This window comes from Solenopsis invicta, chromosome 7, assembly GCF_016802725.1.
Source record: "Solenopsis invicta isolate M01_SB chromosome 7, UNIL_Sinv_3.0, whole genome shotgun sequence".
Lineage (NCBI taxonomy): Eukaryota > Metazoa > Arthropoda > Insecta > Hymenoptera > Formicidae > Solenopsis > Solenopsis invicta.
In genome coordinates, this window is record NC_052670.1 from 6,484,746 (window position 1) to 6,606,641 (window position 121,896).

A 121,896-nucleotide genomic window follows, 5' to 3' on the forward strand; every position below is an offset into this window, starting at 1 on the left:
GTAGTCGAGTCGCTTGCAAACAGCCCGGTAGAGGGGGTGTCTGGGTCACCCCCTTTCATGTTAGTCTGTCTGTCTGGCTGGCTACTTTCCTGGGGTTCGCAACCCCTGCTTGCCAAACGTTATACGAACCATGACACTGAAATGCACCGATTGTTTATGCGCACAAAGTCTCGCCCATAATAAATGTTTCGCATTCCCCGTCTCGTTAAATAATTCGCTTTTGCAATCCAATTAAATTCTCTGACGCTCTCTTCATTGAAGAAAAAAAAAGAGTTATTTTAGTTTTGATTCTGTTACGATCATTGTTGAATAATAAGTGTTTCTTTCCAGCAATGTTCAGTATGTTGATGATTCTTTTATGTATTATAAATATCTCGCAGCTTTGTTAACAATTATTAACTTCAATAAGAACGAAAGAAAAATCTGATGCAGAACTGATCGCTTTCATGCCAACACGGGCCGATCACCTTGCGCTCTCTCTCTCTCTCTCTCTCTTTAACAACGTCTATTAATTCTAATTAATGGAGAAAGTGTAAAGAGCAATTTTAAGATGTAGGATTGCAGAATATCGCAATGTGTATTCCAATTACTTTTAATATTTCGCGTAACATCGTGTATTGACGTCGATTAACATATAAATAATAAAGTATTAGTAAATATTAAAATATCAATGCTCATAATTGTTGTCTGAATTACTGGAAATGTCTATTTTCAATGGAGTGAACAATGTTTAAAAAACACATTTTACAATTCTTTATTAAATAAAGTCATCTTTTTTCCAGAGTGTTCTTAATGAGTCCTAATAATCCTGGATAATTTCTGATGAGAACCGTGACAATCATCTATAACTGTATTTGCCTGGAATATCGAACATCCTGACACGGTGAGTCAATACTTCATTTTTTTCCAATATTATTACATTAAGCCGTCTGCTATGTGTAGTCAGATCAGCTGATTTGAAAAATCAATATTAGGATTTTGACATTTAAAGATCGATCTCCATGACGACAAAACCCGTTAAATTTAAAAGGCTCTGAGTCATGGAATGTGCCATGGAATCAGCAAATTACGATGATATGCGACGTGCCTTGATCATCCGATAGATATACTTTGAGATTTTTTAATTGTGATTGTGTTTTATTTTATTAGCGTTTAAAGAATTGAATGTCATTTTTGTAATTAACGTATTTCATTTATACATGTGCCATGGAGACAAGTAATTTCGCAGATGTAACAATGTTTATAATTTTAATAAAATTTATATATTGATTAGTTTAATTCAAATAAAAATAAAACAATAACTTTTCGATAATAGTAGAATTGAAATTTAAAATATTGATAGCCTGTATTTAAATTAAAGCATACGTAAAAACTTCCAAAACGAAGTGGTTAGAGCACATGAAATAAATAAGTAATTCTATATTGACTTTAAAATTAAGTGATATTTGATAGTAACAGATTTTTTGTTCTTAAATTTTAATTTCACAATTTAATTGTCAATTATGCAATGCGGAAATAAGTAGGACTTTATATACGGGGCAATATGCGAATGCACGTAAATATTTTTTACGATTGGATAAACGATATATCGCGTTTATCGTGCTTGGGCGGTGCAGCAACGGTTTATCAAGCAGACAGGGTTTTGCACCCTCGTTCCATCGACTATATAGTACAGGGTTCTAGAAGCAGCTACCCGATGGAGGGAGAATCGTCTACTGGAGGGGGTGTCTGGGTCAATCCCCTCCAGTCTGGGGGTTCGCAAAACCAAACGCATTTCCCGGGGTTCGCAAATCCGTGCGCGCGCGGCATTACGATTGGAAGTCCCATGACACATTTTCGATCGTCGGCAATGTTCCATCGAAAATGTGGCTTGATGCCAGTAAAAGATACTTTTAGATTAAATTGTATATTATTACATCTCTTCTGCAACGCACTTGTCTGCAGAATCTGGCAGGTTCTTTTGATAAAAACATGTTTTTCATCAAAATACGATTATACAGTATCTTTAGATATTGGGAAAATATACATCTGACTTTATACAGAATAGATTATAAGTGGAAGATAGACAAATGATTAGAGAACTATTTAAGAAAAGAATACAAAGAGAAATCAATACAATGAGAAAACCATGAAAATGTTCAAGACCCCACATATCAGCAAACTATAATTAACATTAATTATCCTGGTAGAAAATGTATGCAGATTTCCTAGTAAAAATATGCGTAGCCACTTGTCCAGTGATTATCTAGTATTAATAGACAGGTTTTCAAGTTTGCTTAATCAATTAAATAATTCATTTATTGTCGTGTTTTTATTCAATAAATGGATTCAGATTTTATGCACCTTTTGTGCACAGTAACTGCGGGTAAAGCGTTACATCTTGATGGCATTCCTCAGTAGTTATATCTAGTAGAAGTAATAAGGCTGTCTAGTAACTATTCGAAAAATGTTTGAAATTTCTGCTAGGATGATACAGCATGTTTGAACGTCGATCACATCTTTTTCGGTTATTCTTTCACCGCTTCCTTCTTGCTCGGGCTGTCGCGCGCTTTTTAAAAAAATGCATAACACGCACCATGCGTTGCACCCACCAAGTAATAGTCGGGCATCTACATACGCGCATAATGCACATGCTCGGGGAAGAAGGCACACGCATTGCAAGTAATAAAACTGGACGAAAATGAGTCGACGAGCATAAAAGTGGCACAATTGGTTCAGTGGGGCGGTGCCCCTGCGGCCTTGGCTCGGGACAGTGAACCCCGTGGCCATGCGAAACGCGTGCAGCCACGAGTGCTGCACACGGTGTCCCATGCACTCCACCTCCCTCCGCCCCCGATACCACACCGTGCCCTCCTCTTCCCTCCCCCTTTCTCTCCCGCGTGCTGCGGACTTTTTCCCTTCCTTCGTCCCCCGCGCTGCACCCATTTTGCACATATGCAACGTCCACTCTCGGACGTTTCACTCATCGTAATGCTATCAGGGCCGGGTAAAATAACAGTTCAGCTAAGTATCGACTCGTCTGATCAATTTTTAGCCCATCACATTGCCAGTCTTGGCAACGTGATAGGCTAAAAATTTTCCCGCTCAGTACCCTCGAAGTTTTCGATCCCAAATGCCATGTGTTACTCGTCGATTTTTCAATATTATTGAAAATACGAACGAATATTTTTTCTTCTTGTTAGACCATTGTCTTGTTATTTCATACAGAATAGGGAGCTGTGCTGTTGAATAGGCATAAACATTTTCAAAACTTTTAGAAACTTACTGACAACATGGTATAATTTCTTCTTATTATTATCTAAACAAGAATCAGAGAATATAATCGGCGATGAACTTTGTTTAGCAATTCTTCAAATTCTTGGATTTTATACCCCCGTGTTAAAATGGAATAAAAAATCGCTCGCGAAATATGATTGAAAGATCAGCTCGAATCGATTGTTGAAGAGTAGAAATTAGTAGCAGATATGTCTCGATCAGAGGAACATTAGCCATCCCTGGAAGCTGGCAGGCACGTACGCACGACGCGCCTGGATGCGTGTATGCGCGAACGTTGCCACGCTCTACAAAGCCGACGAGCGAGCTAGCGCGCGGAGAACGTTCACCCTGGCTGGTGCATCGGCCCTTCGCAGCGTCTCTCAAATGTAAGCAAAACCATCAATTGGTATCCGAGGAGGTCTCTAGGTAAGGTCGCAAGAGTCCCGAGATTAATCATACATCTAACGATATATATCGGCTACCACTTTTAGTATCAAGTATTCAAAGTTCTTAAGCGCATTTCAGCTATATAGGATTGGAAATGGAGTATTATCATTATAAAAAATTCATGATAGCTATTGATTCTTTACAGGTTTTTTTTTTTTTTAAATCAAGCATCCACAATATCTAAGTAATTGAAGATTTGTAGAATGGGGAACTCGATGAATTTCAGTCGCGTGGAAGTAAAAAATTCGTGAAAGCTAAATTTTCTGAGATCAGTGATCTCTCTCTCTCTCTCTCTCTCTCTCTCTCTCTCTCTCTCTGTGGCGTCTGAGATCCAAGAGATATTTATTTAAGAATACGCTCGATGTAGGACGAGTCAAATAGAGGGTTATCCGATCTATGTGTTCGATGGGATGTATTAGCACCCATTTGGCGGACATTGTCCTGGTCGCCGTCGAGCGGCATCCCTTGGAGATAATCGGCGAACGCGTCTCTCGCTTCGTGACCCTGCATTTCTTCCTCCGCCGTCTTCTCTTCGCTTCTTCGTCGGCCTCGTCCGATCTTTCTCCCGGCTTTCTCCGTCTCGCCCTTGCGCAGCTGTTCGCGCGCGCGGCGCGCGGCGCGCGTCTTCGCGCAGCATTGGGCATTGCACTCGGCGGCGCTTCTCGAGGGCGGTCTCGCGGGTTGATGCACGCGGAATGCAACCGAAGGCAGCCGACGTGCACCGGGGACGACCGAAGTGGGCTACCAGCGTCGCTCTTGCAGCTGCAACGGTCATCTCGGGTTCGATGCACTCGCACGCCCAGGCTCTGTGCATGCACGATTCTGCACGAATGACTCAGCCGGCCCGGCGCACGAGGAATACGACCTTGACCCGGCTGCACGTCGGTGCATCGCACCTTCGCGCTGATACCAACAGCAAAATATGTCGCCACTCGCGAATCCCATGGACTGCAAATTTTATAGATTCTGTTCTTATTGCCTTCGAGGATCGTTTATACCTCTCGAATGTTCAGAACTTTCACTATTAATAATTGCATATCGCGCAATACAATTGAGACATTTAACTCACAATGTAGTGGTATAAAGTTGCGAAAGTATCCTTCGTTGCGCACTAGATTTATTTAATCGTCGCGTAAACAAAGATATAATGCTTTATTCTTACGTTATCTTGCAAGAGAAGCTAACGAAGCTGGTGTGACCTTCACAGGAGGTGGATGAGCGAAGAACAACAACATCCACAGTAAATATTGCAAAAAAACATTATGAAAAAATATTAAAAGTCAATGCGCGATATATGACACATAAATACGAGTGGGTTAACGTATCGCGTGCGCGCGTGAACAACTTTGCGTTTGCCGTTTTTCATGTCGGAAAAAGATTCTGCATACTGGCGATGCGTATCCTTGCGCGGCTAAAGGACTTGCATTAATGCAGTTAATTTACGTTTGTGCATAGTTCAAAGTGTGTTGTCCTCAACGGCCGAGTTCAACGACTGCTGGACGAGAATAAGACAAAGATTGTAGGGCCCTTTTACACATATATACATACATACAAAATATGTATGAGCATATATGCATTTACACTCACGTATATATTTGTAACATATATACATACATACATACATACATACATACATACATATACATATACATACATACATATATATATATATATATATATATATATATATATATATATATAATGTATATGTATATATATATATAATGTATATGTATATCTTTTCAGTATCTTTACAGAACATGGTGTCATCGACACGCCATGGGGTGTATCTATTGTAAAGGTCAACGCATCTATTGTGGATAACCTCATTGACCATCGCGCCCGTCGATCATGGAATGTTTAATTCGTTTTCACAGGCACGCAACACGTTCGTGCATTTCAATTGAGCTTATATCGAGGCACAAAGCATAATGTTTCGATTATTCTACTCAGGCAATTAGAACATCTCTTCAAAATTTCGCAAATACTATATCTTTGAAATATTACTTTCTATAAAATTTAAGTAGGTAAAATAAGATTCAAATTTGATCTAAATATTGGATTGGAACAAAAATTTGTAGCGACACGTGAATAAATCTGTATAAATATCTTTAGATATTTTATTTTTGGATTTCACACGAAAAACGCTATAAACTTTTGTTTCAACCCAATAGATATTAAATCCCATAAATTTTCTACTTTGTACATCTTAAATTCTGAGAACTTCATAATTCGTCTGCTTTATACGTAAATTTCGATATCGTGAGCCACAGTTTTGGAAACGCGATACGATTTATTTGCGAGAGAATTTTTAAGTCTTTGAACATTATCTCTATACACATTTCTAAATTGTCGCAAACATCACAAGAAAAATTAAATTCTATGATGATAAACGGGCGTGGAAGATCTCCTCTTTGAGCTTCTATTTCGATTATCGTTTCCTGTATATGTCGCCTTCGCGCGTTGTCGCATTTGAAAGAAGGTTATCGGCACACATCGTCAGTATCTTTTCTTTTTTCTCTCCATAAGTGTATTTATATATATCAGTGAGGGGGGGGGGATGTATTTCGGTCCATGGAAGTTGCTGCTACCACACGATGGCGACGCGCTTTTAACCTTGAACTGATGAACGAAAGCAGCTACGATCGGACTGCGATGTCCTGAGTTATTTCTGGAACGTCACCCTGGAGGACGATGCATCTTGCGTCGTTGATGCGTTTCGTGTGTTTTCGTCTAGCTATTCCATCGTACGTTTTCTTTTATCGAGCACTTTTTAATTTTTGAAATATGTGAAGCATTCAATAATTCTGGCTGCTAATTAAAGTAATAACGGATTTATTGATATTTAAAAAAATAATATAATTTGAATTTTTATTTTATGTAAATAAAGTAAATAAAGTAAATAAAGACTGAACAGATAAATAAATATGAATAACATTGAATTGACTATCTACATTATAGTCGTGTTTATTCAGCATTAAATTAACATTTCTTTATTTTCATTATAATCATTTAATTAGAATTTAATAAAACTGTGTTCTTACTTTAATTGTAACCGACGATAAAAAGTTACGAGAGAGAAATGCTTCACGTTTAATTATACACTTATATAGTGTTATATCAAGGAAAGTTGGCTGCTTATCGTTCAAACATTTTTGTGGTCGCGCATTCTACTGTCCGAGTATCTACGCCGGAGACGCAAACAGCGAGATTCCTCCAAGGGTGCACGACCTGGCTGGCTAGATACCGCCGTTTAACTTTGCTCACGCTGTCTTTGTTCATGAAGACGACACCCTTTGCGCGTTTGCCTTCTTACTCGAGCTCCCTCTTTTGCGCCTAATCAATTTTTATAAAAGGCAAATCATAATGTATAATATATGAAATCGAGGAAGAAATTGAGAAATTTAATAGTCAAAACATTATGTAAAATTTAATAGATGCGCGAAATCTAAAAGTTTAGCGAACAATTATAAAATTTATAGTCCATAAAGCATCTTCTACAAATGCGTTGATCAAATTAATATTATTTTTATTTATAAATTAAAAAAAAAACTTTGATTCTGTTCTATTATAGTCTCCAAGTTTATTTCTAATCTCGAATACTGAGATGTAAAAAATTTTAGTTACAGAAAATTGATAGTTTTAAGACACAACGGATTTATGAACGTTCAATCGTTAAGTTTGAAAGCGTGAGAATCAAAAGTTAAATTTTCCTATTGCAATATCGTTTCTCACCGTCTTCGTGCGTTATTAATGAGGTACGGTTTATACGGCGCCAATGCGGAAAAACATTCGTCGACAACGTTTACGACGGGGGCTGATTTCATTTTGGAACAAGGGCATTGGTGCCATCACGGCTGCCGCAGCGTAGTGCCGCAGCATCCACTGTCGCAAGAAGAGCCGTCGCGGTTCTTGGCACGGGTACAGGAAAGTTGAATGCACTGTCTAATTTTACGTACATCTCTGCGACAGTGTTTTCCTCTAGGTCTAGAGCAAATACCTCATCTTTCCATCAGATGTTTTCAATTAAGCAACATAAAAATCATCATTTGCCAATTGTCTATCGACATGGATGAAAATTTTTCGCAATAAAATTATCTCGATAGAATTTCTAAAAACAAAAATATGCACTTTTCTGATAGGTGAAATGACTATCGAATCGTTAAAAAGCCAAGGAAATGCGTGATCAAATAGGATGTTTGTGCGCAATTGCAATGGCATACCTATGTATCTTCGCATCTTTTGGCTACAGCTACGCGATTCCCCACCGAGAAACGAAGGCGGGGTTTGTCGAGTATGAAGACGAATGCGAAAGCAAGCTTTTGAATATCATTATCTTTGTTTTAGTCCCACGCATCATTGCATCCTAGAAAATAATTTCTATTCGTGCTTGTCTTAACATCGTATATTCTCACCTCTGTATCTTCTTGTTTCATCTCTGTTTCTCTTTCGAATTACGATTAAATTCAATTTGTAAGATACATAATTGTATACTTCAATAAAAAAAAAACGAAGTATCTGCAAAATATTTATGCAATCACAAATCGTATTAGTGAATGACGAGCATTTCTTTCATCTCATTTTAAAAAGCCTAATCATTTGAAAGAGCTAACAAAAGATTTAGAAATGCACTCGACATTTGTCATCGCGTCAGTCGCGGTCTTGTCGCGTCGTCTCGCTTGTACAATCGGGGCCGACGGAGACCTCGTCAGAGGTGGAAGTCGCCTCCCCACGCGGCCGAGAGCCCTCGTCTGGCTTCTGGAAGGAGGTTGTAGGGTAGGGAAGGTAGGAGGTTGAGGTCGTCGGCGCTCACGGGAACGAGGCATTGACCTCCAGTGAGTTAGGATGTCTGCCGGTATTGATTCGTCGGCGATGCAGCGCGGACTCGGGGGCGGCGAAACGGGAATACGGGAATACCGGGACGCCGCGCCGGGTAGGACGGACGGGAGGTAGGGTGAGAGGAAGCTAACGCCTCGGAGGGACGACATTCGGTGGCGGAAGGGAACCTGGGGATCTAGAGGACCAAGGGGTTGGCGTCGTCGAGGGGTGGCAAGGCTCCCCGGACCAAGAGGGCTCGCGGTGAGGGACGGAAAGAGAGAAGGAGGGTGCAACGTACTGGGGCAAACTTTAGTCTCGCTCTTCCGTAGCCATAACTCCCTCGTTGCCCGACTAGCATGAGCAAAAAGGGCTGCGAGCTCGCAGACAGGGCGGTTGCCAACCTGGAAGACCCATTAACCCTTTGAGCTAAGCTCCCTTCGTCAACATTCTTTTTTAAAGGATCTTTAGACTAAACGATTAAAAGTTTACCTGTGCCATGATAATGCTTTGATAAAGTGGCTCTATTATAACGTTAGTCTAAGATTCTTTAAATTATTTGTTTATAGAAAGAAATAGTATGCACTTTATGAATAATAGGCCCATTATTATCTCAATACTCAGCCGTATATGTTTATATAGAGTATTATGTTTCTCAAAATTTTGTCCACTTTAGCCCATAATAATAAACAGCAATAAATAAACGGAAAGCCAAATATTTGTTTCTTCAAAGCACACGTTGGTAGCCGGATGCAACGCGACGTTTATTCGATGTACGCGACAGGGTAGAGCCAGCTTGCGAGGAAGTTGAGCCAGCGGGAGGGAATATTGGTGGGGTGTCCGGGCACGGAGGACGAAATTCTGCAGACAGGATGGCGGCACTAGGGCGAACTTTCGCTCTCTCGCACTGCAGTGCCACTATGCCATTGCCACGTCCTAGGTTACACTATTCTGTTTAATATAATTAACTGTCAATAAAAGTACATAATGCATAAAAATTTAAAATTTGTAAAAAATTGAACTCGTTATTAATGAGAGAAAGAGAGAGATGTTAAGAAAGTTTTTTTATTATATATTTAAAAATTATAAAATATGGAAAATTATAATATCACTTCCAAGTCTGCATGCAAAGTTAGCTTTTCATTTATATTTAATTAATGAACATATATCGTTTTAATTTTTAAAGTAATATACTGTTAATTAAAAGAATGAAATATATATATAAATGTACCAAATAAATGTAATATTGAAATATTATGCAAATTGGATCTTTTTACATAATTTTAAGTGATTTTTTTTTTATTATATGGGATACACTATTTAAATTGCAACATTATTGACATATTTTCTAAGATCATCGAATCGCAGTCGGTAATATACGAACTTGATTTTCTCCACGTATTCTTAAAGCTTAAAAGTTGTAATTGTAGTAGATTCGCAGATCAGATACCATTTCGAATAACGTGATACGTGCAATGTTCGTTTCGCGTGCACGCGATGCTCAGGGGCTTTGGCCAGCTGCCGGTGTACACAGTCACGAGGTCATTAAGCTTCAGGGGCATTGGCCAACAGTAACCATTTTCGAATGCATCTTCTTAACTATTTACGAAAATATTTTACCGTAGCATGAAACAAATTTATTGTTTATCCCAAAGAATTCAATTGAATTAGTAATTTTAATTTTTTTTCATAAAGAGCTCCAGTAAAATCACACATTATTATTTCTTCACAAATTTACAGATTGTTCCTCTATAAACTTGTTCGTTCAATTTCTTTTGCAGTACAAACAGATGCAAATTTTATATAGAATTCTTGATTATTTTGGCGTGCACGCAAAAAGTAATTTCGTTTTCGAATAAAAAAAATATAAGGATTAAAATAATACAAGTAATATGTCATTTTATGATTAAGGGCTATGTAATCCATTCTTTCAAAACCTGAAGACAATGGTATCTCCCGCGTATTGTATACGGTTCTACGCTTCTTCCTACCATACTAACACGTTGTCGATTCATGGCTTATTCCAGACAATCCGTCTAGACAGATACCCTCCAAAAACCTACCATCTTTTCCCTTTAGCCTCGGGCTTCGCTAGCTACGTCTTCGCGGGTGCATTCGCATACAAATTCATCGACCCTTCGTCATCAGATATAACTCCCTACCCCTTGTCTCTACATTATTATTCGATTTTCGAAGAATTCTTTAAAATTCTCTCTCAATCGAAATAAAATTGAAGACGTACAAGTTTCTTTGCTATTGAATTTCTTTTTATTCATGAGTGAAGTCAAAAAGAGATACCAAAGACCAAGAACATCCTATTATAGAAATAATAACTTTCGATAGAATTTCTTAAGGACACGTCATAACGACACAAAGTTGCTAACGTTGATATGTGTGACTGTTTATGATCAAATATTTTTCTGAAACATCGATAATAGATTTCTTGATATTTATTGTTTTTACACAATATTTCCTAGCTAAGATTAAATAAGAGAAATAAAATATGCATAGAGAGAGAGAGAGAGAGAGAGAGAGAGAGAGAGAGAGAGAGAAAAGAGACGTAATCTATAAATGAACAAATTCAAGAAAGAAGAATCTGTGAATAAAAAGAAATGATGTATATGTGATTTTACTGGAGGTCTTTTTGAATCAAATTATTAATTCAATTGAATTCTTTGGGAAAAACAATTTATTTCACGCTAAAAAATGTTCGTTAAATAGTTAAAAAGATGCATTCGAATATAATTTTTATATTAACAATTAACATTGATTAATATGATTGTTTATGATTACATATTTTTTAAATATTGTTGGTAGGATTTCTTCATTTATATTTATTTCTTTATTCTGTATTTCCTAGGAGGAAATAAGAGATAAAATAACTTACTACTAACACACATTGAGAAATACTATCATATTACTTCGGATCATTACATTATCGGATTTAATATAATATTAAAATGGTTGACTTATCGAAAAGATAAGGAGTTCTTTATGATAAATTGTACGGTTTCGCTTTATATTATAGACTCCATCTCGTATTTCTAATGATTATACTGACGATTCGTTTACATTTCTTTAATATAAAATGCCTAAAAACGATACGGAACTTTTTCTTTTTACCTAATTATTTATTCACATTTTATTTCTCTAATATTGAATTATTTTAATAGATCAAATAATACATAATTATAAATTATAGTGAAAATTTCCATTAAGCCCTTTAATTCTTTGAGTAATGCGAGATTAGCCGAGGAAAAAAGGATAGAAGCATCAGGGATTACGTGAAAGAGAGAGAAAGAGAGTGTGGAATCGCGAACACTCGAATAGTACTGTTCGTGCAAAAGCCTCAGTCGCGTTTCCATGTGAGAGTGCAGACAGGAAGGGGTGAGCAACCCCTCGGCGTCTGGCGCATAGGCGTAGTGCACCGCGTATACAATCGGGTAGTGACCGGGTCAATGATACCCAATGAGAATAAACTTTTTTCTACACCTGTCGATTCGTACTAGGGACGCAGGTGCACTACCTTGAAGAAAAGTCTGAATACTTAACTATCACAAAACGTTAGTATTTTCTATGATTAAATGCGAACGATTTGTGTTACTTAATAATCTACGAAATATTGATAATCCCGAATAAAGTACATTTGGAAATATCCATGCTTAATCCAAGTGTAACATTTCAAAAATTAAAACAGATCAATTTTGGTCTTTTAGGCTTGACCTATTGAGCTAATCAGAATTGAAGATAGAACTTTGTACATTTTACATCAGATATGACTCTTATGATAAACTATTACAAAATTTAATTTTCTAAATCTTGTAAATTGTTCTTTTATAGTCCATTTATCTTTAGACATAAAAATATTTTAAACGCAACGTTTGATCAATTTGAGATGGATTATTATCGTACTTCTCCCTCTTTTTCTTCCTTCCTCTTCCTTCTTCTGTTTCTCCCTCTCTATTCCTCTTCCTTTTTCTCTTGCTTCCTCTTTCCTCCCCCCTCTCTCTCTCTCTCTCTCTCTTTATATATATGTAACGTAGATCGCTTGTCTAGAGTATCGGTACCCTATCAAAATTTGAACATGTCTACAAGCGGATCTTCTCGACCCTGTTCTCGAGCAAAGTCCGCACCAAAGGATGTCTCCGGTAATAGAGGGGGTGGTTCACGTCTAGGTGAGGTCCGTCGTTGCGCGCGCATCCGCGATGCAGCGGAGGTCATCCACCTGAAAGGTCGGGGTCACACTCTTGGTCGTCGCCGCTCGTGAGAGAGGGAGTCGACAGGAGGGTAGACCGGGGAAGTTATATCCGCGCGGGGGTGGCTGTTGCGCGCGATCGGCGAGCATGTGTATGTGTGGGCCTGGTTATCGCCATAGCAACCCCCGCGTGCAGTCAAGGCTATACTGCGAACTCTTTTTGCGGGGGTGTGTAGCACATTGTGCGCCGTCGTCTCGTCGAGTTCGATGGAAGGCGGGAGACGTAGAAGCGACAATAGCGATTCGTAAAACATCGGATCACCCTTAGCGAGACTTCCAGCCGCGACAAGAATCCGGTCACGTCATCGTCAAAGCGTCACGCTAAACCAACGGATGCATTTGCTTTCTGACAAAATTTTCCCTCGCAAGTGTCAGAGCGCAATCAATTAAATTTTGACACTTATTACCGCTTACTGACATTCATACTTGACGATAATCGACTATAATTATATTGCTTTTCTTAGATAACGATCTTCTATGACGCAGATAATTAATCAAATAATTAGTCGCATTATTTTATTATAACTTAATAACTTAAGCCAATCTTGGCTTGCCGAATTTCAAGCCAACCATTACTTACCGACCGTTACATGATGGAATCAACGATATAACGCTTTGCATATATAATTTCTGACGCATTAATTACTGTATTATCATAATATCTGAAAAACACATCAGAACTGGGTGCAGCATAAGGGTAAAATTCCATCGACTTTCTGTCACTAAGGGTCGATTCGTTGCTGTGGCAATGCATTCACTGTCAGTGAACATGCTATCCGTGTGCAGAAATATTCCTTAAAAATATTAAAAACGCGAATTAGTTCGCGAATTAGAATATGATGATAAAAAAATTTTTTTAATGTACACATATACAATTTCTGTACGAAAGCAAATTCTTATCTTTATCGAAATTTTTACTTCTCTTGTTTTCGTATAAAAATAAAAATTAATATTAAAAACTCAGTCATACATTCAAATAATTTACAAACATTGTCAATATGCATTTTTCTTCTGTATTTCTGTCAGCAGACTCATTTACCAATTTCAAAGTAAATGCTCGGTAACATCGTTGTTTTCGCAGACTATCCCAACCAGGTTGTTGATAAGAGGTTCAATGTCAAAGTTGGAATGTGATATTATAGTATCATTCGATGATTTAAAGTAAATTCTGTTAATATTATAAACGCGTCATCTTGTAGTAGGTCAGGACTTTATGCAAACTCCGCCTTCACGAATTCTTTGTGATATTCCAAGACTTGAAATTTTTACCAGCAAGAATTGTATTCAAACAGTAATTATAATAAAAGATTCAATTTAAAGTCTTATTATTAGTCACATCTTTCTTAGTTCACAATAATTTCTTAGCATTCTTTATTAAATAAAATTTATAATTCAATATTAACATTTAATCCTAGATTTTCTTAGTTTACAATAATTTCTCAGCATTCTTCACATTAAATAACAGTTATAATCCAATATTAACATTTAATCCTAGATGATGCAAAAGTACAAAATTCATTTCAAGCTTGAGATCAGATAATACAAAAATTAATAAGCGTTATCTGATATAGAGCTAAATTCCTACGCACTCAGCTCTCTTGTAGTGCATGATCTATCGCTACGGTAGATATAAACTCATATAGATTTATCTGTTCAGCTAAAATTATATAAAAAGACTGTACTCTCTGTATACCGTGAATATCTTTTGAACTTGAACAGTAGTGTAGGAAATAAAGTCATGCACTTGCGTCGTACTTGTCATCGTCGGCGATATACTTGCTACTTAAAACAGATGAAGGCCACGAGGTTAAGGAAATAAAAACATTGATACAAAATGCATCCATGTCTGTAGATATGATATCAGTCGAACCGTCCTCTAACCGTCCGCATGCTCTGTCTCAATGTTAACGCAAATTATCGCAGGTGATACACAGCTCACGTCGATGTCTACGCAGCGCAGCTGTTTCGTAATCGCGTTGCGCAGCTATTTTTATTTTTCTTGTTAACGTTTTCATTTTTCATTTATCTCAGAGTCGACATATCCTTAGATTATCTTAATCGTTGTTCAATTCGTTATAAATTCGTATTTCGATCGATGACACACGAGTGCTGCGAAAAGTTAAGATTTGCGTAGAGATGCCGAAAGATAGGATTCCGCAAAATAAAATAGTTTCCAAAATCGCTGGATAGCATTCATTACAACTTTATAGTTGTATTTGACATGCATTTAGTACGTTAATAAAATGTTATATGTATTGATGCTAAATCTTATTAAAATCGGACAAGACAATTTGCGTCAGGTCATGGTTTACTACCTGTCAATCAAAAGCTTATCAACTTTTTAACGACATACTTTCCTCGTATTAATCGCATTTTATCGTAACTCGAATTCAGCATGTTTTTATCGAAAGTATATCTTATCTATTTAATTTATATAATCACTTAATTCGATTTAATACTGGGTCAAATAAGATTTAAATTAAATATTAAAATATATCTTAGAAATGTTTGATTATATAAAAACGCATTTCAATTTTTTAAGAAATTGTTATAAATTCTTTTCATAGCAAATTTGTTTTTTTTTATACATAAAACATAAATACTAATTTATCAATACCGTTTAATCGTAAAAAAAAATAAATATGCATTTATGATATAGCTATTTGATGTGTTAATTTTGATTTAAAGATAAATCCTTCGTGCTTTCTCGAATTATGATATTCGTGTGGAAAAAGATACTTTCTATCGCGATTTACTCTGATACCGAGAATAGACCAGATATGTATCATAAGCAGGTAATCATAGCGAAAGCAGTGGCTACTTTTTTTCTTTCAAGATATCTGCAATAATGTATACCGGGATACTTATTGTAATTAAAAAAAAAAAACTACTTGAATTTGTATTGCGATTGACATCGTATTTGAAAAAGTTCGATGAGTTTTGGGGACATTATTAATGATATAAATCGCCGAAAACATTGAAATCCTAGATAACCTTGCAGACACCAACCCTGACTTTATTGACGTTTTATCGCAAAACAATTTATCGCGCTCGCTTTTTTATCAATTTTAAAATTTCATTTTGAAAGTGAAGCAATTGATTTAAATTTCATGAATTCTGAAACTATCAATAAGTTTGTGCTATAAAATATTTTATTACTTTTTTTTTATTCCAAAGAAGATTCAAATGTCACAGATCTGATTTTCAAGTCAAGCTCAGAAATGATCTCAAGATCGATTAGTCGAAAGAATAAAGGGTAATCTTATCCAAATTGGCCGCATGTAAATGATTCGTTGTCTACAGAAAGAGCAGGCCTACTAGGGCCCACGGCGAGCTAGGTCGCTAACTCTAAGGGCCCTGAACAAAGACCGGTTCTCATATGAAGGTCACTAGTTCAATGGCGTCCATATGCACGCGGCGAGCTCCTTCCCGAAGGCCGTTTCACTTTCGTCGAAGGCGACCAAAAACCGTTTCGGTCGGCAGCAACTGTACATGTCTCTCTCAATCTCTCCTACCTTCTCCCCCTGCCCGACGTCTTGCCACGATTTGCCACGATGCCGATCCACTTGCACTTTCGGCCAGGTTCAAGGCTGTGTGTGTATGTGTGTGAGAGAGACAGAGAGAGGGAGAGAGAGAGAAAGAGAGAGCAAGATGGATAATTCACTCGTTTTGATCCAAGCTGACCTGTGCAAAGGAGAAAGCATAGTGTGCGTAGAAGTAGGTCATAGTACATCAACACGTATGCAGCTACGTGCAATCTTTTCAAGTCTAACAAAGAATTATACTTGACTAAATAGAATAGGATCAAATTAAAAATTAGAATCTGTATCAATCAAAATGATTTAACGCTAACAAGTTATACTTATGGTTGGATTTTTATTCTGGTACCAGGCACAGACTGAATTGTTGGATTTTGCGGTTAATCGAATCTTTGAATTATACAGTCTACATGCATGTTTCTTGCATCTGTTTGGATTTAAGATGCAATGAATGGCACAGATCGAAGATCTTGTTTAGCACATAACGTGCTGGTTTCTCCTCCGGTTAGGTCTTGGCGAGTGATAGCGATGAAAGTCAAAGCTGGTTTGTCATGATTCGCGCAAGGAGAAACAAAGTTTCACTTTCTTGAGCGGCTCTCACATTCGCTCTCGACGTTCGCTGGCCTCGTGACGAAGACTTTTCATGGACCCCCGTTGATCGCGATCCGGTTTCTAAAACTCTCGCCGATGCGATTCGCTTTCGTTGGGTGATCGCCATCGGCGTTTTTTAACGGAGAACGAAAGTGGAGAACGATCTAGACGAGCACTTTGTTCGAGGTGCATATTCTTCGATACCAAAACGATGATAACAGTTTAAACATTTCATTTAACACTATTTATACATTTTTGAACTTTGATTTTACTAAGATCTGACCCAAAATGCTCTATAATTTAATAAGTAAACGTATGTCTACCGTGAAATGTACATACATTTAAATCAGAAGTAACTACGGCCAAAGAACGAGAAAAACAATATTAAATTGCAGTTTAATATTATTGATGCTAACAAATATCTGTAAGATCCACCTCATCCCGAAGAACTGTAAAAAAACTTAATATTATGAAATTACTTTTTTGGCTCAATTTAGCGAATTTCAAGACTAACGAATATTTGGCACGTAGTTCGCAGAAATTAGAAAATGTACATAAAATCACATAGAAAAATATTATTTGAGCATTAAGATCCGTTTTAACCAATGCTGGCCATTAAAAAAAAAAAATATTGAAATACTAACATAAGAAGAAAATGACCCGCTTTTAATCACAATCTATCGTCGGATATTAAAATAATGATATATCGTTGCTCATCTAAACTGCACTTTAACTGCTTGATGAATATTGTTACCATCTACTAAGTATCTTGAATACAGTCCACAATGTAGTTAGGACAGCGCGAAAGACTGGTTCAAGTTCATATAGCTGCGGGGCTTCAGAGGTTCAAGGCTACTGGAGAAAGTCTTCCTTATTCACATCATCGATATAGGTCCACAATACTTGATAGTATATGCATTTATTGCATTCTGTGCAAAATATTAAAATGTAAGATAAGAAAGTGCAGAGGCTACACATTAATAAACTCTGCAATCAAGTTATTTCAATCTTTCTATAATCGCTATGTGATGTGACTGTTTAACCTTGCAAGAAAAAGAAATTTTATAGCTCACAAAACTGTTTAATTCACAAAGTTCACAAAACAGTTCAACTGTTTACGCTAGTTCAGGAGCTCGTATCAGAGAATTAAGAACACGCAGAGAAATTTTAAAAATAGTTCGAAAACGTGACCTTCCCCTGTTTCTACTATTCCACATTCCCCATCTCTTCCTCCCCCTCCCCCACCTCCCCCTCTCCCTCCCTCCCTTCTCATTTCTTTTATATTTTTCTCTTCTTTGTTCAATCTCTAGTTCATTATCGTCTCTTTTCATCTGTCAATCTATGTATCTATCTGTCTATCCATGTGAATACATATACTTACGTATAAATGCATATACAGATATGTGTATGTGTGTGTATATGTGTGTGTGTGTGTGTGTGTGTGTGTGTGTGTGTGTGTGTGTGTGTGTGTGTGTGTGTGTGTGTGTGTGTGTGTGTGTGTGTGTGTGTGTGTGTGTAGTCATAGGTTAAAAACATACATACACAGCGTTATCCACCTACGACTATCTTTTTCTGATGTATAGTAACCATCCCTTTTCCTCATTGAATTCCTCGACTCTCCAGCCGTCGTTCTTTCTCTATTTTAACTCATGCGTGCTATAACGCGCGTCTTGTCCCTAACCTAATACAACAGAGTCGCGCTGAGCCACACCACGACGGCGCGGCGACCGCGCGTTCAGACCGGTTTGATGATTCAGGTTCATCTAGATCTAAACAACTACGAGCCCGGTCACGTAATACGCTACCCGCGATTCTCTCTCCTCACATATCTACGACAATGACATGGTACTTATGTACTTCCTCGTGAGAATAGTTTTGAAATGTCGCACGAGGAGAGTCACGGCTGGCGGATTTGGGCTCGCCTTGAACTTGACATTTGCATAAAAAAGAACTCCCCTTTTGTTGACCGGAATTTACAGCTAGCTATATACAACGGCGATTGATTTAAGGCAAGTGTCTGGTCACCGTCTGGGACGATTTTTAATTATCCGTTGTTTTAAGTTCTACTACTTATATATTTTATTTAACTCTCATATATCTCAATTTTATCTAATTTCAAATTGAGAAATCTAAGTTCTATTAAATCCTGGGATATTCTTAAACTGATTAGGGATCGCATATAATCATAAATAAATATCCGTCATAGTTTATCAATAAAGCTGAAGAGTTCTTCCTTTCTGAGCACATTGCTTCGTCGCATATCATATTCGTTCCTTGCGGGAGTCTAGGTTGAATGACGTGTCACTAGACAAGATATAAAGATAGTAAAACTTTCGTCGATCCTGTTCGGGGAGGCCTTGACCTTCGTCGGGCCGACCTAGAACATTCAGTGAATTTACCATCTAGAGGGATTCTCGGTCGAAATTCAGAAGGGTTTAATGCTCACACCATTCTACTTATTATGTCCCATTCTTCTGCGGCGCGACTCGAGGGGGACCCGTCTTAGAAATTACGGCTCGTTCTAAGAATACAGAGACACGACGGATGTCGCTGCACGATGCATGTCCGGTTTAGCTCACAGTGACGAAAAGTGGAATCGGACATTAAGTACGTTTAACCCTTTAGTGGCTCCTTCGAAGCATGCTCAGTTTCAGCGTGAATCCTTTATGCTGAGTTTCGCGGTGGTTAAAAAGCGGATCTCGTTTTAACCCTAAAATACGATACGTAGCCAACGTCCACGTACATGAGTGTATGCAAATTTCATTATTTTCGACTTACATTTGACTTGTTTCTATTTAAGCATTCTGCATTGTTGCTGGGACTTTATTTATTTATTTTTTTTTTTTATTACTTTTCAGCATTAACCTTCCTTGCTAAATCTTTGAGCTTGAGATTTACTTGTAATACCTATAATTTTAACAATATTCTCATAAACCAAGAATCACATATATTTAATTAATTGAATGTGTAACATAAATATAGACGTGAAACCAATAGAAATTGATGGATATAGGACCAGAAACGGTCGCGAATGATCTTGGGAACGTTCCTCGCTAGATACGCCATTGCACCGAGATAGATGGATGGTTATAGCGAGTGCGTCGAAGCGGGATGCGGGGGCTGATCGATAAAAGCGGCGTCGGGTTCACAAGCCTCATTCAAGGACAAGGCCATGTGATAGCAGACGCGCAACCGCGGCGCGCACTGAACCACCCTTGCCTATCGCTGGCCCAGGGGCGGATTAACGCGTAGCGCGGCCCCCTCCACGTTGATCCAACAAAAAGTTTACTCACACATGATTAATAAAAATAGTATCTGTCTAAAATAGACATTTTTAAGGGTATTTTAAAAAACGGTTGATGAGTCATCTGTTTTTTATTTCACATATACTAACATAGTTAGTCTAACAATAAGTAACCAAGCCAGCTATCTCCGTTTCAAAAAGTCATAAGATCTTGAAATTAATTTCATAATTTAATTCCGTTAATAACTGTATGTTGACTGCATCATACACGTACACATGGAAGCAATCGTCTCGCGTACGAGGAAAGCGGATCTAATGGCAAAGGGTTGTATCCGAGGGTCGCGTCTTTCGCGCGTACGCGCGGAAGGAAGAGAGGCGGCTCTCGAGTGGCGGAGCGCGAGAAGTGCGGCAAGAGAAGGAGGTGGACGAAGGGCGAAGTCTCCCGGAGGGAGACCGTGGCTGCGTGGTCTGCTGGTGTGTGGGGTCGTATCGCGGACAAGCCAGCCGCTTTTATACATATATACACGCGCACGCCGGATAGCACGCCGGCACATCGGACGCTATAGGTCGAGAGCGTGCACGCTTTTGCTTGCCGGCGGCTATAGGCTGCCCGTAGGGACGGGAAAGAGAGGGTGAGGAAGAGCGAGAGAGAGAGGAGACCGAATCGGAAGAGAGGGAGAACGGCGCGCACGAGAGGGAAAGAGATGACGGCGCCCGCCGCGCTTATGCACCACTGAATCCGCCGCGACCGGCACACTCTCACTTTCGCCGGCACCGATGACGGTTCTCGTCGGCACCGTCGGCCTAGTCGCTGTCAGAGCGTCGTGCACCAGCGATCGCGCATACGTAATCCCCCCGTCCATACGTACGTCAGTCCGCGCGCTCGTCGCACGCGTGGCGCACGCGGGTTTACCGCATTTCCGTCTGTTGTACTACTGTCTGACCGGGGGCGACTGGACGAGAGACGTGTCACGCGCAACCACGTGATAACATCTTCAACGTGACGTCTGACCGTCACGATCTTCGCGTCAGAGAGAGAGAGAGAGAGAGAGAGAGAGAGAGAGAGACAAAGCGGGGGTGCCGCGTGATTTACAGACGTTAGGCGCTTTGTTTTGACAGCGTGATACCGTGATACGCTCACGAGAGCAGAGGGGTGACGCTCGCCTTTGTAGCGGCGAAGGCGGATACGTCTCGCTCGCTCTAGCGCGCACGAGGGTGAGAGACACACGGGGGACACACTGTGAGTGGGGTAGAGTGACGCGCCGGGAGGGAGCGAGAAAGTGGTAGGTGCGTGGGTGGTAAAAGAGAGGGGAAGGTTGCCGCTGACTCTCGTGAGGGGCGACGCGTGTGCCGAGAGGACTGTTGTTTTCGGCGTACTGCTAAGAAACGTTCATTCATACGATCGACAGCTCCGAAACGCGCGACTGTCCGCTCCGCTGCTTTCACTTGCGCGTCTCGCGACCACCCTTGACTTTCATTTGCGCACCTCTTTCGCAAGCGAATCGCGAACGAGAGCTTCCGCGGACACCTGTCACGCGCCACGATGAGACATTGACCGTGACACTCGACAACTAGGCGGAAGTGCGCGCGAAAGAGACCGAGTGAATACGTGACTCTATTGGTCCAGATGAAGTTGATCTTGATCTGAGCGACGAGAGAAGACGATGACAGACTGCATTTGTGAGAGAAAGTGTCTGCCTCAAAGTGTTCTTTAAATCTAATTTGTAGTCGATGGATCTGGAGATCGAGTGAGGTTGACTCACAAGACGAAAAGTATGATTAACAGTGTGCTCGAAACTTCTGAAATATCATTAGATAAAACTGACAAGAGCGGAAGATACATTCGAAAAGTGACTAATATAGAACGTTCTTCAAATTGGATCATCGACTAGTGGACTTACGGCAATATAGACATAAAGTGATACAAGGTGTTTTTCTCGCAGCATCAATAGATCGATGAGAACTATTGGTAGAAAGAGATCGGTAGAGAAGAATGTCTTTATAGGACTCGGTGATTGATCAAAGTGCACGTAAGGTGACTTTAGTGCAACGTATCAACGTGTGTTACTTGAGTGAAGTGGAGCACACGACTTGGTCCTCGAGAAGTGTCGTCTTTCGCGTCTGATCCTCGTGTAACCCGCGATAGCGCGGGTTTCCCGTAACGAAGGTGGCTCACACGGCTAGAGACAGGGCCGCCGAACTGCAGGCGGAAGTGCGCAGCGCCATAAGGGTGCTACATGGCTGGTGCCCCCGGCCACCGCAGGGGCACGCGCGGGGCGAAACGGTGCTGATGTCACCGCAGTCTCAAATACGTGGCAATCACGGAAGAAACAGTGGTCCGCCTCCGCCGCCACCCGCGACAGTCGTAGTCAGCTCGACCTCCAGCATGAGACCGCCACCGCCGCCGCCGCCTCCCAGAGCGAGAACCTCCAACGACAGCAAAGGCCATCACGAGGAACCTACCAGTTCTATTCCTGATCTTGGTGAGAGACCTGTCTAGTTTTATTTTTCTTACTTGTGTCTTTTTTATCTAGGTATAAAAGCCCAAGTTCTAAAAATCGCCTGTCAACCTCTCTTTGCCCGAATTTTTCTTCAAAAATAACTTTTTCATTACCGACTTGTTTCTTACAACTTGCGATCTTTTTGGAACTTTGGAAAAAAATTTTTTTAATTTATTAGATATTTATCTATCTTTCTACATTTAACGCGCAATAAATGAAACCAATTATGAAATACACATATAATTACGTGCATATAATAACACTTTTATAAAACCTAATAAACTTTTACGTATATGCATAATGCTTTTCGCAAATCACTATTAATACATATTCCGCGAGTATACCGTGTCTGTCACCCACACTCACTTTACGAGTAACGGCTTAATTACGCAAGAGCGGTGCTTAGGCACTGTTTCGTGGTACAAAAGTAACAAGATCATCGGCTCATAAAAAGTGGTTTAAAAAAAAAAGATAAACTTCTGGGAGATCCGGATGAAATTTGCTTACTGCGATGCACACAACGATTGCTATAAATTTCGAGGCGTCGACTGGTCGGATGTAGATGAGGAATTCTTTGGCGGATCGCCCCGCGCGTTCTCTCTCTCTTTCGTCAGCCTTCGCAGAACTGTTTTATATTCCAGATGATACGACTGTGTTTACGTTGGTAAGGTTCATTAACGATAAGTCCCGCTAAGCACAGTTGTCTGTTTGCCGCTGTCGGAGGTAAATTGCCGCTGTCGGAGGTAAAATGAGTGAAGGGGCGTACAAATAAAAAAATGTTGATCAAAGTAGATTATATTTACAATCAAAAATATTTATAGGTCAAATAATAAATAAGCTGCAAGGAAACAAACATACAATAATTTTCCTTTATGGTAATTTAATCCCGGGACGTGCTAATATGTCCTCGTAAGTGAGGTGGCAAATGACCAAGGCTGTCTGTGGCGAAAGGATTATGACGCGTATATATTTCTTTTATATTCGGCTGAGTGACTTTGTTCACGAAAAAAATCGGCACCCGCATCTGCGTAGAGCAGAATTCGGCAAAGTTCGAGGTCGCCGACGATCGCGACGTCTACGATCTATGTTAATATGGTGACGAAAGAAAAAGAGCCGGCTCTTTAAATCGTTCTGCTAAATATAAATTCGACGCAGAAGGTGGCCTTGACCGTGAAAAATATCGAAAAGTATTTCAAAAGACCGCGGCATTGTTAAGCGTATCATCATTCTTATCTATATGCAAAGATGCATGTAATCAGACCCGATTGCGTGAAAATTATTCGAGCTGCGTTCTAGAACAATCGAGAATTGAACATTCAGGATACAAAGATAACGCGATTTCAGATAAATAAATATTCTCGTTGTTAACACCGGTGAGGAAAATTCGAACGAAGTGATCTAGCAAAATTAGTTAAGATCAAAAAATTGAATTTACTTCCTTAATTGTTCGAGCTTATCGAAAGCGTAACGTAACATAACGGCACAATCCGCGCATAAGTAGCTTTGTAAACTTATCATCGATTCATAATATACAGCCTTCATTATTCTTTACCGTCGATGAATCGATGGATGACAGATAAACAGCGGCGATATCGCAATTGTAAAAATACATCGGGCGATCTTGAGCGAGGCCACACGTTATCGCGGTAACTTGCATGATAACAAGAAATGATTTTGCGATCGGCTGAGCACAATCGTATGAACGAGAAGAGATATTTTGATAAAAGTGTCATTTTAAATTATTCAAACTTTCTTATCATAATTCATAGCGTACTCTATATTTTTATTTATCCATGAAAAGTTAAGGCAATAAGATCCTCTAGTTTATATGGAGGACCGAAAGCAAAAGTTTTTATTATAAACTTTAAATAATTAAGTATTTCTCGTAGAGGAAAAATATCAATACTTATGATGCGAGCGGTTATTCAGGCAAGAAATTTCAGGTAGAAACGAGAGAATGCAGTTGCCGTTGTTGATCCCGAGTGGGTCAAGTCGTTATGTTTTAAAATAGTCTGCTTCTTATCAATGTTTCGTATTATCTCTTACCAACTTGAGGCCAAGGCTCAGTGACGTGACGATTCGGTATGTCATCATTTATTTCGACACAGCTATTGATGATGCTAAAGAAATTTTTCCACTGAACAAGAAATATTTCTATTCTGAATAGAACACAAGGTTTTTCCTTTTTTCTTTATTCAAGTTTTAGCATTCTTTAACTCTCTAGGAACAAGTTTTGTATATTATTTCCTCATTTTTATCCTCTCCAAGTGCAGGTATAAGAATGAGTCGATAAATTCGAGAATGCAATTCAATTATACCTAGTATTGAAAATGCAAATGTATATAGTTTTGAACATTGAAACATAATATTTTTTTACCGTCAAAAAGACTGTGCATTGAAAAAAATCAAATAAAATATCGATAGATCTTCAACATATTTTTATAACTTTACAACATATTTTTAAGTAAAATCAGTAAAAAAATTTTTAACAGTATATTTTTAATTATGCTTCTCTTTTTTTCACTTTTATTTATTATTCCTAAAAATTAGAAAAATGAAAATTTCTTACATCGTAATAAAATTATTTTTGGTCAAATTACAAATCTTAAGTCCATTTGAATCAACGTAGCTTAATGTTAAACTCGATTTAACTTACTTTTCATCTTTTTCTAATTTTAAAAATTAGAAAAGATGGAAAACAAATTTAAATCGAGTTTAAAGTTAAGCTAGATTGATGCAAACGGGCTTTAGTCAGTTGTAAGTTGCATGGTTAATTAGATTATTTCTAATTTAATATTTTGTCGTAGTAAAATTATTATCTAATATAATTTATGATAGAAAAATGTAACATGTAAACTGTGATTTAGATCTTTTGTTAAAAAATTAAGAAACACATAACTCAGTCGAGCTCTCGAACATTAAAATAAAAGGGTGTGCACCTCGTTGCATCCCGCAACGTGTACCATGGAGGCAGACACCCTTCAGTTAAGTCTTGTCTGTGTGTCATGTGTATGTTATTCGACACGCGCGCGCAACATGTGCGCGTCAAGTGCCCGCGCATGGTATGCGCTATGATAAGAAGGGCTGTTGGAACTTAAGATCTCTAGCTTCGGTCCCCGTAAAAGTAAAATGTGTACTTCCTCGGAAACAAGATATGCTGATAAATTTCTAACCGGATGTGTCATAATGAACTTGGAAAAGCTATATAATCCAGCATAATGCATATTATACGCCTACATTATTTATATGAAAATTTCGTTTCGCGACACGTTTTATGAAATAAATTTCATGTAATCATCAGTTTTGTAAAACATGTATTCCTCGACAAATATCGAAACGTCATTAAAAAGTTTAACAGGAATTTTCGTTTCGAAACGAATTTACATTTTGTAAACTTTTTTTGTCAAGAAATTCTTCTCCTTCTCACGATTCTTCGATTATATCGTTAGTCTGCAGGCTTTTTCTTTTTTGAGTCAATTTTCCTGTTGACGATAACAACTCGAGAGTTTAAACAGATTTAAGCGATTACGTTTTTCGGTTGATTACGATTATACGCTATATAGTATTTTTACATTTTATCGTATCTTATCGTATAATGACGAAACCAGACAGACGATAAAAGCGGTTGTTCTAGTTTTTTTAATTTTGAATAAGAAAGTCAACATTTGCATGTAATATGCATTTGACTATAATTTTATTGTAGAAATAATAGTAAAGTGTTGCAAGATAAAAATGTTAATAAAGCATTTTATTCAACATTTTAATTTGTACGGTAATTTAACGTTTACAATATTCAACGAACATACGTGCGCTTGTACGTGCATGTGTGTGTATATGTATATATATATATATATATATATATATATATATATATATATACATTTCCGAGAAAATAATCGATAGAAAATGTTCTAAATTTTTGTTATTAATCAAGCTCATTTAAAAAAATTCATGTTTACTAAGTTGATATATCCAATAAATTATTTAATTAATCTACCTCAAAAACTCGAGTACAATCCGTCGATGCAAATTTCAAGATCTTAAAATTTATCTTTTAGAATTACGTTTGAACGCACTAGGTAAATTTCATATTTAAAAAGTTGATAAAATTCTACGATAATTATTCAGTCCTGTTTATTTGAATAAAAATAAGATAAAAATAGCAATACATTTCTAGAAGAACAGATGTTATTCTTGTACCGATGTGTCACGCGAATTACTCTTCAATTGTTCCTTTCCGATGCTATTACCACTACGCTATCATATTGGTGCTCCCGCCGTTAAAGTGGATCGAAAGTGGTGGAATAAGAGTGGCCATTCGAAAGGTTCGCCGTCTCGCAATGACCCCTGTACGCTAGGTAATGTAAAACAGGGTGGAATGACCCAGTCAGTCTCTATTCCCCCGCCTATCCTTACGATCGCTATTGCATGCAATGTCGCACCTACGGCATCATCCCTCCCTTCATTCGTCTTTATGCGGGGGCGCGTTTCTACGAAAACTAGAACTGCAGTCGAGGGGAGAGTTCGCGTGAGCTGTAACTCTCAGGTAATCGAGACTTTCTGGCGCGGTGGCAAACTTCCGGTGGGACTCGCCAGGGGTGAATGTACGTGCGTCACTTCAGTAATTGCCGCCCCGCGATAATTGCTTTCGCGTTTTCTTGCCTACCGCAAGAAAATAACGAGAAAGCCAAAGGGCGCGAAATTTTGTCCGATCCATCACGGGTTTGATCCTTTATCGCGTACGTGATTATTGCTTCAAGATAACAGTACACAAAATTCTGTACGCACAACTATTGTATTTTAAATTTAATACAGATTTTTTTCTTGAAGAACATTTAGATTTACAGATTTTCCTTCATAATAATCGTAAAGAATTTACTTTAATACATAATTTGAAATTCGATTTTTCTCTCCTTTTTCTTCTCTCAAAACTATTTAGTAAATAGAAAATTTCTCAAAGAATCTAGATGCAATAGATTGAGATCTGCAATCTTCTATCAAGCTGAAAGACGATTTTATTTGAATATTTTCGTGAAATGGTAAACGGAAACGTATCGCGATCGCGGTCACTGCGAAGGTTGAGGTTCGATGATCGACCTCTCCCCAAGTTTAAGGTCCCCAGCGATCCTGCGCGAGGGTTTATCAACATCAGCGACGGCGTAGAAAGGAAGGAGGGAGGGAGGGAGGAGTATAGAGCGGGGGTGGAAGTACCACCTCGTACCACCTCTGCGCGTTTCGCAGTGGCGATGGGACCACGCGATAGCGTTTTTACCCCTTCCTCGTCGCGTCGCCGCATTCGAGACAGCGATCGCATAGCGTCGATGAGGCACCCTTCTACGACAACCACCCCCGCGATTTCCTAGGAAAGGTGCCGTTTGCCGATGCCATTGCTCTGCACTGGGTGAGGGTCATTACTCCGAGCAAGGCGAGCCGGTGACCTCGGCGCCAACGCCCGCGATCGATCCAACCCCCGTCGGACGGACGGACGGGGGTGCAATGCACCCGCCGTGCGCTGCCGCGTTTTGCGTTAACTCGTCTTGTAAGTACGCTCGCGAGGTAACTAGGAGCCCCTAGCGTTCATCTTGGGTAACTACAAGAAAAGTGGCTCTAGGGGTTAACGTTCAATATTCTTAAATCATAATTAATATGTAATAATAATTATAAATATAGTTAATTATTGCATATCATTTAATCGCTATTAAAAGTAATGCAAATATACAATTTCGCTTATACATAGATCTGTTTACTTATTGCAAGTCTTATTACACAGTTTCATAAATTTTTTTATCTTAAGCTTCGATCTTTTTCTGTAAAAATTAAAAATACCTAAAAGAAAGCCTTAACGACTATTTATAGAAAAATATTATATTTTTTTTGTAAATATATAATGGAACATATAATGTAATACGTAATTACATTATCAAACGTTTTGTAATAAGTCTTGGTCTCCTTCCGGTGTTTTCAAACGAAAGTGAAAGATCGTCACGTGGCCGCATCGTTACATCTGTTACGTAAAATCGCTCGTGTAAAAAGTTTCGCGTTACGCTGCGCGTGTCGCGTTCTCGTCTTACCGATCCCGGCAGATGCATCCTGGCAGAGTTCCGTAAACGTATCTATACAAGTTGGGCCTGTGCATGAATTGCATAAATCTGTTTGTGAACCGTGCCAACAGAAAGCGCCGACAAGATTATAGAAATTCGTTGAATATCCGCATTCTTGTGAAACACTGAATTTCTATGAAAAGATTATACTCGTAGTAAACAGAAACGAAAAATTATACGAAATAAACCAGTTGTTAAAAAATGAAATAATTCTTAACTTTGGAGCGACACACTGCATACGGCATAATTAGTTTTCTTTCGAAAATTGGCATTTCTATAATTTTAAAAATTGGTTAACCTACTTGACAGATTTGAATACGTTAGAATACGTTTTTTTTCGTAAACGACAGTCTTTTAATCAGTGAATAAATCTTCAAATAATAAAAGGTTGAAAATATTAGGTGTACATTCAAGTGTGTCGTTTGTTTTTCAGATGCGAGCAGATGTAGCACTTTTCTTTAAATTCAAATTTTTCAATTTTTGGAACAATATTAAGAAACCTTTAATATTAATTTTGCCAACAAAGAAAAATTTTTAAAGAAAAGGTTTTTCTTTATTGTAATTTTTTTTATTAATAAAGATACATTTATTTACTCGTTATTGTTGCATTACTTTAATGTTTAGCGTTTCAATTAAAAAAAAAAGTTATTTATTACAATTTATTTATTTTTATAAGCAATCTCAAGTAGAGTTGGATTGAGTATGCCTTACCTAGAGTGTCATTTTAGGGTTAACTTTATTGTTTTAACTTAAAGTTAATAAACTTAAGGGATAAAAGTCGTGTATATTTCTATACGCTTATATATAAAAGTACGAGTCTCACGGTTTCTGAGATTTCAGGATAATGTCAAATTCTTGTGGAGATGAGTGGCGTGGGAACGCAGGGGTTATTTGTTTAGTAGCGACATACCTAAAAAACCTGGCTGAGGAAGGGGAAAAAGGGATTAATCCGTAAACTCTCTCGCTTTCATAACTTCGCCCTTAATACATACAAATGCAATTAAATCAGATTTTTTAATTGAAAGACGTGAGAATTAACTGACTACATCTTTTTGATACTTTTTACATGTATAAACTGACTATTGATACTTTTTAGAGCATTTAAAATATATAAATATATTTCATTTCTAACATATTCAGGTTCTTGAAACTACAATAGTTTTTGAGTTACCAAAAAGTGAAAAGGAAAAAAGGACACGTTTCTAAGCTATTCTTTGGAGTCACACGAAAAAATGCAGTTGCATTTCATCATGTACACCTCCGGAAGAGATACCGCGGAGAGATGATAAAAAAACATAGAAGAATAGCTCCTATAAAAAAGGAAACGAATTTTCTGGTCATTCGCTATACTCTTTTTATCGTTTTTATTATTAAGCGTTCATTCTTTCGTGCCACCCATCATGCACGTACGCGCAAGATTCTCTTATCGATATCCGGTGTAATCAATCTCGTATGACGTATGTCGCAACTTTATGAAAGGCATATCTAAACTGTTACAGGAAAAAATACAGTAAATAATATTTTTATCAAGATCTATTTTGTCATCGTACTCAAAGTTTAACTTCAAGTCATTAAGTCATTAAATCTCAATTTATGATAAAAAAATTGCGATCATCACATTAATAAACATTAACTCGTGACCTTTATTTTTAAACGATTGAATTTGAAGTTCGGCAATCATATTTGTCATACGTGAAACTTAAATCCACCCTCACTTTTGGAGCAGCTGATCTATGTTTTTCAGGCATCGGACGTTATTTGCGAAACGTTTGGCAGTTGGAGGTTTGTCAATCTCTTACCTGATTCACAAAATTCAGGAAAAGGGTTCGAACAGATGCAAATCTCAATGGAGATTCAATCCTGTGCATACTTGTATCAGATCTCGGTCCAGCTGCCAAATTCGTGTATAAAGGATGTTCCGTCATCCTGACGAGAATTTACGTAAATATCCACTGCACGGAAACGCAGAATACCGTGAATTAGTCATCGATTTTGAAAAGGGTTGACCTCGCTTTGACAGAATACAGCTGCCCTGATGTAACTTCCTAGTTCGTGCACGCATACATAATACTCGTATTTTCAAAAATAGAATTGTACAATAGTACCGGAAGTGACAGAATAATACTTTACCGCAAACATCTGTCTCACATATTTTCAGTTATTCTATGACGTAGAAATATTATATACTAGAGCCAGTTAAGAATAATTAGAAGAAAAAAAAAGAGAATAAAAGTAAACATTGGTAGGATAAAATATGAAGGAAGTCGATTTGAAACAGCAGCGGTTTCAGCAATTAATTGGACACGAGATCATGCGAGAAGCCCGTACCAGTTAAGGGTTAATAATGCAATTTTTAGAGCCTCGGCAGATCTCAAAGAGCATTGGCCGTCGTAAGGGGCCACGGCGGTGCATCGGCCTGCATATCAGCAGCCGACGGCGGTGTGCTAGTGCGGTTATACGTTGTCGGTGTGGCTGACAGAGCGGTGCTGTGCACGATGCAATCTGCGCCTCTCCTCTCAGGCCTGTCTCTCCCCCTCTCTGCGCCCATCCTCCAGGCCCGTCTCGTCCTCCTCTCGCCCTCGTCGTCGCGCCGCCTATGCAAGGGCTGCGAACGACACGCGAGGAGGGCGGCGGGATCGTCGCTGGGTGAGAGTTAGACGGGGGGGTGGGTGAAGGGTGGAGAGACTCTCAAGGTCCGCGTCGTGCATTGATCCTGCTCGGTCACGGACCCGACTTCTCTCTCTTCTCCCTGTCTCTCGACAACTATTTCCTCCTCTCTCCGTCCACTTCCCCGTCTGTGTCCTCTTGCTCTCTCTTTCACCCTCATCTTCTCCTTCCTTTTCGTGCTTGTTCGTTCATTCCTTCTCTCTCCTCTCCCCTTCCTCTCCCCCCTCTTCTCTCTTTCTCTCTCTTTCACTCTTTTCCTTCCTTCCTTCCTTGCACCCCGATCATCGCCGAACCCTTTCGAAGGGAATATGGCCTGTCTTCCGACTGGAGGGCTTCGCTTTCGAGCCTAAAGATCTTTGTTTTCGGCTCTTGTTTCCGAACTTTCAACCTATTCGAATAAAGTTCTCAAATTTCAACAAAATGTTCCGCGAGCTCAACTACATCTAATAACCAAAAAATGTTCTTCCCGAGTGATATAATTTCAGGCAAATTAACGAAGACGGCTTTTTTCTTTCTTCAATGTTAATTTTCGAAAATAGATTTGAAGTATTTAAAATATTTTGCAAAGATACATTATTTTGCAAAAGGTTGACGTTATCAATATTTATATTTTACTCATGTTTTCACATAACTTTATTTTTTTATTTGATTTTATATCGCGCAACAACACAAGATAAGCTCAAAAGTCGTAAATTGAGTTAAAATTACTTCATGCATTATAATGGCTAACGATCGCTTGCTGCCAAGCTGAACATTACATGTCGAGGTGTGCAAAAAGAATTGCACAAGACAAGAACGCGATTATGTCCGAAAGAGTCCTGTTGCGATAACTGCGCGGGTAAACGAACCCGGTTCTTCTTACGTTCTCATTTCGCTTTATCTGTGTATAGGGTGATCGAGAAGTCACGCTATCAAGTAATGTCTGTTGAGATGTGCATAGCGGTATTATTGAAACATTCTATTAACTGACATGATATATATATTTAATTTTCTTTCAATTACTGTATAAAGTTGTTGAAGATTTACCATAGTTATACCGTAGAAAAAGAAACTTAACATCTGAAAACATCAATTTTTACCTTGGTGATCGAATTGGCTAGGTCGCCCGCACGGAATGTAGGGAGATCCAGGTCCCTGGTCGAGGTAATATTTTTCGCAACAAATTCTTTACAGTTTCGGGATAGAGGGGATTGTAGAGATGCTTGTAGGCACCAAATTATTAAATTGCAATTTAATTCGTAATATTACATTTCTAGTTCAACAGCTACGTTTCAAAGTCCGATAAACATGCAGCACGATAGTTTTGGGGAATTTGTAAATATTTTTAAATTCATCTAGGAAATCATTATTGAGCACTAAGATTTACTTTCGACCGATGTGACCGTTCTCTCAATTAAAATCAATTTGTTAAAATGAAATAAGATGATGATGTGATGACATAATTAAAATCTAAAGAAGGCCAATAAACAAAGTATTGAGAACCTGTTCATTGTTTTCTCTAAAAAATATAAATTTCTTTTTCCCATTACATTCAATTTAAACTATAGTAATAGCAAGGCATATTTTATTAATTTTAAGAGCTAATAAGCATGAAATATAAAAAGGAAGAGGAAAGCAAAAGAAAGGATAAATATGGAATTTGCGAGATTGATATTATAAACCAGTGGTAAGATATATACAAACTTCTTGTGAAATTATATATTGCTAATTCTATTCTATTTCAACGTTACATATTTGTATTTAAATCCTGAATTCTTAACAAGTTTGATCATAACAGTATCAAGTGTTTACTCACACAATTCGGGATTTCCCTGTTTGAGTACAACTCGAGGAAAGATTCGCTATCCCGCGAAATGTTCAAGGTTATACAATCTTGAGGGATAGTTACCAAGGAAACGGTTGTGTTTATCGGTCCCGACCTTGGCCACGCTCGCACAACCACCCCGCGCGACCAAAGAAGGAGGTGGATCATCCCTTGTCGGTTACCCTCCCTTCCTTGGTTAGGCATCTTCCCTCACAAAAAAAATTGCCTCTTCTCGATGGAGGGCTGATTTCCTTTCCGTAATGCGATTAGGACCAGATTAATAATTCGTAGATAGCGAGTACGATGGTAGAGAAAAAGACAAGGCATCGAAATTCATTATCTTTCGTTTGACACAGAAGATAAGATGGAGGAAATGAAAAGCGTAGCTAACAATTTTGGAAACTTTTGTGGAAAACATCTGTTTCATTTTGTATTTTGTTTTTTTCCTTTTTAATTTGTCCTTGAATTAAGTAATTTATCTAGCTATTCTTGTTTTGCTTTTTGAAGTTGTATGAATGAATTATTTGTCTCAAGTCTAAAAGCATGACATTCATTTGAATCACCATAAATCATAACGCATTGAGTTTTGTAAAGCGAGAACTAAAAAGAAAAAGAAACCATTTAGCTTTGTGTACACGATGCTAGAAATTGTTCCGAGATCTTGGACAGGGAGAGAATTGACCAATCGCATTTGAACAATTCATCCAACTGATTAATGCGATTGGTCAATTCTCTGTCCGAGATCTCGGCCCGATTTCTAATATCAGGACACAAGGCTTTATACCTGCTTTATAATCACTTTACGGTTACTATACAACTATAACATGAAAAAGGTTCAAACATGTCATTATTTGGATATTTTATGTTACACTGACCGGTACGAAAAAAATTCAAGGGTACTTGATTTATGAGCAGATACAATTGAAGACGTGTAAGGACATTCATAAGGACATTCATAAGGACAGTGTAGTTTTATGTTAGTGTAATAATCTGCAATAACCATTAACTCTTTTTTTTTTTCAAAGTTGAACCTATTGTCCCATCTATCATGTTGATCTTAAAAAGAAAAAAATTTTTCATAATGAAATTCTATAGTGAATAAGTAACTTTGTCATCTGCTGGCGATAGAAGAAATACTGAAGTTTTCGATAAAAAATATTACGTATTATTAAAAAATCAATTCTATACTATTTACTCGGTAAAGAGGTAAATCTGGAGCAGCCTCTTGTTATTCATTGTACGAAACCCTAGAATTCAATGAGCAATACGATGCATTTGTGCGTGATCACGATGATCAACATGAAAAGGGTTCCGAATTTAAGAAATAAAACGTGAAAACGTTTGAAAGGGTATAAAAGTTTACCTGAAGCTTCGGCAGCTGGATCTTAGATCGTAGTACTCGCACATTCATGGATAAAACCAACGAAACCTTCATGGATCTTCCCGTTCTTTCTTTTTTTCCGGAAAAGAGGAAATACGAAAGGGGTTATAGGTTTATTTTAGGGCACAATACAGGCAGGCTAACCGTCATCGAGACGTTCTGAACTCATATCTCTATTCCCACCTTCATTGATCGCGTGCAACTCGATATGTTCGACGCTCGAGGGGATTTTTTTATCGACCTTACTCCTTTAAACTAATAACTAGATCAACCTGTCACTTTATTAAAATTTAAAAGCTCGATATTTTCGTTAAAAACGAAAAAATAATACAATTTATATCAAATTTATAAAAGCAGTTATAAATTCATACATTATAAAAATAGAAACTCTAATATTCTACAGAAATCCGTTTTCGACTCATATAATGAATAGATACTTATTGCGCAGATCAACAAAGTTGAATTTTTTCATGGTTGCCCTATAAATTAGAGCCGACATTTCGTAGTGAAACAAGGTCAGGATCATGCTCCGTAGCGAATTAAATGGCCGTAAACCAATAATGTTATTTACGCCTCAAATCATTGGACCCTTCTTAGGACTGATTTTACGAGCTACGTAATTTATGAACACGTTATAATAGCCGTGTGAATATATGACGGCTATTTATGCAATTATCTATCATTTTTGACAGAGTCGTAGGCTACGTAGTATTTGATAAAATAATTTTTTAAAACCATTACAAAAGACAAAAAAATATCAAAAGTTATATATATCAACATTGTCAGTGCTGTTAACATTATCAATATTAACTTTCGATCGAAGTAAGAAGTAATCTTTGATACATGAGACAAAGAGAGAGAGAGAGAGAGAGAGAGAGAGAGAAGTGCAGAGAAAAAGATGAAGAGAAAGACGAAATGCCGAGAGAGTAGAGAGGTAAGACGAGCGGGGAGGTAAGGCAAGCTACAAAAGTGCAACGCTCGAGCAAGGTTCGCGCGATGCCACTGACCCATTAATACATATAGAGCCCGACTGCACGTCGCAATTTGCATCACCATTTGAATTGCTAAGACTCTTTGTGGCTGTATAATACGATGACGGTTTTGGCAACGCACGATCGGCACGATGATTATATATATTGGATTTCTTTCGTCACCTTTACACCATTTGTTTTATAAGCCATCTTTGGTTTATTGATTCAAGTGACGAGAAGACCTTGGTGTTGATAACGTTTTATACGAATTTATACCTATGCGAGGATCCAAATATTTCAAATATTCAATCTATGATTTGTAGAAAAATGGTTGAAATTGATGCAACGAGTCAGAACTTTCACGATTATCGAATTGCGATTGAGAAAATGAACTTTGATTCGTCCTCGATCGCTCGCGTCGGCGTCTAGTCCGGTAACAGTCGATCGGGCAGGCAGTTGCAAAAAGTATAAGCGAGAAAGGGGGAGAGGTAACAGAGAAAGGGGAAGGAGGAGGCGAACGATAGAAGGCTGTGCGAGTCGTTGAAGGTCCTCGACCTACGCTGTTAAGGACAGAGACCCCATCTAGGGACGCGAGACGCCCTTTTGCTTGTTTTCTACTTTCGCATGCAGTTTTGCGAAATTCCACTAATTTACAATAAATTAAATCGTAAATTTTATAAAATAAAGCACCTTGAATCTTCTCATGATTTATTCTTATCATAATATAAATAGTAATTTATATTGACAATTATACAAATTTTTCTATGCAGCAAATTACATATTAAATTTTTTAAATTGTTTACATTTTGTATAATTTCAAATCTGGATGTGATAAAAGATAGATTTGTTTATTATTATCTATTAGTTTACGTCAAATTAATTCATCGTTATTGTACTAAAAGCTTATAATAGTGCAGTAGCGACGTTTACTATCAGGAGACTCAAAAGGGTTAAAACGAATCGATCACTCGATGAAGGTACCGTAGGGTCTTCGACCTCTTGTCGTGCGGTGAAGGTCCGCGGATAACCTACTCCTTGGTTACTGCACCCGATGTCGGTGACCGGGACGTCGATCCCTCAGAGGAGGCGAAAGACCTCCGTGGACTCGGGACCGCGAAATAGAGGACTACGGCATTCGCACGGTGTAAATATAAAAAAAAAGAACACGTGGTTGGCCCGCGGCACATTCGGGCTCAAATTGACGATTTGCACCTAAATTCGTGGAAAGTACAGTCCTTAATAAAGATATTCCCGAATTTGGACGAGAATAACGTAAATTTCTTGTATATTTACTCGATTGCGGATTCGAGTACTAATGAGAATTGCTTATCATTTAAAATAATTTTTAATCCAAAGAGTATAAATTTAATAAATTTTTGTTTTATGAGCATGTGCAGGGAGTGTTTTTTAAATTCATACATTCTTAGTGAAAAGAGAAAAAAATTATTCGCCTTCAATCTTTTTATAATAAATAGCGAATTTAAAAAAAAAAATGAAATTTTCGCGAATTCGCTGTACCTTCGCGTCTATGGCATGCCCTTCGATTCTCATTCAAGGTCCACAACGGGGGTGCAGTGAACATCGGCTCTTCGGGGTTTCCATAGCGACCGCCACTAAACTACCCTTGCAACGCCCACCCGAGGGCTGCGTTTCTACTTTCCACCCTCTGTCTCGGCCGATCGAGAGTTATCGTACTTGCAATCATCGTGAAAGAAAGCGGTCCCGCAGCGAGACTGCTGTCCTTATCAGAATTGAAGAATAATTGAAAGGTTGGATGGAATAAAAACCTAATTACAAAATCTTAATTTTGAGAAATATCAAAATCACGATTTTATAACTAGGCCTTTATTCCCTCAATTATTCTTCATCATGTATCATTTTCATGAAAAAGATAGCATTTGTATTCAATTACTGAAACAAGACATTTACAATCCAAATAATCTCTGTTACTTTAATTACTAGATGTTTGAAACGGCGGCCTAAGTCAACTTAAATTCTTTTTGATAGGTCATATCGTTTTCACCATCACAGGACAATCGAAACACGTTTATATTTAAGCAATATAAGAAACATCAATTCCTAGTTTATTTGCGCTAATCTCCAGAAAAAGAGCTTAAATAGAATTATGCTTCTATTCCAGCCATCCCTTCAACTGCTATTAACATTAGAAATTTAAAACCTGTTTATAAAACTATAATTTACTATTTTTATTTATTAAAAAAAAATCTGTTGCAACGTAACTTGTGTTGCATTATAAGAAAATTATTCAAAGTATGCGTGTACGTTTATACAAATCTATATAGATATGCTTATGTACATAAATCTTACCTCTCCTCTCTTAAAAACAATAGACGTATATTTCTCTATCCCGGAATTTATTTGTAGATCAAGAAGTGGGATATATTTTGGGAGTACTAGCAAATAAGATATCCGTCACGTGTGATTTTTGAAATGTACTTTATTTACGATTTCGATTTTAAAGTGCTGGTAGGGTAAATTGGAGACGAAAATATGTCAGTCAATCCAATATTCTCATACGCCATTCTGAATGTTGCACTTTATCGATTGGACGGTAGACGTGCGTTGCTATGACTACGCGAATATACCGTAAAACTACCTTCGGCCCTTGCAACATTCGCCCTTGTGTGGTACGCGGCTTTTATAGGACGGTTTACGATGCATCCCCGTATACTTGCGTCGCGCGGCTACACCGGCGCGGCAGGATGAAGGGCTTGATAATGAACAAAGACGTGGGTGCAGACGTACGTTGCCTTCAGCCGGAACAACCCTGTAATCAACTCCTTCTGTTTTAATGTCACTTCGAAGTAATACACCCCGCATGCATACGTATCGTATGTATACGTACATCTGATGATCGTGGCGAGTTACGCGTCTGCTTTTCTGACAAATATTCAGGTTCAAATCTACCCAGAATATATTGGATTTTTAATTGATCATGGAAAGCAATAACAAATCGAAAGTATACACGTATAATTTTTCAAATTTATACATAATTTAAAATTTGTAATATATACATACACGAGTATATATATTATATTTCATATTATATAACTAAACATATTTAAATATATATGTAATGTATATTATATATACACACATACGTAATATTATAATAATATAATACATATATACACATATAAATACAAAATATAAATTTTAATTTTCATAAAGATAAAGTCAGAAAGATAGCACAGTAGTTCAACGAATGATGTCGACATTTTTTTTATCACAAGACATAATTTTAATAAAGAATAAGAATTTTAATAATATATTCAGTTAAACAGTTTAACAGAAAGTTTTGGCAGAGTTCACGTTTTCAAATTTATAAATTTGAAAAATTATTCGCCCCACTTTTCAAAGTTCTTTATTTCACCAGACGGGGTGACGCAATCTCTTTTTCCCTCAAGTCGCGCTCGTGGTCCCTCGCGACGCTGTGCGAAGCAAGGGTCGGTTGATTCTCGTCGCCATCCCTAAAGCATCTCAGAACAAAGACTATTCCTAATTCGATCGTGATGCTTTGTTCGTTATACTTGGAGACACGTGCGACATTATTCGTTTTGAATTTTCCAATTTTTCGTTGTCCACCGTATTATTCATCCATTATACCTCACTTAACATTATACACACACACACACACACACATAATAAATATACAGGGTAACGCCACCCCTTGTCTTGTAAACTAATCGAAATTTATGTAGGCTCAATAAAAATAATATTAAGTTACACGATTTGAACTGAACTCTATTGTGTAAGTACAGTAGTCATTTAAAAAAATTATCTATGTTAAAAGATGAAGAGACATGCACTACTTTTTCACGGTAAAGTGAATATTTTTATATGATAAAAGTTGTAGCGTTTTTTAAAATGAGTACAATGATATGCAACATATATATATATATATATATATATATATATATATAAATTATTTTACAAATTATACAAGTCATGTTGGTTTAAAGTTTTGCGGGTGAATACTACATTTTTAGTTTCGTCCTGCACGCTGCGCAAGTGTGGCTAACTTCCGACTCTCATTTTATAATCAGATGCCAACATGTTACATGTTAATCGTCAAAGCGATCACTGTACTCATAACACAGTTCGGTTTAAACCGTGTAATTTGATATTATTTTTATTGAGTCTATCTCTGTTAGTTTACGAGAAAGAGAGTGGCCACTTATACGGAGACATCCTATAATACAACATTAATAAATATTTCATTCTCAATTACAATTTTAGTAAAAATTTAGTAAAAATGTAATGGATGATATCGCTTATTACATTAATTTTTCTTACGGTTTTTCTAAACTTTTATTAATACCTTTAAAAATACAATATTCAAAAATCTATGCCTCATACGTTGGAGGCTTCACAAAAAACCATTCAATAATAACTATGTTTGAGTTAAATATTTTTTTTGCTACATAAGCTAAAATAAAGGGGATGAAAAAAGGCAACAAATGAGTAAGGCCGATATGTTGGGCGATACCGCCATTAAAATGGAAACGTGTTTCTTCCGGCGTACGTTATGACGGCAGGCATTATCGCCATATGGCGAGTTTTCGTCGATTGCTAAAGATACCGGAAGAGAGGGCATCGGGATTCCGGGCTGATTGCGCGGGACAAGGTCGTCGTTACCCTGACAACGGTATAGTCGGCGGCACGTGCTGCCTTGGTTCCTCCTCGTCTACTGACCCCAAAATGTGCGCGCGACGATCACTTTGGACGTACTCGTGGGATTTAGGTTACTGTCACGGGTTAGATAGAAAGTGGCGGAGATAAAATATCGTGAATATTGAATCGATTCTCGTCCTTCAGATTTATTGATACTGTCATGCGACGTGGGAGCAATATAATATTGCGCCGGAAATATACAAGATCCAGCTCCTATAACCATAAGACATTAATTTGTATACTCAAGTAAATAAAAACTGGAAAGGTAGATTTAAGAAAGGGATCCACGTTTATTTTGCTGAAGGTCGATGGTATGGAATGACAGTTCGTATAATTGATCAAATAATTCTAAAGAGAAATATAGCTGAGTAACTCCCTTAATATTATACTGTACATTTGCCATTCTTTTTATGCACATTCAAACAATAAAATAAAAATAGCTCTCCTTTTAATATAACGTGGTCTATAAAAGCGGTGGGGAATATTGAGAGGAAAATAAAAGAATCCTGCAGAGCGCTATTCAACTGTAACTTTCACCAATTTTTAACGTTATCATTCCAACGTCATTACGCAGCTTTTTCACCCCATATTATGTCTGCGTAACGATAACGATAACGAAACTGTTGTTAAAAGTTATAGAATAGGGGGAAAAAAAAATTCGATTGAGAAACGTGTCAGGAGTCAGGAAAATAAAACAAAGACTGTCCTCTCCAAAGGAGAGCGAAATCTACGTTGTCGAGCGGAATGCGAAGTGTGATTCCTCCCTCTTTTATCTGGGATGGCTTGTGGGGTTGCAGTCAATCTCTTTCTTTGTCTCCACGTGTCGCGCAATATTTCGGTTGTGGGGCAGCGACGTTTCGCGGACAAAGAGGTCGGGCCTCGTTGATGTATAGCCGTTCGGAAGCTCGGAATCCGGCGAGCGTTCGGTGAAGGCTAAATGGGGTGAAGGTCTCCGGGGTTGGGAATCGTGCCGGGACTTTAGGGGCGGTTTAGTGGAGAGGAAGATCGAACTTAGCCGAGAAGGGTCGGGGGTGGCGCGTCCTCGAACTCGAAGCTCCAAGCTCGCAGCTCGTTTTCGAAACCTACATCTATTTACGAAAACGTAGTCCTCTATTTCCAACTCTGCTTTCTCATCGCGTATCATGCGTGCATCATGCTCGGTGTTCCATTCGGGAAATTCGATTTACAATATAATAATAAATTAATTAATAATACATATTGAAAATAAATAATTGTATGTGATAGTGTACACGTTAAAGTAAATTTAAAACTAGCACTCGAACAGCAAACGGTAATATCTTCCTATAGAAAAAGTAACAGTTCGTTTGATCCTACCTTCAGCAGCAAAGTATTAAATTACGAGCAAAGAATCACTGCTGATTGCGAACACTGATTCCATAGTGCGAATCAGGCTTTATGAAGATATCCCTAACCTACAGCAAGCGGTATCATAGTGTCAATTGCGTGTAGATACCCGGTCCCCTCTTTGTAGCAGCCGACGCTTGTCACGAGATAATAGCGTTGCATCGCTCTAGCAATGTATTTGTAGGAAACTATATGCCTCCTCTCTCTGTCGTAGTTATCCGCCCTCCTGTCATTCCCACTTTTGCCCTCTCATGCTTTACACGCGGACACACGCTCGTGGCTGCGAGTATATACGTAAACTCAAGGGATGCTCGGGTCAATAACCCTTACAGCAACTGTAGAAATATTTCTTGCAATATTGAAAGTATCTCGAGTGAAATGGTAAAGCCTCTTTATATACGATCGATAAGACAATTTTTATATTATTATTTTCTTTCTGTTTCAGGTAAGTTCATAATGACTGAGCTGATGCCTAATGATTCTGTATCGAACCATAATGTGAGTTTTTATATAATAATTATATATAGTAAACATGTATTAATTACATTGATAATATTACGTCTCTGCATTCTGAATTCTAAGTTGCCCGATCGATACGAAATACAGATGAGCAACATGGAAAAATCGACTTTCAAATAACCGTTAAAAAAATGATTTTTTATAATCAGTACTATTTACAGTAACGATAATAATTGATGATAATTACATAATCGCGCGGTTATCTACGATTTGCATCCTGTATTGATTTTTGTTTGATTTATTAAAAAAAATCATTCTTATAAAATATAAAATTATCTCGCGGTAATATCGCGTTTATGTTATGAAAACGAATGTCGGGGAAACCACGTGGCGGTCGCTTACGCGCGCGTACACGTGAAACCTGTTGCTGCGTATGAAATGAACAGTATTTGAATAGTAGTATACCCGTTGAAAAGCAGATGTCGCCCAGCGATACGATGCTAGCAGACTCTATCGGACATATTGTAAAGCAGAGCAAACTTCTCACGTTTTCTCCTCTCTCTGCGGTCTGAACTGTACTGCCACCTACTAGTTCAACTAACCCGTCGAGAGAGAGTGTGATCTGCCCGATACGGAAGTTACCTACTTGACTGACTTTAGTCTCTGACACTACGTGTCTTTAATCTTTACCAGTCGCGCGAACAATATACTCACGCAAGTGAGAACTGTTCGAACGGACATGTCGCTGTTTTGTTTACGGATGTAAAGCCAGCGAGTAAAAATTAAAAATATAATTATTTTTCTGATTTATTCTTGCATTATAAGACTATTATAAGATTAAATAAATTTTTTTTTTCTCTTAAATTATAAATACGAACATGTATCATGTCTTTTAACAACTGATAAAAGATCAATTTGCTACATATTTTTTATCTTATTTCTTTTATTTATTAATTTCCTTTAGAACGCTTCTTTAGATAATAGATTGAACTACTTCACGCGAAAAAGATTTAAGATATCGTTGCTTCAAAAATGAAGTCCATCCATCAAAAACTTCTTCAAAAAGTTCAATTTAGTTTTATCACAAACTTCTATTGGCTCTATATAATTACATTCTATACTGTTCCCTCGAGGAGGCATTATAAGCAAACCGCGGTAATTTCTTTCGCGCCAGGTCAACGAACCCTCACGCCGCACTCTTTCCGTATTGTTGACGAAGTGAGAGGATAGACAGCCGGATTAAGTATCCTTACCGCAAAATCGCGTTGCGCAATTGCATTACTGCGAATTGCGTGGTAACGGTACACCATGCTCCGCGCGTGTGCAAGTCTCATTTTAGCCAGCGAACGGCCCTTAATAGATCTGCTAGTCACAATCACGAGGCAAGTTGTAACGTGTAAAATGCGTAGCCAATTATTCAAATTAGATCTACTCTTATGACACTATGATAGGCATAGTGTAACTTGCGCTATTATTAAACAGCAAGATATGTTCAGTCTTGATCGTTTGTAGAACTTAATCATTTCTAGAACTGAAAAGTTCTACAAATATGTATAAAGAGTGAGTTAAATATTTTTTAGTAATCTATATGGTTTTAAAATAATATTTAAATATTCATAAAAACGTGTATTTGCACTTACATGTAACATTTCATTAACTGCTTATTTAATTACTTATCTAATTCCTATTAATTTTTTTGTCCACGCTTGGAAGTAGTTTACCTTTAAAATGGTCAATTTCAATCAGAATGAATGACATACTACAGCCTAGTACTGTTTTCCCTTTCTTTCAATCACTGACACTAGTATAACTTCTCCAAACAACCAGTTAATAACGTGAAAGTTGATGCGAAGCGTGATAAAATTTTCACTTTGCACAAGAAAGTTTTCTTTTACTCCTCCCTCCTTTTACTCGCGTCTTTTCAGTTTTCATACGGATCTATTTTTGGATTCTTTCTATCCTGCACCTTAAGCCTTTTGGAAAAGATTAAAACCTTTATTAAATAATAAAAAAAGCATCATTTAATTAAAAAGAATTAACGGATTAGTTTTTCTAAATACTGTTTATACGAATATTAGTGGAAGAGCATATAATATTAATTCGTAAAAAAAGTGTTTGAAAAAGTTAATCCTCATTTAAACGAGCTATAATTACTATTACGAGAGAGTTATTACTTTTATAAGTTTTAAATAAATATTTAACTACACATTACATTATTAACATTTTGCCACATCGTGCTACGTGTGCTTGACGCTCATCTCGTATTGACATAAACCTAATCTCTACGATAAATAATTCTCAGACGGTCAAGCTAGACCTGGCAAACTCGAGTGTAGGATGCATCTGCGAATCTCACGCGTAATGCAATGCGTGCAATTACTCACGACACGTGGCGACTCGAGTGGTTCGTTTGGTCAACTATATAGATTCCGATGCACTGGTGTGCATACGATGTCAGTGCGCCGGCTGGTTTGTTCAGGCTTACGATGGTATTTGCTAAACGTGTCTGCGTACGTATGCGTGCACGTAACCGATTCTCGCACACGAGCAAAGTCAAAGTTCAGTCACTCCGTAACCTCCTTTCGATCGAAACTATTACACACTAGCCAGCGACTCTCAACCGGCCAGATTTTTTTACTTTCATTCTCGTTAAAGCTTCGCAATATCGCAATCTTTTACCATCGCAACAGTTTATTAATCTGACGTGACTTAAATGAGACGTATATTTCCGAAATATCGTCCACACGTACGTGTCCTTGCATATAAAGGATTTTTATCGCGATCCCATTCCCCCGATGGCTGAAATAATACGCGTAATCAAAGTTAACAAAGTGTCATGCGACTACCATTATTTCTCCCTATTGTGAATTTATTACGTCATTGAGCGACCAAATTTTATACTTTGAGTTACAATTAGTCGAGTCGCGCAATTTCTCGAAGATGCCCCTCCCTCATTAGGTTAATGTACTTCATGAAACGCTTTCACTCTCTTTCGCTTTCGCGGTGAAAACGGCAGAACGTAAGCGACCGTGCGGCCCGATTTAAACCACAAGACCACATAACGAATGAACGTTGCAGAGAATACGTGTATCATGTAGCGGAACAATTGCTTGCAACATTCTGAGCGGTTAAGATGCTCTAAATGTTAAGATGATCATTAGTGTCTGAATCTGCATAATCGAAAAGTCGAGGATCAAGATAATCCAACTAGATTCGGTCGTAAAAGTTTCGCGTCACGGAGAAACATCCTCGTTAATCTAACTCATTATGTAAATCGAAATGATTTGAATGGCTAACATTGATGTTATTGGGATGCAAATTACTGCTAAATATAAATCCGATCATCGCATGTGCAACGCGTTACTTTAACATGAGGAAATGAACGCAGAAACTTGGAAGATAAACACAAATTAGCGCGCGGCACTGTCGATGACGAAACGTATCGCGAGCCACTACGAGACGGTGATAATAGATATGTATTCAAATTGTGCTATGCGTAAATCTATAACGTGGCCTAATCTCACGGGATTCTATCCCGGAAATTGTGCAACTACTGCAATCACAGTCGGCTACTCTCTCGCGTTGTTCGTTGTCTTGTTAGGTAATAAAACTTTACTTCCCAATTTCGTCACTACCAATTGCATAAGGAACGATATGTAGAGTGACATAACTAACAAGTCGATCGGCATTCAATTTTATTATTTTTATATTTATACGAATTTTCAATTGAAATAAACAGCAGTACCAAGAAAATTGAAGAAAATATCATTGATACATATTTCTTCACATCCCTAAAAAACGGAGAGGCAACTATCGAAATCTCCGTTGATTCACATGTTACACGTAAAACAGCAAGGATACGTTAACAACGTCCATCTTTCTAAAATTATAAATGCACGAGAAAACCTTGATATGCAGGAGTGGCCTTTTTTTGTTCAGACATTGTTGAGGTCTATGACGTTTAACGTTGCCTTCGTCTCCATCACGAGCAAAACCATGTCTCCTCGCGCTCATTATCGGAAGAACTTAAAATTCATCATGCTACCCCACCTTTTATCGATCTGATCAAGGATCGATAGCTCCCTACAGCCCCGTTACGACGGTCGGAACGCGGTGTCGGCGCGCGAAAGTAAAAGTAGGCGGGCAGCACGCGTTGAACTGCTTGAAACGCGTCCTCGAACGGTCGCTGCACCACGAGGAGTTACCCCGGCCTCCGTGTTGAGCAATCAGTAACTGTAGTTCAGTTTCGCTTCGGCTCTCAGAAATTTCTCGAATGCTTCGGGATACATCCTAAAAAATTTCATTCCACGACAATACTTTGTCACGTTTCACGTACCAACAATGCTAGTGCAGGCTCGGGTGCAGGCTCTTCCAAAATTTCATTTCTTAGCTATAGCTATTCATTGGAACGACTTTAATAACTTGAGTTTCTCATTAAGAAACAAAAAGTTTGCTTGCTAGAAAGTTTCGATTAATCCATATTACAATTGAGCAAAGTGAGATGAATCGTAACATCTAATTGTTTCTAAAATTTCATTTAAATTGAATTTCTTGCTTCTGTCTCTTTCTCTTTCTACGTCTCTTTTTCTTGCTCTCTCAGATTTTCTAAACCTTGGAACGTTTACTTTCTGACTACAGCATGAGTGATCGTTGTTCGAGGAGGAGGTCCTGTTGGACACACTGTTTCACGAACAGTGATCGCGTTCGGTGGGAGCTTATTCGGTCGTTGGGTTGCGTTGAGCAAGCCGAGAGCGAGCAGCAGTCACCTCGATAGCGAGTGTTGAACCCGCGAGAATCTAGGCCGGCGCACTGACACACCGCGTATACGAAAGGCGAGCGTATTAACACATGCGAATCGAACCGTATGTATCAGCTCGGTAACGTGTGTACGTGCATGCGAGTACACGAACGAGTCGATGTATTGAGGATCGTCAGAGATTTTCAAACGGGTGAACTTTAATTTGATTGCAAAAATTTTAGACGGGTACGTACTACCGTTCAAATATTTTGCTACTTTTCCTCTCAAATTATCCGAGACATTCGGACGAAAATCCTCTCGTGTGCTCGGTCACTTGCAATCTGCATTAAATCAAAGCTAAGTCGTTTGATTAATTATTATGGCTCAGTAATTGAGATGGATTAATCGCCAGTTGCATCGTGCGTTAGTCAGGTCGGCACTGACTGAAGGAAAGTGCGAAAAGCAGCGTACGCACGTATGCGCCATGCGTGCCAGTAACGCCGAAAGTGTCCCACTAACGCGAGAGAACAACGACCTGGCAAGTCTCTCTCTCTCTCTCTCTCTCTCTCTCTCTCTCTCTGCTCTGCCCTCCTCTCCTCCCTGCCCATCCTCCGCATTTTGCGTCATCAAACGCCTCTAATAACGCACTGTCGTTGTCGCTCGACTCGATACAAGCCCGACCCGTTTCGCTCGCGAGAATTAGCGGAGAATTTCACTCCGCGTTCGGTTTTACGAACACTTGCATTGCGAGAGAACCGTCACACAAACGAATTCGCTGACATTTGTATGCAAATACAAAAGTGAAGATAATATAAAAAAAAAAACAAGAAAAGATATGATTCTAAAAATGAGTTTAAATATTTAGAGAATTTAAACGAAATAATTCTTCTAGTTAATTAAAAAAGTAGTGCAATGAAATCGAAATGTGTAATGATTCGCTTGTACACTGATCGACACTACTCGCCTTTCGGATCCCATTAATTTCAGGAACTGAAAAGACTTCGACAGTTTCTATTTCCTTTGCTAAAGCACTTATCGAACGAATCACTATTTCTATTGTCAAGGCAAGCGGAAGTCGTTCGTAAAAAAAAAAGTTCGATTGTCGTCGCGATCGTAGGCCGTGGCTCGTAACGCTTATTCCGGCTTTCTCAGTTGGTGGAGGATAGATTCGTGGTGTTCGATCGACTATTATGAAACGGCGAATTCATGCCGGAGCGTAGCGCGGACGTCGAACTCGGGTCCGTTCACGGCATTACGAAATCAGGAACTTTCGAGTCCGCGTGTGCGTTTGTTACACCACACTGAATTTCTAAGGATCTCAAAGTGACGATAGAATTATTAATTTTGCAACATAGCCGATCAACGCGAGCATCATCGTTATATCGTGTAATACAGGCCATCTCAATCTTTCATCAGATTCATTTCGAGGCCTCGCATCTTTGTTTCTTTCTGATTTTCCGAGTCCTCCGATTCTCAGACCTCCGGTTTCTCGGATGCTAAATGAGAAAATGGATACTGTAAACATTTATCGCTTCTGAGGCGTTCTATGTGAACGGATTCTGTTCAATACATCGTTTGCTCCATCTGCGCTAGAAAGCACCAAGGATAAATCCGCCCACGGACAGGCGAAGCGGTTCGTAGTCGCGAAACGGCAGTGTTGTGAAATTCATTAGCAGCTGAATGCAGGCACGTAGACTTGATCGCGAGAGTCCAATCTTATTGCTAAAACTACTACTTAACACACGAAGTAATGAATATAACGTAGGACAACTCATTAAATATCCGCCTTACGCATTTACGCATTCACGCATGAATCCGGAGATAAGAAGCAAAAATTTATATTGATATTGACTCGATGAGAAAATCACATTCGTTTCACGATTAAATCTTTACTCTGTGGCGCGAGCAAACGAGATATCTAAATATTATATTTTGAATTTAATGAGTATAATTTGTTAGGTCGTTAAATCATCTTTATTGTAAGAAACACTATATACTTTCGCTGGAAAAATCGAGGATCGAGAAACTTTACAATTAAATTTCACTTTGATTCTCGAGTGCCATTTTCTTGAGCTACAATAATTACAGATATCGTTTATTGTTCTCGTTATCGGTCGTTGCTTCCATTTTACGGCACAACGTAAATATCTTATAATAGCAGATTATTACGTCGAACACTCTGGTGTTATTCAAGTGTATTCGAATGGCACAAGTATATTTTATCGATTTCCATAATAGTTTCAATATATTTTATAATCAAGCTTTCAAATTCAAGTCGAGCATGAAACCTGCAATAAATCATTCGCTAACGTACAATTCTTTATGTTTAACATTGTAATAACACATACGTATTACAGATTTTGTAATCTTCGTGATATACTTTCAGGCTTTATAAATTAAACTTCTTATATTTCCTAAATCAGTATGCATTACAAGAAATCGCTTTTTTTCGAAATTCAAGATTCTATCATTCTTTCACTAGAAAAATCTTACTAATTTAAGAATATAATTAAAAGAATACACTTAAGAATACGCTCTGAAGGTTTAAGATTCTGAACATTCGAGAATCTTAACACCTTAGACTTTGAAAATTTGAAAATTCAAAGATTTCTCACCCTTTCGCAAAATAATAATAATAAAAAAAATAGTTTAGAGAGAAAAACCATTCTATTGGTGCAGCGAAACTGTGAAAGCACCCTAAGGCGCAAAAGCGAACTACGCGGCCAAGCCGCTCACCCCGTCCTCGACGGCGGTGGTTCGTCGTCCGCACACGGCCTTCGGAAATGGGGACGTTCGCTAGCAGTCTCGTGGATCCGAAAGAGGAACAGCGACAGCGACACTGAGAGTGCAGGCAGAACGAGTAGGAGATAACAAGAGTGAAAGAGAAAGATAAACAGGGAGATGTGAGAAAGACGAGAAAAAAAGGAAGATTCCGTTGAGAGAGAATATCTTCGCACAAGGGGACAATTTTCACTCGGCGTTTCGTTCGGCCATCGCGAATATCTACCCGAAAGAAAGAAGGCGGAGAAGGCAGGATGGGATCAATTTAACACACGTATATGTATACACGTATCCGTTTCTCCTTCTATGGAGCAGAGCTCTGCCCGCCTTGCTATCGGGGCGCAATGCACTCTCGGCAAGACCTTGTCCTGGACAGTGGCTTTCAACGGATTACGCTGTTCTGAAGCGGAGTGTCGGCGACATTATGTGGCTACGCATCGCATGCAATTTAGCTTGCCGTTTTATACAATTCGGAGAGCGAAATACGATACGCGAAGCCATGTTGAACGGATTCTAAAACCAGCAATTAAATTATCTAAAATTAGATCTGGATGTTAAGCGTTAATTGCACGATGAGCATGCAGATCTACGATGTTTGTCCTCCTCTCTTCCTTCCCCACCCGTTTTTTTGCGCTTGTCTCTCTGCTTTCCATGATAATTCGACGCTACGAATAGTTCTCGTGAATACATAACGTAGTTGGTTGGCGTAAATATTAATATTACGCGACAAATATGTCGTGACGAAGTAACGACTCGACAGGGACGCGGGTGTCCGAATAAATCAATGGTGACACCGAGGCCGAGGCTGAAAAGTAGGGCTGAAAAGCTGTGTGCGGAAAGAAAGAAGTTTGCATTTTTTCCCGCGAGTCACGGTTGCGGCAATGCACGAGAGCCGCCACGACGCGAAAGTTGTCTTTCGCCTTCGCGTTATCATTGTCGATGACGTCCGTCCATGTGCGTCTGTGTCCGATGTCCTTTCAAACCCCTTAATTGCAAATGGAATATGCGCCCCCGATTTCGAAGGCCGATCGGGCAATGCACCGAGTGTCGGTCAACGGAATGATCTGTTCTAACCGTTGCTCTTAAGGCACTCTCACACCAAATCGTTTTTTTTTTCTCTTATTGGCCTTCTCTGTGTATCTGAAATGGTATACATTTGTCCTTATTTTTTATTATTATTAACAACATAAATTGATTAAAGATTTTATTTATATTTTAAAGAACTATAGGCTTTATTTATCTAGTCGAACGATTGCAAAATAAATACATTTTGCATTCATTAAATAAGTTTTAATAATTTCTTCTTTATCACACACGTTTTTCTCTCTATTAAAATACTAAATTATGTGTTATCTGTATATATATATATATATATATATATATATATATATATATATAAACTTCTTTATTTCTGAATATTTAATGGGCGTTAAACATGAAACGTAAATGTAAAAACGCAACGATTTAAGTTAGAAGGCGGCTACCGGGCAACGTCATTCTTCTCATTGTTCCTTTCCTCATCTTTAATCAGTCAATTTGCTGTAGGTACAGCTACACGGTGATACTCGAGAAAGCATGCATCGTGTAGCTGAATGCACAGGTTGACTCGGCTGGTTGAGTGAGTGAGCGAAGATGACGTCAGAGCACGGTTGCAGCGCCCTAGATCGAGGGAGGTCACCGTGTGCCAGGCCGATGGCCCGCCGAGGTCGTACCCTCGGTCTCTCCGCGCCGAGTACGCTTTTCGTCTAGCCGTTTCTAGGCTAGGTTGGGTTACGTCTCCAGAACGTGGGAGGCCGCCGAGTGCAACCTCGGAAATCCGATATATCATCTAATGTATAATGCTCTAGGTCATCCAGGTACTTTGAGAGGTGACCGTCTTGATCACAAAGAGACTAAGAAACGATTCTGGAGCATTCTGCTCTCCCTTTTCCCATAATAATAAGTCATACTGGATTTGAAATTTTCTGAATCTTTAAGATTCTATTTAACATGAAAAACGAGCCTCTGAAATATTCTACGATTTATGTATTAGGAAACTTAGGAATTCGAGTAGAGCGAGGAAATGTTTTCAGTCGAAGATTCGTAGAAAATATTTTCTCGAAAGATTAATCCGTCTAATTTCTCTATTTAAACTCGATCATCATTTATCGCGGTCGAGCAATCCTTTGTCGTAGGTTGCGTATGTACACGTCCGTATTTAATAAAAGGAATCGCCCTGCCCTCGCGGAGACGATCGTCGTGCACGATCGTGGAACTACGGTGAAGGGTGAAGAGAACCTTCTGCCAGTGGAACAATGTACCGCCGTGAACTCTCGACGTCTCTGTGCCACCGCGGAATCGCGTGTCATGTACGTCAAGTGCAAAGATGCATTTACTGCAGATGCTCGCGCGCGGGCATGCTCGTCCCGAGAGAATCTTTAACATAGATCTGCTGCGATCTGCCCGCGTTTGCATTTACGTATTGGCGAACAATCGTTGCGCTTGTTCGCGTATTTAAGATGGGAGAAATAGATAGGAGAATATGTTTGTCGATTAAGTAAAGTGATTCGTGAATCAATACATGCCCTTGCACTTTATTTATAAATTATGTTTGGTGCAAAAATAGAACGAATAAATTATACCTTTTGTTGTGATAGCTGCAAGTTCATTAATATCAGAGCACAATTTGCTATCGTGTAATGCTGTAAATTGAAATTCGGCTTTATCTTCATAATGGGTACACACAGGCGATGATAGAACTCCACTTATCTAGTTTAGCGTGTGTAATTATTGAAACGTGCAACGCGCGGGAGAAGAAGGAGAGATTGTGACGAAACGTAATTGAGCTATCTTTTTTTTTCCACTGAGGTTACACTAGAATTTACGCGTCACTTATGCTTGACGTATAATTTTCCCGGAGAGCGGGCGCCATCGAGTATTTGCCTGTGTATCTCCGCGCGCGCGTCTCAAACTATACATACGTACGGTCGCATTAGCGTCAATTTAATCCCTTGAGCGGGTGTGGCGGTGTACAAAGCGCAACCATTTGTCATTTGGGAACTCTTAGAATCACGAGGCAATTGTTGCAAGCGATCGTATCCTTTCTCCGACTTCGCTTTCGAGTCTGAGAGTTCAACACACACAGTTCCCTCTATTCTTGTAAACTCGATTAAAATTTCAATGATAGATCTATCTTGAACGCATAAACGAATTGCATTTCATTGAGAATACAATGCTCTTAAAAGTTATTATTTTAAACGCGCGCAAAAATTAGCGAATAAGAAAAACGCTATTTTTGCAAACTAAATTCTTCTGATTGGCAATCGCAATCCTCGCATGTAGCCTTTGATTTATGAACGATTTAGCAATTTTCAATATAGAAACCAGCCGTTCCTTTTTCCTATGCTCTACATACGCCATACGGATAAACGGGCGGATTAACTCCTTCGACCAAGCGAAACCCGTCTTGCTTAATCTCATTTTTTCTTTCAAATATTCATTCTCGTCAAATGCATTTGTTCGGAGTGCAAGGTATTTTTATTTCCCAGCTGTAGCGTCATGAAACATTTAATTTCTCTATGTATCGTTGTGCACCGAGTTAAAAAAAAGTATTAAAAATATTTACAGTTGTATAAATGAAAAATATATTTGTTTACTACAAAACCGAATATATAGACCTAAATAAAAGCCACGTAACAATTTAAATTAATGAATGAACTGTCATAAATCTGCCGATATCTTGATGGTAAAATATTACTAACTACAATCTAGTGTATGATCTATGGAGAAATATTGCCTATGGTGAAATCGATGAGTTAGGCGGCGGCTTGCGCGCCATATCGTCGACGAGCGAATGGGTTACGCTCATGTTGGTCCTCGGCATACCTTAATCCGCTCCAACAATCCCTGGCAGGCTGTCATGACGTGTCGCAATCACTAATGTATTATCAGAACGAGCTTTTTTTCCGTACGCTGTTTAAAATCTGTTTTCTGTCGCTTCCAGTGGTGAATTTAAAAACCATCGAACAGCGTTATCTCTAATTGAAGGGGGGAAAAAAAAAAAGATAAATATTATATTTTCCTCACAAAAACTATGTTTGTCATCCATTTCAGCAAGTACCGTTGCAAATATCGTTAACTATCAATGAGCTGGTCAATATGTCGCGGATTCATTACATTCAATCATCATGATTCCATTAATACCCTGCATAGAAAGCAGCGGGGTATTAACGGAATCAAGCGGTACCATATTAGCGAAGTCTGCGCGCGCAAAAATAGCAAAGGGTCACCGGCCCAACGTGTGAATCTCGCCGAGAGGAGGTGGACGATCAATTGCTCGGGCAGATCGGGTGTTTACCTGCGCACGGCTGCGTTCCGTGACGAATGAACCGCGTATGCAATTTCGATGCAGCTTGTCCTAGTGGGCGGACATTCACCCCCACGAGTCGAAGATCGCCGATCAGAGGCGAGGCCTCGCGAGACTTCTGAGGATTGGCCGGATACTTGGTCGTATTGCGAAATGTTTTTATCTAGATTTAGAGTTTTTTTTTCATGCACGCTCATCACGACACGGCGCGGCGTGGAAATTAACGTGCTCCACGATATATGATTGCCACGGTCTTGATTGTCGCAAGAATCAAACACGTCTGACGAATCAACGTTGCCTTTCCCCCCGCATTAAACGTTACTTCTTCTAAGACTTCTTGTACCGATCGATAGGCTGTTACAGCAAAAAAGTGCACTTGACTTACTTCTCGGTCTCTCGAGGCCTTCGCACAATTATATTTAAATTTATTACAAATATTTTGTCGTGATAATGTACAATCCTTACGTCTCTCTTAAATTTTATTATATTTCGCACTGAACAAAGATATGCTGTGACCCGCCTCTGAATATTCCAACGCTGCGCTCTCGGCTGGCGCGATCGACCTCGACGACGGAGAACGGAGGACGTTGCACTTTGACCGTATCTAATATAAGACACTGCACGCGAGTATAAATACGACGACTAATAGGGCTGACGAAATCATTAGCGTATCGCTACATTTTCGTCGATGCTCTCATACTTATCCAAAAAAGATCCTTATAGATTCAAGTAGCTATAGCAGCTGGATTTAACATTTTAAACGAATATTTTTTACCTTTTCTATTAATATTTTAATCATTATAATGATTCAGAATTAGATTTTACTTTTTTGTCGTTTATTCGATAGTTTTAAATAAACTATAAATAAATCCGTGAGCTTTTCAGAAACGCTATACATATACTTTGCTATCTTTTTAAAAGAATTTAACATTTTCAAAAAATTTACATCGCGTATTTTTTTGCATGAATAATTCTAGGATAGGTTTAAACAGCTATTATTGTTGCGCAGGCGTGCGCGTGACGATTGCAACGCGCGAAGACCGTTATGTGCGCAGTGAAAGGACTTCATGCGTTTGAAATTAAGTATAACGTTATAAGTATTACGAGGTAATAATGTCGTACTCCTATTCGTTTCTTAATGATAATACTGCGCTCTGATATTAATAACCTGGATTAAATGACCGAGGCAGACGCAAAGATAAAACGGAATAACGAATTTATAAGAATAAAATAACGAAGTGCAATTAAAAAAGGAAAACAAATTTTATTTTCATGCGCAACAGAAAATAACAATAACGCGTATCAAACAAAATTGCTAGGTGAAAATTTTATTAGAGACTAAGAAGGATTACAGCAGTTTCCATGGCGAGGATTTGTTCTCGTAATAGTACTTTCGTAGTGGCAATCTCATAAATACTATTCTTAAAGAAACGTTGAACTTTTATTCTGTTTACTTTATTGTATAAGTTCACAGTCGAACAGTTTGATCGGACTTTCGCAAAATGTATCTTATCTTCGTCTGCATCACAATTAAAAGCATTACTACATCATCCGGGCCACCTAAGGCAGCCGCTTTTTATCAGCGGAACAGATTGGCAGGCGTAATGATAGTGCTACTACCGTCGTGCAACCGAAACCGAACTGGCTGGTACAGCGTTTCGACAGTCGCATAAATCCGTAGTTCGATCGATCGATAAACAGTGCGGCACGGTCGGATCGTTGCAAGGCGGTGAAAACGCACTTACGACAGCGCGGCAGCGCGCGCCGTTGACAGCCAGGGTGAAGGAACTTTATCTGACTGGCGACTATCCGTTACTAGCGTAACGTCTGGTATAACGTAACGCCTGCTAACGCATTACGTAGAGAAGTTACGACGTCTGGCTTTCTGCACTTTCGGCCTAGTTTAGGCGAGACGTATCCTATCTATCTATCTCTCTGAGAATTTCTTTGCCTCTTCTGTTTTCTCCTGGCAACGTTCGGCAGGGCTGGTTCTCTGAATTCTATCGTTGCCTTCTCGCGTCCGGCAACAAGAGTCGTTTGACCATGCAACAAGCTTATGCCACGCTCGATCTATTTGAAGCTCAGGAACGCGCGCCACTTAAAGGCGAAAGGAATTCAATGGAACTCCAATGTAGAAGTAAACGCAATATTGTTTAATGTATTACGTATTTATTTATTTTTTTTGTAAATTGTTAAAACATTATTTCTCTCGCAAAATCGATTATTTTTATTATTTAGTTGCTATAAAATATTTATTGTATATTGACATTTTCTTTATAACGCAAAGTTGGTTTTGTACGTTTTGACGAACATTTTATCGCTGAAAATGTTCTTCTGTTAATTAAATGGAACAGCTCAAGAGTACATCGCGCGTAGGAAATAGATTCAACTTGTGAACCCACAGTTTCGAGAATGCTGCGTTGTTTAACACTGCAGATGTAATAGACTAACTAACCAGTGGTGGAATGTGCATTGGTCAGCTCTTCCCAATGTCTGCAGATTTGCGCTAAGAGCTTCGCTTACTTGGTCAAACTGTTGTTTGTGCTACGGCATTCGAGCAACTATGCGTTTGCGTGTGCTCGTTTGTATATGTCGCATTGTTGATTGAGAATGGCTGATTGTGCAATGGAAAATTGTAGGCCGAACAATGTTGGTCGCGAAGAACGCGAGGAGGGGGAAAAGTGATAGAAATAATCTCTGAGAAACATGAGAATTATGAGATAATCTATAGATATATAACATATTTTTTCTAGATAGTAAATGTGTCTCTTGATAGAGAAAAAGTGCATTCATTGATAAGAAGTAGTTTTTGAATCGGGTGAATTATATTGAGTGCGATTGAAGCTTCCCTCATTATTATCACCCAAAGATCATTCATTTATCGCACGAAATTCATGCAAAATTGCTCGTCGTGCGTATCTCGCCTCATTTCCAAGTTTGGATGTAGGATAGACTTTCCCGACCTAATCGTTCCAGTCAACCTACCTCAGTAGCCTACACTCTTATAGTTACGTTGCGAAAGAAGTACGAGTCCTAGTTACCCACATTCTGTGCCAGATATTGGCTACTAATTAAACAATCGACAATACAGCGTTTCTATTTCGAGATTTTCGAGAACTTACAGCGCGAATGGCAGAATAGAAAAGATCTCAATCGAAAAAATTTCAATTTTGATAGTGCCAAAAATAGTGAGTTCCATTAAAGTAGTTTTATCACTTTCCACATTTTTCGCGTGAAAAAATATTTTAGTGCATTTATACGTTTATTGATATTTATTCTTTAATTCATCGATTAATTAATCACATTACAGAGCAAAGTTGCATTTGCGAATAATGCAATTGATCAATCAATGAATTAAAAAAACGTATTATATTTCGATGTGCTCATTTAAAGATACAAATGTTCGCCTAAATTTACAAATTTTATGTGTTTCTTTATTTCTCCTTCTTTGTTGAGGACAGTACAAGCCGTGCTCGCAGTATATACGTGTCTGCAGTACAATTGCAAATGCATGGCATGGGACAAATTGTGGGTGATAGAGGTGATAAAAGTGTCCGCCATGATAGTCCGGTTTGCCTGTCGGGGGCTTCGTAAAACGAATAGAAAGGAAGTTAGTTTCAAATCAGTAATCGGCGCGAGATATTCAAACATCTATGCACTTTCTCAATAAGCATCGCACGTGGGAGTGGACTGCGAGTTTCGTAATTACAGGTTTACTTCTAGGACATTATCTCGCGCGCGAATCAAACGGTGCAGACTGCACCTGAAAAATTTCTTGCGGACGGTGGGCAGCTATTGCAACGCGGAAAGTGTCCCACGCGAACTCCGCCAGGCAGCTGACATTGCATAGACATCTATTCTGACCGGCTACATATCTTAGCCTGTCCATTGTCTGCATGCAAGTAGGCTTGCACGAGAATGCAATAAAATCGTCTCTTGCCACCGATACGCGGACCACGCTCATAAGATGAATTCATTCATTTCACCTAAATAAACAGCAGTTTTAAAATAGACTTCTTTTTCTACTTTATTATGCATATTTGCTACATATTTGTAGCTCGAAGTTTTATATTCATAGAGCTTAATTTTTTTTTTGGAAATTATAATGATACTTGTATGATGTTTGATAGGTAATATAATCAAAATAATTTTTTGTAATAATTTTTGAGTAGTTAATTGCATAGATCACATCAAGATATTGAATTTTATAATTCAACGTCAATTAACATCTTTTATGAATTAAACATATTTGTTAATTCTAACCATGCTGCTTTAATAATTGTACACAGTAAAAATTTATTAGGTGCGTGCATAAGTTCGTACGATCAAGTTTGCACAACTTGGAGTATTACATATGCGCTCTTCCTTTCGCGATGTGTGTAACTCATTAACTATTTGCTTAACGCGCGCAGAAAAATTTTACGAGTTTTGTTCGTTTAGTCGTTATTTTTTAAATGAACCCTAACAAATTTCACTTTCACCACTGTATGTTTCTTTTTTTTCTTAACTCAAAAAGAACGGGAGTGAAAAGAATTTTGTATGACACATACGGTGAGGGGAGTTATGTCAGTAAGCATATATGAAAAGTAATATAAGCGCTTCTGGAGCGTGATTTCGATTTTAACGATCGACCGAGGTCAGATCACCCCAAGGAAACTGACGATGGAGAGCTGCAGATCCTGCTCGGTAAAAAACTCAGCTATGACAATGCAACATATTTTGTAATTTATTCTCGAATGCTTTAATTTATTTAAGAAACTTTACGAACACCTTACGCACACACATAATATAAATATATTTAATTCATGTTATTAATGTTTAGCAATTTGGACAATACCATTGTGTACAGTACCATTTTATAGTAAATTAATATCTAATTAAATACACAATTATTCGAATAACTTGGAAAAGAATTTTTTAACTTTGATCTAAATATAAAGTATTTTACTTTTCAATGTATTGCCAAAATATAATATATACAATGAAATATACATATAAGAAGTGTGCATTCAAGCATTTGTGAAATCGAATCGAATCTTGATAGCAACATACGAATCGATATACGAAATCGACTAACAAAAAAAAAATATATATATATATTTATATATATATATATATATATACACACACACATGATTTATTTTAGAAGGGCGAATCCTTTTAATGTAACGGAGGTCTTCCTATTACATATTCCAGAACACGTAATTATATTTACAGGTCATAATTGGGGTAGGTTAGGCTTCGATTGCGCTTAGATTACGCTGGCATCCGTGCACCGTTGTTCGCTTCAGTCCCACCACTCACCTGTGATCCAACTTATATTTTCCGTAGATGTAACCCACGTGTTCACGGTGCGCGCACACACGCGTATACGCTAGTGTAAGGCTTTAAACGGCTTTCACTCTCTGAGTGTTGGTGAGTCAACGACAACTTGGCAGGGGAACACACTATATTCCTCGATTGTATACCACATCCATCAGGGCCGTAACAATACCCTTTCACGCATTTTTAAATTCGAAATTTAAATCGGAGATTTTTATTTTTAAGGAGAAAAATAGATACTTTTTTATGATGAAATAATAATCCACATGGTTGCTTATATTTAAAGAAACATAACCGATTACAGTGTGTTAACTCTTGAATTAATGTCAATTAAAAGGATAATTGAACACGTAGACACATACAAATGTAATGTTCTGCAACCTAATCCTTATGAATCCCGAAGAGTCGTGTATGATAAACTGACTGATTGAAGAATTCAATCGTTTTGATCTTGTTAATGGAGTTAAAAACAAATTTTCGTTATATCGTTGAATGGACAATGTAATTTGGTCAAATCACAATAAAACCTAGGTCGAGTGTTTGCTGGCTGAGATCCTTGATCCTAATGACGGGTCAACCGTGCCAATTGGCCGTACGAATAAAGCGATTCTGTCTCGAGGATACGATCGTGGTTCAATCTCGATTTGATAAGATCGACTCTGACTACGTCCTGTTGCCCTCTTGAACATAATACACATCGATATCTGTACATTTATTAAAAATAGAGAATATTTCTCCAAATGATTATCAAGATTAATTGAAAATTACGAACCATATTAAAATCCTTTAATTTTTAAAAGTATAGATCTGTTATTCTAAATTTACGCACATTATGAATATAAATAAACGCAGAAATGACATTTATATAAAAAGTTGAATTAATGATTAATATCGCGTGAATCTACTAGAAATATGATCTGAAAATATATATCCACAGATTTATAGTATTATTACATGAGAGAAACGTATAAAAATACACTGTTAAAAATAAGTACGTAGCAAAATTTCATGTAATGTAACGGAAAAATATTTCAAGCATGTATATTAAAAAAAATTGAATGCTGTCAAAAGTGCACGAAATTTCATGCACGCACTTTTTTGCAGTAATATATATAAAATACACGTATCTTCAGTAAGAAATATTAAATGTAATGTATAATACTTGTGTAATTTAAAAATACATTGAATTTCATAGTATTTTTAACAGTTAACGTTTAGTGTCTTTCGATGTAAAAACTAAAAAATAATCTTGTACGATAAGGAAGAGAAATGGCTCATCCGGCCTAAGGATGAATTCATCAAATTCGACGGTCTCTTTTATCGGAATTCGGATCTCCAGAAGCTAAAGCTAATTCTTGAGAGCGGGTGATCGAGCGCGCAGGGTGGACGCGCGGCGGTGGCACTTCGGTGTGATCCCCGGCGGCTCGGCGCGCAGGCGCCACGGTGCGGCGGTACACCACGCTGCGAGGAACTCACTCGCGCACTGCATCGCACGGCACACACAGCACACCAACTAATCAACGAACCACGAGCGCGGATCAGCGCCCGATTTACAGCCACGCGGTCGCGCCGACAGCTACGGTGCGACAGCGACAACATAACGGGCCGGTGTATCGGGTCCGGTAAAAGAAAAAAGAAAAGGAAAAAAAACAAAACGGTGTATCGAGGGAAAAGGGACAGTGATCGAACTTCCGACTTCTGAATCAACAATCGCCGAACAGGCGGTGATCGTGGAAGATCTGACAAGTGCGTGGCTACACCGTTACTGGTTCGTTAAGTGAGATTTTTGACTTGTCACGGTTGCAGTCAGTGAGGACAGTCTCGCGTTGCTCGCATGTTCCCGCGGCGTGGCATGTTCTTCAACTGTTGGTTGTTTACGTTCGAGTGGATGCGTCAAAGGGAAACGCGCGTCGAAGAGATATAGCGCGACTATCAAGGGTGCAACTGGCAACTTTTTTTCGGTGCTGGGCGATGACTGTGCAGAAGGTCAAACCACGCGGCACCGCGGCGGAGGAGCAACAACCCTCGGCGTCGGACATTCTGTCACCGTCGGGGGAGCCCCACGAGAATGACAAGGAACAACAAGCGGCGCGAAATTGTTATCGAGGGACCGGTCCGCAGGACAGCGAGAATCTCCTGGGATGCGTCTTGGCCGGTGAGTGAAAGACCCAACGAAAGGGAGAGTTCGCCCTCGGGCGATGTTCCAACAGGCTACATTACGCGCCTCGTCCGCAGGCCTTAACCGCTGTGCACCTAACGGACTCGCGGAAACATTCCTAACGTAACACACGAATCGCTATTCATATAGGAAGGAATGGAGAAAGAGGCGTTTTCACTTTCCAGCGCGGGCAGGAATGTAGGTCGCGGGGCCCGGGACGAGGCCGAGTTCGTTGCCCTCGGTCGGCGGCCTTCCACTCGGCGCTCCGGCAATTTTTCTCCGTCTCTTTCTATCTCCCTCTACCCTCGCGTTTTCCCCCTCTCGTACATACACATACACACACACATACGTAGCGCCTCTTGTTCGCGGTGTGTCAGCACTAGCCTAGATAGTGCGAGAAGCTCTCTACAGTCTCCCACTCTCTCTCTGTCACGCATACACACGCGCGGGCGTTTCCTCCTCTCGCTATTCTCTCTTTCTCTCTCCGCGATTCCCCTTCCATTTATTTCTCTCATTCTGTCTCGCTTCTCCTCCTCTTAGCAAATCGCGCGCTCGCGATCTGCCGTCTCGTTCTCTCCCGACATCGACAGGAAAGTGGGTCGACGGGGCCTTGGCGCGAGGCTAGTTCGTTCACCCTGCCTGCCCCGTAACTGGGGCAAGATGAAATTAACCGAGCAGTCCCGACCCTCCGTCCCTCTCCCTGTCCCACCGTTCGCCAAGTAGAGCCGTGGTGAACTCCGCGAGTCGTGTGGCCAATCGCCGTCGGGCCGGTTCAACGAACTCCAACTGGGTCTCCCCATCTGCCCCACTACCCGGTAGCTCTCCCACCCCAGTTTAGCTATTCGAACTAAGCCTCCCCACCTACATCCACTAGCGAAGGTCACCAACACAGCCGACGACGTCTCGTCAGCGCGTCCAAGATTGGCCGAACCGCTCGCACATACGCATACATACATATATATATATATATGTATATATATATATATAGACATGCGTGACGCGTGACTCCGCGAGAGAGCGAGTGCACGGAGGTAGGCAACGACGACGACGACGACGGCGGTGGCGGCGGCGGTGGTACTTTGGTGACGTACGAACGTACGCGCTACCATTGGCCTATCATCGGTTGAGAATTCTCGTCGGCGTGGGCTTCGTTACGTAACCGTACACGATAGTGAATTACGGCGGGAAACTACCTACTCACGAGTCCCTCTCGCCGCAATCTCTCTTTTCTCCCTCTCCCCTCTCTTTCTATCCCTTTCTCTCTCTCTCTCTCTCTCTCTCTCTCTCTCTCTCCGTCCCTCCTTTCTCATCCTCGCTCCTCGGCCCGACTGTCTTCACTATACATGGAGAAAGTACCAGCTAGCTGCACCGCTGGACCGTGATCACTCTCGCTGCTAGAATGCTTTCACCGTTTCTTTGCACATCGCGAGTGGTCATCCCTCGCCGCTCGATGCATCATTATTATCATCTCCGGAGCACTGACCTACCGCATGTGGCGCGTATACGGGGCGGATCGTTGATCATGATAACTGCTAGATGCACGTGCTACGTACGTTGTATTTAAAACGCAAAACAGCTTACGACCGAAATTATTACTTTATACAAAATTCTTTCCATTTCCCATATAAAGCATATATTTTTTATTCCATGTTTTCCGTCATTTAACACATGTATAGCTTAGTTTTGAATTTTTTTTATCGAATTTTAATGCTTTTCGATGAAAGTATTTCAAACTTCGTTTCCCTAAATCAACATTATTCAACATTCATCCAGAATTGACTTTATTGAAAATGTTGAAGCAAAAGCCTCTGCCAAAAATAGCTATTTTACAAACTAAAGTGTTGTGTCACTGCGCAAATTCTAGAAAAAAAAGGAGAAAACGACATGTAAATTTGACGAAAGAAAGTCTATGTCATAATAAAATCATATATCATTGACTGGATATTTTCTAATTGCGCTTATGCCGACTGTTGGCTAACCTCAAAAGCAAGACGCGCGGGCAATGGCCTGGCCTCCTCCCGGTCCCTAGTGACCTCGATTGATGCGCGGTGTCCTCTCCCAGTCCACCTTCTCCCTCCTCTCTTCTCCCACCCTACACCCTCTAAGCGGAGCGTTGACTCGACATCGCCCAATCAGAGGCCGGTTCGTCGACTCTCCGGGCTGCTCTCTCGGGGTCGTTCTAATCTCGCAACGTCCCTATGCCAAACTGACGAGAAGCCCGATAAGAGTACGATCTCCCTCATCCTCTTTTCACATACGTGCACACGCATCTTTTTCTTTCCTTCTCTCTCTCTCTCTCTTTCTCTGCCCTCTCCCCTTCTCTCTACCTTCCTCTCACTCTCTCCTCTCGCTCCCTTCTCCATTTTGCCTTTCTCTCGCTCCCTTCTGCCGCCGAGGTGAACAACCTCGAATCATGTCGACACTCTTATCGCCCGCGAAGCTCGGAACCCTTATCGAGTAAGCGCACGTTCGCTCGAGTTCGCCGAACCGCTGGCAAAAATGACAATTTTTCTTGGTCACCCCGCGTAATGCAAGTGCACATAAGGCGCGCTCGTCCTGCATTAGCGCATGGAGTGGGAACATCGTGATACTTTGAGGAACCGACGACCCAGTTTGACTAGTCGCAGTAAATATCAACGCTTTTGTCAAGAGGCTCGATGCAGATAACATCAGCCTATTAGAACAGAAAACTTGCGTTGTAGTAGTCTCATAGATCTCGAAAGCTAACAATAAGTAAAGCAAACAAAGTGACTGTTTTAAAACCGAGATAGGTTTCTCTTTCAATAAGAGAAATCGCAGACAATATTTCTAACAGTTGATCAATTAAAGATAATTGCGTTTCTCTTGACTTTTATTTTACTTGTATTTTTTATATATCGTTTTTTATATATCGTTAACACGAGTAAAGGAAAAGTGAGAGAAAAATGCATGATAAAAAATAAAACGGAAGGAAAGAGAAAGGCAGTCATCTTATTTCTCGTACGCGTATTTCCCTTTCATTGGCATCCGGACGAGCCACCTTCGCCGCTGCCTTAACTTCCTAGCCAGACCACTCTTACTTTCTTTCTGGTGAGCCATGTCTCGTTCGGTTCGCGGTAGAAAAAAAAAACGAGTAAATTTCTAATGTATTATGTCTTCTATTATGTTGCGCCGAATTATTTCGTCCAAATTTTGTCACGATTGAGCACAAGTTGCGTATCGTTGTCGCTATCTTCTACCATTTCATTTTCAACGTAGCTATACGCTTCATTTGTTTCGTTCGATTAGATCAGCGAGAAGTGAAACGAATAATCATTTATGATCTAAAGTATTTCACGGAAATTCAAACTGAGCGATTACTCACGCGTCCCAACCCTCGGAGCTTAGGTGGTGTGGGGAAAAGGTCGTGGGGGTGAAGGGAGGGCCGGTAACCTCGAGGCCAATGAACTCTGACCCACCAACCAGTCCCGGTATCGTTCATCCCTCCCTTCGATGCTAAGTATAGCATTTCTACCAACCTGTCGTCCTATGCTACAGATATTATATCCACCCCAACTTATGCATCCCTCTTCCCCGTGCTACAGCTCGCCCATCCCTTCGAAAACTCGCTAATTCCACTCTTGCTACGAGCTTAATGCAAAGCACTCCTGTCCGTTACAAAACGTCCGTTTTAAACGGTTGCGCTATGCAATTTGATCTCACACGAGACTTTTCTAAAAATATAAAACAGGGATATTAAAAAGAGATTATATTAACTTTACTTGAGAAGTGAGAAATAACACATATAATAAACAGTTATCTATATTTAAGTACAAATATTTAATCGAGCGAAGGACATCATGTTAACGAGTAAATTCCATACAATTCCTTCGCAGATAAATACTCACTCAAGTAACGTACACTTAGCGAACTACCACATGTATCTCGAAAGGCAAGAGGGAGATTCGCGAGCGTCGAGGTCGCGAGGTCGTCGACCGCCGAGGGTGGCACTCACCCTAACTAGGCCAGCAGATCTGTCTTTCTCTTTCTCTCCTTCTCCCATCCCCCTTTCTCTCCATACGCCCTTCCCTCGATTTTCTCCCACCCGATATAATCATATCCCCCCACCAGGACACGCAACCTCTCGGAGACGGTTCCATGGTTCTGCTATTTTCGCGGGGCCACTCGACACGGATATACACGGGCCACCTACGTTTGGCGGGATAATTTGCGCTATCGAGGTCATTCCACCCTGTTTGGCGGGGACGAAGCTACCACTTCGTCCCGCTGTATCACTTACATCTCGAGACTTAATCCTTTTCCTTCTGCTGAAAGCGAAAATATCTCATGTTACTATGACGACAATGATGATATTTGAGATCCGCTTCTATTCACCTGCCACTTACGTCAATCAATCTTGGCTGAGTACGCGCGAAACAACAATAGTCCACGGTTATATCTAGCCTATATATAATTGCTCACTTTTTTGTCATAAATATATGAATGTCTAATAACGCACAATTGTATATCGAAGTTATTATTAATCTTAAACATATTTTTAAAAATCCATTTAAGTGGATCCTCTTTAAAGTAAAATAATGTAATTACTTTTTTATCATCCAATTTTAATTTCTCTTAACTTCTAATTAATTGTAAAAAATTACAATGAAACGGAATAATTATATATTTTTTGCTGAAATGACATTGTCTAGCAATGTTTTATATCACTAACATATATTTTTCTTTTCCTTTCTGTTGAGTAAAAAACATAGTTTTGATACAGAAATAATTTTTTTCGGGAATAGTGTTTTGCAGTATCAATAGAAAAAGAAGAAAAGAAACGAATTTAAAAAGATAGGAAAAAGTTTTGAAGTCAATTCCAAATAAATGCTCACTTTTTTGTCATAAAACGAAAATAAAAATATTTTGTAACTAAACGTGACGGAACGTCCAAAAATTTTGTCAAAAGCTTTTTATAATCCAATAAATTCTCGCACATTTACAATGGGTCAGCAATCGGGAGAAAGGTTAAATTAGGTAAAAACTAAAATGACTACCAGTCAGATAGTCCCGTTAAGCAATTCAGACTTTTCTAAGCATTTCCAATCCTTTTTTTAAAGGTTTAGACCACACATATCGCACATTCTGCCTGTGATATTTTTCTAAGGTATAAATAAGGTTATTCAAAGAATTTTTTACTATTACCAAAGGAAAGAATTGGAGCAAAAATTGTATCGTCGTAGATTTTTCTAAGAATTTTCACAAAAAAAGTATAAAATAATCTTATGCCTTTCACTTTTATGTGCCGTAATTCATAAAGATATCCACGACATATATTCATTCCAGTTTTTTTCCTACCAGACCTTCTCCAAATTTTTCCTAGAACGGACGGTCTGTTTTTGACATCTAGATTTTTACTAGATATTCTTTTTAGTTATCTGAAGATATCACGCAACACGTTCAACAACCCGCATTGATTTGATTGATAACAGTATCGGAATCAGTGAATCACAATGCATCAGAATGGAAAAATAAATCAAGCATCTCCGGGTTTCGTACACTATTATTATTAATTATTCGAAATGTATAAACTACATTAAGTTGTCAGTAAATCAACGTGCGTTTCTCAGAGAGAAAGTTACAAATCTCAAGATTCGATTTCGATTTCGACTTTCACTAAATTGCGTTTGCTCTTCGTCTAATAATACTAATCGCATTTATCGCGTCGTACCTGGTGCTTCTGTGCTCTTTAACATGTACGTTTCTCCGCATTGTAAGTGATTATCATATCTGTGACTAATAAAATGCATTGCACGACGGTTAACCGTGACGTGTAAACACTTAATCACTCCGCCGAGTATCCGCCGAGAGCGCATTCAGCTTAGAAGGGGAAAAATATTGAATCACGATCGAGAGGCGGCGTGAACGTCGAAGGTGCGCATACAGAGCGATTATCCTCGTTCGATGTCGATGAACCACTTGACGCGGATTCCGGCTCCGAAGGACACAAGATCGCCGATCCGCAACGAACTTCACGTACAAATCAGCCGCTACATCGGCATACCAATTTGCATACTCGTTTGTCTCGTACGCGGCGCTAATCGCACAAATTACAACTATTGGGCAAGTTATAAATATGATAATAATACCGTTGCATAATATCGCCGCCTGCCGATAAAGCGATACGATCGATATAAAAGCTGGGCGCGCGGATAATATGCAGGTTGCTCCAGAACTGTCATACTTCTTTTCAGTTTCTAGAAATTTTTTAATTATTTTAATTATCTAAGCGTGTGCGCAAGCTTACGCAATGCAAGAAAGAGATACGTTACATTTGTTTATACAGTTCTATGTAAACTGAGATAATCGTATAAATTCGTAAATAGAATACTTATCGTTCGTTGTAAAAAAAATTTATTTTACGAAAAAACGCAGTCGCTCGATTTAGTGTCGTAATTTACATAATTCGTGTGATCATAGGACAGTTCCGAGTATTCTGCGAGCAATCGATGTTACGGCAATACATAATCGGGGGTAGGTGGAGGTTGGTGCGTCGAATCCATGTCGCGGTTGACCGGGTTAGGAATCGTGGCGAGATCGTTGCCCCAACGACCCGATACCACCAACCCCCGGGATTCGTGGTGGTATTTCCGCGAGAGAACGGGAGGCCGGAAACGGGCAACGAGGACTGATATCTCGAACGTAACAGCAAATTTTGCACATTTCACTCTTATTATAATGTCGCTGCGAATGAATCGTCTAAAATAAACGTTTTGCATGAATTCTTCTTACGTAGCCTGTATTTATCAGTGATGGTACTTTCTACAATTTCTTATAACGAAGATAGAAAGGCAAAGGATTATGTTCAATGTGTGCGAAGAAAACAATTCTGCTTCTTTCATCCGCCAACGCTGAGATCGCTTTCGTGTGAAAGCATTGTTTATGTAATTTGTCTTTCAGTCACGAGTGTAGGCACTTAAAGAGCACAAGCTATCATGAACATTAACTAACAAAGCGCAGGAATTTCAATTCTATCATAATGTGGCTACAAGAGTCATCTAATCCATAATACGACGGCCGCTTGCTTTCACTTTCTAGAAGTAGCCGATTGATATCCTTATCAATGCTTTCAAGCACTTTCATAAATTCCTCGATTTCCGTGATTCACATATTCCATAAATTCTTAATTCTAATTAATTTTATCGACATTAATTAGAAAAATATAACTTGATCGTCTGACCGTAAAGAATAAAGAACAATAACTACGGGAAATTGAATGTATTTATAACAAATGTAAACGGTATCGAGTAACAGTAGAATTTTCATCATGCAAAGATATTTGTGCTGGATATAAAATTAATCTCACTTTCCTGCCATCTTTAAAGACAGTCGGGTGAATTTCGTCAGCGAAAAGCTGTTTTATAAACGAAGAAAGATAGATAAACCGATGAATAAAGTGAGAAAGAGAGAGGACGCGTATGTTGCGCGCATTTGTCTGTATGCGTCAGTGATCTCTCAAGGCCTTCACACATTAGCCGTTCGGTAGCGTTCGCATCGTCCCACTTTCCTTCGCGCAACGGTCAACGACCTCGTAGGTAGGTGTAGTAGGTGCTCCAAGGTGGTATACCACATTCGCACGCGTTCGCGCGCGCGCGCCCGCTCGCGATTCTATCCGTTCTTACTACAGAGTGTTTCAAAAAAGGATACACGTCAGCGCAGCGAAATTTTCTCCTCGAAACTATAAACCCATGCGATTCCGCGCAATCACGCGAATGTTTATCGTCTAAGCTCAGGTAGAAATGAAAGAAATCTTTTATGCGCCGTTTTTATGAATGTAATTTAACTTGACGAGGATTGCACTGAGATTTTTTGAAATTATTAATTTCCAATGTTGCAATCCCGAAAGTTGCATATTCTTTCGGAACAATTCTGTTTATGTAACGCTTTCGTTATGTACGCTTTTTACGTAATGTATCTGTTGCATATTCTTGCTAAATGTGCAAGAGCCATCTATTGTACCAGATGATTCCAGAAGGCCTATTCTGTAACTCTTTATGATATATATATAGTTGCGTAGCTTTTTTATCATATATAATGTCTGCGTAACGATGCTGTAACGATACCGAATTGTTGGTTAGAATTACAGAATAGGTTTACTGGGAGACATTAAATCGAGATGAATCGGTCGTAAAAGTCTACTAACAAAGAAAAGTTACAGAAATACAGCATCACCAATAAATTAACTGCAGTATATAATCGTAAATCTTTAAAATTAGGTATTCGAAAATAATGCTGGTAGCACATCGTGTCGTGTGACACCCAAGGATTATAAAAAAGTCTGTTCCTAATACCGAGTTACTTCTTTCAAAGGACTAACGGGAAATTGCTACTGAATGAACTAGGTTTTCTGGATTTTGTTCCAGTAGTGCACACTGAGCGCGGATAATAAATTATAAGACTCCGATGGAAAAATGTAACTTTGTGTTTAATCGGACAACGATCCGGCGACAAGACGGAGAATAGCAGATAGGGAAGATATCGTTGAGAATTTTGAGTCATCCTGTAGAAAAGTGCGCAAGTGTGTGATACAACTGTTACGCACACGCATGAAAGGATCTCCTGACACACATAATCACGGGACAGTTCGCGTGCAATCCGTACGAAGGCGCCACTGCCTTTCGCGAATCTCCGAGGAAAAGTCGGTACGACAGAGAATTCACATCTCGCGGGTCGGTATTGATACGATAGGGGAGCCAAGACGATGCTACGGGCCACATTTTACAAAAGGGATTCATCGGTCCCGGCTAATTTTCGAGAACATGCGTTTTTATTTTTATGACCAGCCTGTCAAAATAACGTTGCTTCCTTACCTAAAATAAAAGATAAGGTATAAAAAGAAGAGAGCCAAATATTTTTATGACGACTAGATTTTTGTTCATTGTGTTAATGTGACCTTGCTACCATTTTAGGTAGAGCTGCAATACTGCGTGACCGAATAATCGTTTCGTTTTATGGTGCTATTTTTCGGAGCATGAATTTTCACCCTTCTATTGATGTATAAGTTTTTATTGCAACCAAACGTGCGACGGTTAATTTAACTTACGCAACAGCAATGTATCAAGAGTAAGAAAGCAAAATTAAAAAAGAGAAAAATTATTTAAAGCAGTGACTTGACAGATGTAGCGAAAGGTCGGTGAATGTAGCAAATAATTAGAACGCTGACTTGCGCGATACATTGACGTCAAGCTTAAACCCTTACGCAATACCTATAGATGAACGCATTTCTGCATATGGTATCTATTTTTAGTTGATCAGTGTCGTGGGGGTGTCCCACTTGCGACGGTATACGGTCACACAAGTTTGTGATAATGGTGAGAGATATGAAGTATCACCTGCGCGTGAAATCGACACAACTTAACAAGAGTCTTTGAATCGATCATATCTTTCGATAACGCGTACAGGTTTCGTTGCATTTGCTTTTATTCGTATCAATTATATTAACGTTAACCTTCTATCTTTTTTTTGCAAGTCAATTTCGATTAACAAACGATTAACTCACGATACTACTCTATGTATCGTAATACTATAATTGACTAATATGTATTAATAAAATAAAATTAGTATTAGACATTCGATAATATAGACTTTTCTTTTTTCTGAAACGCTGCTTTCTCATTAATATTTATTGATACCTAATGTATAGCAGATACTATCTTGGGCGTATTGATTAATCCTTTCACTGGGTGTATCATTGTTCGTGCGTTTAATACTAACAGTCCGTTGTTAATTATTGATGATTTCCGCTTATAGCCTTCTATCCTATTCTTATCCTCCGTCGCTGCTATTTCTCGCAGGGTTTATATCGCTCGTAAACATGTTATAAATGTGCATCGACAATTTGCGGAATCTAAAGATTGCTAAAGATAAAAGAATCGCGATAATCTATGTTATTATCATAATATCATTGTCGTTGAACTATTAATTAAAGGTATCCTTGTGTGACATGATAAAAAATCTTATTTCACGAAGGAATAACTTAATTTTGATCTATTTCAACTACCATGTACACGCCCTTAATTCGCTTATTTCCATTAATTCTGTAATTTTCCGAAAGGAATTAAACGCACACACATCCGCGTTCGGCTAGCTTCCCCCAAATAGTGTGGGCACACTCACGCCTGCGCAAAAAGCTCCGCGTTCATCCCGCGTTTCACCCTGCCGCATCATTCATGGTCATATCAACCCTCGAGTACGCATTAACTTTCTATCGCGGCGGAGCACCGTTATCATCATCGCGGCTATGTCAACAATCGTGATGCGTGATGACGCGAGCGAGAACGCGTCCTTTCGCGGACCAATCATCGGATACAACAGCCTGAATCCGATCGTGATCAGCGAGACAACCGCTATTGTAATCACTGAGACGCAGAAAGCCGAGAGACGTCATCAACGCGTCAAAGGTTCGTCTTCTATTTGTTTCAATACCCAATAAGTGTACCAGCTTCTAGCACGATATCACATTCATTTTCCTGAATTTTTTTGAGCAAACGTGAAGAAGTAACTGCTTATTTAGCAAGTAGAAACGTATAGTGTCCCATCTCGTCGATCCTGCCGGCATCTCGTATCTTTCCTATTTTATCAATATTATAGAAAATTTTTATTATTATAATTATTTTATTACTCGTATATTATAACAATTCTTGTCTCGACGAGGTCATTTCTTTCGAAGGACGTTACTTAACATCGCCGTTCCGCGCAGGATCGGTCGCAGGATTGGACTAGTCTAATGATTCTTGTGTACCATATGATGTAATATTGAAAATACATATTTCCCGACATGCATTTTTCATGAATCGTACATTTTTATCGGTGATAAGTCAAGTCATTGAAACATCGCAAGTTGTTTTGAGCCTCTATAAATTATCGCTCTGTTCGTTTACGCAATAATTGATTGTGTGCTGTCAAACATATTTTCATTGATATTGGCTAACATTGATGTTTAATATATAAATGTAGTATACAAAATCATTGCAAAGAAAAATATTTGTCGATCAAATGAATTCTTTATCGTTAATTGCAACATGGGCGTATGAGGGCAGAGTTGAGTCTCTATTCCTATGATTGCGTCATAGAGTTTAGCTTTGACTTGAAACGCCCATGAATACACTTCTTCGAGCGAAGGATTATACCACTTTTCATTGGCATTTGGATGCATTTAGAATATGCAACTTGCTCCGGGTAAAGCTTTGACACTGAGTCGTATCGATTTTACCTCGAACGGAGCTCACGTGCTCGTTGACATTGACATTGTTCGCGGGCTTGCACGAACGCGGGCCTGCCATCTGTCGACCGCGAACCTTACGTGCACCTGACGATTAACTTGCACGGTGTACCGCGCGATGGCAGTTGCATCGCTTAAGATCTTTAATTCGAAAAAGCGAAGAAAAAATTATATTCTTTATGTAGAAATATATTTTTTATTTTCACGCTTGTGTAAGAAAAGATATTCCTGATATCATTGATACTCCGAGATTTAACTCTATGTAACTTGTTTGTCTCCCTATATGACATTCGGTCTTAAAGATAAATCATATTAAAATAAGTCTAATGATTTAACAGTTTCTTAGGTGATTCTCCTATAGAAAAATACTATTGAAAACTAATAGAAAAGTAATAATTTTCAATAGTATTTTCGACAATTCCATAGTATTTTTCTATAACTGATCAGTTTAACTTGTTTGGTTTAGGAGACCACCTACAATAACAAGTTATCTAAATGAGTCTGCCTTCTCTCCTTTTATTACATATCAGACTTTCTCAATTCAAGGATGTATCGAAATTCCTTAATCATTCGTCAACGAGCATTAGTTTTGCGCCAATAATCGCATTTTATCAAACCAATGTTCACTCTCGCGACACGTGTTTCTTCAGCAAGATCAGACATCTAATCTCGATGCAAAATTATGCTCACTACGTCCTTGAGCACTCCGAGAAGAAAAAAAACCGTCTGGCAATAATAGAAACGAGAATGTACCAGTCGCAGGTTTCGCAATTGCTCATAAAGAGAACTCGTGGCCGTTGTTCTATGGCTATGTTGACTGAGAGCGAGGTCTACGTCCGCTGTCAATAATGATGTACTCTTTCTGATGATACTAAATCAATAAATAAACGTAGATATATATATATATATATAACGTTTATTTATTGATCTAGTATCATCGCCTACAAAAAGTTACTGTAGTCGTTTCGTACCGTCTGTGTGTGTATGTGTGGCCTAGAGATGAAAAAAATCCAAAGATTCTCTACGAGCGGCGCGAGTCGAGGTGAGAGTGCTTTCACCTTTCTCTCTGACGTTGTCTCTCTTCTCGGCCGTGCGACTCGCCTCCCGCTCGCTTCTCTTTCTCTCTCCCCTTGACAGCTTTTACTCTCGATCGTTCGCTACCTCTGCCACTTGGAGAAAGCTGCAGCTCTGACCTCGCGCTCGCGGCGACATTTCTTCTTTCTCGTCTTTCGATCTCTCCCTCCTTGCTCTCTCGAAGATTCTCTCGCACTTGTTGTCATTTCATCGACCCACCTTCGTAGTTGCGTCACGTCTCACAGCCTCGTGTACCTCATGTCAGGGTTTATCCGCGTGTGTGACACCTTTCCCATCGTCTTATATAAACGTATTCCTCGAACTCCTTAAACGCGTCTCTCGTAAAACTAAATGGTTCTTGACTTAACGCGAACGATTAGTCAATCACCAAGTACGCATCAATCAATCAAATTTCGTCAAGCAAAATTTTTATTTTTTTTTTCTTAATCGAAACAATTATTGAATCTTCACTTTGGACAAAAACATTAATATTTCTCTCGTATATATATTCGATATTAGATACTATAAATATCGACTAATCATTTTAAAAGCAAAATCATACGATATGTATAACAATGATTAAAATCACGAGTGAATATATTAACAAATTCTTATCTTTTTTTTTTGTTATAATTTATTTAAAAATTTTGCAATGCTGAATGCAATGCAGCAATATATTTTAACGGTTGCTTATTGTACTCGATATTTCAATGATTAAGACGCTGAAATTCAAGCTCGACGAAATATGAGCATCCTTAGACAAGAGCGAAATTTCATCGCGACGTCTCGCAAGTGAAGTGATCGTTTTTACAGTCAGGCATGTCCAACGCGGTATTGAGCAATGGCGCAAACGGACCTCGGCCGTCCTGGATGTCGGCCGGTAACCCCAGCCGAATCAAGGCCGCGGTACACCGACGCTGTCGGCTCTTACTTTCACGCGTTAGACATTTGTTCTACTCTACGTATTGATAACGATGTAACATCAACGTGCAAAATCAACCTAAATGCTTTAATCACAAACATGGATCAATGCTACCGCTAATTGTTAACTATTTTTGCAATCGTCTTTCTATCATCTCGTGCTTATCGCTAAAAATATTCTGCGATGTTCTAGATTATATGTATATTATAAATATAAATTATATAAGAAATTTGAAAAAGTTAATTTGTTTTATCGAATCAAAAACATTAGCACCAACGAAGAATTGAACTTATCGATAAATTTATTAGGAAGGATTTATTTATTAATATATTTACTTGTTAAAAAATATTAAAGGCATTAAATTATTTTAGGACAACAGAGATCATCTCTTACATCATATTTCTTTTTGTCTCGGTCTGTCTCTCGGCTATTACGCACCTAACACGAATAATTTAGCACCGCTTACGTCAATAGAGACTGCGGGTGTTGGAGAGAACACCTCTCCTCTGGCATTCTGCTAACTCCGTGGTAAACAGTGGTTCGTACTCCTCGTGTGTCAGCAACAGGCGCAACTAGGCCATGCCTATGACCCGATGGCCTTGCTTTACGCGTTGGACCGCGTCGTCTTGCGAAACCGGCCTGCTCGATTATTTTCGATCGCGTCGTGCACCTCTCTTCGTCCATCCTGCTTACTTTTGCGACACCTACCTACTTTTAAAATGGCGAACGGAAAGTAACGCTCGAAACGCCTAGCAATAAAAACGACACCATCTTCAAATGACGATCGTAAGAAAGATCGTTCATCTTCATACATTTGACGCGTTGAGTAATTTCTTTTTTTTTTTTTTTTTCAAATATTCCTTTTCAAACGCCAGATTCGACAAATCGATTATCGATTTAAGACGGGCGTGCGAGCGGATGCAACTGCTGTTTCCGTGTTCTAACTCGACTCTATCCTTTCTATATGGAAAGTTTCCTTGTGCTTGCGTCGCATCGATCGTATGTAGTAATACTTTTGCCGTCTGTCGTCCGCTTGCGATATTTCTACCATCGAGTTAGAAAGTTTTCGGAGATAGTGAAAATCGAAAGTAGTTTACGTGGCGGGGCGACTTGTCGCGGAAAGGCCTCGCACCCGAGACGCGCGCTCTTGCTTTTCTCCGGGATTCAATTACGATTAATGAGTTCGGGCGACGTGTCCGATGTGCGGACTGTACGCGAGACTTGCGCAATGTGCGAGAGTGCGGCGACAGCGTTCTCAATAAATTTTCAGTTCAGCAATGCCGAGCTGGTCATTGCCCCCGACCTATTTGCGCGCCAGCTCGACGGCCAGCTCTCCCCCTATTTCGTTCTCCTTCCTCCCTACCCCGTCGTCCCCGTGTCTCGCGTGGCGCGATGTATTGTACCTCTTTCGAAAAATAGGTGAGTTAAAAAAAGAGATGGGCGAAATTCATTCTGGATTTAATTGAACATCCTAATCATTGTTCGTGCGGTTAATCTCTTTTGTATGAAATTTTGAAAATAAAAGAGCCTCACGGGAGAGGTAATCGAACTCTCATTGGAGCCGCAGATTAATTAAGAAGTACGTAGGCGAAACAAATGGCGATAGAACTTTGCGATTGTACCGTGTAAACGATTATGTGTGTACGCGATAGGAATAATAACTTGCACATTATACGACGCGGAGCAATAAAATGCCATCGAACTTCTCAGACATCACGCAGACTCTTCGTACACACGTTTGCCCGACGTGCGAGATTATATCGATTACACGTAATGACGACAGAAATCATTAACGCGATCCTCGCTTCGTTCGTTTCTTCCTTCTTTCTGGTCGGGTTCGTTCGCCTCTCCGGTTATACTCTAAGCTGCGTGATAAACGCACACTCTGTTAGAACGAGGCTCTGCGAAGAAAATCCATTATTATCTCGCCGTACTAATGACATTGTGAACCGCAACTTTGCTTCCTCGTAATCTCGCTTAAGGATTCACCGTTAAACCGATGCACGACAAAAAGCAAAATTGCAAGGATTATCATCCTAGATCCGCGATAGTTCCGCATACTACTTTCGCAAGTATCTATTTTTGTATTCTTCTGTCTAGCATTGTAACGTCTGTACAATGCAGATTTCTATCATCCCTAATTGGTATCTGATTATTTCGGTTCAACGTAACATCGATTTCTGGATTAACTCGCTTAGAAGGAAGAGTGATGCGAAATCTTGTTTACATATAATAATAATCTTTATTCCTTATTTCATCATACGTAATAGTAACCTAATTTCTAATTTGATTGAGACGAGTTTGATATTTATATTCGATAGACTTTCGCGACGAAAGAGATCGAGAGGCACCACTGTTCGAGCGATGCGACTTTTCAAGACTGCGGGCGGTTGCAGGCTCAATTTCCGGTTATGTCATCTCACCGCGCGCGCCTAAAGGAACAATAATGAAGATCTACCGTTCGTATATCGATAAAGCGCGTCCAACGTGACCGCGTACGTTGCACGACATTCGTACGTGAGTCAAGTACATTGACACGCAATATTCGCGGAGGGCAGGGACGAGAGGAGCCATAGGTCACTCACCGCCGAGCGCGCGTTGCGCCTCGTTCTCTTCTCCACACGCGTTAAACTCTCACGTACAGCTAGCGCGCGAACACCCGCCGCCGTCGCCGCGCCGTCGTTGCCACCACGCGTATCCTTGACGCGTGCACCTACCTTCTCATTCGTCCCAGGATTCCACGTATAACGGAATCACGAGTTCGTTTAGTAGAGGCACACGTGCCAGAATCTGCTCGTAAAGTCCGAGTGTATCGATCGATGGTAGCAGGTGCTCCTCGGGGGATTAATTTTGATCGAGGTGTTCGAGAAACGTATCGCACTATCGAGATGAATTATATTTTAAGTAACGATTATATTTCGCTATTTACATTATTATCAGTATCAGGTTCGTCCGATATGCGATCTATATATGATAGTGCGCGTGAAGCAGTTTTCACATTTCTAACTTTAAATCTACTTGAGACCATGACAGCGTCATTCGACGTTTTTATCGAAGGTTTTTATTTTCGTAATTGCGTTAGATTAAATTTCCATATCAGCGTTATGTCCTCGCGCATTCTCAAGAAACAAGAATAGATCCTGTGATGCAAAAAAGAAAAATGCACGTTTACCATTACTATTGAAACGCGCTAACAATCGAATGTTCTAGCGTCTTTTAATCAGAGCACGATGAAGCGGTTGGAAACGCACGAAAGCAACACTTGTAAACTCCGAACACTTTCGGCCAAACAGTTTAGGTCCGCGGCATGACTCATCCTCACCGATTCCTCTTCGAATTCGTGACATTAGATTCGCATTAGGCTGTGACACGAATACGAGCCTTATGATCTAATGCGCGCAGATTGCCAGTAAATTACTCGAGAGCTCCTCTCGCTGTTTCTAATTAGGTAGTATAGCTATAGGCATCGTGATTAGTATGTTTTTTTTTTTTTTTTTTCATCCGGATCAACATAGTACGTTTTATCGTTGAGATTGACCAGACACACATCAACAGATCTTCGAAAATGCAATTTCACGATTAATTATCGATGTTCAATATCGGGATGGCGTGCTTCCTCCAAGAGGAAATAAAGAAATAAAAAAGGAAAAGAAATGGGAGCGCGTCTCATTTCATGGTGGGTATGCGAGGCAGAGGAAACTTTCGCAGAGCCGGATCGTGGCCATTGGCATTTCGTCACTGGCCAACCAGGTTGAATAACCGGTGTTACGTCATCGCGGTACGCGTTTGCAGACAGCCAGGAGGAAAGGGGGGCAAGAGTGCCAACGGGAAGCAGCGACGGAGTAAGAAGGTGGCAAGGGACGAATGTAGAGAGGCGGGGAGAGACTATGGAGGTCGATCACCTACGTACGGGAGTCAGTGACACCTCGTGATGAGGACGCTCTTTTTTTCTCTCCCTCTCCACCTTTCTTCTTCGCGCCACGCTTCGAGCAGACTCGCCAAATCCTCGACAATGTCCTCCAATGTGGAGATCGCGCGCGTTAACGACCAAGGAAGCTATTCCGCCGAGTCACGTGATTGAATTCGACGTGCGAATTTATCTCGGTACTAGACATTAGCACAGGCAGGGCTCCGATTTGAAGTTCGGAGTCACTCTCTCACACGGCGCAAATGTGGGTGAGATCATCCCGAATAGATAGATATTGCCGGAACACGGATCTCTCGAAATGTTACATCATGTCTCGGCGATAAAATCCATTGATGTAAAATCGATTATATCCATTTACAGAGATTATGCTAATCAAGACTGCTATAATGGTTTCATCATATTTCTACTGTATTAGGCCGTTCGGCCTTGTTAGGTCAATGGCTTGTCGTCGGGCTACTGACTCTTTCGACGTATTACGCCACAGAGCAGAATTTACCTTTCGGTGTAGTGTGTCATGCGAGGGGTCAAGGGCCTCGATTGTTGTTGTTCTCGAGTCGTACTGAATTACGATGTCGAAATGCCGAGACAATTACGCTTAATAAGCAACTGATAGTATTTCATTCGCTTAATTGAATACAATTCTTACCAAATATCCTGTTATACTGTTTACTTGAAACGATTATGATCGAAAACACGTAGCATTTTGTGGTTATTTTCTTCTTGCATAACCGCAATCGCACAATCGTACCAGTTATTATTATCTCGCAATTAATTTCCCGCTGAACAATCCCTCATGCAGCCTTCGCAGACTCGCTTTCATCCGAATCAAGGATCTCGTTGGCAGGTGCCCTTTTGCCACGTAGTCGGTCGAATCACGTGGGCGGTATGTTGGTGAGATCCTAATGCTAATCGCTCTGTGAGGCTGGATCGATAGAAGCGGGTCAGGACGAATCGGGATCACGATTCAACGTGAACGAAAGAACCAATTTGTGCATGAGATTCGATAACGAGCTAATGCAACTAGCAAATGTGAAAGTTTTAAAATCAAAACGAAATATGAGGCCCACGCGATCTCTCTCGCTACAGTTCTAGAACCATATCTCGATGCCGGAATTGAGAATGTAATTTCCATTTACCCAAGTATTAAAATTTTATGTAATGTACAATGTTTTTGATAAGAGGAATTATGTCAAAATATTTATATTATATCGAGCAGAAAAAATTGTGAAAAATTAGTTTGTTTAGACAAAGTCTGTTTTTGTGAAACAAAAATAAATTGCAGTTTGACGACCACGAGAGAAATTAGAAAATAGGGCGTTTAAATCGGCATGCAATCATCCGTTAGTGATCTAAAAATAGGTCGGCAAGCTGCGGCTAACTTCCTCGTTCATTGTCGCGAATTCGGTTCGCCTAACTGTAGATCCGCCGTGCACTAGCCGTGCACATGCCACATGGAGAGAGGTCGATGCATCGTTAGGAGCAACCGCAATGACGCCGTGTATATGCGCGAACGCAGTCTTGCTGCATTCAGCCGATGAGCTCTGCCGTTCCTTTAATTTTTCGAATTCGAATAAATCTTCTCTTCAATATAAGGATAGGCATAACTCGATTGGAATACAAATAAAATTGCAAAACACGTGAATAATTAATAAAAGACAAACAGTTTTTAAATATCGTTTTAGTTAATTTTTAGAAAATATTTCAATTTTATGTCACTGCCATAAAATTTCATAATTAAATTGCTACTTAAATAAAATTTAAAAATATTTTTTTCGTATTAAAAAAATCATGTTTTTCTGGATTTCTTATAAGTAGGTACACTCGCTGTGTTGCATTAGTACCGTAGAATTTATAATAGAATCCAAGATTTTTCGTATTAAGATCACACAATCACACGTAATATATAGATAGCAATGAAATGCGAGACTTGTTTAAAATGGGTTGCTCGGGGCCCGCTAGGACGAAATCAGTCGAAACAACGTAATTATGTAACGACCAAAGTAGGCAAGCGCAAATTTGGTTATTCGGTCAGCGGCGCACGTCGTGGGCCAATGAGCGCACAGAACGGGCCAGTTTTGCAAGGCGCCACGTGCTCTCACCTCGACACGAGCAACTCTACTGCAATTTCAGAAGTATTTTTAAACTATTGCAATCAATTGCGTCCTACTCTATCTATTGTGTCTGTCGTAATTATCGATAAGATGACGCTCACATTAATAATCATGCTGCTGAACATGAAAGGAAAAGTGGATGGAACACGTATTACTTTCCGACTTTTCACGATAAAATTGAAAAAAAAAAAAAAAATTAATCTCATTGGAATTTTTCTACGAGCTTTCACATAATTATTAAATATATTACAGCATAGTATCTACGCTGCGTTATTTATTTAATTATATTAATTTATTCACATTGTTAATTTGAATCACGTCGCAATATATTCCTTTCTATAATATTCGATTTGTCGCATGTTTCACGATATAGTTGTCACTCTTCCAATTGTGCGGTCCTTTGTGGTTCCTTGGATCAATTGATATCAATTAATGACCTTTTCTAACTTTTTGTCCAGTAGTCTTGATTCCTCGCGCAACAGACATCGCGCCATGTTTCGCACGATGCAGCAACACGGTGCATCGGGTTCAGTGAACCCAACCTGACCCTCGCTATATCGATGCTAATGCGGGACCACGCCAACGCACCATGGGGACCAACCAGTGCCCGTCCCATCGGTCGCTCGTTACCGCAAGCGGGCCTCCTAACAGCCCGGAAGGGACGCATTCGCGAGCAGAAAGTCGCGAACGCGGCCGTCGTCCTCCCGTTGAAACGGGAATAGGCTGTTCGTAAATTCAAAATACCGTAGCTGTTTCAAGTTGAAGTTATTGCGCCGTGCGCGAGTTTGCGCGATGCATTTGCATCTAGAAAAATGTATTCTCGCTATTCGATCGGATCCTTTGTGCGCGGCCTGCAAAGCGAGCAAAATAGGCAACCTACTGAGTGAGCTACACTCGAGCATCCTCGATTGAAGAAAACAAGAAAATGATAAGATCTCTCCCTCTATTTCTGTTTCTGATATTATCTCGTCGCTCGCTAGTATACGAAAAATACGTATCGCATTGCAAGCCGTATACTCGTCATGCGACGGCGATTGGCTTTCCCAGATATACTCTCTCACGAGACTTTCTCCAGCACGCTATCGCACATTGTTTCGTGACACTCTCGCCGCGAAGCGAACATTCGCCTTACGAAGTAGCGTGTAATTATACAAACGTTCTATCTTCGAGACGCGTAACTAAATACGCCGGTGAAGCAACATCGACGCGCTTGGCCGCTTAATTTCCCTTCCCGTTCGTCAAAGCGATTACGAGAAAATGGCAACCTATTTTAGAAGATGGGACAAGGATGAAATTTGAACGAAATTTCGCGAGTCGCTTTCGCGCATCCTTTTACCCGGTGCATAACTTTGTCCCTATTCTCTGTCATCTAGTCCAGCCATCGCCGCGTCCTCCCTCCGCGTTTTATCTTCGCTGGATGTGGAGCAATATGGTTGGAGGTGACTGACCGACGTCCAGTTGCGTTCACTAACCTCCCTCCTCCCGTTCCTCTACACCCGCGAACCGCGCCGCCACGACTGGTCTCCTCCCATTTTCGCGCTCGCGTTCGCGCTCGTCGCGCAGCACTCCAAGCACGCGAATAAGCGAGCACTCGATGCCCCGAGTGGACTCGATTGCACCGCCGGTACTTATGAATTTAGAGCGCTCGGCAGATCTGGAGCACAGTCAGGTTTAGCCGTATACACGCGGTCTTTGTTTCTCCCCTCCTTACGGACAATTCTCATTTTTACTTCAGCCATTCGTCTCGTTCTCGCAATAGCTACGTCGTTATGGATATTAAATCGATGCTCGAAACGTTCTTGTACTAGTTAAACGCTGTCGACATATGCCAAACAATGTTGGGGGAATAACGCTATACAATAATGACCAGGTTTTAACAATTGCTTCGATTTTTCATAATGGATCTTTTGTCTTTAGATCGGAAAGTAAAATCTCGATAATTGCAAAAGAAATTCGAAGGTCTTTCGCGTTCGGTCTGAATAAAACATCTTTAAACCGAGACCTACGACAAGTTTTTTGCTAAACAATCGAAATTTCATTGATACCGTGAAGGTTCGATTATCAGGATGATCATTTCAGTTGCAGTCCAGATTATGACTGATACGTTGGTGCATAACGAGGCGAACAATTACGCTCGCTGAAGAATACCGATGAGTGATACCGTTTAGAATTTCCGTTCCATCTCGTGCCACCGACATGTACTAGACACATATTGTAATTCAGAGAGATTACGATCCTATTAAACTTTTACGCGTTTCACTTTTATTCGCGGTCTAATTTTTCATCCATTTATCATTGCTCAGTTTCTTTGTCAAAGTAAATATTTTATGAAATGAAATTATTCGCGCTCTGATGACAAATAAAAAGTTGCGATTTCATTATGATAAAATCTACGTTTTAATAATAGAATGGCAGAAACATGATAACTTACCCCTGCTAGCACTGCGGGGTGAACGTACGCGACATTGGTGTGCATGCGTACGGATTGCTGAAACCCACCGCCCTGACGGCGCTTTGCGCGTGTGCACATGATGGTCGAGGGTCGTGCCGATGACCGATCAAAGAAGAGTTCGCGTTGTGAATACGTGATACGTAACCGTCCAAGGCACACGGCCACTGACCGACGCCGCGCCGCAGCGGTTCAGTCCGAGCATTGTCCTCGCCATTCCTCGCCCGAACTTATATTTATCGCATTCGCTACACAAAACAAGAGCGAGTACTGGACCCATTTACGATATCAAATATTTAACGGGAAGTTTAGTCATGACAAATTTCATCGATGAAAATTATAAGATCTTAGCGAATTAAAAGTTTCAAGTGAAAAAAAATCATAATAAAATAAGAGCTTCAAGTCTCGTGCATCGATCATACAATTTGATAAAGATCTGCAGATCAAAGTCGTAAAAAAAGATAAAGGCGAACTGGTAGTCGATGTCCTTTAGGATCCTCGTGTTTGCCGAGGTCAACTTGCGTTGAGACAATCCCAAGGTAGGCGACTTCAAGGATAGACATACAAAAAACTACGCAAAAAATAGATTCACGGTCGCTGTTTAATTTAATATTCGTCGCGACTGGAGGAAGAATCGAAGAACGCATCGTTAAATTGTTCAATTCAGGCGTGATTAATGCGAGTCATATATAAAATTAGTTAAATTTTTGCGCGGTATCCTCTGATAAATTTTGCAAATGAAATTCAATTTTTTTTTTTTTTTTTTTCGTTAAAGTATATTACAAAATTTATTGTATATTCAATATTATACCTTATCTTGTCTTTGCATATCATTTTAAAAATTAAGAAAGTTTTTAATCTATGAAAGAGAGATATCGCTGGACCACAATTCCGTGACTTCACGTGTACGGTAAATCTGACACGCGTTACACCTATTTCACCTGCCGTCTGCTTGTAACGAGTCGCACGCACGTGCGTACAGCTAGCGTGCAAAGCTATAAATGTTGAAACGCATGACCCGGTGCGTCACCGTGAGCAGATCGGACAGAATAGATTAGCGTGGGATACGAATCACATTGATACGGAAGACATGATTCATTGGTGAATTTTATACGTCGCACGTAATCCTCTTTATTGCCAGACCGGACTTCCGCGTCTTGTCATTGCTTAATAATTATGTAAAAACTTTATAGATACTATCAATAAATTTAATTCAAGGAGAATACAACTAAAAATGCGCATCTTTAATCGCATATATTATGACATACAATAAAAGTGGAAGACCTTCAACGGATCGGAGTAAGTCTATCGCAACTCTTCAGTATGATAAAATATATTTTATCATTTCAATTACGAATTCATAGCATTAAATAATTATACAATCAAATCAAAAAATTCATCTTTCATACATGAGTCTAATTGTAAGAAGTGATTAAGTTGATCGTCAATTGTTTCATCGGCATGTGTCGGAAACAATGGAAACCGCGGCAGAAATCGTCAAGGGAATTTCCCATCAAAGAGGAGTAAAAGGAGCAAAGAGAAAGAAGGAGAAGGAAGAAGAAAAGGTGGCTGAGGAGGAAGGCAGAGGAGCGAGGTAAGCAGGCGAGCAGGCGTTCTCCGTTCATCGCAAGATTAGCCAACCTGGAAGAGGGCCGATGCCAGTGAACTCGGTTGGCCGGTCACTAACCAGGTAACCCACACTAGCAACGACGTCAATGTGCTATGCAGCAGCAACAGCAACGGTTACGCTACGGGCTTTTTCACCGTTTGTCAGGAGGCCCTCGCCCGCGGAGTGCATAGCCCTGGTTAGGTGTACCTTGAAGTAATTGCACACGAGATTTCTGCCTAAGCTCCTTCCGTCCCTCAGCCATCTCTCTCTCGTCCTTTCCTCCTATATTCCCGTACATCTTTCGTCAGGGAATTACCTCGATGCCGAGTCAACATCGCTCTCGTCTCTTCCGGGAATGGCGGAATCCACGCAGTTTATCAATTTATAGTTAGTCCTGGGAAGAAGTTGCCAAGATAAATAAAAGGACAAGAAATATCGCAAATCCCGCGATATAAGATGTTTGCATCCTACTATTTCTAAGCCACGAAGTTGAAGTTTATCTATAAGCTGTCGACCTGTTGCTTGTTATCATCCATTTAAGAAGTTATTAAAGATTACGGAAGAAACCGCTACTTCGCGTATACGAGTCATACGACAAGAAAGGCTCGAAGTAGAAGAGAAAAAAAAGGAACCGAAGTAGAGACAGCTTCATAACAGTCACGTTTTATCAAATTGGCTTTAACAGTCAATCCGTATTATTAGATCGCAGAAAATGGCAGTAACCACTTAAGAGACTATATTTAATTGCTTTGCGATGCATACGTTTATAAAATGTCTCAAAGAATTCTTAAAGAATTTACATGTCACTGGAGAACTATAACGCAACATTTTCGATTTTTGATATCATTGATTGATGCAAATGACGTCATTATTTAATCTTGTCTTGTAGCTCATCTAAGGAAGATATAAAAATCTAAAGATATTCAAAACCTAAAATTGCGAGAATTATAGGATGCTAAAAGATTCAAGATTAATGATCAAAAATTTCAAGGATATTCTTCTAATTCTAAAGAACTACGACTTCTCGCATTTAAAAATCAAATGATTCGCTTAGTATCTACTCTATCGCTTTTCTTACGAGATACAGCCGTAAGAAATCGCAAGGAAGCGTCACGCGGTCGGCATGATTCCTCCCGATTTCCGTGCGAGAAACCCCGAAGAAGCGTTGAGAAGTTCACGGTCAAGCGTCCCTGGAAGCAGCGTTACCTCGCGTATAAAGCAAACGTACGCGTGTGTATGTCGTGTAATCGGAAAGAGAAGGCAAAGAGAGAGGAGGAAAGGAAGAGAAACGCGAAGTAAAAGATCGAGGGAGGGAACGAGCGAGAGGCAAAGAGGAAGCCACGACGACGAGCTAGTGGGGCTTGCAGTTTGTTGCCCGATGACCGAGTTCATCGCCTCCTTCTCGTCGTTCGTGCCCCGAAATCGAGAATCTTCGACGGTCGAGCGAGTCGCGAAACGAGACTCGCTTTTTCATTGAAAGCTGCCGGAAAAGGAAATCGAAAAAGCGACCTGTCGTGAAAGCTGCCACGTGGCCAAGAGTAATTCTCTCTGTTATGGTGACATACACAGCATTATAAAACGTACTTTCATAAGAAATTCAATGTTATATATATATATATATATATATATATATATATATATATATATATATATATATATATATATATTTCTCTCTAATATTTTTCCTGAAGTGTATTAAAAAGTATAATCTTGTATATGTTTCAAATTATTGCGATATATAGACATTCTGTATAAATTGTATATACTTCAGTACATGTGCTTTGATTTTCATAAAAATAGAAATTAATCGTAAATACTTTTGTAACACAACGTGCATATTAATAACTCATACGCTTCTTTCATCTTTTGATTGTATCTATTGGTTTATATACATTTCGAAAAAAAAGATTATTGTATTATATACAGATAGAGGCTCATTCCATGATCGCGCACGCAATGGCGATCTTTCCATTGCTACAGACGGTACCTCAACGAAAACAAAGTGGTCATACCGAATGAAGCAAAAGATCATTCATCTAACAAAACTGCGCAGGTAACTGCCATGTCTGTATTATAGTGGCAACGAACTTTCGACGATGTGGGTCACAAAAACAGGCTTCGCGCGCCAAGCACGCTTCGCTACGAGGCGCCCATTTCTGACTACTAGCAGAATTATCGCACTATTTATCACGTTAAATATTCCTATAAAATAAATCAAATTTTTAATCTGAGAAAACGTGATCAAAATTATAATTTCGGAATTCTTCCAGGCATTAATTTAATATCTTGAGTTCTTCTGGTACCTACATTTCAGATATATAGACTAACATTCAAGGGAATGTCAGTCCTTATGCGAATAACAATTTTGTTCTTCATCTCTAATCACTTTAAAATAATTCACATCCCTTTATTTCCAATAAAATGAAAAACTCTTATTATATGAATCACATGCTATAAAAAAAGTCTACTCGTTTATAAAAAAAATATTTAATGAGAACTCTTCAAACGCAACGCGTCGCTAGTGCATTTGCCAAAGGTCAACGACCGAACACGTTCGTGTGAATCGTATACTCTCGACTCTTACGCATACATGTCTAAGACAAAGGAAGGTAAGAGAGTTACACAGTACAGAATTTAGTGATCATTTATGACATCACCAACTACGACTCTCTCTTCTCGAGCGCGTAGCCAAAAAAAAAAAAATTAAAAAAAGAATACGAATCATACAGAGAAGCTAGTGCAACACCAATAATGTACTGGCGATCCAGGGTCGACGGCCGACTCTACAATCGTTATGTCATTCATGCTCTTACGCACGCACGTACCTCTCGCTACGCGAGCGTACGAGCGCGTGGACTTGAGCGTACTTAAGTGTAGAATCGTAGGAGTACTGTTACGCGCCGCGTTCCATACCCACGAAACACGACGAATTTTCTCGACAACAATGCATTTGTAAGCAGAGAGATCATATCACGATGATGTGACATCACAGGTCACATCCATATTCTCGAGATGTAGCATCTACGATTTTCGGTCAGATCCATCTCTCTGAGAGACGGGTCTTTCCCTAAATTTTTACTCGTATTTATTTTTATTCAACTAAAAACAATGCTATGTTTAATAAATTTTTGACAATCTGCAAGCTTACGATGAGAATATTATTATTATTATTTTTTAAATTATGGAGAGGGTTAATCGATCTCACTAAATCGATCGTTTTTTTTGCGAGTCGTTCGAAGAGTCAGGTGCGCCCTCGAATATCTTCGTACGCTATTATTGCCGAAGACTACCACTTCGTGTTCTCAACGGAGCCCTTCGCGAGAGAGTTCAAGGACTCGAAGGAGGTAGAGGACGAAGAACGAAAAGAGAAGAGAAGAAGAAAGAGGACGCGTATTCGCGAGAATACACGTAAGGGCAGCTGGGAGCGTTACACCTAGGTAGGGCATTGCACCGGTGCACACGTCGGTGGTGGAAGTCTTTGCCCGGCGCTCGCAGTGCAACTGCAAAGAGTTGCATTCGCATAGCCGCGTGCAGTGACCCGCCCTACCGTTAGGACGGCCCCGAGGATGCGTTCCCCTCTCCTTCAGCTTCTTCTTTCTTCTTGTTCCTCTTGCACTTCTTCTTTCTTCTCTTCTCTTTCTGCTTCTCCCCCTTCCCTCCCCCACTTTTCGCGCGGCCCTCTCTTCTCTCTGCCACGTTCGCATATCGAGCGTTCCTAAGCACCGGGAAGCAAAAGCGCGTCTATCTAACGAGGCCGAAGGGAGAGGGCGAAGAACTAACTCACCTTCTTCCTCTGGCTCGGCTCGCGCCGCATAAAGCTCATGCTAAGCTAAATCTAATTGACCTCGCAATCTTCGAAAGCGACTGAGAATTATCTAATTCGATTTGTTGATATTTTCAATGCTAAATAATAATGCAAATTTAAAACTCAACAAAGCAAAACTGAACATTACGTGAATTCTCTTTTCCATAACTGCATTTTAGCTCTCCGTCGTTCTCTTTTCCGGTTTATTCTAGAATTTTATAGATGACATCAACTTGCTTTTCTCGTCAAAATGAGTAGAAATAAAATTAATGAAAATAGTATTTGTACCAATACTTTTCGTGCGCTTTGATAAAGCCGGCGAGGGATAATTTTCTTTCAAAGCTTTCGTACAAAAAATCGATCTAAGAGTGCCTGAGCACTACTTGCCGCCGTATTCCGCTCGCTATCCCGGGCTATGTAGCGGGCGTCGCGACGCCCGCGTACAATCCCGGCGCGGCGTCGTTTTGTCAGCGTCGACGCAGGTGCTCGTCCGCGGCCCGGCGCGGTGCGGCGCGGTGCGGCGCGGCACGACGCGACGCGGTGGCGAGCTGCGGGGTGGGATGGGACGAACGGCACGGAGGTCAGTGACCGTTTCGCGAGCTGGTAGGGGTCGGCGCACTCCCAAGATCAGCGTGTGTGCACGTGTGTGCACGTGCGTGCACGTCGGTGCAAGACGCGCGCGCCGGTGCAGTCGCTGCACTCCCACGTCGCTATGCAGTCCCGTAACATTCGCGGAAGCCGCTGCTGCCTCCTCCCTCCCTCCTACTTCTCCTCCTTCTCCTCCTTTCTGCCGATTCCATCCCGGAGTGAAGCTTCGCTCCGTGGATAGACCGATTTTGACTTAGCAACCACTCGCGACGATACACCCGTGACCGACCTTCCCCTACCTCCTCTCCATACCCAATTACGTTGCACCGTCGAGGTGGAGGACCTCGTTTCCTATGCTCGGCGGAATCTCAAAGAACGGTGGCTGTGCATCGTGGTCGTCCGCGAAAAGCGCGCATTCCACCGCGCGACCGCGAGGTCATTGAATCTTACCGTGCCAAGCTTTTCGGTCGTTCTTCGGGTGCACGTTAACTGCGTTGCGTCGCGTCGCGTCGCGCCAATCGCAATTGGTTTCGCTTTCCGGCCCACTTGGTGAAGGACCCCGGCGAGAGCCGCCACCGACAGTGAATCGAGGCGCGACACGGTTCTCTACTCCAATTAAATTTACTGTACATTGAATCGGTAATTTACGATTGCCGTCTTTATGGTCTGCGGTCTGCGAAAAATTTCTTCATTGTTTACGAGTCGCAAGTTAATAAGAAAAAATTAAGATGCATATCTTCACGGAATTCACTCTCTCGTTTATCAATAATTCTTTAATCATGTCATTACACAGCTTACAGGAATATTGAGTTACCGAGTTATCAAATCATTTTTGACTATCCATATAGTTTTGCGAGAAATGATCTTCTCTACCGCGCTGTTACGCAAAGAAAAAAAAAAAACGATAGTATCTCGTACGTTGAATTAAAACATTCTTTCTCACTACTGCCCACAGTTCCTTCTGCGCTCTTGCATTCTGTGCAACAGATGCAACAGCCGTCCATACGGGTACGTTGCTATACCCGCATTTTGCGAAACCGGTTCCCATGCAGCGTATTATCGTCAGAGCTTACAATCCAGATGTCAGACGATGAATTAGATCGTCGCGAGATCACGACGGGTGAGACCTCGCAAGATTCGAGAGCGACAAGGCCGGTTATGTAAAAGCTCCATTAATCGTTTCTAGACTACTCTCTGGGTCAACGCACCGCGAGGACGCCAACTTGGTAACCATTGTCTTCCTGGAGACCACGCCTCGCAAACGGATTACTCGCCGTTCTAAGATCGATGACCGTGAATCCAGGATCTTAACAACCTTTCCCCCTCATTACTCGTTCATGTTAAATGCATTAACCTTTGGTACGCGAATCGAGAATTTGATTGGTTGGTTCCGTCGTTGCACGTTATTACCTATCACGTGTGATTTACTGTCGTACATTTATCTAAAGATAAATAGGTGGACAAATTTTTATATAACAAATTTTACATTCTTATAGTTCGTTTAAAATATATATTTTCCAATAGAAATTTTAATTTTATATAATAAGCGAATGATATAATACTAATAAAGGAAGCTACTGAAAATATTTATTGTTTACAATAGATATTCACACAATTTCAAATAATAACAAAACTTATATGTTGAATTGACAGAGATAAAAATATGTACTTGAAAAATATCTTATCAAGAAATATATAATAATATGAAATCTCTATTCTTATATATAGATAGAACTAATAAACAAATTTAATTTTGTAAACTAAATTTATGATACATTTTTTTTTATTTCACATCGCATTGCGAATATAAAATATTGAAATAATATAGATGTTATAAAATCAATAAAGGATGAAAGAATAAAAAAAATTCATCAATCAACTGTCGATTATATCATTCTTGCAATCAAGTCCTAGAAACACGGTCTCATCGTTCTCACAGGCAGCCCAGTTAGCGGCTTAGGAGACTCGTACGCTCGGTCTCCTCGTTTCTCCTCGCTTTTCGCGATCAATTGAGAGAGAAAAAAAAGTGGTTTGCCGCGGCCGTCCGTTCGTGAGTCCGTGAGAGAGGAGGCGGGATCAGGGTAAAGATACTCGCTATAATCAACTTGCACCTCGAAGTAGCAATGCGAAGCAGGCCAGCCTGAGGCTAGTGGCACACGTTCCTTGCTCTCTTCTCTCTTTCTCTTCCTCCCGTCGCCGTTCCCCTTTCTTTCTCCCTCTTTCTCTCTCTTTCTAAAGATGCCGACGTCTTTTGCGTCCCACGTCGTTTCCTCGCGGAAAATGTTTTTCCTTCCGCATTCGCCTATTTTTGACTTTGCATTTAAAAATGTTATTGTCAGTGATAACTTTAATAGATTATCCTTAATTTATATTAAAGCTTAACAATGGTTTGACCATTTAGTATTTTAACAATTTTAAATTTTAATTTAATATTTCTAAATTTCCAAAGATGTTATGATACAAGAGCTGAATGCACTGACCATTCAGTACGCAAAGATCGCGATATTCAAGGGGCACAGGATCTAACGGTTCAAAGGAACTAAGACTTTGCAGGTTGAAGCACTCTTCGTACCTAGAATACAGCTACGATAACACGGCATCCCACTTCTTGCGTTCGCTTAACCCACGCGATCCGATTTACAGATGGCAATCTATTATAGCCCGATCATTTTTCCCCGTCGACAATATGTAATGACTTAAGGAAATGAGATTTTGAAAATCGAAATCTTCGTAGGTACCCCATGATCGGAATGATGAACGTAGGATGCTCAATCATGATGTTCTATTTCTTCCTTTACACTGAATCGACGGGATTTGCGGCTGACAGTACTTTACTATAACTTGTTCATCTTGGTTCATCAAAGATCTAACGGTTTAAGATGCTGAGGCTTTGAAAATCAAAGTCTTCCTAGGACGCACAATCAGAATGGCGCACGGTACTGCTTTTTTTTTTCTTTAACACGAACTACGCGAATCGCGTCTTGACTCGCTCATCTCGCCTCGCCGTTCGTTGCAACTGTACTCGACGCAGACATCTACATTACCTTCGTCGCATCGTTGCATGCCGTCTTCTCTTTTCTTCCTCCAGGTTCCACCTGGACGATGCGATGCCTCTTTCGCGGCGGCAATTGCACGTGTCACCATTTATAGACGCGATCTGATTGTGTACATGTGCTCGCGAGCGAGCGAGCGAGCGAGCGAGCGAGCGCAACAAGGTGGTCAAGCGGCCTCCTTGCGCTTCTTTGCAGGTCGCGGCACAAGTCGTCCATCGGCCGACCTAACGCGAGGCGCCAGCAGAGAAATTACTTTTTCCATTTTTCTTTCGCTGTAAGTGGTATATAGCATTCGTGTCATTTTCATAAATCGCGCCGATTTCATTTTTATATATGATCAGATATACTCGTAAAATTAAAGCACAAATATGCATATAATGCTTGCATTCTTTTGCATTGTCTTTTAATAAAAATTTTATCGCTATCAAATTTTAATTCAAATTGATTGAAAATTTATTAATATCGCTTTGACAAATGGAACAAGATAGGAAAATGAATTTTAATTAAAGTCAAAATTGGTATACCGAAAATATGTAATTTAAAAATGTGATATTACGTTTACAATTCGTTGACAGAGGAGTTCAATGCCTACGCATCCGTTCGACACATCGATGCGTCGTTGACACATATCCTGAGTCACTATGCTTCCCGGGCGTGATATGATCGAAGACACGCGCCGCATTAAAAAGATTACGCCGGTGAAATACAACGCGCATGTTAATGTACGTGTAGCGAGCGTACACGTGATGCAACGCAGCTGCTTTTCCACGCCCACCGATCCTTCCGTTCCTTTTCTTTTTGGGACAACTGACATTCGTACCGAAAAAGTACGCATTCAGTTAAAAAGTTTTCAAAATGGGAAAAACGAGCTTAAGAGCCGTGCTGGACGTTGTGCGTCAAAACAAAAACTAATGACCAAAATAAAAGTAAACGTTTCGACTTTTAATAAACAGTCTTCATCAGTAGACATATATACATAAAGATCTTAGAATCTATAACAACAAACAATTAAATTATACGCCTTATCGCTAATTGTTTGTTATAGATTCTAAGATCTGTATACACTGATGAAGAGTGTTTATTAAAAATCGAAACGTTTGCTTTTATTTTGGTCATTAGTTTTTGTTTTAGCGCACAACATCCAGCACGGCTCTTAAGCTCGTTTTTCCTATTTTGAATCGTTATTCATAGGAGCTCTAACTTTTCGTTATTTGTTTTAATTTTTAAAAAGTTTTTTTATAGCATTTGCGAGTACACAGCACAGGTAGATTTGCGCTCAATCTTTAAGCATTTTCGTAAACATGAAGCGCGAGGATCTCCTTTCTTCTAATCGGTGCTATCTTAGAACGGCAAGCATGCGTTAATAGTAATCCAATTGCTATATCCCGCGAGTTTTGCAATCATCTAACCCGTTACACAATCTTAAGAACGCGTTGGAAAAATTAATGAAGCACGTGCAAGGCGGAATCCAGTTCAGTGAAGCATAAGCGACACATAAAGCAACGAAATAGACAGTTGCGTGGTATTCTTGCGGGCTGTACGTGCACCCGCTGTTGCTGCTGCTGCTGTTGCTCCAGGTTCAGTGACATCACGCACGCATATGCGTGACGCGCCGTGCGCACCGTTATGCCCATAGCTTGCCCCATAGCGCCCACTGCGGAAGTATCGCCATATTACTCAGCGGTACGACATATACGCAACGATCGGCGTCCATGCTGATGCACCAAGCCTATGCATCCGCGACCACGCTCGCCGTTAACCCGCCAGTATTCGCAATCGTCAGCATAGCGGTCAGATCGCAAACTGTTTCCCTCTTATGGATATATAATATAACACTATACTTACACAGTAGGCCTATATATTTGCAACTGTTTTTTTTTTATATAAATATACATACGTCCATACATATACATATATGGGTATATGTATGTATATAAAATATAAGAAAGAAAAACACATACAGATGATTGCAAATATATAAGCCTAGTGCAACAGTAGGTATCAATTATGACATATGTATTATATCGCAGAAAATATACGTACATGTATATGTATATATATTTTATTAAATTTTTGAGATGCAATTCTTTTACTCTCTTTCTCTCTCTTTCTCTCTCTCTCTCTCTCTCTCTCTCTCTCTCTCAAAACATAATTTTTTAATCAATCTCCAAAGATAGGAATAGAGCGTCTCGAAATTTTGACGCATCGTGCAATAACGAAAGGATGCTTACAGTCTTGAAAGCAGCAAAGCGACGATGAAGTCGGCGACCGGTCGCTCAGTGCCAAGGACACAGACGGTAGACAATGCAGTCTTGATTGCCGCGAGGAAGCAACCTCTAATTATGCTCCTGCTTGTTACATTTTTATCTGCGCCTCTCTTCCCTGCATGCATCGTTGCACGTTACTATTCTATTATATAGCGAGAAGAAAGAATCGCCTCGATACAATGCAAACACCGATGATTCCCATTTACATAATTGCTAAAACGTACTCATCAAGCATACGCGAGGGCGCAAAATCATGCAATTCAAGCGCGATAATTAGGCAAAACGAAGCAACACATCTACGGAGCGACGAAATTAATATTTCTTCAGCGTCATAAAATGTATTTATCGTTCGAGCTAATCGTTTATACGTTAAGATTATCGACTATCGCGTGTGAGTAACACACGCGATTGATCTGTACATATACTGAAGAAATTACACTATTATTTCGATATATTAGTGAAAATAAAATATTCTGCCCATTTCCAAATTTACATCTAAAAAATTAATGTCGTTTGATATGTATATATATATATATATATATATATATATATATATATATATATATACATACATCGCTTAAAGCAAAAATGTTATACGCGACAACTTTACTTTACGATCCATTAAAAATAGATGTCTAGGATCATGGTATATTCATTGCATATAAATGTGCGTAGCTGCAGGTCGGTACCCGATTTCAAGGAAACGCCATCGTCTGACCTCCGTCGTCGCGGCCATTAAGTTCGAGGTCTGTCCGAGTTTGTAGCCGAGTAAGAGAGCGTGAAGAAATGTTTTGGCGAACTACGCGTATAAATCTATTTCACGAAGAGATGTAATTGTAATTAATAAGCATCGAATTGAAAAATTCCTCCTCTCATGAATACACATCAGCAGTTTGTGAGAAACATAATGGAACAAAGAGATTGTCCAAAGTTACTTAGCGATTACATTTTTATATTTGTTTCATATTTTTATCGTTGTTTTATAACTTTGTGCCATAACATAATAGTAAATGTGTGCAAACATGGTCCTATGATTATTATGATTAATTATTACATATGCACGCATATAGATGATCATAATATTAACTAATTAAAATTAATTATAAATTAATTTCAAATAATAAAACCGAAGTTGCTACAATCATAAAATGTTCGCATAATTCAACATTTTTAAATTGCATTCAATCCATAACCTACATTTAGTGAATGAATCAGAAATACATTAAAAGATTTTTCATAATAAGAAATTGCGGATTCTACAAATATGATATTTTCGTAAAAAGGCAAATTATTTAAATAATTCAAATTGATCGTACTACAAGAAAAACGGTGGAGAAGTATATAACTCGTCCAATTCTTTTTCCTATGCTAGAACATTCCTTTGTGATTTAACTGTTGACCCTACTGAATTACATCGTAAAACGTGTCTTCATAAATATCAATGTTTGTCTTTATTTTATAGAGACTTTATTGCTTTATAAACGTATAAATATTAACTTTCTCTAGTATGTGCAAACTGATAAGAATTCTCAAGTGTAGAAGCTTAACACGTTTCATCATTGACGCAATAATTTATCTTTTATAATGATTTTATAATAGTGCCATTACGGCTAATTTCACTCTTTTTTTCTACATATATTTTTTTGTACATTATCGTATTATCAAAATTTGAGATAAAAAGATAATTCATAATCAGTCTTACTTGGATTAATTTAATAGTAGTTTAGTAATAATAATTTGATTTAAGATTGGTCAAAATATTTAACGTTTAATATGAAAGAACCATTCGTTTATAATTTCAATAGAAAAATATATCTGCTGTTTATTTCAATATTTACGAAATTCTTCATTTTTGTTGCATACTTCAAGAGATTTGATAACTAGTTTAATATCGGGTTCGGTTTTATCAGCAGTAATTCGATGCGACGTAAGAAAACCGATAAACACGAGAACGGAGAATGCGATCAGGACACTGAATGTAATTTATAATGTTAGAATACCGACACTAACTTGATCTCTTGTATCAGCCGATTCAGCGGATACGTTGAACCGTCATCACATTTTTCCTGCAAATGTACACGTGACTGTCACTGTTTCGTTCGTGGATACGAAGTATCTTGATAACAAGTTTTGAAATTAAATTACATTTCGCAATTAATATCATCAAAAATAGTTACGAATAATCTTTTAGATTGATAAAACAATGACAAAGGTCATGGCGCAAACCTTGACGCGGGATTCAACATTTTCCACGAGAATAAGATATATTACGAAGAAACAAAGCGGCGTATACCACAGAGAGAGAGAGAGAGAGAGAGAGAGAGAGAGAAAGAGAGAGAGAGAGAGAGAAGGAGATAATCTCATTTGGTATACCAATGAAGAAGAAAGAGAGAAAAGAAGGAAAGAGCAGAGGGGAAGAAGGCGATATAAAAAGGAAAGAGCGAGGGAGAGAAAAGACAGAGAGACAGAGAGAGAGAGAGAGAAAAGTATAAAGAGACTTAAGAAAGACAAGAAGACAACGAGAGGAAGAGAAAGAGAAAGAATAAGAGGAGGGTAGGAGGGGAAAGAGAAAGAGAAGCAATACGACAATCACTACATTCGCGGTTAGCTCGAGCGAGAGGGCGCATGGCCTTGGCCGCTGTTGCGGGGTAATTCAGTCAAGGTTTCGGCCGATGAACTTCCTCCAACGGGAGGAAGGAGACTCCGCCGGCCGGTTAGCAGGCATGGTAGGGAAGAGTCGGACCAATCGCACGAGTGCGGGGCCCACCGAGCTGATGGGCGATTGGTCAGGCCCGTCGCTGCCGCGACAGCACAGCACACTGCGACGGGCCCGTAGCGACTTGTCAGTGACCTCCAGCGTGGAAAATACGATGAACTCTCGGGGGGCCCCTGTAAGAGAGTTTACGGAGCAATGTGTTGAGTGTCCTCTACTACATACTAGGTAGCCAGGGCGTAGACATTGTAGATGGTCGAGGCAGCCTGATAGCCTGGCAGCCGAGCAGGCACATCAATCCCTCCCCTCCACCTCCGAGTTACTCAGAGTAAGGGCTGCACGGCCCCCAGGTAACCAACACTCGGCAGCGCCGAACAAGAGTCAGACCAACGCGAACCTCCCTCGAGCGAAGACTTACTTTCACTCTCTCTTCAGGCTACCATCCGCTCGCGCTCAGCGCTCAGCGCTCCGCTTCAAATTCGTCGCGTCCGCGTCGCGTCTGCCGCAAATTTCGCTATAACGTCTGGCCGTAACCTTTACACAGTCGCAGATCGCGCCGCAGATCGTTCGTGCGCTTCGATATTCGCAAAGTTCTTGGAACAGTTAAGTTGCACGTGACGCGCGTGCGGAAACGCGAATCGATATTTATTGGTGATTGATTGGTCAGTGAACCATTGGTTGTGACAGTGAGAACGAGATGCGAACAAGTGGAACAGTATCGTAAAAACGTCTGGAACAGTATGTGGACTTTTAATCGTTTTCTCAGTGCAGTGTTGTGAGTATCGAATGTTACCTCCGTCGGGTAGGAGAGCATTAACGGCGGAGACTCTGCCAAACATGATTCTTACTCCGGACAGTAGCGCGCAGGACACGCTGGCTACGTCACCCACACCAGAATTGCTGATCCCCAGCGTATCCTCGCACGATTCCCGCGCGTCCAACGTGCCGCGCGTACCCAGTCAGGGCATGTCTAGTCCGTATCACGTAATGCAGTTAACAGAGCATCGTCTTAGTCCCAATATGCCGACGATGGACTCGACTGTTTCATCCGCTAAACCCGAGCCTGAGCTCAACATAGGTATGCGCGCGTATTTTTCTTACAACTGCGAGAAGTCACGATAAATAATACAATTTGCAATTGGCATGCGAGCGTAAAACGGGTGGGATTGCGATGCCCCGCGACAGTGGGTGAAAGCAGAAAGTTGTAATGCCGCGCGATGCTGTAACCCGCTACACGCGCGAGAGAGAGGAGAAAGTGTTCTTCTTTCCCTCCTACCTTTCTCTCGCCTCGCGCAGCGCGAGAGGAGAGGAAGCCGCGCGCCGGAGGATATCGTTACGACCTGCATTAACGGAATGCGCTTCTCTCGTTTGTTTCAGAATTCGATGGGACCACCGTGTTGTGCCGGGTTTGCGGTGACAAGGCATCCGGTTTTCATTACGGAGTTCACTCCTGCGAGGGATGCAAGGTGAGTACTGCCAGATCAGTTATCAATTACACAGCGATCCGATTCCTTTGGCTATCGTCTCTCTTCGTAGTCTTACGTTACAATCCTTTGTTCAGAATTTTAAATCAGAGACGCTGACGGAATCTAATCTCGCATGAGCGATCGGAAATGCCACGTGTTTTCGCGCCAAGCGATTTCGATATGTAAATTCGTCACAGTTTTCTTGAGAGAATCAATTTTGCATCACTTCAAATATCGACCGATATATAATCGGAAAAATTAAAATTAACAATAATTTTTTTTATGTAATTACAAAATGAACTAAAATTGTGCACAATATTAAAGAACGAAAAAATTAACAAAAGAAAATATGATCAAATTTTCGTTAAGGTACGCACGATTAACTTATAGACAATATTAAAGAACTTGGAAAATTCATAGATTCAAAATGCTATAGGTACATTATTAATTCTACATAAGAATATCGAAATTGCGATGGCGCGATGTGCGCGGCGCGGCCAGAGAGTGAATGTATGTAAATGTAAATACGTGATGTGAGACCAAGGCTACATAAGAGCTGTCGACCGAACACAGAGTAACCTTAGTCACGCGGAAATCACAAGAGATTTGAGATGGTCCTTGAAGTTATTTCACGACCCAATCACCACTTCCTCAATATCGGCAGAGAATCTCGTGAAGGTCTCTTTCGATTTACGTATTGCCAGGGCCATCGTGCGCATACTTTTTAACGGCTATAAACTGATCAGTGCGTTGTAGTTGAAAGCATCAATCATTTTCTTATAAATTCTAGTCAATGTCAGTCCTGTTTTTTTTTTCACCATTTTTGTTACAAGATACGCTATTATGTTCGGTAGAAGGGAGGCTAGCTAGACGGAAAGTGCCACAGATTTTTTACAACTATGGTATTTCCGTTTCAATGAAATTCAAAAAAAAGGTCGGTGCAGGTAGACATGTCAAATTCTCAAAAGTCCTTTTTTCGTTCAATAGCTCATATGTCAGGCTAATGGTCCATCAAAATTTATCGAAGTAAAGTTTGCGAGAATCAGAAAATTCTGAAAATGTCGTTCAGGCTGCAAGTGACTTTGCATTTTAATTGTTTTCTCAATATCTGTACGTGCTGAAAGAAGTATGGAATTTTCCTTCGTCATGAGAAACCTTCTGAGCTGTCTAAATTTTATTCAAATTGGCATCTTTTGTTTCGTTTGTGCGCGTCGACTCGGCCGGAAGCGGATAGTAGGGTCAGCACTGACTATCGACGCGTTTTAGGAAGTGAAGGAACGGCGCCACTACCCACCGCCGACTTTACCACCTCCATAACCACGCGATGCGATGGAGGTGGTCACGCTACCAGGTACCGTGCATCGTTCGCGTTCGCGCTCACAGATCTACTCAGACTACTCGCGCGGTAACTTCGTGCCATCGTCGTCTTTCTCGTGTTCCACGTTGGTTATTTTATTTTAATTCTCTTTTTTACGAAATATATACAAGATATTTATATTATTCGATCGTAATCATCACATTGGTTATGTAATAACATTATGCCTTTTATAAAACTTGTTGGTAAATGATAAATGTGCTTACAGTACACAATTATAAATTATTAAATTTTTAAACACATATTTACAAAACTTTTTTATTTTTATTTATATCCATTCTCGTTTTAACGTTGTGAATGCATAAATATAATACATGAAATTTTTGAACTTGTAAATTGAATAGAATAACAGTACACTGTTTAAACGCATCTTTGTAAAAGTGTTTCACGGTACAATAAACAATTTATTCTGGCGGCTTTTCTCGTCGAAATAATCGAACAGAGGTAATGGCACCGCCATCCCACAGACATCCCACTGCGAAAAAATTAGGAAACCTAAAAGAGAGAAAATGAAAGAGAAAGTCGGGCCTACCGAAAAACCAAGATGATGATTACAACTGCGGGAAAGCAAAAGTATCAAAATCTTTTGGTCTATAACACAGCAGGTACTTCTGCTTTCATTGCTTCTATTGTAGACATTGAGAAAAAGAAGTATATCGACCGCATTTTGTGTGAAAACACCTGGCTAAAGATTCTTCTCTATTACCCTCCCGCTTCTGTTCATCGTTTCGACGGCTGAAATTCACTGAGGAGACTAATCGTTCGGGTCGAGTCATGGCCCCCGACTGGTTGACTAGGTCAGTAACTTATAGCCGCAGCGCCGTAAGAGGCACTAAGCTGAACGAGTCTCCACCGAGTGACCTAGCCGCTAGCGGTAGAGCGTCTTAAGGTACTGGAAGAGGGGCTTGTGGAAAGGGAAGAGAACGCGGAAGAGTGTTGGATATCTTTAAGACTAGGTCGCTCGGTCACACCACTACACAGTTGCACTATTTCGCTCTACTGTCTCATCAGTACGCTACTTTTCTCTTCGCGTCATAGACTGCAGTACTGAAATATTAATTTTGCCAGAAGAAAAAACATACACTGACGTAACTTATAAAACGTCATATAACTGTCAGAAAGCCAGTACGATATTTATGTATAGTTTGCGTTATTCAATAGATTCGGAAATATTTCAAAAAATAGATAAATAATGACATGAGAAATAAAGAATTTGAAGTTTTGGACCGACGAGATTCAGCAATGGAGAAAGAGAAAGAATACCTAAATCTTTTTCAAATATGAAAAAAATCAATTTAAAAGCTATGATAAGTATCGAGTAATTTTTTCTTTATTGATTTATCGAGGAATAAAGCCTTTTCGATTTATTAATTAAAATATCCTGCAAGAGAATAAAATAGATGCAGTATTTTGAATATTTTAGATCAATTTGAGTTAAATCGATTGCAGGTCGAGAATAGTCGAATGACGCTATTATCGCTCTACTCCTGCCATCATAACGGTACATATCGCAGCAAATTAGATTTTAAATAAATATAATTTTCACGACAGTTTTCATTAATATTGTGTGCTTTGGTCGACTTGTAAAACATAATTTGTGCAACCTTGTTAAAACATTCTACATTAACATTGAATTCGAACTTTCAATTAAAAAAATTTTTTTTTATCTCGCGAAATTAGAAAACATAAAAACTAAAAATTGACATAAATCTCTAATAAATCAATTGTTGCAAAGTTAGAACTGTTACGTGGCTCTAATCCCCCTCGAAGACATAAAAAAATTATTATTTAGGAGAATGAGATTTTTTAAATAGTAGAGCTTCTCTTTAAATCTCCGCGATACAAAACAATCCGGTGGAGGTGCACGTCGGTGCTTTTTCCGGAGGGTTGAAATCAGGCGACCGGTGCATTAACCCTCCGGTCGTCGACCCTCCGAGCCAGTTACGTCACTCTCCCTCTTCCTCCTTCTCCTCCTCCTCCTCCTCCCTCATCCCGCTGCCCTCACCGCACACCCCCTTCCCGCAGGGAAGCCTTCTCCCACTCTCCTCTCCTCTCTCGGGTAACCGTCATTTTTGACGTCGTAACGAGTCGCGATCTCATTTTCATTTGATTGCGCGAGTATTTCGGTGCTCGCTTGAGGTTACCGACCCCGGTGCATCTACTTTAGAATCGGGTCAGCCGCTTATTATCGTGGTAGGTGTTCGCTCGACGTGGTATTTGTCCACCGAAGCGGGAGCTCTTCGAGATAACGCTTCCCCGCAGGGCGAAATCGGACCGTCGCAATTTTTACTCTCGATAAATTCGCCCCGCGAAACATGATATTATCAACGAAAAATATAATGGATCATCCCTGCCGTTCAAACACACTGCGTCACTATTACACTTGATGCGTCTGCGTCGTCAATGCGAGCCAATGACTTTTGGAAAGATTCGAAATTCGTAGGGGTGAATCCCGTTGCACAAGTTAACAATAATTTATTGACAACGGAAAGATAATCGAAAGGATATTTCCGGAACAAAGTTAAACTAATTCTTAACTATTTATAGATCGGATTTCACGGAGGTGTGAGTGCTGGCTATAGTCTTTCGTTTAGATCGAGTCTAAATACCAATAAATGATTGCGATCTCATTTATGCAAGAACAATCAAGATCAATATCTTATAGTCACGTGTAAAGTAAATCATATCGCGCCGCTATACCGTAGTAGCCGTAGTTCGATAGGACTAGCAGAATACAAAACTGCGCGCACGGGAGCAGCCATCTCTGACCTCCGCGATCGACTTTACCGATATCGATGCCCGGGCAACAGAACGGAACGGCAAATTCTTGGGGTCGTAGGAGAGTGCTAGAACGAGCTAGCGAACGAGCGAGCGGTTAATGCCCCCGAGCAGAGCAGAGAGTGTCGCGACTGTTGGAGCAGCGCGCACGCGCACGCGCGCGCGTTACGTACGTCACCGTTACTCCGTTTCGCGTCCTCCTCTCTCCCTCTTTGGCATCAAACCTCCTACTTTTACTATGGTACCTCACGCCCCCACTCTCTTCGCGTGGTAGCAGATACGCTCACCTTCCCCTACCGTCCCTCAGACAGATCGCCGTCCCTCTTCTCCCTTCGCCTCTGTTCGTTGCAGCAGTCGCGCGCGCTCCGGTCGTTGGCCCCGCGACCACATCGTGTGTATATCCCACACTCTCTTCATCTATATATGTGCACGTATATGCAAGTGTGTAACGCGTATACAACCCTGTACCACCGTCACCGGCCGACGTCTCTTCTGCCAGCTACCAGTATCGTCGCTGCACTTCTATGGAAAATAAAATTGGAACTTGAACGGCCGCCGCACCGCGCCGCGCCGCGCCGCGCCGCGCCGGACAACGACGACGGTACTCCACTAAATCGTAAAGATAATCCTCGCGCGATTCCATCCCCGGCTGGATTCCAGAAAATTCATTACACAAGTTTTTATCAGTCACACGTTACCACACATTACTATGTCTCACATTGCGTGTCTCAACTTCAATTTCGAGAAGTAACTTAAAGTATCCTTCGTACGCACATACTATAAAGCGATACTATAACAGTAATTAATTTCTCAGTTAATAAGCTCTTGCGGAAATGAGATTTTTTTCTCGTTGCGGGATTGAGAACGGAGAATAACAGAACTTTCTCGACTCGGCGAAAGTTTCGTTTGATTCTCCTCTCAATGCATTTTTCCTGAAACAATCGTTGAATTCAGTGTTTGCTGTTGGAATTGTTAAACGAAGGAGAACATTTCTATCATCATTTAAAATTATATTATATTTATATACATGGCGTTGGCACAGAAGTACCAAAATTAACGAGATACCTAAAACAATTTTTAGTAGAGTTGAAATATTGAACTCTAGCTTTGAAATATAGATTCTCTAGCTTTTCTCATGAGAATTTTGAGAATATAAGACGCGTGCGCAAAGGAACACTCGCAACTTGAGGTAGCGCGCGAAGGTGGTCGCCCCCTGACCCGTCACGGGCCATGCACGGTTCGAGAGATCGATGCACCGCATTCCCCCACACACCTCCTCCTTCACCCTTCGCTCGTCGGATTCCCGCCGACCGAGAGGTTCAACAGGGGTTGCTGGCTTCGTCCGGGCATCCACGATGATAACTCGTGGCCTGATAGTATTTCATTTCCAATAGTTTTTCGCAAAAAGAAATTGCCTCGAATTAGAAATTTTTTAGACCCATGAAAGTGTATAAAGATATTTTAAATTACTGAAGTATTATATTTCAAAATTTTAAATATGAGATATATTATAATAAAATAACTTTCAAAGTGAATTTTAATTATATGCAGAATTTAATTATTGATTTGTGGATTGCTCTATTTGAAACGAGACACCTTCTCTCGTTCGAAAGATCGATCAAAAACGTAATTCGCCACTGAACTCAACCGGTTAGAATGATCGAAGGCAGTGAGGCTTAACATTGGCAACGCTGACAGTTCATTGACTTGCATCAAACGCTCGCGCCGATTGACAGCCCGGGCGCGGAGGTGCAACGGTACATCGTTCTCTCGATGAGCTCCGCACGAAGTTGAGGTAGGCGAGGTCGCGTGTCTGACGTCACGGCAGAGTTACTCGGCAACGAGCATCGCCAACTTTTCGTACGCGTACGTGCTTCGGCGTACGCACACCCGCAACTGTCGACGCGACAACGACGACGACGACGACGACGACATAACGAACACAGAAACATATAGAAACTTCACGAAGGGTCCCCCACGCGTTGCGCATTACGTAATCGTCTCGCGAGGTCACTGACCGATACACAACGGGAAGTATCTTCGCACTAACCTACCCCTTTCCAAATTTTTATTTATTCCGCACTCTTATCTTCTTCACAGTGTGTCTGTAGCGATTAACGAGATAAGCTTGGAAGTAAAAATAAAAATAATTCATAAATAGGCAAGAGATTTGTGTATTCACGCTTATTTGCGAATAGGTGGATATTAGAGGAGAGAATCAACGCGAGGGTAGGAACCGAGAGGTGGAGGTAGGGCAGGTCGTTCGGAGAGGGTGGCTCCTCCGGTCGGTAGGTGGGGAGGAGGGAGGGAAGAAACCCGTTAGTAGAGCGCCCGCGAGCCTCTATGGTAGCGCTCGTAGTAGATACGACGAAGAGGACATCATCTAGGGTTCCCTTTAGCGCGAGAGAGAGAAACTGGGAACTGGAGAAAGAGAGAACTCAAAGAGGGAGACGGCCGAGGAGCGCCAGTCCGCGCAAGGGGGACTCTCACTTTCACGCGGTGAACTGCGGGTGAACGTCCGGGAATTAGGTCACAGTGTCCCCCACCTCGGTACGCCAGAGGCAATGTGCCGAGGCTCTATGTTCTCTGTGCTAGAAAGAGCCAGTCCACAGCCAAGCTTCGGTACAAACGGTCGCTTCTTTCTCCTACGAAACTCGCGTTGTACTTAGGTACGCGCGTTCACCGTGGAGCCGACTACCCGGGAAGAGACTCCACGCGAGTTTGGTGAACGCGAATTACGTGAAGACAGTGACTGATGCGAGCCACCAAAGATAGATTTCCTGTTTTCGCAGAGAATACTCTTACCTAGGTAGCGTCATTAGTTTCGAACGATACCGAAGAATACGTAGCGAGTGATAATTATTTGGTTAATCCGCGCGAATCAAACGGCGCGGTGGTTTATCGTATTCGATTCGTCAGACGCCGTGCAATTTTTATCTTAGCCGGAGTGAATTAATGGGGTGCTTGTGCGAATGTGATTTGGCCGCCCCGCGTTCGGGGACCGATTGCTCATCGGGGTCTTCGTCGGACAGCGACGGTCAGATTGACGAGGGTTTTGTTGGTGATTCGCAGGGCTTCTTTCGTCGGAGCATCCAGCAAAAGATTCAGTATCGTCCGTGCACCAAGAATCAACAGTGCAGCATCCTCCGAATCAACAGGAATCGCTGTCAGTATTGCCGTCTTAAAAAGTGCATCGCCGTCGGCATGAGTCGTGATGGTAAGTCTTTTCAATATTTTATGCACGTAAATAAATTTTGTCGCTTTAAATAAAATTTGGTGGTGAATTGATCATGGGTGAAAGAAATGCCGCGGATTCTCTCGAATTATTTGGTCCAGAGTCTTTAGCCTAATTAAATTAATGAAATAATTTTAAAACGTAAAGATAAAAATATCATTTAGACTTAAAAAACGCTACATCGGCAATCTTCTGAGCATATTCGCAAATTTAGCTTTTTGACTAAAATTTGTTATGACACTAAGAAGGTAAAGTGCCATATATATTCCTTTTTGCTTCTTTCGCACGTCATGTTCTTCATAAAAATTTCTAAAATTTAGTTTGCCGGGTCATTGACCGTTTGCGTAACGTCGTTCCCCGCGACACGATGGAGTGTCGCAACGGGCGAAAGTGGCCAATTCGCCGTTTGAGAAAGCAACGGCGATTATCTTTCAATTGGCGTAATCGGATCTTGCTTTCTTTCCAACGAATTGATAAAATTCTAGTCGCCTTTTGTCAAATAATCAGTAATGCAGCTGCGCGGGATGCTGCACAGCATCTCCCGCCCGGATCATTGACCTAGGTCGTCGACATGTCGCACGGGCGCCAATATATATACATATCTCGTTCTTCCAACAAAATCAGAACGCGCTCTTCTAAATAGATAGAAAACTTAATATTTTTATTAATTTTTGCGGATTACGTAGCGTTGGTGCAATTTTTTAATAGCTATAATGATTCGAATATAGCGTATAATCCATTTATTTATCACAAAAGACAACGCGCATGACATTAAAATAATCTTTTATTTTAAAAATCAGAGTGAAAAAAAGTGCGCCTACCGATATCAACGCGATTCGCGGGGTCAATAGACGGCCGTTGCTCGTCTGGCGGGTGACTTCGTGTCCGTAGAAAGAGTACCGCTACTCGCCGCTACGTCCCCCGGTGACCCTCCCACCTTCTTCCACCCTCCTTTCCCAGCACCGCGCCTCCCTGTCGCCGCGCTCCGTCGTCGTCCTTCTCATTCCCCACCTCGGTGAACGATCGTTGTCGCTTGCTTTGGCTTCTTCGGTCGTGGAACGCAACCATCCCCCACCGACGGCGACGGCGCGCCGTCGCGTGGCGCTACACTCCGTGCGGAGACCTCGCGAACTTTGCTTCCTAACTACATTCCCCTTCCTTGATATGCTCCTCTCCTCCATTAGTACCCCCTCTTCCACATCATCTGAATCCACCTGGCTGGTAGGCGCATGCTCCCGTCTGGCAGGCTACCGTCTGGCCAGAGTCGTACGTGACCAACTGGTCATAGCGCTTCACGCCTTCCTACGGATAACTTGTCATTATCATTATCGTTATCATGATCGGGCGCCTTTCTTTCATTTCTATCTTTCACACAATCTTTAATTATGAGCACATCACAAATCTGTAAATCTGTGATTTGCAATACGATTTGCAAGGCTTTGCTTTTACTTTGAGATAAAATAAATTAATGTGAACTTAATGCAGAAATGACAAATTTCAAACTGGAAGGACACAAATGTTGAAACTGCGCTTTTGAATACTGATCCTTCGCGTAGGATATCTCGATTTTTTTATATACTCCGGATCATTATACAAGATGCGGTTTTCCACTGATTTCCCGTTACTTGCTCTCGTGATTAGACTAATCGCAATCAAATTATATGAAACTTTCTATGATACGAAGATAAAAACGAATCAAATGAGTAGTTCGCTTTAGCTTATAAGACCGGCATATCTTTAACGTTAAAGATCGATAGTCCGCAAATAGATAAAACTGGCTATCGACAGCTGGTGACAGAGCAGGTAGCTAGCAAGGGGTTGCACAAGGTCGTCGAGGGTAAGTTACCCCCGACAAAGGAAGTTCGCATCTGCGCGTAGAGAAATACAACTATCTCTCTCACTCCTCGCGCCGGGTGCTACGGCTCGACGCGTCGTACATTTGCTCGCTATATAGTGTATATAGGTCGGCAGTACGCCTCGTGCGGCTGTCGCTGAAACCAAGTTCAAGGCCAAAGGCTCGGCAAAGGCCACATTCGCGCGCGATGGTGGGGGTCGTTGATGGTTGAATAAGTGGAGGGGCTGTTGAACGCAACCGCGGAACATCACTCAGTCGGCGGTGATGCTGTCTCGTGTTTGCACGCGTCCTGCGGTCGCGCTCGTTTTTCAAACTCTGAGCGGCAAACCTCTCCGTCGCAGCACGCGCTATCTCGCGCCGTGCGATCACTTGGAGTGACCCGCGACTCGCGAGTCAGCCGAGAAGATCGTTCGTGGCTTTATCAGTCAAGAATACGCAGCACTAAAATCAAGGAGCCCTCGCGTTTCCGAGTGGCAACGTACGCGGTGTCAGGCGGTAGTGAGTTTAGTGCCGATAGAGAAGTCAACCACGTGCGTGAAAGTGCGATAGAATCAAAAATTAATCTGAGATTTAACGTGGTGCGTTTCCCTGAACCGTCATGGGAGACGAGTTGCCAATTTTGAAGGGGATCCTTAACGGAGTAGTCAACTATCACAATGCACGTAGGTGTTTCTTCGATAACGACAACGATAACGATTTTGACATATGAGCGGTTCCGATAGCGATCAAACGTTTAGCGTACTTTCTAATTGAAGATTCGCAACGCGCGGAGCAGCAGCATGCTTATGCGCGCGTGAGCGTGCGGGGCACTTTCATCTCTCCCGCGAGAAAGTCGTGCGCTTTCCCCTCTGACTTTTTTTCACCTTTGGCGCGAAACCATATCTGGTGTGACGGTACTCACGCTTTGAATAGCCGTTGTCGGTTTTACCGTGATCGAGAGTCGCGTTTCTTTTGACTCTCTCGTATACCCAATGCGAACATCACGCGAGTACCGACATTCGTTTGCGCGAAGGTCATCTCGTGATAGTGGTCGGGTCCGTCGCATGATTCACCCATTGATCGCATTAACTATTTATCGTCGTCCTTCCTTTTGCGTGCGACGTACCAGCTTCATAATATACATCTAACGCCTTGATTTTGCCCATTTCTGATTACAGCGGTACGATTCGGCCGCGTGCCCAAGCGTGAGAAGGCCAGGATTCTGGCTGCTATGCAGCAGAGCTCCCACAGTCGTTCTCAAGAAAAGGCGGTAGCAGCTGAACTGGAGGACGAGCAACGTCTGCTCACAACCGTGGTGCGAGCCCATATCGACACATGCGACTTCACCAGGGACAAAGTGGCTCCGATCCTCGCCAGAGCCCGCGAGACCCCCAACTACACCGCGTGTCCACCAACCTTGGTAAACAAGCTCGACCTTTTCTTTTGACATTGGCGCGGATTACGCAAGCCAACCGCGTTGCTTTGAGATTTGAACAGTCGGCATTTACGCTGACGTCAATAACTACGCGGGCCTTGGGCCGTCTTGATCTTTCAAACATTCTACGCGGAAATCGCGCGAGAACCAGGCGACCTCGGCTGCCGCGAAGGAGGAAGCGAGACCCGATGAGAGCGCGTAAATGTTTCGCCTCGTCTTGTCCCGCCTCGTCTCGCCACGCGAGGACGCCTGGTATGCTCTTCCGAGTAACGATAACGATATGGGCGACCTTCGATATGATTTAACGATTCGTCGCCTCCTGACCTCGGGATTTGGTTCCTTCTGTTACAGGCATGTCCTTTGAATCCTAATCCACAACCATTGACTGGGCAGCAAGAGTTACTTCAAGATTTCTCCAAAAGGTTCTCGCCGGCCATACGCGGTGTTGTGGAATTTGCAAAACGTATACCTGGCTTCAACCTGCTGGCACAGGACGACCAGGTCACTCTATTGAAGGCTGGGGTTTTCGAGGTGCTACTCGTGCGATTGGCCTGCATGTTCGATGCTCAAACGAACAGTATGATCTGCTTAAACGGCCAAGTGCTCAAACGAGAGTCCATCCATAATAGCAGTAACGCGCGATTCCTAATGGACTCGATGTTCGACTTTGCCGAAAGAGTCAATTCCTTACGATTATCTGACGCTGAATTGGGACTATTCTGTTCGGTTGTGGTGATTGCCGCCGACAGACCTGGACTACGCAATACCGAACTGGTCGAACGTATGCACAATAAGCTTCGAAACGCTCTACAGACGGTCCTAGCACAGAATCATCCCCAGCATCCCGACATTCTTCACGAACTGTTAAAGAAAATACCGGACCTAAAAACTTTGAATACCCTCCACTCTGAAAAACTGCTAGCTTTCAAAATGACCGAGCAGCAGCAGCAGTTGCAGGCCCAACAACAGCATCAACAGCAGCAACAACAAACGCAACATGTCATTACTCCTCAACAACAGCCACATTGGCCAATGGAAGAAGAACCTCCGGCTTCCTGGGGTTCCGCTTCGGACGTAACTTTAGACGAAGCGGTGAAGAGTCCTCTGGGTAGCGTGTCGAGCACCGAAAGCACTTGCAGCGGCGAAGTTGCCTCTTTGACGGAATACCATCACGTAGCACCAGCCAGTGGTCACCATGCATCCAGCGCGCCTCTTCTGGCTGCCACCCTAGCCGGTGGACTCTGTCCGCATAGACGACGTGCGAACTCCGGCAGTACTAGTTCCGGCGATGATGAACTTCATCGCTCTACTATGTCGAAGACTCCACAGCCACCGCAGTGTCGCAGTTTTCGCAAGTTGGATTCGCCGAGTGACAGCGGAATCGAGTCCGGCACCGAGAAACCCGACAAACCGGCCAGCAGTAGTGCCAGTAGCGCTCCCACATCTGTGTGCTCGAGTCCACGCTCGGAGGACAAGGAAGTCGAGGACATGCCGGTGTTGAAGCGCGTACTTCAGGCACCACCCCTGTATGATACTAACTCATTGATGGACGAAGCTTACAAACCTCACAAGAAGTTTCGCGCTTTGCGCCAAAAGGACAGCGCCGAGGCTGAGCCCGCCGTGGTAGTTCAGCACACGCAGTCTCAGTTGCATCTACATCTAACTTCGCCACCAGCGCGCAGTCCGCCCACTCAAACGGCGCAATCCCAATGCCCGCAAACCGCGAGTCTGTTGAGCAGCACGCATTCCACCCTCGCGAGAAGTCTGATGGAAGGCCCGCGGATGACGGCGGAACAGCTGAAGCGTACGGACATCATACACAACTACATAATGCGGGGTGAAGCCAGTCCCAGATCGCCGACAGCATCGCCGTCACCCGCGGAGCAGTGCGCATCTACGACCACCGTGACGACACGCTCGACGCAAGGATCTCAGGGTCTCCTGCAATGCGCCACCACGAGTTACTCGAACAGATGGCCGGCCACTTCGGTAATCACGACAACGACAGGTGCACGACAACAGCAGCAACAGCAGCAGCAGCAGCAACAGCAGCAGTCTTCCTCGGACTATCTCGCTGTTGTCAACTCTCCAGCTTCGTCACCGCGGTACCTCTCCGCGGCGGCAACTAGTAGTACGAGCACGAGTCCGAGGCCAACCTCGAGTACAGCGGCCACGTTGGTGTTATCGGGCTGTTCGAGCAACATGATGGAGCTGCAGGTCGATATTGCGGACAGTCAACAACCGTTGAACTTATCAAAGAAGTCGCCATCCCCATCACCATCTCCCAGACCGCTCGTTGGACCCTGCAAGGCTCTCTCTCTCGAGGCGTAGTGTTCTCGCGAGCTCGAGTGACTTCTCGTAATACGCACTGACGTGCGCGCGCACGAAATCGGGATATTTGATTCACTAATCAACCGGCGGAAGGTCGTTGTCTTGACGCGGTACAACCTTTCCCGGCTCTTAACTAGAAACGAAAGTGCCAGGACGCTCTGAGCGCGTGACAAACCAAATAATTTATTAATTTAAACTACTTATGGCTAAAATCGCGCGAGAAAGGAGGTGGAGGTTACGGAGGAATGGACAGGGTACATCTCCGTGTATAATCACGAGGAAGACAGATGTTCAGTGGCGAGTTGTTTTCTCCGAGTGCGCGAAATGACGATGGACAGACGCTTGCACGAAAGTGCTAATTCGATGAAAGCAACAGTGCCGTGTAGGAGAGCCACCTATCCACCTACAACTACCTATCTACCTGTCTACCTACCTAAAACCTATCTGCTCTAGGTGTACATCTAGAAGATAGAGCATCTACGGCGGAAAAAAAGAAAGGTTGAGTGTTACAGAAATTAATAATCTATCTACATGTGATAATCATGGAAATCGCGCATCCTGTACAGTCTCCACCTCATTCATTGATCATCTACTCTACTATAATTATTAAATATTATGAAACTAATTATATATATAATATTATTGTAATATGTGTAAGGTATCATAACCGTAAAAAATTATCATTTCGTGTACATGTAGAAAAAGACGCGTATGATACTCTTGTGCAAATGATGAGAATATAGAATGAATGGGGAAAAAAGAGAGAATGAATGACGGATGAGCGTGCTTGTGCAAATGAATCGGGGCAAATCGAAAAGCTTCTTGATCGCGGTGGCAACCGAGAATGAAGATCGCGTACGCGATTTTAAAGAATTAAGCGTTTTGTTATGAGACTGATCGGCCCGCCGCGGCCACCAGTTTGCAATTACCGTACCTTTATATTACATGTCGTGTCTCTTCGTCGGGAAGACGACGCGAGAAGTAATTATATCCTCTAATCGCGTCGTATAGCGAGATAGGTATCGTAGGCCCGCTTAATCGCGTTATACAATATTATGTGTCGTGTGTGCATGCATGAAAGTCAGATTAGATAGATCGAGACAGGCTTGCGAAAGAGGAAGTGAAAAAAAGAAACAGAGCGAGAGAGAAGGAAGAAAAAGATAAAAGGGGAAAGAAGAAAGAGAGAGGGAGGGAGAGAGAGAGAGAGAAGCCGCGAAGCGCTCGAGCGAAGCGGAGTTCCGATTAGAACGGCGAAACACGCAGTGTAAATAGTAGATTCGTAAGGATATGTCCTGGTAGGTGCGAGTGAACCTCTTCAGCTTCGAAAAAAATCGTGAGGAAAAGTTAGGAGATACGCGGCGGGCCGCCGCCGACGTGTTGTTGAGACGCCCGCCCCGCCCCCTCCCCTTTAACCATCCTGCATATCCCAGCTCCAGCATGAACATCGCAACGAATACGCATACACTCACAACCCGCTGAGTTGCGAGCAAGTAAACCGATCTTGAAACAGTTGTAGAAACACTTATGCCTCCTTTCGAGACGAGCTAGATCCTCTTGGTTGACCTAGAAGAAGTCCACTTTAAGTCCACGTCCGTTTTGAGTTTCGTATTAGCTCGGTCCTCAGATTAATAATTTAAATAGAGTTGCAATGAAATTTGGTCAAATTAAAGGGAAACTAGTACTCGTCGAGAACGGGGCATTAAAAGCACATTCAATCTTCCGGCTAGAATATAACCTAGCCAGAGTATTCCTACTAAACACTCCCTTCCCCCAGCTTAAAGGCCTCTGTATTTATTGTACCTAAAGAGAAATGCATTTCCTTCGCCGTGTCGCGTGTATCACATCCACCCGTTTGTCCGAGCGAGTCCTCGTAGAATCCTTCTGACTGTCCTTTACAAGAACACGCATATACACACAAAATGAACACATTTACACACACAATAGCGACACATATGCGCACTGAGCGAACACTTATTCTTGTCCTTCCCCTCCCCCCCGCAGACAACCTAGCGTTGATATTCGTAATACTTGTTATGCATAAACTACACATAATTATTATAGTAAACGATACATAAAGTATGATATATTTCCCTATCCATTAAGAAGAAGAATACAAACACAGCTGTTGTTTCTGGTGGAAAAAACGAAAAATATGGATAAAATGTACTCTACTACTTGCAAGAAATGCAGCCCCGCATATTGCCCAGTGAGCACGTCATTTTGTACGCTTGGGAGTTGTGAGGTCGTCTGAATAAACATTGTCTGGTGAATTATACATAAAAAATATATTGTCTTCTTATTTACCTCTAACCTACCATTTTCCGATTCTTCAGAAAAAAAAATCTTATCCTACCCTTCAAGAATATAATCAAATCTTCATCCGATAATTTCAATTTTATTTTTATTTATTTTATTGTAGGATGGAAAATATAATTCAAATTTAATAATTAGCATTAATATATGTATAATAATAATGCATATATCTTTAAAATTAATATATTAATAAATTAATATATTAAGAAACAAAAAAGCTCACAGCAATGGTAATTGTTCCTAAATGAATATTCTTATTAGATGTGTGTGCAATTATCAATAATATTTCAAAATTTATATATTTAAAAAAATTTTTTACATAAAAAAATAATTTATATTATTTAACTTTTTCAACATTCTCATTTGACTTTCACGATTCTATAATTATATTCGTTTAAGACGTCGTAGTTATATATTTTTTTTTATGATACCTTGAACTTTTACACAGCCTTGGTAAGTATAATATTTAGTTACGAAAAGATCGAAATTTGTGTGTAGGGTTGAGTTATTGAAGACATTAATTCTATTGCAGCAAGGGACTTGAATTAAATGTCTTTTCGCTTACTATATCATCAATCATCTTCGAATGATCAAGAAGAATGATTATTTATTCCATCCCTTATCTAATAACATAGAAAAGAATAATTAAACAAAAAGAAAATAAAGAATAAAAAAAAACAAAAATATATATTCAGCGCATACATTAATCGAATTATGTATGAATGCAATATCAGAACAGATAATACATATGCAAAAATTAATTATGATAGGAATGCGAGCAATAGTGTTGTAATCGTGTAATTGTTTTTCCACACGACGCCCGATACACGATTTCTCTTGTTGATCCCCCGAATCCGCCTACGACGAGGTGCGGCATAACAGAAACGGTAACCACCCCTCTCGCGTAAATACCTACATTGGAGGCGCGTGGCGCCCCGTGGGCGTCGGTTGCCACGCAACCTAGTTCTCGCTAACGTGAACTGTCCTATCGTGAACTCTGCACTTCGCCTCCACCGCATCACCATGTCGATGCGCTTCATCATAATTGCTATGTCACGCGAAGGCGTTGTATTTTCAAATAAGGAGGGTAACAAAAGTGAACTATTAACTAAAAATATCGACTAGATTGAAAAACTAATTATCTCTCTAATTTAGCTACCTCCCAGGTTCGAATTCGTCTGACACGAGTGTATTACAGAATGGTTAGCTTCGACTCCAACAAATATATAATGAACGCTTTATTCGTCTTCTTTGTCATCTCTGTCTCAGATCTAAAATAGATGCGACTTTTATTTATCTATTAAGTTACTATTTTATACATATATTTGCCGCGCACAAATCGCGATGCGAGTTTTGTCCATCGCGCATTCGTTGCAAGATGCATCATGAGATTGCAGCGAGCCGTTAATCCGCGTTAATTCTCAGACGTCGGGGAGAATCTCGAGAGCTATACTTCGTCGGTCAACGTATCGTCGGGCCACGGATTAAGCAGGCAAAAAGAGAACGAAGAGAACGAAGCTGTCGGGCAGAGATCGACAACGAGCCGTCGACTAACAATAAACCACTGAACAGAACTTACTGTCGAGCGCAACGCGGTTAACTCGAAGGCCGCTCGTTAACCTGCTAGCGCTTGCATTATGAACGTACAATCGTACGCAGCAATTACATAGAAGTGTGACCTGTGAATAACATTATTTTTGCCTTTATTCTTAATTTTTCCGAATATATAACGCGAAATGTCCCAAGTTCCAACTGAACCCATTCCCGACTCGATTAACGTTAAAGGAACGAATAAAAATGATACATATTATCAGGTTTCAAGTACTATTCATTGTCTCGTCTCTGTTCCGTCTGTTGACATAGGGGGAAAATACAATCACAAGAGGGGATGCCGATCTCGTTGGATATATGTCTGTGGCCTCGGCCGGAACCTTGAACGCGCTCCTTAGCTGAGACGCAGAGTGCGAAGGCTTTTATGCGTGGAAGGGAAAGGGGGGGAGGGGACGGAAGTGCGGGGGACGCGAGGGCTGGATACGCGGCTCGTAATGTGAGGGCGTCCTGGAGGCTGAAACCCAGTCTGGGAATGTACTCTGCTTGCCCAGGGACAGCGCGCATTCTCTCGAACACCAGTAGAAGGTAGCCTCGAGTCGCGCACGTCGTTGGTAGGATTCCATCCGCGAAGACAATGCCCACCATCGTGGCTTTCCGATAATTGGATTCTAAGTATAAAGCCGGCCCACAAACGTAAATCGCGAATACAATCGGGATAATTCCCAGCGGGTTTACTTTTGCGATCATAACTTCTGTTGCACGCTGCCACTAATTAGACTATATAGAAAGTTTTTTACTGACAAAATAAAAAACGTTAAATTTAATTACACATTTATGCTATTTTTGATTTTCAACGAACAGATCACAATTATAGTATGAGATTAATTTCAGAAATTAATTCACGAAAAAGATAATCGTGTGTATATATAGTTTGCTAAAATGCAATAATAAATGTATAAAAATTAAATATGTTTCTTGTGTGATTTACATACAATTTTTAATTCTTTCGAACTGTGCGCCGTTACTTTCGGTTTCAAACACAGCTCTTAAATTGAGTCAAAAAAGTAGTGTCACGAAATTAAATTGAAGATCAATTTAATATTATTGACACCGACAGGCATCTCTATAATTTCCCCTATCCCAAAAAACTTTTTAAATTTATTATTTTATCTCTTTGAACAATAAAAATAACATGCTTCTAAGTATACTTTTTTCTGAAGCAATATGTTGGATCGGAAAATAATCCTTCCATATTGCTGTATACGTAGGTTGATAATACCACAGTGCTTTCGTTTTATTACTTTCTTCCGGGTTAACACATTTTCGTCCTTCGACGACTTATCCCATCGACCTCCGCCCTTCAACGGCCTTCTACGTTTCAGTTTTCCACGTAGTAAGGTCGCGACCCTCGCGAAAAACGTTCCATTCTTACGCACGAAGTAAGCTCGTCCTGGCTCGGGTTTTTTTTCACCCCTCACAACCCCGAAAATTTACGAGCGATATGGCCTTCGACCGTCTTTAAGAAGCACGCGCGTTGCCTCATAGAACCCTCCTCGCGAGTCCCACTCCCGCCGATTCTCCAAAGTTCTTTCAGTAAATCCCTTAGGGTCGAATTCACGTACCATAGGTCTCATCGCAAGATTATAAACTACAGAGTCACCTCAATTAAATTATTCTTCCTTATTTATTCTATATACACGGATATCGTGTACGCGTGCACGCGTAGTTTATTGCATTTGGAATATCTCTTTAATAAATAACGCATCTTGAGATTTCGGTATACATGGAAGAGACGGTTTTACTACAGCATTTAAAAATACTAGTTAGATACAAATCTGAAAATATTACCGAGATAGATTATCAAAATAATTATGGTACTCAAACTGGTGGTTAGAATATCAAAACTGTTTGCAGCATTGCTCATCGTGCTTAAATATTCATCATAATTATTCTGATAACAACAAAATCATCCCCAGATCTGCATCCAGCTCTAGCCACTTCGGCAAAATCATTTTTTCCGCGTAGATAGTGAAAATAACTGGAGAATAACTGAAAAACTTTTTTAAGACTCTAATTATGATTCGTTGAAATGCAATTGAAACAGTCAAAACACTTCTCGTACAATAAATTTCTTTAAGTTGTCGTAAGTCTATCGTTTCTTGAAATTCTAATATATTACAGATTTTGACATGAGGAGGCGAGAGAGAATAAATAATGTCACCTTTTGTCACGTTTGTCAGTCTCAGAATAGAAATTTAATATATAATAGAAGGAATAAGCTTTATATAGGAAGCAAGGAACGAGTAGTTATACCTTGACCTACCATCCTTGGCCGTCATACAAGGCATGGATTAATATTTGTGCCCGACGATGCGCATAAAGAGTTGACCAGTTCGAGGGGAAGCTAAAGCCTTGAGCCAACAATGAGCAAACACTCATTATCAGCCACGAGCAATGTCAAACGACAAGCGAGTTTCTCTCCTCTCACTTTTCGCTGTCCCCCGGGTGGATCGCGAATCGCGAAATCCGCTAAGCTTTTGCGACGCGAACAGTATTAGTAAAAAACGGTATTATTGCTCCACGCTGGATTACGGAAGTAAAAACGAACATTTGTAACTTGATATATATTATTTATGACAAATGAAATATTATAAATAAAACATCATGCTGTCATATGTAGATGTTAACTGCTAAACTATTTTGTATCAAAAAGAAAATAATGGTTCGTCTCAATTAACGTATTGAGGAAGCTGTTTTATAAAAAAAAAGTTAACAAAATTTATCAAGATTATAAATTAATATGTATTGATATGTTTAAAATAATTGTCAGAGGGGTAAAAATTGGTTCTTTCTTAACACCCTCCTTTGAATAATAAAACAGAAAAAAAGACTGGTAATTACTTGACACCGGTAATTATGTCGAAAATAATAACCCAGAAATGACTACGAGAGTATATTAATCCATGTCTTTTCTAGGTCGATCAGATAGAATGTTGAGGATAATGGAAATAAGATATCGGAACCAGGGTTACAATATAAATAATAGGTATGTCGAGCAAAAGAAATATGATCGTGAATTAAAAAAGGCTTTTTATAGCGTCGTAGCACAAGAATCAAGGAAAATTCGCTTTTCTTAAGTACAAAAAAAAATATGTATATATAAATTTATTATCTTCCCAGCAATCTTCGGCTCGGCATAAAAATAGCCGAAACATAATTCGTAACGTCGAAATACATTTGCGAAAGATTTATCTTACTCACATATATGATCCCATAGATTCAGTGATGATAAATGATCTAGATTCATATTATCCAGACTCGGAATTTATTATTCACAATCGAGTCGTAGAGAAGAGAAAGAAGAAATCTCGAGATTCTTATTTCGAGAAAAAGATGTAGGCAGATGATATTAAGAAAAAAAACGCGGAAGTTACATTCTGAACCCTCCCGCCATCGATATATCAAAAAAGGATATGTATAAAAGTAAAGCTATCGTTTCCGGGAATCGGAATAACTTGCTGCGCGTGTTTTCAAAGATGATTTAATGTATGATCATTGATTAACATAGATCAGATATAAATGAAAGCGATGGTGACAAAGCGCGGAGTGCGGAACGTTTTGAAAATACACAAATAGAAAAAGCATTATGTCAAGTGTGTTTAAATTGTTATGTATGACATTTCATATCGCGATGTACCTCGCGTGCGAGAGTCTCAGTTATACTTTCGAATATGAGCTCTTGAAACGACAATTTAATTGCAATACGCTCTGCAGGCGCGCATTTAATGAATGCAACGAATGCGTTTTCACTTTTCCAGTGCTTTCACTCTCGCAAGTGAGCCACTTTTTCCGATACCAAACACGCGTATCCCAGCGATACTTAACCATGGAACTCACATTGCTAGAATTTACAGACCGACTTTGTAAATGCAAATTGTTTTGGCAAAAGATGTTCTTCAAAGACCTTTCCATGTTCTTCAAAACTAACAATGGTGTGACACACGACGTAAATTATTTCTCTCCAGAACTAAAAAGCTAAAAATATTTCAGTGGTAAGATGCGCAATGTCTTCAATCACACCAAGTATCCGTTATCTATATTAATGATTTCGCGTGGCAGTCGGGTGAAATTTCAATCGAGCGAGAAAAACAACATTGATAAACGTAATTAACCGTGGAATGAGTTTATCTCGATGACTTTCTTTCCCCCTCTGCAACGGCCATCAACCTTTGCAGATCTTTATATATGTTCTAACGCGTTACTATAGATACAAACTAAACTTAACTCTGCTAAAATTAAGTAGACATTAAATATAATCAATAAATAAAATAATCAATATTAGTGGTAAAAAAGCGGAATAATTCAGAATGAATTTAACTGAATATAAAACTTTTTTTGATTAATCTTGATATTTTGATAAGTTTTGGTCTAATACTCATTAAACAGTATGTATTCTTTTTGTAGTACTTCCTCAATTTCTTCCGTCCCAAAGCTCATTTCGGTACTGCATTTTTGCCGAGTCGATTACTCACAGTCCCGTTAAAACTCGTTGATCGGTTCTGAGGCGGCCCTGACTAATCAATGACCCATTTACCTCAAACCGCGTATTTTTTTTAGTCTCACGTTTCGCGAAATACCCGTAGAATTCAGTGTGCTGTTACGTGCGATAATATGTTATATGTTTCCGAAGTTCGATAACCTCCGTGAGTCTTGCATTTGCGTCACCGTACGCGCGATATTTTCGTTTGCTTAATCGGAAGCTAAAAAACGCCATAGAGTGTTTTTATCTCACGAGGATAAAAACACAAAAAATATTGTGGAAACTTTGATTATTTTCTAATTGATATTAACCAAATTTTTAATAAATTTTAATTTGTGTATGTGATGCTCAATTAAAGATACCTGTATCCAATGTTGAAAATTAATAAGTCGCAGGAGATAATAAAACGGTGAAAATTGCAATTAAAGAAGACAGACACAATTCATTTTCTAAAAGTCTGCTTTCGTTACTGTTATCCGCAGTCATCCTTTCGATTCAAGTCATATCTGACTTCAGGGTCGACGAACGCCGCGGGATTTCCTCTTGTCTTCGCCGCGGTGACGAGGCCGAGGTGACCATACGGTATTTCCTTTCGGTCGGGCAAGAGCGCGGGAGTGAACGCGAGCGCGCGTTTATTGTTAGAGAGGAGGAAGAAGTGGTCGGAGAAGGAGGAAGAAGGAGATGGAGAAGGAGGAACGAGGAAAGAGCAGATGGAGGAGGAGGGTATAACTGTACCATCTTTCCCGAGGCTTGCCAACTCCTTCCAGGGTTCACGAACCTTGTCGACCGAACCAAATTCGAAGGTCATTGCTCCAGTTCCAGCTACCTCGAGGAATCGCTATATATCAACCTCCGTAAATTTGGAAGTGATCGATTGCCCCTCTAATTATCAGATAAATTCGCAACATGTCAGTAAACTTTTAATCTTTCGCTTTTTATTTAAGAGTTTTCTTTCTATGTACGCGTAAAAATAATAAATATATATGTACGTATATGTGCCAATTTTTTATAATTTTGGTTTTAACGCAAGGGAGACGTTCTCTCTCGAAAGTTTCTGTTCGGACTATACAAAGAGCGAATACCAATTCATACGAGACTAAAAGTCAATTGCACCAATGGCCTCTATTATTAACCCTAATTAGCAATTTTGTACATTTTTTTTTAGATTCACTTTGACCGTAGTGTGCACGAGTGGAAAATTTAGTTAATTACGGTCAACGCTAATCAACATTAATGAAACTGGCCCTAAATCTTGTTTATTTAGGTTGCTCGGCCACACACCACCGTGTCGGCCAATGTACGACGTAAGCACGGTCCTTGATAGAAATAGTCGTGGCGATGCGATAAAGAGCTAGCCGTAATTTGAGCCGACGTTTTGCTGAAACGATAAGGCTCATGTCGGGCGCTTCGCGTTAAGCGACCCTGAAAGTTCAAGAACGTCGGGGTGAATGACCGCTCTTGTAAATGATTTTATCATCTACGCACCGTCGCTATTCCCTTCGAGGTCAATAGTATAAAAAAAAATGATAAGATATAAACTTCGCCAGATTCATGAGAAATGATAAGCGATACTCAAGCAAGTCACACAAAGACGAAATCATTACGCGCAATTTTACAAAACGAAACTGTGCGTCCTATGTAAAATATATTATATAAAATATACTATCTTTTTGAATCATTTACACTCGACATCTTTATCATTATGACATAACAATATAAATTGTCACATTTACTTTAACTCTTATTCTCTTTTACAAACTAATTCTTATACGAGTCCTATAAGAATACCTTAAAGTTCTAAGAAAACCAATAAAAATATGAAATTGACTCGAAATTTAACAAAACA

At 40.3% G+C, this 121,896-nt stretch overlaps 1 protein-coding gene across 5 annotated transcripts; it reads left to right on the forward strand.

The window, feature by feature from the left end:
• Positions 1-20,934: 20,934 nt before the first annotated feature.
• On the forward strand, positions 20,935-113,930 carry LOC105195857 (nuclear hormone receptor E75). Of its 5 annotated transcripts, none has more exons than XM_039452181.1 (5): positions 20,935-22,629; positions 98,570-98,658; positions 105,884-106,028; positions 109,059-109,300; positions 109,667-113,930. In XM_039452181.1, the coding sequence occupies exons 1-5, from the start codon at positions 22,437-22,439 to the stop codon at positions 111,644-111,646; spliced, it is 2,649 nt and encodes an 882-aa protein (XP_039308115.1). In that variant the 5' UTR covers positions 20,935-22,436; the 3' UTR covers positions 111,647-113,930. The 5 variants fall into 5 exon arrangements, with proteins under 5 accessions (XP_039308115.1, XP_025986217.1, XP_011159777.1 ...); XM_026130432.2 differs by lacking the exon at positions 20,935-22,629 and adding an exon at positions 60,756-61,431; XM_011161475.3 differs by lacking the exon at positions 20,935-22,629 and adding an exon at positions 71,615-71,852.
• The last annotated feature ends 7,966 nt before the right edge of the window (positions 113,931-121,896 follow it).

Bases quoted from the DNA above. Each gene is read 5' to 3' on its own strand.
- LOC105195857 (XM_011161474.3), top strand. From the start codon at position 97,979: ATGTTACCTCCGTCGGGTAGGAGAGCATTAACGGCGGAGACTCTGCCA. The intron at 98,659-105,883 runs GTGAGTACTGCC...GGTGATTCGCAG, and splicing joins ACTCCTGCGAGGGATGCAAG to GGCTTCTTTCGTCGGAGCAT. The intron at 109,301-109,666 runs GTAAACAAGCTC...CTTCTGTTACAG, and splicing joins CCGCGTGTCCACCAACCTTG to GCATGTCCTTTGAATCCTAA.